The 144,179-nt window shown below is 48.3% G+C and overlaps 2 long non-coding RNA genes and 2 pseudogenes across 10 annotated transcripts; 2 read left to right on the top strand and 2 right to left on the bottom strand.

Moving 5' to 3' along the window:
• Positions 1-36,666: 36,666 nt before the first annotated feature.
• Positions 36,667-49,827, bottom strand: LOC149352784 (dol-P-Glc:Glc(2)Man(9)GlcNAc(2)-PP-Dol alpha-1,2-glucosyltransferase B-like; annotated as a pseudogene).
• Positions 49,828-57,120: 7,293 nt separating this feature from the next.
• Positions 57,121-63,999, top strand: LOC149352783 (uncharacterized; annotated as a pseudogene).
• Positions 64,000-67,751: 3,752 nt separating this feature from the next.
• Positions 67,752-131,930, top strand: LOC149352782 (uncharacterized). Of its 9 annotated transcripts, none has more exons than XR_016290856.1 (11): positions 67,752-68,029; positions 71,008-71,068; positions 71,962-72,042; positions 73,259-73,780; positions 88,205-88,409; positions 95,120-95,237; positions 101,282-101,440; positions 106,803-107,073; positions 107,240-107,504; positions 107,678-107,826; positions 131,620-131,930. It is a non-coding gene; the product is annotated as an uncharacterized LOC149352782 (long non-coding RNA). The 9 variants fall into 9 exon arrangements; XR_016290852.1 differs by having other exon boundaries at positions 109,786-131,930; XR_016290855.1 differs by having other exon boundaries at positions 107,678-130,378.
• Positions 131,931-133,543: 1,613 nt separating this feature from the next.
• Positions 133,544-135,521, bottom strand: LOC149352781 (uncharacterized). Its single transcript, XR_016289554.1, has 3 exons — positions 135,501-135,521; positions 134,991-135,055; positions 133,544-133,672 (listed from the first exon to the last, which is right to left on the bottom strand). It is a non-coding gene; the product is annotated as an uncharacterized LOC149352781 (long non-coding RNA).
• Positions 135,522-144,179: the final 8,658 nt, after the last annotated feature.

Here is a 144,179-nt window from a genome sequence, read left to right as displayed (position 1 = left end):
GACTGCCACCACTGCCACTGCCACTGACTGTCCTTTTTTTTTTTGCGTTAACTGTTCCTTGTCTCATTGAGAAGAACTTTTGTCCTAAGCATTGCGTCAGCACACATAACCATTTGATATGGTACATGGTACACTTGCTGAAGGCTCATTTCTCGACGAGCGCGAAGCGGCCAAAAACTGAAGAAGTTTGCGGGATTATAAACGCCGCTGTTGTATGATTTACTGATGAAATCAGTCTCAGTCTTCGTGTTTCCAGTTGATGCCTGGCAAAAAATATACACTGTGTTCTACAAAGAAACTGCTCACGTGATTTTCTGAATTTTTTTCGCACTTTAGCCACTTGGCCAATTAATCGGGAGACATTCATTATCGGCGTCCCCCACTGCCCATAGGTCGCTTCGGGACGTTAAACTACGCGAATTATTAAGGCGAAAGCCATAATGCCTCATTGTTGTCGACAGAAGGTTATCAGCAAAAGCTTGTCAGCAGAGGCGTCACGCTTTTGAGTGGTGTGCACCGATATATGTGAGACAGTTACTGCTTAATTTTCTTTCCTCAAATGCAATTTTCATTTTCTTTATTACAGCCCCTCTTTTTTCTTTCACTCCCACTTCCTCCCTTCCTGTACGGTGCGGTTCAGATGTCCACTGAGGTGACAGAGAATTGCTGCGCCATTTCCTTTCCCCAAAAAGCGTTGCGTTCAAAGGGCAAGGCATCGTGCCGAACGGGTGCTGGCGTTCCATGGACTCCCTGGCAGCACACGCGGTCGTGTTCCACTCCTAAAGGCAAAACTTAAGCGTCATTAATTAGTAGTCAATTAGCATTTAGTAATTAGTCATTACTTAGTAATCAGTACATAATTATCTGTTATGTCATCCAGTGGTGACGTACCAGGGCCACAGCGGCAGTAAAAGTGGTGCGGAAAACCCTTTCGCCTCTACGCACTTTAGACAGTCAAAGTGCCCCCTAAATTTTTATTTATTTTTAATAAAAGCCTTCCAAATATAATGGAGTTTCGCATGAAGAAATTGGCTCCTTCCGAAATCTAACAGCCCACGCAGCCATCGCATTTGCGCATGTTGGAGCTGACGCTGTATCATTTGGAAAAAGCAGCCACCGGCCGTCCTTATTGCGCAAGCGCTTTTACCACAGACCCCGCATCGCAGACTCTCCCCGGCTGTCAGCGGCAGGGCTGCTGGAATAGTTGACTAAGAAGAAAATTGGGGTAATTATTTGGGGAAGAAAAATTTTTGAATATGTAGTAAGTGCTCCTCATTTTAGGGTCGCTTAGATGAATATTCATCTATATATACTTCGCCTATACTGGGATGTGCCATTCACAACTTCGTCTGTATTGGTGATGATGCGTAGCGAACGCCTTCGGATTAATTTCGACCACTTGGGATGTGTAGCTCCCACAGAAGTCTCAGTACTCGAGAAAACTGCGCGGTGTGCATCCGTCAACTCGGCCTTTAAAAAAAATGTATGAATTTCTATCATGCAAGCACAAACGCCCTTAGCGAAAAAGAAGATGTGCTAAAAATGCATTTCAAACATATTATATTTATTTCATATTTATTTCGCATTTTTTTGTCCCTATGCTTGAACTCCAATACGAATTCTTTCTAAGTATACAAGAAATAATATTTTGAACGTTCTTAAAAATACGAGAAAAGTACCTTTTTGCCCGCTTAGCATATTTATAATGCATCGGAAATATACTAAAAATATACATTAAATACATTAGAGTACATTAGAAGTAGACTATAAATATACATTTAATACATAAAAAATATATTCAGTTGGGCTTAAAAAAGGTCTATTGGACGGCTCCATAGAGTGAGACGGGTTAATGCTTCAACTGCAGAACAAATTGTACACGCGTAATCATCATCAATCAAGAGGTGTATGAGATTATAAGGTCACGTGACGGAATGTGAACGGCAAAGATACCTACACAGGAAATCACGACGAAAGTGAAGCAGCAAACAAGTGTTCCGACATGTTTTGCACGTGGCTTGCCTTATAAATACCCACCGAGAGCGGCGCACTATCTTGCCCGGTAAGCGCTTTTTGCGCAAAGACCGTGGGCACCCAAATTATCGCAGGAGTGCCATATTGGTCGCATTCGAATCTGGGGGGAATCTAGAACCGAATTGCTAGTTGAAACTTGCATTAGTAATAAGTCAGGAGTCGAACTGTCTGCCAACGCATACACGCGTGCGTGCCAGTCGGGGTCCTTTTCGCTGGCATATTCGGGCCCGCGGAACTACCCAAGGCGCCATTGCCGGTATAGTGCTATCACGTTCTCCGCATGTAATATAAATAAGCGATGATTACCTTCCTGCTGGAAGTTACCATAAACGAAAGGACGACAGGAAAGGGAGAGTTTTCACTGTTCCCTGAAACGTCATTTCAAGCCCTATAGATAGTTCCACGCTAGCTTCAAGTGTAATGCAGATAAGTTTACGCGGACTGTCCTTTTTTTAGAATTTAAGTATACTTTAGGCGGATTGACTGCATATTTACGAAAGTACACTTTCCATACATTGTCCACAGCAAAATGCGATTTCCCGAAACTCAATTTCGAGCATTAGATTGTTCAAGAGCAGCTTGAAGTGTATTCCAAATATTGTAATGCGGACTGCCAATTTACAAGAATTTAAGTATACTTTGGACGAATTAATTGTAAAACAGCTAAATGGGCGAGTTGGTGGTACATATTGAAAGGTAAACAGCGCAAAGACGAGCACCGCAGCAGAAAAAACAACTGCAGCCGACTCCCTGTAGTCCGCGTTGTCGATTGTGTGTAAACGAGCACCAGACTTCACACGGTTGGTAGTAAACTTTTTTTTAACTAATATGCCTTGAACGCTGCGTATTATGCCCGTTTCGTTGTTTACGTTTCTTGTCTGCTTCTTCTTAATTTAGTCACGTGAAATGATGGTACAAAAACAGATGTGAGCAGTAAAATTTGAGCAATTTGGAGCTCTATTTTTCTTCACCTAGCTATTACGGAGCATGCGTTTGTCGTTCATGTTTTTCGCAATGCATGTTAAGACCGCCAGTACTGCGCCTTTTATCAGAACCAGAACACGCCATGGCACATAGACGTACTTCCCACTTAAAATAGGCTCTTGATGACATCGCCGAATAATGCTGCATGGACGAGGATCGAAACATAAGGTTTAAGCCACTCGCTGCTTAACGAGGGTTATGCAGCTTTGAATGCAAGTGGGCAAAACGTATCTGATCAGTGCGACTACGCCCTTTAAAAAGAGAGAGAGAGAGAAGAGAAAGAAACTGCTAAAACTGATTTTCGCTAATGGCAGGATTCTCCGGTTAAGGCTTGTCGTCTGCACTCGGGATAGCCCGGCACCGTTTGTTGAGCAACTCTCTTCAAATGGAAGCTCAGAATTGCGCCCAGGCATGATGTGCTAGCTTTGGGGCTTCTCTTTTCTCCTCGGTGGCCTGCTCAGAGCAAAGCTTAGCGCAGAAATGAGTCATCTAAACATGGCCCGCAAGCAATGCACGCTCACTGCGCGAGCAGCGACCGCGCGACGGACGGACGGACGGAGTGACGAACGGATGGACGAATGCATGGACGAACGGACGGACGGACGGACGGATGGATGGATGGATGGATGGATGGATGGACGGACGGACGGACGGACGGACGGACGGACGGACGGACGGACGGACGGACGGACGGACGGACGGATGGATGGATGGATGGATGGATGGATGGATAGATGGATGGATGGATGGATGGATGGATGGATGGATGGATGGATGGATGGATGGATGGATGGATGGATGGACGGACGGACGGACGGACGGACGGACGGACGGACGGACGGATGGATGGATGGAAGGCAGGAGCGCCCCATTTGAAACGGTGTGGTGGCAGCCGCCACCATGCTGGTTTTTTTATGCGAAGCATACTACTTTAGCTACCACTTCAGCCCTTCACCTTGGTTATGCGCCTCCAAATCACGTGATATATGACGTCACACCCCGTGACACGATGACGTCACGACAGTGGAGAAACGGGGGCCCACTTCGCGCCGTCGCTGTGGTTGTGCGCCTCCAAATCACGTGATACATGACGTCGCACCACGTGACACGATGACGTCACGACAGTGGAGAAACGGGGGCCCACCTCGCGGCGTCGCTGTGGTTGTGCGCCTCCAAATTACGCGACACGATGATGCATCGCATTCTCCAGGCTTAACCAAGTTAAGCCTCAGCCATTTTTTTTCGTTATTTTATTGCGAAGCAATACTACTTTAGCTACCACCTCAGCCCGTCATAACGCGAGGCGGTGGTAGGCACGGTTGACCTTTAGCATGACGTCTGGTGTGACGTTACACCATCTGTGTAAAAACGGGGCCCCATCTCACGCCGTCGCGATGCGAGGCGGTAGGCACGGAGCGGCGGCCTAACTCCCGCTCTTCTCCCCAGGGGCGCCGCGCTAGGAGTGACGTCACACCATCTGTGTAAAAAGGGGGACCCGGCTCGAGCCGTCGCAGTGCGAGGCGGTAGGCACCGACGGCTCGAGCTAGTACGGTACGGCACGTACTGCTTCGCAATTACCTGGCTTAACCAAGCTAAGCCACCACCAATTCTTTCTTATTTAAGTGTTATAAATTGTCTTAAAATTCGTCATTTTCTACAAATACGTTTTCAGTCCTACACTTTTAAAATTATGTCCCCTCTACTTTTGAGCCACTAATCTTCCAATCGCTTTTTGTTAACTTCCACCGCTGATTTATTTACATGACCATTGTTATCTCTGAACCCCAGGTAGGCCCTGTTAACACTAGGGTGCGTAGATGCGCGGCGGTCACGCGCTCCCAGTTGTGAGATACAGCCTGTGCAGCCTTTGCCAAAAAAAAAAGAAGAAGAGCCATAGGGGTTTGCTTCTGAGCCGTGTAGCGAGCCTCTCGAGCACATTGGGCAGTCCTACGCTTGGGAGGGTTGAGGACTCGAGTTCCTCCCACCCTCAAGAGACAAGGGCCGCTGAGGATGCAAAATGAGCCACGCTGCAGGGCTCCAAAGCAAAAGCCTTCGGCTGTATATTTTTCGCAAAGGCTGTACGTTCTAAAATGGGGAAGTTGGTCCTGCAATGATGCGTCATTGAAGGTCCCGTGCATGCTGGGTGCGCCCGGCCGGTGTTTTCCACGATCGCTACGGTGGTGCTGTGGTTTTGGAGTTCGGCTGCTTAGCACATCTTGCCGCGGCGGCCGCATTTCGACGCAGAAAAGCAAAAGGACTCGCGTAATGTGCGCCGTCAGACCACGAATGAAAGAACTCTGGGTACTGAAATGAGCGCAGAGCCTCCAGCGGCATATTTACTCTTTTCTTGTATATTCCCTTCCGGCGTGGGATGACACCGTGGGATCTGGATGACACCGGATCAAACAATGGCAGTAACCGAGCTGTCTCCACCAAGGTGATGATGGGTGTGGCTGCTGCTTGATGCGTCTTAATCAAGGCAATTCCGTTGATGGCTTCTCTCCCTGCTGCCTGAACGCTGGCCTGCAGGATTTCCGCTACGTTAACCCTTGACTGAGGTATCGGAGGTAAGTTTCCACTTGTCACCGCGTTGTCGGATCCGCCTTGGCTTGAGTCGTCGGCGTCGTCGTTCCCGCCATCGCTGCTCGGTCGTCCGCCATCTTCGTTTGCCATATCCGTTGAAGATGCTCCGGTGCAGGTGACAGGCATGGTGGGGCTTGCCGGTTAACTTCGTAAGTTAGGGCGAACGTTTACTCTATCCCACTTCTGAATTGTTAGGATAAAAGAAGAATTCAATGATGTTTATTCGTCAATCCGTTACAAAGGAGCGCTGCGTTAACAAGAGGCCGTGTTGCTTCTTTCGTTTCCAACAGCTGAGTCTGTTGTCTTCACGCGCCGCGCGAGCGCTCGTCTTCCTCATCCTCTCCTCACATCACTCTCTCCAGACGCGAGCGGCTCGGGTTGCTCTGACTCAAAGTTCGGGTTGCTCGCCCTCCGTCGAAGGATCTCCGTCGGCGGGGATGAGCTGGCGTTCACACACGTTTGTAAGCCTCAGAGATCCGTCCCATCTTTTCTCCTGTTTCGTCATCATGCTTGTACTTGCGAGATTCGTGGTCCGTGGCGGCGATTTTTCTACCTTTCAAGAGCTTTGTTTTCCGTAAGATGGCTGTTTTTGCGGTCAGAAGCAGGTATTCTATAAATACAAAGCAACTTCAATTTCTCTTCAGTGTCATTTTAAGATAGATTCAATGTCTGCGCTCCATTTCATAAGTATTTCGCATTGTACTGGAAGCAACGAGCGCAAAACGGCGGCTTCCTCCAATGTGTTGTTCTCATGCACTGGCAGGGTTACATGACAAGCCTAAAAGCCATCGCCTCGAGCTCGTGGCTTTCACTCCACTGCGAACGTGTGAAATGGAGTATATAGTACAAGATGTATTGATAAATCTGGTGACCAGCTAAGCGTAACAGACATTTTTGGAACTACAGAAAACATCTAATAAGATGTTTGTCACCCAAAATTGACAGAATATTAGCTATGATACGGCCACTATACACATTGCTATGTCTTGAAAAGGTTTGACAGGATGGCTTGCAGATGTTTCATAGCTCCCCTTAACGCTTAGCTATCATACAGACCTCTTGCATGTCTAATCAAGATACATTCTAGAGCCGTTGCTGAGTGGTTTGTGTGTTTCCGTGACGTTTTCTTTTATACAGTATGATATTTATTAAATAGCAAGCGTTTTAAGGCTAACACAAGGATTTTGTGAAGTCCTAGGTCATTGGATACTTGTTTACATTTCTAGTCTTCGCTGGAAATCCTTCCCGCTCGCAGAGCTAAACGTGTCACCCTTTCACTTCGCACATGCAACGCCCACGGCGCACCAGCCACCCTCCGCTGTTTTAGCTGTAAAAAAATCATTCGGCCAGTCAACAGTGCAGTTAGCGCCTGCGGTCTCTCTCCACCTTGATGGTTTCTTGGTTGGTCGGTTTGTGGGGGTTTAACGTCCGAAAGCGACTCAGGCTATGAGAGACGCCGTAGTGAAGGTCTCCGGAAATTTCGACCACCTGGGGTTCTTTAACCTGCACTGGCAATGCACAATGTACGGGCCTCTAGAATTTCGCCTCCATAGAAATTCAACCGCCGCGGCCGGGATCGAACCCGCGTCTTTCGGGTCAGCAGCCGAGCACCATAACCACTGAGCCACCGCGGCCGCCCCTTTCCACATTGAGGTGGCACAAGAACGTTTTTCCTATTTTGCGTCGCACAGCTGCAGGAGGCACTTATCAAATTAGTATTGTGGCGAGTCAAAAGTGGCTTTGGCTCAACGCTCCGGGTCCGGAACTATGGTCTGGTTGCGTCGCTTCGTCTTCGTCCTACATGCTCTCCATCGTCCTGTCGTTACCTAAGAATTTCGTGCATACTCTAACACAGTAAAACACTCATTTTTTTTCAAATCAGTAGCAGAGTGGAACGAATTGCCGAAGTGTGTAGTGAACAGCCCAAATGTGGAAACCTTTGTTGATAATTTGAGAGCCTTTTCTATGTGAAACCCATGTCTTTTTGGTTTCTTTTTTCGCATTATCGTTTGCTCTTGCATGAAGTTTGTGCATATCTTGTGTCTTTTATTTGTATCTGTGCTCATGCCCGTGCTCATGCCTGCTTGGAGTCGAGCGACTCTGCAGTATTAAATAAATAAATAAAATAAATAAACTACGGCGCGTGATTAATCGATGTGCGTGAAAGGAAACTTTCTCACGGCATAAAACTTCACCCTCCTCCCTGCCGCCTTCACCACGGGGAAAGCCACTACCTCCCCCGTTTTTCGCTCTCCTAGTTAGTCCTTTATGTGTTCGGTTCTGGTATTTTTAGTGCGCGCGTCTTCGCGGCCCGTGGAGCGGGGTGCCAACAGCAAGGAGGTTGACATACAGCCAGTCTGCCGCGCAAGCGCGCGCGCAGCGGGGCTAGATTTCACCGCACACTGTCATGCGGCGTGATCACGGGGGACGAACTCTCTCCTTTTTCACTTAATTTTTACTTGATAAGACTAGGCTTCAAGGTTGTCGCCGGACGTTCCCTCCACAGATTTTTTTTTTCCTCCATGGCTTTCATAATGACCATGATGTGATCGTAGCTTATCCCGTGAGACATCTAGTCAACATCACCATCATCATGGTCATAATCGCGCGAGAAAACGCACGTTCCATTGCTAAGCTAGCATTGTTCCAATTTTGCTTTGCGCAACAGTCAAGGCAAGATTCCGTCGAGGCTTCATCAGAGCTGGTTATCAGCTATCACTCTGCCCGAGGAAGGAGACCAAGGCCCGCGTACTGCACCTGTCTCACCATGAACGAAGAAAGACCGAGACCGCCTGGTGAGGGAGCCACGCAGGAGAACGTTCCTGGTGCGTTGAATGGAGGCATCGTGCCGGACATGGACGTCGGCCAGGAACCAGCGAGGAACGAGCAGGAGCAGCGTTTCGGCCCCTTCGAAGTGCGTTACCACGATTTCTTCCTGCATCTCAATGCATTCTTGCTCACCCTAGACCGCCGGGCGAAGAGGAGATGCGGCGGATAGACCAACGCCTCTCTCTTGACGACCTCCTATTGCTGTCGGCAGATTTCCATCGACAAGATCTTTGGTGTGACATGGGAACATGAGATAGCGTTGGAGTCGGGACTTCCTACCCTGCCACTGACTTTCCATTTTTTTTTTTGCTGTAGCTGTTTGTTGTTTCATTAAGAAGAACTTTTGTCCCAAGCATTTTGTCAGCACATATAACCATTTCATGTGGTACATGGTACACTTGCCGAAGCCTCATTTTTTGACGAGCGCAAAGCAGCCAAAAAGAAGTTTGCGTGATTATAGGCGCCGCTGTCGTATAACTATTTTGGTCAGATCAGTCTGAATTTTTGTGTTTCCAGTTGATGCCTCGCTCAAAATAAACACTGTGTCCTACAAAGAAACTGCTCACGTGATTTTCTGTTTTTTTTTTCGCATTTTGGCCACTTGGTCAAATGATCCGGAGACATCCATTATCGGCGTCCCTCGCTGCCCATAGGTCGCTTCGGGACGTTAAACTACGCGAATTATTTATTTTTAATGAAAGCCTTCCAAATATAATGGAGTTCTGCATGAAGAAATTGGCTCCTTCCTGAATCTAACAGCCCGTGCAGCCATCGCATTTGCGCATGTTGGAGCTTACACCGTATCGTTTGTGACGGCCACGCCAGCGCTCTCTTTCTTTCACTCATTGAGCCTCGGAAATAGAAAAAAATTCATCTCCAACCGCAACACTAACCAATACCAGAGGGAGTAAAGCCCGAGCAACATCCGTCCCGGCTAATTGGAGAAACTTCCGCTGAAGCCGCCGATTCATACGACGGTCCGTTCGCTCGCGCCCTGCGCATCACGTGTTCATGCGTCACCACATTGAGAGGCGCGCTGTCGGCCCGTGGACTGTTCAAGCAAGGAAGCTGAGATCGCTAGCTCTGGCAGCTGGGCTAGCAAGACGGCCCAGTCCATTGAGGAACTGGACAAAGGGCCGCACCCGCTCCGCACGACCTCCTCTGCAGTTTTTCTTTCATTCAGTCGCACAGTCATGGGTTGCGAAGAAAAACCTGTTCGACCAGCGTTGCCAAACACTTTAAAATAGTCAGCAACTGTGGCACATCAGCGCGTCGTCTGATCTTTTCGTCAGTGGCATCCGCTTGACGTCGTCGTATCGCAGGCAAGTTTTTGTGGCGTGTGAACACTGTGAAGATTGGGGAACGCGGTCCTGGGAAGAATTAGTACCGGACGTGACTCGTCGCGTAGCAAGGGATACGACCAGGCCTGGCGCCGGCGGCAGCAGCGGCGGAAGCAGAGATGACCGCCGCAGTGTATCGGACGTGACTCATCGCGAAGCAAAAGATGCGACACGGGCTGGCGACACCAGCGGCGGAAGCTTAGACGACGACGGACGGTGTGGTGCTACGCCAGGTCCATCTGAGGCTGCTAATTGAAAGACGCTGTGTCCTCGACAGACGACTCGTGCTTCGGCCATCCTTCGGGGGAGTTCGAGGAGGTTCATTCACCTGCGGTGAGACTGCAGGATACTCCTTCCCCGCGGAGGCAACGAACAGAAGACTTGCCACAGTGGACAAGGCGACGCATCTGTGTTTGATGACTCTGTCTTCCCCTTCCCAATGACCGAGCTGCGAGAGAGAGACAGAGCCCAGCACCGCACCCTGCCGTGGGCGGTACCACCAGTGTCCACATCGGCCCACCTAACTGGACTCCCATCTCGACTGTAAATATGTAAATTAAACCGTCTGTACAGTTTCCTCGATGACGCAGTTCGACTCCGTCCCTTCGGAGCCGGGACCTGCGGTGCTGAATGAGTCAGTCTTCTCCAGGACCCACCGCCTTCAACAACACGTGATGCGCGGGCCGCGGGCGCACGGACCATTGTGTGAGTCGGACTTAACTGGTCCGCTTGACGCTACGAACAACTGGCACTAGCGTCGGTAGTAAAGAACATGATCTAACCGTAAGAAGGTTCTGAAGGTTCTCGCTTACTCTGGGAACTCCCTCAGTCGCGGTATCTCGGGCGCTGTCGCCTGTTTTGCGGCGCCATGAAGGAACACGACACTTACGGTGGTGTTTGGTTTTGTGCTCGTGACCTTGGAAAATGCGAAAAGTGCAGCGAGAGCCGCACTGATACAACGGGAACCGCTACCTGGGCTCGCTTTCTCGGTCGGGGAAAAAAAATTGATTTTTTGAAGAAAGGAAATGGCAGTATATCTGTCTCACATTTCGGTGGACACCTGAACCGCGCCGTAAGGGAAGGGATAAAGGAGGGAGTGAGAGAAGAAAGAAAGAAGGAAAGAGGGAAAGCAAGAAAAAAAGAAAGAGGTGCCGTAATGGAACTGCGGAATAATTTCGACCACTTTCGCACAGCACACGGGCGCCTTTTGCGTTTCGCCTCCATCGAAATGCGGCCGCCGGGGCCGGGTTCTGACCCGAGAGCTCCGGCTCAGTAGTACTTGATGGTGGTGGTAAACTTTAATAAACATTGAGTGGTATCTTAGGCTATTCTTGGGTTGGCTCCTGGTCTCGTGAAGTGGCCAGCAGTCGGTGACGTCCGGCGATTTCCAAAGCCCAGCCCACCAGCTGCTTCTGGACAGCAGGGTCGGAGCTGGACACCGCGAACTCCCATCGCTCGATCAGTGAGTTGCCACTCCGATGGCGGCTGGAACCCGGAGCATATGTAGAGTATGTGATGGAAATGAGCTCCTGGGTCTCCACATAGGGTACACTCTGGCGAGAACAGCGCAGAGCGACCCAATTCACCCTGCAGTGAGCCACCGCGGCGGGTTTTTCTCGGGAGCCATTACTTATTTCGGCACCGTTGATCATGAACTATGATTTAGACACTGCTTTTGAAAAAGCACTCATCGTGTTTCGTCATAAAAAAATTCGGCACATCGTGGGAACCGATTATACAGCTGTATATTCTAATGAATAAAAAGGTAGCGCAAAAAGAGATGACCACAGCGTTCGTGTTAGTCGAGTCTGCCTCCTGTGGTCGTCTTTTATTTTGCGCTACCTTTTTATTAAAGTATGTGTCCTCAACTAGCCCCGCAACAAGTTTTATTTAATTCTATTTATGTCACGTATATTAACGTGAACAGTGAGGGCAGTTCATGATAGTGGTTTGCTTTCACTTGTTTACATAATTATTACAGAAGTTTATTGCAATTAACGATTGTAAGGTAGAACGTGCATGAATTTAATTGCGTGCAGTTACTGTGCACAGAATGATCCTTCTGTTTTGCGTGCACAATGAGCACGGAATGACTGCAATGTATTGAGTGAATGATGCACGAAATGATGTACTGAAAATGTCAGCTGCGCCGTTTCAGATAAACTTAACATCTCTGGTGCGTCCACGCACATTATCTGCATGTATTGTACGGAATGCTGTAACATATACTTATAGTATATTCTAAGGAATCTCTGTTTTAGACTGAAAGTAACTGGAAGGATATATTGTCACGGCTTGACGTACAGGCCGGCGGCGAGAAGAGGCGAAAGCAAGGACAACAAAGGTCCGCCAGCAGCAACGTCGTCGTCGGCACGCGGCGATCGGTCTTTCTCTTCCAGTCCCTACACTTCCTCCCCTATAAAGAAGCATCGTCCCGATGCTAACCTGACAGCAAAACACACGGTGGTAAACCACATACGGGCCCAGCCCTTCCTGCTGGCCGATGTAAAAGGCGGTGGGAAATGAGGAAGGGTGCAGGCGACCATCGCGCGTAATACTTAAGCCGGACTGCGTGCACAATTTTGAGGGCGGGGGGGGGGGGGGGGGGGGGACGACGTGATGACGGTTGCGTTCCTTTGGGTAGAAGTTCACCGTTACGGCGAAGAACCGTATACGGGCCGAAGTAGCGCTTCATGAGTTAGTCGCAGAGACCTCGACGGCGTACCGGAGTCCACACCCAGACCTTCTCTCCTGGGCAAAAATGGACGTCACGTCGGCGGAGATTGTGCCAATGAGCGTCGGTATGCTATTCTTGTTGGATGCGGAGTCTAGCGAGTTGCCGAGCTTCCGCGCGCTCTCAGACTAGTCGGGCATCATCAACTACGTCGACAGGCGGCTCGTGCGGCATCATAGGGTCAAGCACCGTGGTGACCTGTCTACCATGTACCAGCTGAAAAGGGGACATACCTGTCGTCTCCTGGACATATATTAGGTTGGGACAACCTAAAAATATTGAAAAATAATAAGCCCTTCCCTGCACCACATATGTATCGTCTCCTGTGCAAAAATTATTATGGGACCAAAAAAAAAAAAAGGACGGAAAATAAAGTGTCTCTCGCCCGTGCCACTAAGTTCGTCTCCTGGACAGCGGTATTATGCGCGAATGTAACGTAGGGCAGTACCTCGCCCCAACTGCAATGGGCGATGTCCACGTACATGGCGATTACGTCGGCCATCGTCTTCTTCAGCCGCTCCGTCAGCCCATTGGTTTGCGGATGGTGCGCAGTGAATCAGCGGTGGCTGGTGCAGGTTAGACGGATGATCTCCTGTGTGAGCTGTGGCAGAAACGCGGCACCCTGGTCAGTGATCAAAACGACAGAGGCACCGTGACGGAGTACAATACACTCAATAAAAAACTGGACTGCCTCTACAGCAGATCCTCGATGTTATCCAGATCGGCGGAAAATATGAAAGAATCAAGTGGGCCTGCAAGGGGTGACTGAAGAGCTTGAAGAAAAAAAAAACAAGAGGGGAAAAAGCCGTAGGTTTTTAACCTAGTTAAACCGAGCAGGACGTGCAAAAGCACTTAAGGCAACACCGCTTGAAAGGCAACCGAATGCAAGATCAAGGTCAAAGTTCAAGGTCAAAGCGAAAGATTTAGGTTTCACACATACCCGGGTTTTTCAGCTTTGCTAATGAAAGGGTGACTAAAAACTTGGACGATGCTCAAGTTTCGTCTTTAAAGGTGTCCATGAACATTCCGACGTAGAGTGGGACCCTGCAGTGGTCCAGGGACCCAAGGGGGTCTAAACACACTTGCCATAATAGGGTTTTTTTTTCTCTCTCTCTTAAAGGTGTGCTAAAGAGGATTCTGAGCTCGTATTTTTACCGCGTGAATCCGATCTGCACGCTTCGAGCATTCTTAGATTTCGATTGGTCCTGTGCGGCCAATTTCCCTATTAAATCGAATTAAACGTCCCGGCTCCCGCCATTATTTTTATTGTCTTTGAACTCACCTCCGGAAAGAGGAGGAGTCAGCTAACTCGTGGAGTGCCTTCCAGCCAGCCGCGTGTCGGCTTGCCGCTGTGCCATCGGCTGAGTGATACGTAGTGATCGGCGAAAGCAAATAGTCGCGTATTTTTATGTTTATTAACAGCTTGTACAGCCTTCGCCAAAAAAAAAATACAGCTGCTTCTAGGCCGTGTAGCGAGCCTCTCGAGCACGTTGGGCAGTCCTAAACTCGGCAGGGTTGAGGACGCGAGTTCCTCCCGCCTTCGAGAGACCAGGGCCGCTGAGGATGCAAAATGAGCCACGCTGCAGGGCTCCAAAGCAAAAGCCTTCGGCTGTATATTTTTGGCAAAGGCTGTTCGTTTAAAATGGGGAAGTTGGTACTGCAGTGATGCGTCATTGAAGGTTGAGTGCATGCTGTGTGCGCCAGGTGTTTACCTCGATCGCCACGGTGGCTCTATGGTTTTGGTGTTCGGCTGCTGAGCACATCTTGCCGCGGCGGCCGCATTTCGACGGAGAAAAGCAAAAGAACTCGCGTAATGTGCGCCGTCAGAGCATGAATGAAAGAACTCTGGGTACCGAAATTACTCCAGAACCTCCAGCGGCCCATTTACTCCTTTCTTCGTGTATTTCCTTCCTGCATGCGTGGGATATCCACCACGAGGGAAACAGCACCTTTCCTTTCCTCGTAGCTTGTAAAAGCCCCCCCCCCCCCCCCTGACCACTAAGCACAGCAAGGATGTCCCATAGATATAGAAGGAAGCGATGTTAAATATCTAGAGCTACGCAGGACATGCATAAAATATTTTTAAGACCTTTTTCTCTGACGTCTGCACATTTCTATTGTATGTGCTTAGTCCAGACAAGAACACCATTCATTTTTTAGTTAATTTTCTTGTCACTTCAGACAGTAATACCGGTTTTCAGCAAGAGAAGGTCGCATTTAAACTTAATTTCACTAAAATATCTTGCAAGTTCCTTGAACACGAGTTCTCTATACGTGCACGCTGAGGAGATCATTTTGGTGCGGTAAAGGATGAGCGAAGGACTCCAGGTAGTGCAAGGTAAATGCAGGAATATACTCATTGACGTTTCCTATGCATTCACGAGAGATTCTGTGGCAGTCTTTCCTACGCGCAGTGTTTAGATTTAAAGTGACACTGAGGACAACGCTACCAATTTTTTGTTTGTTTGTCAAATTCGATACTTCGGCATTTCCTGGCTTTGTTACCGTTTGTCCTGCAGCGAAATGTGCAAAGGAATCTGGATTCAAAGCTGACAAACTTCTTCTCGCAGCTGCGATTCAAACTCGGCATTCACTGATGACGAAATAGGAGAAAAGCGAAGTAAAGTGGCGGAAATGGGGACTCCGTGATTAGTGGCTGCGAGCGCTGCACTGCCGCCTAGCAGCAGCCGAAATGCAAACTACTGCCGGCCGGACGCTTCGTTTACGTCTGCACCAACGTTACGATGGATTCTTTTTCAGATTCCGACAACAAAGTAATCCCAAAGAACTGAGGCCTGTACTTCAGCGACCTCAGCCCCACTCAACATGCGATGCTTTTGGGGGCTGAGGCGGCGGGTCTGGCAAGCAAGTCCGAGCGCTGAGTCGGCAGCTTCGCTCTCCGCGCCGAGCCACCGTCACGACTAGTGTGCAGAGGCTGGCAAGTGCGGCATATTTAAATTCACTAATACTAGTCCTCGTAGGGCTGTTTATGGCGCCCAGGGCAAATCCTTAGCTGGCGTGCGAGACGGCCGCGTTTTCCGTGCTCCTGCAGCTTTTGACGGAGCAAACTTGCGAAAATATCAAATCTAAACACAGGCTCAACAAGCCCGTGCTTAATAAGTAGCTTACCGCAAGTTTGCTCGTCGTAGAGCGCAAGAGCGCAGAAAAAATGACCGTCACGCACGCCCAACTAAAGATTTGGCTGGCTGTACGTTTGCGAAGCGAACACGTCGAGCGGTGCCCTTGCTAACATGGAGACGCGTTAAACATTAACTATCCACAGCTCCTTCTCCTCCTCGCAGTTGCGTGCCGTTGCACGAACTTCGTCCGAGGAGAACTTAGAGAGGCACTTGAAGGTCCTCTGCGGCTCCGCCCTTGTAAATCGAGGCGCATAACGAAACTATGCGGGCACGCAAAACGCTAAGCCGCGAGGCACCCCAATACATACCGAAACTCAGCTGGCCACCTGTTGAGCCGTCAATTGCATGTTTTCTTTCACTTCCAACTTTCAGGTTGTCGTTTTTCCGTCTTCATCGTGTCATAAAAGTGCACTGACGGTTTCAAAACGAAACTTATATACTTCATGCACATTTGTCAGCCTCAGAGATCCGTCGCTTTTCTCCTGTTTCGTCATCACGCTTGTACTTGCGCGATTCGTGGCCCGTGGCGGCGATTTTTCTACCTTTCAAGAGCTTTTTTTTCAGTAAGATGGGTGCTTTTGTGGTTAGAAGCCAGTATTCTGTCGATACAAAACAATTTTAATTCCTCCTCACTCTCCCTTTCAGATAGATTCAATATCTACGCTCCATTTCTTAAGTTGTTCGCAGAGTGGAAGCAACGAGCGCAAGACGGCGGCTTCCTCCAATGTGTTGTTCTCATGTGCTGGCAGGGTTACATGAGAAGCCTAAAAGCCGTCGCCTCGAGCTCGGGGCTTTCACTCCACTGCGAACGTGTGAAATGGAGTATATAGTACAAGATGTATTGATAAATCTTTTGACCAGATAAGTGTAACAGACAATTTTTGAAACTACAGAAAACATCTAACAAGATGTTTATCACCCGAAATTGACAGAATATTAGCTTTGATACGGCCACTATACACACCTTGCTATGTCTTGAAAAGGGTTGACAGGAAGGCTTGTAGATGTTTCATAGCTCCCCTTAACACCTAGCTATCATGCAGGCCTCTTGCATGTCTAATCAAGATACATTCTAGATGTGAAACATCCGTAGCTGAGTGATTTGGGTATTTGCGTGACTTTTTTATACAGTATGATATTTATTAAATAGCAAGCGTTTTACGGCTAACACAAGGATTTTGTGAAGTCCTAGGTCCTTGGATACTTGTTTACTCTTCTAGTCTTCGCTGGAAATCCTTCCCGCTCGCAGAGCTAAACGTGTCACCCTTTCACTTCGTACATGTAACGCGCACGGGGCACCATCTACCATCCGCTGTTTTAGCTGCAAAAAAATTATTCGGCCAGTCGACAGTGCAGATAGCGCCTGCATTCTCTGTCCATCTTCCAGAAAGGAGGTTGATCTACAGACAGTGTTCCGTGCTGGGACGCGCATGCGCGCGCGCAGCGGGGCTAGATTTCACCGCACGCTATCAGGTGGCGTGATCACGGGGGACGAACTCTCTGCTTTTTTACTACATTTTTACTTGATAAGACTAGGCTTCAAGGTTCTTTTTTCCTCCATGCCTTTCATAATGACCATGATGTGATCGTAGCTTATCCCGAGAGACATCTAGTCACCATCATCATCATGGTCATATTCGCACGAGGAAACGCACGTTCCATTGCTAAGCTAGCTGTGTTCCAATTTTGCTTTGCCCAATAGTCAAGGCAAGATTCCGTCGAGGCTTCATCAGAGGTGGTCATCAGCTATCACACTGCCCGAGAAAGGAGACCAAGGCCCGCGTAATGCACCTGTCCCACCATGAACGACGAAAGACCGAGACCGCCTGGTGAGGGAGCCGCGCAGGAGAACGTTCCTGGTGCGTTGAATGGAGGCATCGTGCCGGACATGGACGTCGGCCAGGAACCAGCGAGGAACGCGCAGGAGCAGCGTTTCGACCCCTTCGAAGTGCGTTACCACGATTTCTTCCTGCATCTCAATGCATTCTTGCTCACCCTAGGCCGCCGGGCGAAGAGGAGATGCGGCGGCTAGACCAACGCCTCTCTTTTGACAACCTCCTATTGATGTTGGCAGATTTCCATCGACAAGAACTTTGGTGTGACATGGGAACGTTAGATAGCGTTGGAGACGGGACTGCCACCATTGCCACTGACTTTCCTTTTTTTTTTTTTGCCTTGACTGTTCCTTGTCTCATTAAGAAGAACTTTTGTCACAAGCTTTTTGTCAGCACACATAACCATTTTATATGGTACATGGTACACTTGCGAAAGCCTCATTTTTCGACGAGCGCGAATCAGCCAAAAAGAAGTTTGCGTGATTATAGACGCCGCTGTTGTATTATTTTTTTTTGGTCCAATCAGTCTGAATTTTCGTGTTCCCAGTTGAAGCCTCGCTCAAAATAAACACTGTGTTCTATAAAGAAACTGCTCACGTGATTTTCTGAATTTTTTTCGCACTTTAGCCACTTGGCCAATTAATCGGGAGACATCCATTATCGGCGTCCCTCTCTGCCCATAGGTCGTTTCGGGACGTTAAACTACGCGAATTATTTATTTTTAATAAAAGCCTTCCAAATATAATGAAGTTCAGCATGAAGAAATTGGCTCCTTCCTGAATCTAACAGCCCGTGCAGCCATCGTATTTGCGCATGTTGGAGCTGACACCGTATCATTTGTGTCCCCGCCGCGGTGGCTCAGTGGTTACGGCGCTCGGCTGCTGACCCGAAAGACGCGGGTTCGATCCCGGCCGCGGCGGCTGAATTTCGATGAAGGCGAAATTCTAGAGGCCCGTGTGCTGTGCGATGTCAGTGCACGTTAAAGAAGCCCAGGTGGTCGAAATTTCCGGAGCCCTTCACTACGGCGTCCTTCATTTGCCTGAGTTGCTTCGGGACGTTAAACCCCAATAAAACAAAAAAACATTTGTGTCGGCCACGCCAGCGCTCTCTTTCTTTCACTCATTGAGCCTCGGAAATAGAAAAAAATTCATCTCCAACCGCAACACTAACCAATACCAGGGGGAGGAAAGCCCGAGCAACTTCCGTCCCGGCTAATTGGAGAAACTTCCGCTGAAGCCGCCGATTCACACGACGGTCCGTTCGCGAGCCCCCTGCGCATCACGTGTTCATGCGTCACCACATTGAGAGGCGCGCTGTCGGCCCGTGGACTGTTTAAGGAAGGAAGCTGAGGTCGCTAGCCCTGGCAACTGGGCTAGCAAGACGGCCCAGTCCATTGAGGAATTGGACAATGGGCCGCACCCGCTCCGCACGACCTCCTCTGCAATTTTTCTTTCATTCAGTCGCACAGTCATGGGTCGGTAAGAAAAACCTGTTCGACCAGCGTTGCCAAACACTTTAAAATAATCAGCAACTGTGGCACACCAGCGCGTCATCTGATCTTTTGGTCAGACGCATCCGCTTGACGTGGTCGCATCGCAAGCCAGTTTTTGTGGTGTATGAACACGTGATTCGCGGGCCGCGGCCGAACGGACCATCGTGTGAGTAGGCCCTAACTGGTCCGCTTAACGCTATGACCAACTGGCGCTAGCGTCGGTAGTAAAGAACATGATCTAACCGCAAGAAGGTTCTGAAGGTTCTCGCTTTCTCTGGGAACACCGGCAATCGCGGTATCTCGGGCGCTGTCGCCTGTTTTGCGGCGCCATGAAGGAACACGACACTTACGGTAGTGTTTGGTTTTGTGCACGTGACCTTGGAAATTGCGAAAAGTGCAGCGAGAGCCGCACGGATACAACAGGAGCCGCTACCTGCGCTCGCTTTCTCGGGGGAAAAAAATTGTTTTTTTTTTTGAGGAAAGGAAATGGCAATATATCTGCCTCACATTTCGGTGGACACCTGAACTGCACCATAAGGGAAGGGATAAAGGAGGGAGTGAGAGAAGAACGAAAGAAAGAAGGAAAGGAAGGAAGAAAGAGAGAAAGAAAGAAAAATGGAAAGAAAGGAACGAAGAAGGAAAGGAAGAGAGAAAGAAGGAAAGGAAGAGAGAAAGAAAGAAGGAATGGAATAAAGAAGGAAAGAGAGAGAGAGAGAGAGAAAGAAAGAGAGACAGACAGAAAGAAAGAAAGACAGACAGAAAGAAAGAAAGAATGAAAGACAGACAGACAGAAGGAAAGAATGACAGAAAGAAAGACAGACAGACAGAAGGAAAGAATGACAGAAAGAAAGACAGACAGACAGAAGGAAAGAAAGACAGACAGAAAGAAAGGAAGAAAGACAGACAGACAGAAAGAAAGAAAGAAAGAAAGAAAGAAAGAAAGAAAGAAAGAAAGAAAGAAAGAAAGAAAGAAAGAAAGAAAGACAGACAGACAGAAAGAAAGACAGACAGACAGAAAGAAAGAAAGACAGACAGAAAGAAAGAAAGACAGAAAGAAAGACAGACAGAAAGAGAGGAAGGAAGAAAGAGAGAAAGGAAGGGAAGAAAGAAAGAAAGTGGTGCCGTAATGGAGCTGCGGAATAATTTCGACCACTTTCGCACAGGCACACGGGCGCCTTTTGCGTTTCGCCTCCATCGAAATGCGACCGCAGCGGCCGGGTTCTAACCCGGGAGCTCCGGCTCAGTAGCAGGTGGTGGTGGTAAATTTTAATAAATATTGAGTCGTATCTTAGGCTATTCTTGGGTTGGCTCCTGGTCTCGTGAGGTGGCCAGCAGTCGGTGACGTCCGGCGACTTCCAAAGCCCAGCCCACCAGCTGCTTTTGGACAGCTAGGTCGGAGCTGGACACCGCGAACTCCCATCACTCGATCAGTGAGTTGCCACTCTGATGGCGGCTGGAATTCGGAGCATATGTAGCGTATGTAATGGAAATGAGCTCTTGGGCCTCCACATAGGGTACCCTCTGGCGAGAACAGCCCAGAGCGACCCAACCCTGCAGTGAGCCACCGTGGCGGGTTTTTCTCGGGAGCCGGCCATCACTCATTTCGGCGCCGTTGATCATAAACTATGATTTAGACACTGCTTTTGACAAAGCACTCATCGTGTTTCGTCAGCAAAAAAGTCGGCACATCGTGGGAACCGATTATGCAGCTGTATATTCTAATGAATAAAAAGGTAGCGCAAAAAAAAGATGACCACAGCGTTCGTGTTTGTCGTGTCTGCCTCCTGTGGTCGTCTTTTATTTTGGTCTACCTTTTTATTCAAGTACGCTCTTAGAAAAAAAGGTAATGGAAACGTAGTAACGGTGCTGTTACAACCATTTTTTTAACCCTTACTACCTATGTACTATGTTCCTACGACCTTGTTACTGCCTCAAGAGAAAATTAAGTAGTAACAAGGTAGTGACTTCTGCTTTTACTACGTTTTTTGGCAGTTACTACACTTTTACTACCTCATTATAACCCTGGCAGTATCAATTACTACCTTGATCTGGAAATGGATGATCGGAATATGCACATATATGTACACTAGCATTCCTGGTGACATTGCTACTAAAATTCACCTTTTTTTATATAATGAAAAGTTTCCTGAATGGCAGCAAATCTAACAATCTCGGAAATCTAGCAAATGTTATTGCTGGTAGTTACTGTTGCTACCTCTCCAGAGGTAGTAAATGTTACTACCTTGCAGTTACTACATAGGTGGTCATATATACACTCTAAAAAAAGGTAGTTCAGGTTACTACATTTTGGGATAGCAACAGCCGTCACATATATATGTGACGGTTGTTGCTACCCCAAAATGTATTAACCTTTTTTTTAGAGTGTATGTGTCTTCAACTAGCCCCGCAACAAGTTTTATTGAATTCTATTGATGTCACGTATTATAACATGAACAGTGAGGGCCATTCATGATAGTGGATTGCTTTCACTTGTTTACACAATTATTACTAAAGTTTTTTGCAATTAACGATTGTAAGGTAGAACGTGCATGAATTCAATCGCGTGCAGTCACTGTGCACAGAATGATCCTTCTGTACTGCGTGCACAAGGAGAACAGAATGACTGCAATGTATTGTGTAAATGATGCACGAATTGATGTACTGAAAATGTCAGCTGCGCCGTTTCAGATAAAATTAACATCTCTGGTGCGTACGCGCACATTATCTGTATTGTACGGAATGCTGTAACATAGATATACGGTGTATTCTGAGGAATCTGTTTTAGACTGAAAGTAACTGGAAGGATATATTGTCACGGCTTGACGTACAGGCCGGCAGCGAGAACAGGCGAAAGCAAGGACAACAAAATCAGGCAGGTCCGCCAGCAGCAAGGTCGTCGTCGGCACGCGGCGATTGGTCTTTCTCTTCCAGTCGCTACACTTCCTCCCCTATAAAGAAGCATCGTCCCGATGCTAACCTGACAGCAAAAACACAAGCTGGTAAACCATGCACATACGGGCCCAGCCCTTCCAGCTGGCCGATTTAAAAGGCGGTGGGAAATGAGGAAGGGGGCAGGCGGCCATCGCGCGTAATACTTAAGCCGGACTGCGTGCACAATTTTGAGGGCGGGGGGGACGACGTGATGACGGTTGCGTTCCTTTGGGTAGAAGTTCACCGTTACGGCGAAGAACCGTATACGGGCCGAAGTAGCGCTTCATGAGTTAGTCGCAGAGACCTCGACGGCGTACCGGAGTCCACACCCAGACTTTGTCCCCAGGGTAAAAATGGACGTCACGTCGACGGAGCTTGTGCCAACGAGCGTCGGTATGCCGGACTCCGGTGTTGCATGCGGAGTCTAGCGAGTTGCCGAGCTTCCGCGCGCTCGTAGACTAGTCGAGCATTATCAACTACGTCGTCAGGCGGCTCGTTTGGCATCATCGTCAAGCACCGTGGTGACCTGTCTACCATGTACCAGCTGGAAAGGGGACATACCTGTCGTCTCCTGGACATATATTAGGTTGGGGCAGCCTAAAAATATTGAAAAATAATAAGCCCTTCCCTGCACCACATATGTATCGTCTCCTGTGCAAAAATTATTATGGGAGCAAAAAAAAATAGAACGGAAAATAAAGTGTCTCTCGCCCGTGCCACTAAGTTCGTCTCCTGGACAGCGGTATTATGCGCGAATGTAACGTAGGGCATTACCTCGCCCCAACTGCAATGGGCGATGTCCACGTACATGGAGATCACGTCGGCCATCGTCTTATTCGGCCGCTCCGTCAGCCCATTGGTTTCCGGATGGTGCGCAGTAGTTCGGCGGTGGCTGATGCAGCTTAGACGGAGGATCTCCTGTGTGAGCTGTGCCAGAAACACGGCACCCCGATCAGTGATCAAAACGACAGAGGCACCGTGATGGAGTACAATACACTCAATAAAAAACTGGGCTGCCTGTACAGCCGATCCTCGATGTTATCCAGATCAGCGGAAAAGATGAAAGAATCCAAGTGGGCCTGCAAGGGGTGACTGAAGAGCTTGAAGAAAAAAGACGGCGAGGGGAAAAAATGGTAGGTTTTTAACCTAGTTAAACCGAGCAGGACTTGCGAAAGCACTTGAGGGTACACCGCCTGAAAGGCAACCGAATGCAAGATCAAGGTCAAAGTTCAAGGTCAAAGGACAAGGCCAAAGGTTGAGGTTTCACACATACCCCGGGTTTTTCTGCTTTGCCAATGAAAGGGTGCTTCAGCTCTAAAAACTTGGAGGTTGCTCAAGTTTCGCCTTTAAAGGTGCGCATGAACGTTCCGACGTAGAGTGGGACCGTGGAGTGGTCCAGGGACCCAAGGGGGGTTTAAAAACACTTGCCATAATAAAGTTTTTCTCGCTCTCTTAAAGGTGCGCTAAAGAGGACTCTGAGCTCGCATTTTTACTGCGTGAATCCAATCTCTACGCTTCGAGCATTCTTAGATTTCGATTTGTCCTGTGCGGCCCATTTCCCTATTAAATCGAATTAAACGTCCCGGCTCCCGCCATTATTTGTTTTTGCTTTGAACTCACCTCCGTAAAGAGGAGGAGTCAGCTAACTCGTGGAGTGCCTTCCAGCCAGCCGCGTGTCGGCTTGCCGCTGTGCCATCGGCTGAGTGATACGTAGTGATCGGCGAAAGCAAATAGTCGCGTATTTTTATGTTTATTAACAGCTTGTACAGCCTTCGCCAAAAAAAATACAGCTGCTTCTAGGCCGTGTAGCGAGCCTCTCGAGCACATTGGGCAGTCCTAAGCTTGGCAGGGTTGAAGACGCGACTTCCCCCTACCTTCGAGAGACCAGGGCCGCTGAGGATGCAAAATGAGCCACGCTGCAGGGCTCCAAAGCAAAAGCCTTCGGCTGTATATTTTTGGCAAAGGCTTTTCGTTCTAAAATGGGGAAGTTGGTACTGCAGTGATGCGTCATTGAAGGTTGAGTGCATGCTGTGTGCGCCAGGTGTTTACCTCGATCGCCACGGTGGCTCTATGGTTTTGGTGTTCGGCTGCTGAGCACATCTTAACGCGGCGGCCGCATTTCGACGGAGAAAAGCATAAGAACTCGCTTAATGTGCGCCGTCAGAGCATGAGTGAAAGAACTCTGGGCTCCGAAATTACTCCAGAGCCTCCAGCGGCCCATTTACTCCTTTCTTCGTGTATTCCCTTCCTGCGTGGGATCTCCACCACAAGGGAAACAGCACCTTTCCTTTCCTCGTATCTCGCAACAACCTCCCCCCCCCCCCCCTCCCCACTCCTGACCACTGAGCACAGAAAGGTCGTCTCATAGATATAGATGTAAGTGATGTTAAATATCATACCGAAACTCAGCTGGCCACCTGTTGCGCCGCCAATTGCATGTTTTCTTTCACTTCCAATATTCAGGTTGTCGTTTTTCCACCTTCCTCGTGTCATAAAAGTGCACTAACGGTCTCAAAACAAAACTTATATACTTCTTGCACATTTGTCAGCCTCAGAGATCCGTCGTTTTTTTCTCCTCTTTCGTCATCACGCTTGTACTTGCGAGATTCGTGGCCCGTGGCGGCGATTTTTCTACCTTTCAAGAGGTTTCTTTCCAGTAAGATGGGTGTTTTTGTGGTTAGAAGCCGGTATTCTGTCGATACAAAGCAGTTTCAATTTTTCCTCAGTCTCCGTTTAAGGTAAATTCAATATCTACGCTCCATTTCATAAGTTGTTCGCAGTGTAGTGGAAGCAACGAGCGCAAGGTGGTGCCTTCCTCCAGTGTGTTGTTCTCATGCGCTGGCAGGGTTACATGACAAGCCTAAAAGCCGTCGCATCGAGCTCGTGGCTTTCACTCCACTGGGAACGTGTGAAATGGAGTGTATAGCACAAGACGTATTGATAAATCTTTTCACCAGTTAAGTGTACCAGACATTTTTGAAACTACAGAAAACATCTAACAAGATCTTTGCCACCCAAAATTGACAGAATATTAGCTATGATACGGCCACCTTCCTATGTCTTGAAAATGGTTGACAGGATGGCTTGTACATGTTTCATAGCTCCTCTTAACGCCTAGCTATCATACAGACCTCTTGCTTGTCTAATGAAGATACATTCTAGAGCCGTTGCTGAGTGGTTTGGGTGTTTCCGTGGCGTTTCCTTTTATACAGTATGAAATTTGTTAAACATGAAGCGTTTCACGGCTAACACAACGATTTTGTGATGTCCTTGGCCATTGGATACTTGTTTACACTTCTAGTCTTCGTTCAAAATCCTTCCCCCTCGCAGAGCTAAACGTGTGACCCTTTCACTACGCGCATGTAACGCCCACGGGGCACCAGCCACCCTCCGCTGTTAAAGCTGCAAAAATAATTATTCAGCCAGTCAACAGTGCAGTTAGCGCCAGCGGTCTCTGTCCATCTTGATGGTTTGTTGGTAGGTCGGTTTTGTGGGGATTTAACGTCCGAAAGCGACTCAGGCTATGAGAGACGCCGTAGTGAAGGTCTCCGGAAATTTCGACCACCTGGGGTTCTTTAACGTGTACTGGCATCGCACAGTACACGGGCCTCTAGAATTTCGCCTCCATAGAAATTCAACCGCCGCGGCCGCGATGGAGCCCGCGTATTTCAAGTCACGAGCCGAGCACAAACAACTGAGCCACCGCGGCGGCCCCTTTCCACCTTGTGGTGGCACAAGAACGTTGTTCCTATTTTGCGACGCACAGCTGCAGGAGGCACTTATCAAATTAGTATTGTGACGGGTCAAAAATGGCTTTGGCTCGATGCCCCGGGTCTGGCACTATGGTCTGGTTGCGTCGCTTCGTGTGCATCCTAGATCCTACATGGTCTCCATCCTACTGTCCTTGCCTAAGTACGCCGCGCGATTAATTGATGTGTGTGTAAGGAAACTTTCTCACGCCATAAAATTTCACCCTCCTCCCTGCCGCTTTCACCATGGGGGAAGCCACTCCCTCCACCGTTTTTCGCTCTCCCAATCAGTCCTTTATGTGTTCGGTTCTGGCATGTTTTAGTGCGCGCCTCTGCGCGGCCCGAGGCGTGGGGCGCCTACAGCAAAGAGGTTGATCTACAGTCAGTCTGCCGCGCTGGGTCACGCATGCGCGCGCGCAGCGGGGCTAGATTTCCCCGCACGCTATCATGTGGCGTGATCACGGGGGACCAACTCTCTTCTTTTTTAAATTTTTACTTGATAAGACTAGGCTTCAAGGTTGTCGCCGGACGTTCCCTCCACAGATTTTTTTTTTCCTCCATGGCTTTCATAATGACCATGGTGTGATCGTAGCTTATCCCGAGAGACATCTAGTCACCATCATCATCATCATGGTCATAATCGCACGAGAAAACGCATGTTCTATTGCTAACGTAGCTGTGTTCCAGTTTTGCTTTGCGCAATAGTCAAGGCAGGATTCCGTCGAGGCTTCATCACAGGTGCACGGTCATCAGCGATCACACAGCCCGAGAAAGGAGACCAAGGCCCGCGTTCTGCACCTGTGTCACCATGAACGAAGAAAGACCGAGACCGCCTGGTGAGGGAGCCACGCAGGCGAATGTTCCTGGTGCTTTGAATGGAGGCATTGTGCCGGACTTGAACGACGGCCAGGAAGCAGCCAGGCACGCGCAGGAGATCCGTGTCGACCCCTTCGAAGTGCGTTACCACGATTTCTTCCTGCATCTCAATGCATTCTTGCTGACCCTAGACCGCCGGGCGAAAAGGAGATGCGGCGGCTAGACCAACGCCTCTTTCTTGACCTTCTACTGCTGCTGGCAGATATCCATCGACAACAACTTCGGTGTGAAATGGGAACGTGAAACAGTGTTGGAGTCGGGACTTTCACCACTGCCACTGACTTACATTTTTTTGTGTGTGTGTTAGCTGTGCGCTGTCTCATTAAGAAGAACTTCTGTCCCAAACTTTTCGTCAGCAAACATAACCATTTTATATGGTACATGGTACACTTGCCGAAGCCTCATTCAACGAGCGCGAAGCAGCCAAAAACTGGAGAAGTTCGCGGGATTATAGACGCCGCTGTTGTGATTCCTGTTGGTCAAATCAGTGCGAATTTTCGTGTTTCCAGTTGATGCCTCGCTCAAAATAAACACTGTGTTCTACAAAGAAACTGCTCACGTGATTTTCTAATTTGTTTTCTTTTTGCACTTTGGCCGCTTGGCCAAATAATACGGAGACATCCATTATCGGCGTCCATCGTCAGTGCCCATAGGTCTCTTCGGGACGTTAAGCTACGCGAATTATTAAGGCGAAAGCCTTAATGCCTGATCGTTGTCGACAGAAGGTTGTCAGCAGAAGCTTGTCAGCAGAAGTGTCACGCTTTTGAGGGGTGTCCACCGAGAAAGAGAGAAAGGAATTTTAATGAGAGGAAAAGGTGGAGAGGTCGGCTGGTGGTAACATGGCCATGGCCTGCTACTCAGATATGTGAGACAGTTACTGCGGAATTTCCTTTCCTCAACTACAATTTTCATTTTCTTCATTACGGCCCCTCTTTCTTCTTTCGCTTCGACTTCCTCCCTTCCTGTACAGTGCGGTTCAGATGTCTACTGAGATGACAGAGAATTACTGCGCCATTTCCTTTCCTCAAGAAGCGTTGTGTTCAAAGGGCAAGGCATCGCGCCGAACAGGTGGTGGCGTTCCATGGGCTCCCTGGCAGCACTACAACACGCTGTCGCGTTCCACTCCTAAAGGCGAAACTTAAGCGTCATTAATTAGCAGTTAATTAGTATTTAGTCATTAATCAGTAATTAGCCATTGCTTAGTAATTTGTCATCATCATCATCAGCCTGACTACACCCACTGCAGGGCAAAGGCCTCTCCCACGTCTCTCAAATTAACCCTGTCCTTTGCCAGTTGCGGCCACTGTATCCCCGCAAACTTCTTAATCTCAGTGCCACGTAGCCTTCCAGTCCCCCGCCTATCCTTTCCCGCCACCCCCACCGTGGCCCATCTGGCTTGCCTCCCGGTACTTGAACCTACAACGCGCCCTCGTCACCTTGGCCCAGGACCTATTGAACGCCTAACATAAAGGCTGTTAATAAAAAGTGTCACACCACCACCACCACCACCATCCGCCCACCTAACTTTCTGCCGTCCCCTACTACGTTTGCCTTCTCTTGGAATCAGCGGTTATCTTGCCTTCGCATTACAAGCCCTGCCCAAGCCCATTTCTTCCTCTTGATTTCAACTAGGATATCATTAACCCGCGTTTGTTCCCTCACCCACTCCGCCCTCTTCCGATCTCTTAGCGTTACACCTATCATTTTTCTTTCCATAGCTCGCTGCGTTGTCCTTAACTTAACCTGAACCCTCTTTGTTAGCCCCCACGTTTCTGCCCCATAGGTGAGTACCGGTAAGATGCAGGTGTTGTATACCTTTCTCTTGAGGGATATTGGCAAACTGCCATTCATGATCTGAGAAAACCTGCCATATGCGCTCCACCCCATTCTTATTCTTCTAGTTATTTCCCTCTCATGATCCGGATCTGCGGTCACTATAGAGCTAGCGAACAGCGGAACTTATGGACGCTCTCATCCATGGAGGAAGGAGAACGTACTCCATGCTCTCACCTTCGAGAACGCTGTACTGTCACCAGTGAAAACGGCCAGGAGTTGGATCGGCTTCGTTGGCTTCGTGACCAAAACAGATGGGGCGGGGAATGGAATGCGGTAGGCTTCCCGCTTTATTCGGCACATGGGCAGATGGCACCGTAATACTGCTCCTCGTAGCCCCTCGATAGTTAATCGCTAGTGCGTTTCGCATCGCATCTGGCCATCGTCTGACGTTTCGCATGTGGCGTCTTTTTGTTCCGACGGATTGTTTTGCTTCTGACATCGATGATTTTTCTCCCGTCCGACATACTAATAACCCGACCGATGGCTAGGAACGATGCTTAGAGTTTCGGTTTGCGTATCGCTACCGGGAGCCTGCGCGCCAGCTATTTTCCGCACTGAACGCGGCCGGGTGGAAGGTGCTGCTTTCAGTTTTACCGCAAGAGCTCACTTCATAATTATCTCTTCATAGCGTTCGTCATGGCTAAAACACCGCAGTTGTGGCATTCGCGGCATGGTGACTTGGTGGCATGGCAACGTTTTCTGCGAAATACAGAAACATCGTGTGGAAACAGGCATGCAGCATATTTTGTGTTGCGAGTGATAAGGCCGTTAATGCATGGTAAAGGCGACTATGATGTGTTGTAGTCACATGTTTGCTTGCTCCATCAAATACGAGACATGAAAAAAATTTGATGGTAATGGTTCGCAACAGTTGAGAATTTAAGCCTGCGTCTTAGTTTCCGTCCAAATATTTCCAGAGATAGCGGGCATAACATAACTTCTACAGCGGTCGCAAATTAAGAGGTTAAGAGATGCAAACTATCACCTGTCCGTGCTAAACTTGTGGAAACTTACGCCGCTGCATTTCTTCAGCATTGTGGCTCAACCAACCGCACCACTACTGGACAGGTTTTCGCTAATTACGTTCCAAAAAAACGCAAGCGTGGCATACCCAAGGCGCACGGTACCGCCTTTTGTCTACGCAGCGAAAGTCACTGCTGACGCCAGCGCCGCCGCATCTCCTTGACGTCCCGGCCCGACGATTGTCTATAGGAGACAATGCGATATTTTCCACCTTTGCTCTTGTATATCAAGCCCATTACGCTCTCTCGCCAACTTGTTGGGATTTCTTTAGTTTTCAATACGTCCTTTAAAGCAGCATACAAGGTCTTTCTTGTTTCTTTACCAAGCAATGCAATTAGTCTCATGGGCATTTTATCCATACCTGTTGCTGTATGCAAAGCTAGGGCCCCTCTTCTCCACTTTTTTCCCAATTTAACTGGCCTATGTCTACATCAGAAACCTCCTTTTGTTAGTAGCCTGCATCAAGCCGCATACCGCTGGCTCTGTTACATACTTGAAGACCGAGTCTTTTCTAACTGTTCGCAAACCAATCGCATGGCCGCTTCATTTTCCAATAAGTTACCTTCGTCATCCTGTACATGGCGGCGCATTTCTTCCGAATTTGTACCAAGTGCCTTCAGATGCTTCCAGAAATTTCTAGGCGCCTGCTTATCGCTTCTTCGAATATTTGCCATCCACTTATCGGTTGTAGCCTTAATAATTTCCTGGAGCATATTTTGGCATGGTTGTTTTTTTTTCTTTACTCGTCCCATTTTTATTGAACTTCAGGCAAGCGTATATATATAAGTATTTCCTTGTTTTGCTTTCCGGTGCGCCCTGCTGCCTGGCGGCTTGATGTTGCGTGTTCAATATCCCCGTCTCAGCAACATTTTGGCCTCTTTTTGCTTCTCCACTCGTTTTTCTTGAGCACCAACTACGTATATACCAGGTGTTTCAGGAAATACGATTATTAATTTTTAAAAACATGGTTTTTGAACTAAAGAGAAGCTTTCTGCGCCATAGCAATACTATGTTGGCGGACATCAAAAAATGGACGAATCATGTTATCTAGTGAAGCGTTTAACTAATACCGATAGACACCTGATTGCAATTAGAGGTTTGTAACCGGCCGTTAGTAATAGCCATATCAGTTTTTAGAATTTCGTACCCTCGGCGCTGTGGTTCGACAAAATTTGGCTATTTGGACTAGTTATGTGCACTGGAGCGGTTGCTTTGCCTGCATGCTTTTCGAAAGCCCATGTATTTTGGCACGATTTAGCCAAAATTAGTTGAGCCACAGCGGCGAGGGTAATCGCGTTTTCGAAATTCTTAATACAGATGTGGCTATTACTAACGGCCGGCTACAAATCTCCAATTGAAACCAGGTGCATACTGGTAATAGTTAAAAAGTTAACTATTAGAATTTAGCTAACTTCCCTACATAGCATAGCATACTGCAAGGAAAAAAACAGCGCTGAGACGAGGGACAAATAAAGAAGACAACAGGACCGGCGCTGTTTTTTCTTGCCGGACAAGACGCGAGATGGACCTTCCAAGAGGCAGTTTTTCCTCTTTGTCAAGCGTCGGCTGGATGCAAAACTTCGGACCTACCTTCAGCACCCCCTGGAACCTCTCTGGCACTCGCTGCCCACCGGTCCTGTTGTCCGGTCCTGTTGTCTTCTTTGTTTGTCCCTCGTCTCAGCGCTGTTTTTCTTCCCAGCAGTATGTGCCAACTAGCTCAACTTTCCGTTTTAGCATAGCATACTTTGGTTTTACTAAAGTACATAGCATGATTCACCTGTTTTTAGATGTCTGCCGACACTGGTATTTTTATGCCGCAAAAAGCTTCTCTTTACCTCAAAAACCCTATTTTTAAAAATTAGGGATCGGCTTCCCTGAAACCCCTGATATATAAACTATCTCTGAATTACCTAAGGGTAGAACTTTATCACACGCCCATGATCTATTTTAGCCTTTTCGTATACATTTATCTACCGCTTGTGATATGGTCATCAAATGACGGTCGTTCATATACCGAATTCCGTGCTGCATGTTATGTTCTTGGGGTCCAGCTTCGTCCTTCCCCCTGTACCAAAACATTACGATTAACATCGCATGGTGGCTCCCAACACCATTTATTCCTTCCTTGTTTATTTTCCTTGTATTCAGCCTTTCATATAAACCTCCTGCCATTACGTGGAAGTCAATGCCAAATGATTACACCGTCTCATTTCACTATACCCTGTTTTCTATAATAAGGTCATTCTGCTCATACATGGTCAACAGCATTTTTCCGGTACAGTGGAAATGTTCATCGAATTTTCTATGTGAGCGTTCTTATCTCCAAGTATGAGAATATCTCATTTGCCTTGCATTAATCTAACATGTTCCGATAGACATTTGATCAAAGCTTCGTTTCTTGCCTTGTTGCTGCCTGTCCATAAGTACACTATTGCTAATAGTACTTCTTTGCTTAATTGCAATATTACATTTTACCAATACATGCTCCACACATTGTTTAGTCTCTGCCAAGTGAGCCCATGTTAATCAACATCAATACGTCTCCGCCTTTTCGTGCTCGAGCCCGCCGCGGAGCTTCTTCGAGGTCCCTAAGATGTGTTCCCGTGAAACCATAAATCGCTCTTCTCTCTATCTGTTGCTTGAGTTCAAGCCACTCTGCTGGCGCTCTTCTTCCCTGAATATTTATGCAAGCTATATTGTTGGTCTTAACCGTCCTCTTCCTCTGCTTTCTTTTACGATTTCGCTCATTGCTCATATTCCTTTCCTCGCTTCGTCTCAGTGCTGGCGTCTGGGCCCGCCAGGCACTTTCTGTGCTCAGCACAGAGACCTTCACTGCGTACTTTAGGTTCGGAAAGCTGCCTGTCTCCGATTACTCCCTCTTTCTGAGCGCTTTCGGACCCCAAAAACTATACTGCTCTACCCGCAATTCGCCATCCCAATGTTTCCCCCGCGGCATGTTAAAATGGATGCCATCCCGTTGGAAACCTTTGTTGCGTCCCGCTACTCTTAGTTACCTATTGATAGCTACTGCCTCAAAATGCATTTCGTGACCCAGCTTCCTGATATCCCGGTTTGCAGCCAACACTGCATCTTCCACGCGGATGCCCTGGTGACACACGTGTCTCTGGTAGTGTGCATACCGCGAACTGCATCTGTGGGGTTATCACTCGCAGGTCTTCCACTCCCCTTACTATGTGCTTTGCCACCGCTCCTTCTTTCCTCGTAAGAAAGTCGGTAACCTCCAGCCACCGCGACAAGGCTTCGCCCTTTTTTTATTCTCGTGTATCATGACATTTTTCATGTTGCCGAATACCAACGGAACGCCTTCGCAGCGGTCGTCATAGAGGCGTCGACCGGCGCCACGAAGACGGCAGCGAGCGTGAGAGGCGCCGGAGCGGAACAAGCGGAGGAGGTGGCCATCGCCCTGGCCATTGCCGACGCAGACTGCTACACGGTGCTGAGTGACTCGAGACAGGCGGTGCGAAACTTCGCCAAAGGCCAAGTCTGCAGGGAGGCCGAGCGCGTACTACGAGCGACTAAACTGCAAGACAGAAGAGTAAGAATCAAGTGGTTTCCGGCGCACGCGGGCGACGCGTCGGAACGCAGTGCGAACCACAATGAGACGGCACATGCAGCGGCGCGAGCGCTAACCAACCGCGCCCCGGCAACAGACCGTCCGACGTGGTTCGGAGCCAAGGACCGCATGACCGACTACAGCGAAATCACGAAGGCCTACCGCCTGGCTCGCAGGACTCTCCCACCCCCGCACCCGAGGCTGAGTCGAGCGGAGGCGGTACTACTGAGACAGCTCCAGACCGGATCGCTACCGAGCCCGAGACTGATGCATCGCATGCACCCCGAGACCTACCCGACCGATACGTGTAGAGTCTGCCGGAGGGAGCCGGCAGATCACACGCACATCCTGTGGGACTGCATCAAAAATCCAAAGGAAGCAAGATCAGGAACAATTCCGCCGCGGCTGGAGGCAGCCGCGAAGAGCAACGACCATGACCAACAGCTATGGGCCGTCCAGCAGGTCCTCGGGGCGCTCGAAAGGCAGGGATCCAGCGAGCCGGCAACGGCGAGCGGAGACCCGCGCCGAGTAACGGCAGCCTCGTAGACGACGTAGGCCCTCGTCGGGGCGCGCGAGCGTCCAACTGCAGGCACAAATAAAGTTTACTCCAATCCAATCCAATCATGTTGCAGGTCCCTCCCGGCAGTGCTGTGGCTTTTACATGTGCATCGTTCCTCAGCCTTCCCTTTATCGCTTCTTCGCACTTGCGCATATTCGAGCTCCCCACGACTATCACACAGTCGTTTCCGGTCTCCTGACCTCTTTTTCCTTAGTCATTCTCTGGCACAGCTCTTCTTCTCTATTTTTTTTTGTCGTAACCGCCTTTTTCCCGGCTTATCTTCGTGGCTGCAGCTGCGCAGCTTTTCACCGTGCTTTCCCGGTCGCCTTTATCACCGTGTTCCAGTCCTTCAGGGGTCAACGATTCCTTGTCCGCCTTTGTGTTCTGCCATTTTGAAAGAAAATGGAGTGCCCGCCCAGCTCGCCTTGCTGTTTTTTTTTTTGCCTCTGTTCTACGTCTGGTCTCTTCTTTTTCAGCCTGCAGCTGTTTTTCTAATTGCCTGACATGTTCGCACACCTTCGTATGCTGGCTCAGAAACGTTTTCACCGTTCTCGCCATTTCGCACTGTGTAACAAAGGTATCCGACCTCATCTTTTCGTTCGTCAACCTAGCCTTTGAGTTTAAAATCTCTGCCACACTCTTCACACTTCACCTTAGTCGTTTTCCCTGCCATTGCTTCCTACTCGCAGACCGAGTCTACCTCCACACACAAGCGAACACGCGTTCAAGTGCCACCTGCACAGCCAAATCTACCGACCGCAAACATCCAGCTCTTACGCAAATAGAAAAAAAAATAATCACTTGCGGGATAACTAATTGGTTCCTAACGGTGAAATTCCTAACTGACGAAAACTGGTTCTCGCAAGAGAAAACCGACTGTGAAAACCCGGTCGCGCTAAGCGGGTAAGTGCAGCGGTACCGATACACACGGGGCAGCAGCTTTCTGGCGCGTTGGGCACCCTTGGAGGGTAGGCGCTGCAGGGACTATATACCGGGTGTCCCAGCTAAATGTAACCAAACTTATAAAAATTGCGAAGTGTCCTAGTTCAGTGAAACCAACTGAGGGTTGTTCATAGTTGCGTGGCCTAGTCTGGAGTATTTTTTCTCTCTTCAAAGTTAATTAATTAGCTAAGTTTAATTCGCTAACTTTTTAATTATTGACTTCAGGAACAAAGTGTCAATGAAAAAGTTTTAGATCACTTCGAAAATCCGCTAGTAGTGCTGTTTCCGTCAAGTTAAGATTTGCGTAGCTTCATTTATTGGCCTTAAAAAAAGTTATCGCGTGACCAGCTGCTCGCGCACTTCTCTGCCCCAATGTGCACCCAAAGTCTCATCGAGGAGAGGACTTCAGAAAAAATGGATTTTATTCTTTAATGTGCGTCTTGGGACGTTGAAGTTACGCAGTTGTCATGTGGAAGCTTTTTCTTATTGTGCGGGTTATGGTTAAAGACAGGTAAAAAAACTACTTTACGTAATTATTACTTTGCTGCAAATGTCTCAGTAAGCTGGTTCTCAAAGCGAGCTACAACTTTTCCATTGACACTTTGTTCCTCAAGTCAATAATTAAAAAGTTAGTTAATTAAGCCTAACTAATTAGTCAACCTTGAAGAACGAAAAAAAAATACTGCAGACTAGACCACGCGACTCTAAACAACTCTCATTTGGTTTCAGACGGCTAAGGCATCCCGTGTTTTTTAAAAGCTTGGTTACATTTAGCTGGGACACCTGGTATACGAACTAAAGCGCTATGGTCGCATCATTGTTTTGTCTTATGCGCCGACTCGGCGCTCATGCCTTTCTTGTTCTCACTTTTCTGGTTATTCTCTCATGCTTAGGTTCAATACACGGTCTATACCAACGGGAAGGAGCTTGTTCTTAAGAGCGCGTGCGACGGAGTTTTTTTTTGAGTGGCAGTTAACGGCCTCGTGTGGACACACTTTACAAGGTGCAGACGGCCGCAGAATATGTTTTCAGGTGGAAATTTATTTGTCTGCTGAGAACAAGTATGCAAAGGAACAGACCTTCCTCTTTACAGACGCGCTCGAAGTAAAAACGCTGTTTGTGGCATCACGTAAGGCGCCGCAATTTAGGAATTGGAAAGGATACACCAGGAATGAATAGCGCGTGTACAGTCGCGGGTAAACAAGATTAGCACACGTGACGGTACACCAGAGCGCCGGAATGACAACGCGTGGCGCTGCGGGTGGCGAAGAGGCTGATAACGAGAGTGCCGGGACGTTCCCATTCTACAGTATTAGGGGGGTTCAGCGGAATGCCACGGACAGCAAAATTACTGGCTAAAAGCAGCGCTATCATCTATTGTTCCCGCGAGTTCATTTTGCCAACCATCGCGGACATAAAAAAAACAGTAATAAAAAGAAGCCATCTTTGCTCATGATAACCGAGCCAAAAGCACAGTCACGTAGGGTCGGCACTTCAACGCTCGGGCGGTGCACGCTTGATAAAGATTACTTCCTGCCGTCCACCCCTAGGCTGCAAACATGGAAACGGCCCGTTAAGCAGGTCTGCGTACCGCAGCGCCGCGTGGTGAGATATACGAATTCTGATCGCCAATGATCTGCGCTAATATTTTTCGCTCGCGACTGTACGTTGACAGTCTGGTTCGTTGCGTTCTTCGCTTCCTTCGTCCTTGTACTCGTGTCTGCGCTACTGCTTGCAAGTACGTTAGGAAAAACTACTCACAAAGCATTCAGCACGCTTGACGTCCTCCGTAGTGGCCACCCTTGAATCTTGATGGTTACGCCATAATGAAGGAAACAAGGCAATCTTTTCGCATTGCGTATTCTTTATTTGTAGTGTAGTACAGGTGCGTTTTATAGAGTCGTGAAAATAAGTTCTGAGTGCAAATATGAGACATGGCTGCATATTGTAGTGAATGTAAGAAACGTCGCAATTTGCGATTCGTTGCGTTTTCTTCTGAACATCTTAGCTTTTTCGCCGCGCCTTTTCATCTGGATTTCCAGACTTCGAGCGTGTTCTAGCTGGCCCACATGCCTGCACTGGCGCCAGTGTTACGACACGCGCGTTCTCAAACACGTTAGCAGAGGCAGAAGTCTATGTTGCAGACGTGAATGGTCGCAATATCCCGATTCGACGCAGGCAACGTGCCTGTACCAACCCAGGCTACTAAATGAAGCTTTCAACTGTCCAGCCGCGGTTCCACACAATGCTGCGAGCAAGAAACAACTAGAGGATCACGCAGTAGACGGTGTAGTGTTCAGCGCCAGCTCGAACAGAAGCTGTCTGGAGCTCTCGCTTCGGATGTGAAGGCCCAGGAACAAGTAGGGGACGATGAAGTAGCGAAACTCTAGCAGTGGGTGGAATACCGTTGAGGCGAATACGCACGCCGCCAAGAGGATCCGACGGGGAAGAGGGACGTGGCTGAGGCGCCGCAGCAGTGCATAGCCGGCGAATATGTACGTGGGCACGAGGCAGCAGTACGAGGGCGCCCCTGCCGAGGACGTCCCTCCAGGCGTAGAAGGCAAAGTGCCGGTCGTCGTTCAGCGTGTACTGTACGGGGGCAGGTGGGTGTACTTCTGGACGACCAGGACGGAGACCAGGAAGAGCGCTGCATGCGTACACGAGGGGCCTCTGCACGACGCTGGTTCCGAAATCGGCAATGGCTGATGGCTTGAGAACGTGGGGCGTTGAGTGCAGAAGCGTGAAAAGAAGGCAGTAGCTCTACTGGAGCGGATGGAAACGGACTTGGTGCTGAGCCCTGTCGCCAACGACGATGTCTTAGTTGCAAATAACCAAGGCCAGAAAGTAGAGGCACACGAACACATAGCCGAAGCTTCTCGCGAAGGCTTTGCAAAGAACATCCGACACTCGCTTTCAGGGAATTTCGGCACAAACATTGCCGCCGGGTCCAAGTAAATCCGATTCTTGGAAGCCGCGGTCACGGCCCTGGGAATGACATGATCTCTCGAGATAGTCCAGAAGCTGAAATTCTCCTGTCATAGCCACCCACAGGACGGAGCTCTGTCGAAAGAATATGGCAATAGCGCCAAGCAAAGCCGCCAGACCGTGACAGCAGTGAAGATAGGAGAGGTACATGAGCAACAGGAAAAAATATGTAGCCCAGGTCGGTGTAGTATATATGTGATAAGAAATTCAAAATGCAGAGCGAATTGACAGCAGCGCTTACCAAGGTAAGCTTGGCTCGCGAGATGCCCTGCCCTGCTAACTTGATCGCAATCGCGTACGCGGCGAGCCAATTTCCCAGGCCCATGAGAATATTGGTGCAGCGGAGTACGTACAATGAACAAAGGTTTGTGGAGTTGAAGATCTCGAACGCTGACAGCATCGCCACAGAAGTCGCGCAGAGGCCTAGCGGCGCGGTTATTTTTGAGTTCCAGGTGGTGTAATTTTCGGTGCAGTAGCTGTACGCCATGGTGACGCGGTAGTGTTCGTCCATGCAAGGTGCGGGCTGGACTCCGTAAATCATCAAGGATACAACAAGTGAGGACAGGGAAACGCTGCAAAGCGCCGCCAAGAATGCGACATGCTGAGCAAGCTGAGCCCTAAGGAGACTCAAGAAGCGCATTGCCTGTACCATGACCGCCTGTGTAGAAGGCATTTGCACATTGGCTCGCGTTTACTTAGCAAAATGGTGGTAACACAGAGAGACAGCTGGAGAATACACGACCTCAAGGGCAACCTTTATCAGCTCGCTGCCACTGAAATAACTCATGCCCGCTCGAAACACGCATGTCCCATCCAGCTGCCACAATAACAGACGACAGCACAAGGTCGATGTTTCAGAACAGAGCGGTACGCGTTGCTTCACCAGGCATAGGCAAATGCCCGAACCTAGTTTCATTTTAGCGAATTTTCTCCTACCCTTTTCCTTATTTTTCTCAATCGCTGTAATCCCTTATAGAAAAAGAAAAACATGCCCTCATATGATAAAAACGTGAAAACAGCTGGATGCTGATATCACAAAGCATTAAAGTGAAGCGATATCATCCCTGAAAAGGCCGACAAACCAACCGGGTGTAGCCGTTATTGAGACACTTACCGCGGCCACATGATCATGAATGCTTCTTCATCGCATATAGCTGATCTTAAATTGGGAGGCATTCAGGCCTGGAAAGGGAGAGAAATATTTCTTGGACGATAAAAGATTTCTCTTAACATGTTCAGTTGGTAAGTTGATTCGACAATATTTTTTTACGAAAAGGCACCAAAAGTAAACGGCAGACAAAGAAAACACAAGGCACGTACTACGTAAGCGCACTAACAACTGGCAGAACATTTCTTGATGCGCATAATATGTAACTGTGGCCAAGCGATGAGCATCCAGAAATCTCTACCATTATACCCAACATGCAAAAAATAAAAGGAAGGACATGATACTGTTACATTTTTTCGTTACGCATTGAACCAATAAGACACATACTGAGAGATCGCCAACACAGAAGCTAACGCGCTTTTTTATTTCCAAAGCGTCTAGTATTCCTCTTGCTGACTTATTTTGCCGTACTTGTGGTTGCTGTACTGTATTTATCTGATTATTGAAAAATAGGCTTGGTCGAAGGTTCTTTTTTCAGTGTTATAAGAGAGATTTTAGCAAATTATTTTCATGGTATATGTCTAAGTGTATGGTACAGTGATGCTTAACAAACGGCTTGCGCTGCGCTTTCTTGCGGCCATCATTGCAGACAATTCCCATATGGCTGCTCTCATCATAATAATCATCATCACTAAACACCGCTGGTACGGCGCATGCGCGATGTGCTCACCCGCATGTACGTTCACCCTAGGTGCGCGGGTGGCGAGGCGAATACAATGCAGTAAAGAGCGCATGTGTGTAACCCATATACTTCGAAGAAACGAATCATCGAGTCCAGTTGCAACAAAAATATGCCACGAAGCCAGAGCACCGCTCTTGGCACACGATACACCATTCGACCGATGGAAGCCGAAGATGAGCGGAGGAAAATTTTCTGTTAAAAACATGTACGGTTATGTTGTCCTCATGAGTGCCTTTTTTATGCGTGTGTCGACCAGCCAAGAGCATCTGTCGCCGAACGAGTGCCACATGTGTGTGTTACAGGGCATTGATTAGAAGCGGCCAGAATGATGTGTCAGACCAGACACTGCCAGCTAGTCGGCCTGTGACGACTGGGGTGCTATTCATGTCGTAATATTAGCAGGGACGGTTCATGCACTGCGCCACCGTTTATACATTCGGGACAGCTGTTGCCTGTTCGCATTTTAATGCCTAATGGAAACGACTTATACGGCTTGGTTTTAGTGACAACACTGCACGGGCCCGGGCCTACCGGAAGGCCTGTTCCCGGTGCTCGAAAGCCGGTGTCCAGAGCCCGAAAATGCGGTGTTTTGCTGCTTGGCCTGGGCTTTGGGTTCTTGGGCCCGGGAAGGGCTCAGGTTTGAAGCCGCAGGACCGAACCGGGCTCGGGCCCATACGTCGGCGGGCCTGTGTAGGGCCTTAGATGCCTCACTGCCGAGCCAAGTACATTTGTGCATTCAAGCTACAAAGCTTCAGGCCATGTGAACGGGAAGCTAGTGATTTGGGAGACCATATGTGTAACTAGTACATCTGCTTTGTTCTGACTCTGTTAGTGGTCTGTTCCTGCGCAGGGAGAAATGCAAATAAAATTCGTGTGTATGCTTGCATTGTCCATCACAATGTTTCGGGGAATAAAAGAACCTCGGCCCTGAAAACCGGTCCCGGGAATTCGTCGGAGCAAAAGCAGAAAGAGCTGTACGTCGAGTTTTGCAATCTTGCTTTACGCAGTGCCACCCATACAGAAAAATCGAAATACCCTGGAATGCGCACGCTCGGCCACACTTCACGATGAAAAAGAACGAACATCGCTTCCGCTCTTTTTTTTATTTTATTTAAACATACTGCAGGCCCTTTTCGGGCCCATGGAGGAGTGTTTACAATGCATCACTGATCAAACATCAAGGATCCGACGTGAAAAACTGCTCTTGTAGGTCCCGGAACGCGATGTCGAGGAGTCCGTCTCGCAGTATGAAGGCTATCGGCAGTGATGTTCCATTTGCAAAATCTTCCTTTTTCGGAGAGTCTCGGTCAAAACGCTGTCTGAAAGGAAAACGATTCTGGGCGAGTTTTCCGAAAATTTTGAGAATGAACAGGGAAACAAGATAAATTTTCGCAACTGACGATAATTTTTAGCTAAACTTAAAAGGCCACGGCCTGGACAAAGCGCAAACTCGGCTACAAACTCCGAAAAGAGACAGAAAAAACGGCGCAGTCTATCCTTACGGTCGACTTCGTGCCTTCGCAGAGCATTATACCACTGATACTGCGCAAAGGTTTTATGCGCACCTTCTGTTAGAGTCGCGAAAAAGTTCACAAGGCGGATGCGGCGATCAGCACTGAGCAGCACCGTGCCGTCACCACGTCGACAGAGCGCTCGCATGTCGTTGCTTTGTTTAAAAAACTACAGCTGTCAATGAACGACAACGCTGAGAGCTCGGATGTTTAGATTGTCTGGAAATAATAAAACGAAAAGAAGCGACTACATATAGCAATGTAGTTGCGTGCGTGCGTGCGTGCGTGCGTGCGTGCGTGCGTGTGTAGCCTCCACCCCTTCAGTGCCCGGATCGCAGCGGATGTAAGCAACTTCCAGGCGTGGAAGGTCCCTCCTCCGAGCACGCTTTGGCGGGTGCACCTCCGGGCACCTGCAAGGGGCTTGATTTCTGTTAGTTCATGTGAATTCTGTTCTGTTTTGAAACTGACATACCCAGTGTTTGCCTCATGTTACTGGAATCCTTTTTGATATTGTAAACCCCCTTACACAATGCCCGTTGGGGCCTGTGTGGTTCAATAAATAAACAAAATTCTACAAACTTTGGTTACCCGAAGGTCCAGAGCATAGGCTCGCAAAATGGCTGTCGCCGTAAAAACACAAACACGCGTAACGACTCCAATCTGCCAGATTCCTTCCCTCCAGTCCTCGTTATTCCCTATGAACCGCAATGCATTAATGAAAATACTACCCAGAAAACGCAGAGACATCCGCAGAATGTCCTCAGAATGTCTCAGTCAGGATGTTCTGACATCCTCATGTAGTCGTCAACTGGTATTCAGTCAGTTCAAACAGGGTCGGTCCATTTGTTCGTCTGAAGCACGTATTCAGAATGTTCTGGGGAACAAGTTTCTGGATATTTCCCGTACCATCGCAGGATATAAATAACGCAGGGAAAATGCAAGAATTTTCGAAACTGCGAGGCAAAACCGGGAATTTTATGTCTAAGTAAGGGAATTTGCGATTACAGCATGGAACATCACTGGCTATCGGCAAATGGCACTGCGCTACAGAATATTACACTACAGAAGCAAAAACTGGAAATTTTATGGCTAAGTAAGTAAGGGAATTTGCGGTTACATCATGGAACATCACTGGCTTTTGGCAAATGGCATTGCGCTGCAGAATATTACACACAGGAGCAAATTTTGTGATCCTCCCATTCTAGTCATAAAACACTGTCCACGCAGCTTCACTGAATGAGATTTCATATAAAATGTGGCAGTATACCGCCATTTCACCACACTTCTTGTATTCATGAGATCAAAAATGGCACTTTCCCGTCTCTCCTGCTCTTGATGATTTTTGTTCGCTTCCTTTTTGCAGTCACATTTGTCTATTTTTACTCTTAGTTTCTGCCTGAGCTAACATAGGCCAGCCTAGCTAACTCAAACTGGCGTATAGAGTTAACGAGCCTAGCTAACTCAAGCTGGCGTATGGAGTTAACAGGTGGATGTTATTGTTACAGGTCAGTCCTTGTTGGTGATAGACTGATTGCCTTGTTGGTGGGTGGTTCGAGATGGGCAATGACACATTGCAGGAAGCGACAAGGCGTTCTGCTCAAGTCTATCCCCAGCAATTTACAATATTTACATCCGCTGTCAGGACGGCTGCTACAAGCTGAGTGAGATCTGAAATTTCACGCCAGGGCTCACTCTTGAGCTTCTGTTAGCTCAGTCGCTACGAGCTAGCGCTGCGCTTCGCTCTTTTCCCGCGCTTTGGACCAGAGTCAGCCTCAAGTTTGACTTTGTTCCTTGTGTCCTCCCGAAACCCCTGTGTCTCTTCTCCGTCTCCATTCCAGGCTTTGGCACGCCGACACGAAAAAGCCCTGATCACGGAAAGCGGGGAAAACAACTAAAAAGGGAAACACAAGAGCATGCATGTACCCGTTAAGATGCCCGGGATTAGTCAAGTCTGCAGCAAGACAGGCAGTCTTTGTTCCGGTAATTAAGGAAATGAACCGCGCGTCGTCGAGCATGACCTCACTGCATTTCAAACGAAGTGAAGGTCTACGTCCACGGCCAAAAATTTCTTGACAACTTGCTTGGTCTCGTCTTATTGCAAGGTCAAATAAATATATATAATATAAAACAGGGCAGCTTCGCCGTTGTAATGAAAAGCGATACGACAAGAGGTACCAGTTTGGCCCCTTAGACCGGAATTAAGGTAAACGTCACATGTATTCGCCACGGAACCTGAAAAAGAAGTATTTTCGTGCGAGTAGTGTTTTCCGTAAAAACAGCAGCAGCTTTTTCGTTTTCCATCTTTGCTTGCGCCGGTTTCCTGATGTGGACCCCGTATTCGTATCTTAACTGAGGCCGGGGTGTATACATGTTGCGTGTGAAAGCGAGGTTTCCTTTCCTTTTCGGCTGCTGCTCGGTTCCACACCATGCAGGTATCCTCGGCGCTGTCTATTTCTTTCCGAAAGCACAAGACGAACAAGAAAGCTGCACACGAGGAACAAGGTCGTTTTAAGATGAAAAAAAAAAAGGTCTCAGTATGGGACATTATATATATGAACGGCATGCTTGAATGCGGCTTAAGAACACTGCTGGTTGGAAAGCGCTTGACAAAAAAGTTTTTTAAACAGACGACACGGAGCCGTTTTTGCCGGTTGCGATTTTGACAAAACACGCCGCGGTGGTCGCTGAGGCGTCCAGCTGCTTAGCTCTGCAGTTCCCGGGTTCGCTTCTGGGGACAGCGGCGGCCGCATTCCGATGCCGGCGAAATGTAAATGCTCTGGCATACTTTTGGTTTAGTGTGCGTTTAACAACCCCATGTGCTTGAAATTAATCCTGATTCCTGAAATACGGCGTTTCTAGTAACCCAGTGTTGCGTTAGCAAGTCCAAATTCGTTGGCTGTTTTTTTTTTTTATAAAAACCGGTTAGTTATTCTAGACTATTCTAGACTTGTGCAGCGTTTACGAAGAGAACTAAAACATTGTATCGTTAGCAAACGTGTACAGGTACTATCGGCGACAAATGAAACGCGATGAAGACAACTGAAACACGAGCAGCAAAAGAAGGAGATATCAGCCAGTGGAAGCTCAATACTAGCGCAGATTCATTTCATTCCCAAGCCGCGAAGGCCCTCCTTTAGAAATGTTAATCAATGTTGCTTGTATTTGCTCTCCAAGAGCGGACATATTAAAGGGAAAGCATTATAAACCCATTAGCACAAAAGCCGGCGTCCGCCGTCCGCTGTCCATGGCACGAAATTCCGCCGCCGCCTAGAGCACGAAATTCGGATGATGCAGTACGCCGGTGTACGATATCACAACACTTGTAGGAGAGCATGTATAGTCATGAATGACCTATGAGTCATGACTCGTGTCATAGTTGTGGCTCATAACTCATAGTCACTCTGCATACGAAGCATGACTAAGCACTTACAAGTAACGTAAGGTAAGGTGTACAGAGTTTGTGCAATGTATGCGTAGTCATGAGGCGTAGTTATAGTCATGAGGCATCACTTTACGAGTACCGTAATGTAAAATGTATACAGTTGTACAAACGTTATACGTATTCATGCCTCGTAGTCATAGTCATGACTTATATTCATTCTGCAACGTAGCATGACCCAGCACTGTAATGCTTTCGCATTCTCACACGTAAGCAGTCTTAATGCCTCTGCCGAATTCTTGTCTGTTTTTGTGTTGGCATTTCAGTTCTGTTGGTTGCGTTTCATTTCTTGCTGATAATACAAGCAATATGAACTGGAAAACAGTTTGCATTCAAGAGCCAATGCCATTCTTTTGCGCTGAGCTTGAAAAGGAACCAAGAAAATAATATGAAAACTTCGCATGGAAAAACAAAAACTCGGCGAAGCCAAATTGAAGACGCAATGAAAAAGGGATCAACTTAAAAAAAAACTATAGACGATAAATGCGATTGATATGGAAGAGTATGCGTTATCATTAGTGTTCCCCTCGGACGGAGCAGCTGCTGTCGCTGATGGGTACAGACTGTGCGAGCGGTGGCGTGACCCACTCCGGCAATCACCAACGTGATTTTGCATTTCGCTAAGATCGAAATGTGGCGTCCACACCAACCGTGGCGGGAAATACGGATGAAGGAGTCAGCGGCGTCATAAAATCGATATAGGCATATGAGCAGCCAGGTATTTTATAGGAAGGAAATAAAAAATAAAATGGTTAAAGGAATGAGTATGAGGTGTTTGATAAGGTTGAAGGCAGGTGAGCGCTGCGTAGCGAACACTGCATGAACTGAACGCAGCACCTCTGAAGAAGGTGGTTATAGATCGTGTTTACATTAGAAGGCTAATAACGGAAGTCGAAAACACTGACGGGATAGTACATGAATCACAACTGTGGCTGCGCTGCGAACCGAAGTGAATTGATCCGGGCATAATCAGAGAAAGCTACCGCCAAATAACACTTGCTTATGATTTTTCGGCACGGCGGTCGGCACAAGATACTTCCGCCGATTGTTCGCAACCACCAGTGACAACTGCACAGAGTCTTGGAAGTAATTGTAAGCGTTGCCTTCTCGGAAACTTCGCCAACGTTGCGTAGATGCCCTTCCTTGCTTTCCGTCTAGACTTTAGTGCAATGAGAGATCGCCCGCGGTGAAGCCCCCGAGCGGACGTTCACTTTCGAACGAACGTGCTTCTATGGCTACGGCGGGATCAATTTGTCCTCGCGGCGGGGTTTGGGCGGCCGCGGGCAGCGCCAGCGAGATCCATCTTCTTCGGAGAGGGGGTCAAGCGTGCAGGCGTCCGACGCCAAGCTGCCTTTAGCGCTTTCCCGGATGTGTCCACGTATCGCTGCACACAGGCCACTCGCCTCGCTCCCTTCCCGATCCCCAACCCGTCCCCTCTCCCGTTCTTGGACCCCGACTTCCTGTGGTATAGCGAGCTACGTCCCGTGGCTCGCTTCTTTTGCCCGCGCCTCACTGCCAGTTTCTTTTCTTTCGCTAGTACGCGGCGGATCCCCGCCGCGCAGCTGGTCGAAGTGGTTTCCATCCTCTCTTTGGGTCCGCCCCCGCTGTGGAACAGCAAGTAAAGACACGGACTGAAAGTCCCATACTTATTGAGAGTTTGGGGACGGAAAATGCGGCTTCTTTCTCGCGTGTCCGCATGTTTTTCTTGTTCTTACAGTCAGGCGGGGCCCTGACCGCCGCTGCTGTATTCTCCTTCTTTCTTCATCTCCTTTGTTTGTTTTTTTTCGACGTCGCGTAACTTTACTGTCTGCACATCACGCCAACGGGATTTTCGCAACCATCTTTATCCCTTGTCGGTTGTGTGCGAGGATGGGTGTATTCAGTTGTCCCCTGTTTTGTTGCACTGCATATACGCTTCTCACTCCGGGCTGAATAACATTTCTCGTGTCCTTGTCATTCTTCTATATCTTGTTTATTTTTCCAGTTATTGTCGCGCATGGCCACTGACAAGTTCCTTATTTTCCCTCGGCGACTTGCCTTTGCTCACATGATAATCTCACTAGCCTCTAAAGTATCATATTGAGATCATTTTTCCAAACTCAGCTAATGATTTTCATCGCGTTCCAGATGACAACTGTGGCCTAAATGTGATTTTCAGGGTATATCCGCTATTAAAATCAGAAAAAAAATCTCACTTTTCTACAGACTTCATTCGAAAGAAGTACGTGCAGAGCAGACAAATGTCTGAGAGCTCGACAGATATCACCTTGCCTGTACTTGCCGTCCCTACACGCCCTTAGGCGAAAGTACCGACTCCAATACGGACCGGTCTCACTGGTCGGTGCTCGGAACTACAAGTTTGGACCTGAAAGTCTCACCATTGGTCCTACTTCATCCACAAATCCGGCGTGCATCCATTCACACTTTTCAGCGCTTATAGGTGGCGCGATGGCATCGTCGTCATGGAGAACAGCTAGAGTGATGATCCGTAGAAGCGTGCCGGCATGAAGGAACGTGCAGCTTCCGGCCCTGTTGTGTTTGTCGAAGCGATTCTGTCACTCGCTTAATAAACGCAGAGGTGCGTTGTAAAGGATGAGAACTTTTAATGCTAGCCACGCGATGCGAGGAGTTGCATCCACTAACCGCTTGAAAAAACACGACGCAAAGGAAGGCGGGGTACGCAGGCGGGGGAATTACCTACGGCGCCAGTAGGTAATTCCCCCCGTGTCGTCTGAAGTCGGGAGGGGTTGACAATGACGACAGCGCGTCGCGCGCTTCGGACGCTGTCCAAGCCCGCGGGGATTGGGGAGAAATACCGCGAGCAGCCTTGTCGGGGCCGCAAGGGGCCGACGACCGTTTCCCGTTGAAAGGAGATTCTGGGGGGTCAGTAAGGTCGGCGACTTCTGAAATAGCTAAGCAGTGGACTTACTGGCGCCTCTAGAGTCGGGCTCCGGCAGCTCCGGCGAGCACTGGGCTCCGCCCACTTGTATGAAGAGTGTCATTGCAGCGGTATTGGTTGGAATTGGGCGAGAGCAGGTTTAATAAAGCTCCGCCCAATTATCGAGGGGATAAAAACCGCTGCGAACAAAGAGCAGGGACGAGCGCGCGGAGTCTCAGTCTCGGCCGCTTTTCTACAGCCCTTCTTTTAAACAGCCTTTTCTCTAAGTGTTTGTATTTTGCTCCAGTCCAATAAATTAGTTTCTTGCTTCTCAAGAAGTTTGGAGTGGCTGCCCCAACCGGCAACGTGTCGCCGCACGAGTGGACGAAGACGTGAAGTGTCCAGCATACGATCGGACCAACCGGCCATTCCGACCTTTTTTATAACTACTTCCATGCGCATCTTTTTCGGTCCCCTGTTACATTACTTTGCGGCAAGTTTTTAACATGCATGCTAACTAACTAGCTTCAATGCACAGTAATTTCCGGTATGCAGTCCGCGGTCTGTACATGTTTAAAGTTGAAATATGACGATTTGTGGACTATCTATATGCGCTGACAGTATCTTTCAATATCGCCGAATATGGCATGAAACTCCCAACGCTTATTTTATTACGAGGCTGCTACCTCCGCTGTGCGTGCACATACATTTTTATGCGCTGGTTTCATAGGTTGCTCCTGTGGGGCTACATACAACGGGCGCGGACACTCCAGTGAACAAATTCTTTTATGCGAAGCATATTAACGTAGGTTTCGGGCCTTCGCGCGACGCCCGGCGGTGGCCACCATTGACCTTCAAGTAGGTCACGTGACATGACGTCACACCGGCTGCAGATGGGGCCTCATATCGCGCCGTCGGTCGCCTCCCGGCGGTGGCCACCATTGACCTTGAAGTGAGATCACATGATGTGACGTCACGTGAGGACGTCACACCGGCTGCAGATGGGGCCTCATATCGCGCCGTCGGACGTCGCCCGGCGGAGGCCTCCACGCTTCGGTTCGCGCCGTCGCGCGCGACGCGGCGGCGGCGCCACCATCGCTGCATCACGTGATATGTGACGTCACGCCAGGGATGAGGCGGCGCGCGCCCGCCGTCGCGTCAGTCTCTGTGCCCGCAACCGCGCCAGCGTCTTTGCGCCGGGCGTGTATGCGGTCAAGATGCCGCCAAACGCTAAGGACATGCTTCGCATCCACTGGGCTTAACCTTGATAAGCCTCCAATTTTTTCAGAAAAAGATTGAGCTCTGCTGACTATACATAGGGAGCGCAGTGACAGCACGGTGCCGGCCTTCAGCAGTGGTCGCACAGGGTTCAGATCTTTAATTGTATGAATTCTAAATCTTGTCATAAAATTCCAGACGAGAAACGCCGTAGCCAGTCACGCTATGTCGATTAACTCACCGAGATAACGCCAGAAGAAATCTTTCTAGACGTGCTTACTGCATACTACCTTTGCATACGAATTGCTCATTTTATTCCGGATCCACAGCTACAGACTCCAAAGTGCTTTCAGTTCTTGTCCTTGTGGGAACTGTGCAGGCTTATTTCACCTCACACTGCACGATTTTTGCACTGGGGGACACTACAGATACGATTGCTTTTCACTTTTCTCGTCGGCACATCCATTGCGCGAAGTGTAGCTGCCTACACTGCGAAAGTCTATCACCGGTCGGGCGCTGGAAAGTGTGAATACACAAGCTTCCTCCTTTAGGCACGCTGTTACTATAATAATAATAATAATAATAATAAAAAACGACTGAGGCTTAACTTGGTTAAGCCTTGAGAATGCGAAGCATCATCGTGTCGCGTAATTTGGAGGCGCACAACCACAGCGACGGCGCGAAGTGGACCCCTGTTTCTCCACTGTCGTGACGTCATGTGTCACGTGATTTGGAGGCGCACAACCACAGCGACGGCGCGAGGTGGGCCCCTGTTTCTCCACTGCCGTGACGTCATCGTGTCACGTGGTGTGGCATCATCGTGTCACGGGATTTGGAGGCGCACAACCACAGCGACGGCGCGAGGTGGGCTCCCGTTTCTCTACTGTCGTGACGTCATCGTGTCACGGGGTGTGACGTCATGTATCACGTGATTTGGAGGCGCATAACCACGGTGAAGGGCTGAAGTGGTAGCTAAAGTAGTATGCTTCACATAAAAATGTGATACACAGCGTAAGCAACGCAAGTCGAAAGACGATACGAGGACCTTGCATTTTTGAAAGTGGCTATAAAATGCGTGCATTATGTAGAGCGTTAACACCGCATACAAGTCCTCAAAAGCAAGACAATGATTTACAAATATATATATATATATTTTAATTCTAACTTATGTGCCTCCAGGCGGCGTCTGTTGTTGGACTCTCAGGCGAATTCCTCTTTCCAAGGTCGTGAGGCACGCTTGACGTCAGCTGTAAGGGACTGCCAAGGCTCGGCAAAAACCGAAACGATGTTGGCAGACGAAAAAGATGGATTTACATGACGGACAGTTCGCCCGCGGACCAGGCGTCACGTAACTTCTCACTTCCGCTCCTTGAAGTTTGCGCCTGGCGGTTTGGCCCGCAGCCTGGACGCCTGGTCCGCTTCTCCAAACTTCACCTTAGCAAGAGTCACTGAGCGGACTATAGCATGTCCACGGTCACTCGCCATGCTAGTTCACCGACATTTTTGGTCAGGCGTGAACCAGACGGACCGAAAGTGTGATATCACGTGACGCCTAGCTGGTCCGCGGGCCAACAGTCCGTTGTGTATAGACACCAAATTTCGGTTGCATGTTATCTTTTTTTTTTTTTGCGGCGATGCGTAAGACGTTACTATACATGAACCACCACGTGGTATTCGCCTACGATCGCTGAACTGTTTAAACTTTATTTACTTTCTCACACACGTGTTTTGAGTTCAATTTCAACAGCCGAGCGAAGTATATGACGCCAGAGGTCACGCGAAGCATAGAAAAAAAAAACGCGATATAATCGCTGCTTCTCCACTCCTTGTTATTCCGGCTCTTGAGGTAGGCTATGAAATTGTAAAGTGGTTTTTTTGGAAAGGAAATGGCGCAGTATCTGTCTCGCATATCTCGGTGGACACCTGAACCGCGCCGTAAGGGAAGGGGGAAGGTGGGAGTGAAAGAAGAAAGACAGAAAGAGGTGCCGTAGTGGAGGTATCCGGAATAATTTCGACCACCTGGGGATCTTTAGCGTGTACTGACATCGCACAGCACACGGGCGCCTTTTGCGTTTCGCCTCCATCGGGCGCTCGTGTGCTGTGCGATGTCAGTGCACATTAAAGATCCCCAGGTGGTCGGTTTAGCGTTGTAGTGAATTAAAACGGCAAGGCAACGATTATATCTCATTTTTTTAATGCCTTACGGGACATTTACTGACCTCTGACGTCATAGCCATCGTACTGCTGTTGAAACCGAACTGGAGAGAGAAATTCAGTTATAAAGTATTTAGAGGTCGCCGGCGAGTACCACGTGGTGATCCGTTTCTAGTGACGTCGCAAAGCGGATCGCAAACTTAGTAAAAAGGAGGAGAGAGCTTGGAGGAAACTCCAGTCCGCCGTATTTCCAAACCCATGGATTTATAACAAACGATACACAGGGCAATTCAACGCTAGATATAAACACTGTGACGGATTTGCGACCATGGTCTGGACGTGCCCGCGATCCAAAGGCATCACACACACACCATACTCATGGGAGGCTCTGATGCACAACCCAGACCCAGAAGTCAAGTTTTAGCCGCCGCCGAGTCCCAGGGGATTACGGTCGACGCCTAGCGAGAGGAAAGAGGACAAAGTCCTGCGACCCTCTGAATGATTGGCTCTGAAATAGTTATTCCATCCAACCATCCTAGCATTTCATTGGCGGATGAAGCGCTGTTAAAAAAAAAAAAAACTCGCATATATGGTGGAGCTACTTTCCCTCAAGGTAATCATTGATTGGTTATCAAGAAATGAAAGGCGTCTACCTAATTTTGAGAAACTTCGTATCACGGCGAGCAACTTTCTCTACCTGTGCACCGAAACGCTTTGATTTCATAGGCTTTGTTCCATATCATGAACAGAAACACATAACGTCACACAATAAGAAGCAATATCTCGTACTTGCGAGCTCATTCCACTTATCTTTACTTAACAACAAAGCGTCGTCAAGCTTGAAAAAAAAACTTACACAAAGCATGTGCAATGGAAACTGCTTTCAGCTGGGTACGCGAGTAGAAATGACGAAAGTCTAAACCAGAACCTTAGGCTTGCTAGCTCTCCCTGAATTTTGAGCAGACTCTTTCGTTCTGAATATTATTAGATGCCCTCAGATTAGTTCGGCTTCCTTCGTTTAGACGAGGGAGGTCACAGAGGCGACTATCGCACTCGTGCTTCAAAGAAGACAGCAGAGGGAACCTATGCTTCTCAGGCGGCGCTGCGACTGTTCCACTGCGTATAGCCGAAAACAATCGCCATTATCCACTTTAACAGGATAACGTTAGAGGTCCCGTTGCGGAAAAAACCTGGGGTCCGGCGGTGTGACGATAATTCAGACTGGCCAAAAGGGTCATGATGTCACACGTACGTCATTGGTTGAAAGAGTGACGTCATGGTATCACGTTGTGTGTGACGTCACATATATGGGCACGATCGCGCGTTTCGAGCAAATTAAAAGTTACATAAATTGTGGTTATGCGGCCATAAAATGTCGTAATTGTAACACATAACGAATTTAATAAACGTATTTCCACATTAAATGAGTATAAATACCAAATTTCAGCTTGAATGTTTTCTCTCAAATGATGTCTTGGACATTAATATACATGGATCATTGCATGACATTCGCTAATGAGAGCTAAATAATTTATAATTGAATTTCTTTTTCACGCTGCTTCAGTTTTATCCACGGAGCGATCGCTGTGACGTGTAGTTGGCCTTTAGGTCTCGGGAGGCACGGAAAAAACATCAATATAACTGCTGATACGGCTCTTAAATCAGCCTAGATTAAGTGTTGTAGTGAATTAAAACTACGTAACAGCGTTTATATTCCAGAATTTCTTCGTGCCTCAAGTCGTTCGGTTGATGAAACCGAAACCGAAACAGCATGAAAAAAGATATTCAATTATCAGTTATTTAGCGGTCACATAGGATTACACGCAGCGGCCCATGTTTTGTAATGTCTAACGCATCATTTGAAAGATGAAAACAAGCAACAAAGATTATGTGTCTGCTGTCTTTCAGTGTAAATTACTTCTGCAGTAAAGAAATGTAGCCATCGAGAGGTGGAATCGAATCTCCGACCTCATGTCGGGAGCCGAGCGCGCTACCTCTACGCCAAAGAGGAGCTCCTCCTAGAGATAAGCGAGTAGTAGCAGGAGTAGTGCGCGGTTAATCATTAAGCAAAACCAAAAGGAAGGAAAAGATTTTTGCCGGCCATGGCACCTGAAGTACCTGAGCTGCGGCCAGCGGAAATACAGTCGAGCCTATTTATAACAGCCGCAACTATAACGAACGCTCGCCTATTACGAACGAGGGCGATGCGACCGACAAAATATGTATTTGGGCTATGGCACTGCATCTCAGATACAACGAACAAGTGTGGCCGCACAACTCGGTTTCCGCGAACGAGGAGGCGCCATAAAAACGGCCCCGCCGTCGAAAACCTCGCACTTCCTGTAGGGCCAGTGACCGTACAGCGCCTCCCTGTCCCTGACACAATCTCCCCTCTTCTTCGGAAAGAGCATGGCGACTCGAGAAAGTAGTAATAAAAGCGTTATGCGTGCAATGCAAGCGGAACTACTTACCAGATGCGGCCGTCGAAATGCATGTCTGCGAAGGCAACGCTCCGCGTTACCATCTTTCTCTACTCGTTTATGACAGCAGCAAGCGGCGGCTGCCACTTGTCGCCGGCAAGTCTCTCACGAGGGCCGAGGTTCTTTGTGAGCTACGCACGCGTACACTAGAGGCCTCGCATCGTCTGCGCCGGGTGCGGCTGTCTGATTTTGTCTACGTATTGCTAAGTTCGCGTGCGCTGTACGATGGCTACGCCTGAGGTACGAGAGGGCAGGATGTTCGGGGTCGAGCTTTTGGGTGCAGATCTCGGCCGAAACTGAATGCCCTTCTTTCCGTGGTTCAACATGACAAAATCGAAGAAACACAACGTGCCACTTGCCCCCTTGTAGTTTGGCTTGATAAACTTGTTCACGTGGGTAATATGCGGCTGTGCAAAGTAGTTCGGAGATCCGCTTCTTCAGCCGTGTGCAGGACGCATCTCTGCTGACCTTTAATGCTGACCTTCCTTGTCTTAATTATTGGTGATGTGAAGCTCAACAACGTCTCCCTTAGAACACCTCTAAAACTGCGGCTCAAGTAGCAGTAACAGCACTAACTTTCGCGAAGTGCGGGGGCCCTTATACTGCTCACTTTGTAGCACCGACTGCAGCACAAAGGTACCATATTAGGAGATTTTCCCCTCGCTTCTTTTAACAGTTGTGGTAAGGAATAAAAGATTGACCGATTGACATTCTCAGAAGTAATTGAAACACCTACTGAATTTCTCAGCCTCGGCCTGGGTGCAAACTTCCATTTACTTCGTGAAATCACCTCGTTAAATACGAATCTGACGTTTAGAAGCTGCCAAAACCGGCTTCTAAGAGGCTGAAGAAACTAACTTGCCCCGGAATGCATGTATATACGGTTCAAGGATCCCGAAAAACGAGCTTTGTTCGCACCCGTGAAATGATTAAAACCGCTTAGATGGAAATGACTGCATTGGAGTGCATCTCGAATTGCTTCAGTGGGGTATGATTTACGCACCCGGGAACGACGCAGGACGCAGTCGAGTCGAACACCCACGAGTTCAGACGCAATTGGACTTGCGGCAATGTGTCATTCAAAGTTGGCCGGATATGAATTTGCTTAGCATGACTTGGTTTGCGCGGGTGATGACGCTGACAGCGGAGCCATACACCGACGTGGCTGAAGTACGCGAGCATAAGCCCTCCCAAACTGCCAAGAAAAATAATATTAGGAAGATGCCAAGCAGGACGATCTAGCACTACCTGCCGTGAAGGTTTCAACCACGATTAATTATATCGCATCCCTAAAGCAGCTTGTTAGCATCAAGTGTCTCGGAGAGGAGAACATGGCGCCTCTGGCGAGCTTGGAAAGCGCAGTGTCTCCTCTAAAAAGCACACGCGCATAAGGAGCTTCTTTATAAAATAAACGGCACATGCGTCTGGCTTTTGCTTCGGTTGTAATGTGGGATGCCCACTTACTACGAACATCGGATACAACGAAATCAATCTGCGTGACCATCAGGTTCGTTATAAGTGCGCTTGGCTGTAATGGGACAACGAGTAGACAGGGAGATGAACTGAAAGCGTATAGGAGGGAGCGATAGGGAGAAAGGACACGTTAGGGACATAGTAAATTGCATTAACTTCTTTAGCTGTCCATGAGCACGACGCCCGCCCGCCAGGGACACCGGAGTCGGGGGGGGGTCGCCGCTTCGGTCTAAGCACATAGACGTTCCAAACGTAGACTTATACCGGTTGTTACATGGGGCTCGCCTGCGACATCCCACCGCTGTCGCCCGCTAGCCCCAAGGGTAGCGTTGACCTGGCGGTTCGGTGTCCCGCGGAGAGCATCGGCAGGTTCCGGGAAAGCACAATGGCATCGTCTAACAAGAACAAGGTTTAATACCGCATCTCGTACGAACGGCAAGAGAAGCTGGCCCCCGAGGGAAATCTGCAGTGTTGTAGGCGTTACCGAAAAAAAGTAACTAAATACGTTACTCGTTACACTAAAAAAAAAAGAACGCGTTACAGCCCTACGTTACCTACAAAAAAGGTAACGCGTTATCGTTACCGTTACCGAAAAAAAGTATCGGACGTTACTTTGCCGTTACTCTGTGATCATAACTTTTAATCAGTGTGTCTTCGCTGTAAGAACTCAAGATAACAATTTTATAAAGCTCATACTTCATATAATTTCAACTTCACAAAGAAAACAGCTGAACTCAACAAATTTACAGGAATTCTGGTGGGCTTCTGCTTACAAAATTACGCGGAAATCATGTAGCAATAAAGAAATGCTTAAATGTCATAGTTCCGGTAAAAATAAATTTGCGCACCAAAACAATTTTTTTTTACTTGAACCTGCATAATTATCGCAAAAATGCGAGTGTTTACGTCAAGGTGTTCAAGGTCAGCTTCGCTCGCAATAACCAGAAACGTAGCTGCAGTTGCAGATAGAAACAGCCGGTTGACTGAAATCCCCTTTTCTGTGCTGTACCATTGTACTCTTTCGGCGACTCTCTTGGGGCCATCTTGAAGTTAACTGGCGACATTCCTGAGTTTGCTCAGAAGAGGGAACTGCTTTCACAAAGAATGCGAGAGTGTCGCCTGTGAAAGAGACCTTTTGGTTGGAAAACAAGCTTACGCAGAAACTGACTTACAGATTTCTGCAAATGGTCCATTGGTGGCTCGGCATGCGTCCACTCTTTAGAGAGTAGTGTACGTGAGTGGTTTGGTGATGGAGACAAGTGTGTGACTACGTGTTCGTGCTTTTTTTTTTTTTTAGCTGAGTGCGTCGTCAAGGGCAGGTGTTTTTTGGCATGCATGCGAGCCGCAACACGAGTCGTCGAGAACACCTGTAGATTTTGTTTATTTGCAAAATCATTTTCGGCGTTTTTTTTTTGAAAAAGAGGTGGAGGCGGACAATTGGAATAAAAAGTAACTAGTAACGTGCCACCTCACGTCACCGAAAAATGTTAACGTAAGTACGTTACCCGTTACAGTTCCGAAATGGTAACGAGTACGTTACTAAGTTACCGAAAAAAGTAACGCGTTACCGGTAACGCCGTTACTCGTTACCGACAACACTGGAAATCTGAAACGCCCACACAGTAGGTGTCTCGACGGCGACCTGGCGGCGGGAGCATCCTTCAGAGGGAAAGGAGGAAGGTTCCGAAGACGCGCACGTGTCGAAGCAGCCCTCATGTTCATGGCGAGCGTCGCTGACTCGGACCCGGCGGCGCCGTGATCCGGATCCATCCGGCCCGGGGCGAACACCCTCTCCCTGAGCGCCGTGCTCTCACAAGCATTTGCACACACGCACAGGACGACACGTGGCAAGTGGGTCTGTCTGGAAACGATTCCCGAGGCGGCTCTGGGCGGCAGTCGGCCAAGCGAATTGTCCGTTGCTCGGAATAATACTCCTGCGTCCACTGCAGCCGCGTTGATCTCACACGGCGGTGGCGAAACGTAACGCGGCCTACTTCCACGTCTCTCATCCCTTGAGTGTATTATTTAATAACCGCAGATTTACAATGTCGCTGCCTCGGAAGATATCTGGGTCTCAAAAGAAGATCAACTTTTTCGTGCCTGGGACGAAATGCTTAGGCCATGGAAGCGAGGTTGCACAAGGTATATTGCCACACATTTTTTTTTTCACCACTTTGATTATTGATGTGTTTCTAATGCCCCTTCGTATTTGTATTTTGGCTGGCAGCGGGAAGCACTTCTCATGAAAGTCAACCAGATGAGCGTGCGATAGGAGCAGCAAATATTGACGGTACGTTTTTGCGATGTTTTATTTCCACCGTGCTCTTCATGTGGCTTTCATGAACTTTTTTTGCGTGTCATGCATGTTTTGCATATTTTGCTATATTTCTTTTTTTTTTAAAGAATACGTATATAGTCGTGTAAGGGCCGCCCCCGTGTAAGGGCCGCACCCCTCACTTGGCCTCCGGCAATTCGAAAAAAAAAGTGAGCCAAAAGCTGTTTCATGCGCGCATGATTTTGGCCGCGTAAAAATAGCTACGACCACGAACGCGTCGTCCCGCGCGCCGTGCTCGGCCTGGAACCTCGCACAGGCGGTCCGTCATCCACGCTAGCTCGCCCGGCGTTCGCACCAGAAAGGATTGACAAAACGTTATGCTGTACAAAAGCCAGGATGGGGTGCAGGCGTGTTGGGTGTGCCTCACCGTGCAAGAAAACGCGAGTGGGGCGTTTTTGGGCGGTGACGCGCCGCTCCAAGCCGTCACAAGCGCCGCACCTTAGGTGGATCCTAACTTAGGATCACGTGAAATTTGCCAGTAAAGTAATACAGTGATCAAGCAACCGCTAGCAACCTGTCTTACTGCGGGTGGTAATCGTGCAGATCGCGCGGGCACAATCCACACTTTTAATGCATTGTGTATTCAAAGGATTCGTCACGCCTGCGCTAATTCGTCATAAAAATGGGTATCGCCGCGTAAAAAACGGACGCGTAATCGGGGCTGCGCTGTAGCAGAAATTTTTAGCGGAAAAACGCCGGTTCCATGTAAGGGCCGCACCCCGTGAGAACCGCGGAAAAAAAGTGCGGCCCTTACACGAGTATATACGGTGATCAAGAAAGGATTCATACAGAGTTGATAGGCTAATAATCCCTTTTATCTCACTTATTACAGAGATCCCAGCAACCGTAGCACAAGGTGGAGAGCCCCTCTTGGCAACAGACTGTGCTCTGATCGAAATCGCAAGCCATGACGACACGGCCCCGGATGTTCGATCACTGCCGCCAAAGAGCTACAAATTTCCAACGAGCCAGACCGGAAGGTCCTGTAAATATGCATGGTTTGAGAAATTGACGTGGTTGTCGTATGACTACGAACGCGACGTCGTGTTTTGCAATTTGTGTCAAATAGCTTTCAAAGAAGGAGGAGAAAACGTTACAGCAGTGGAACTGTGTTTCATTCACAACGGGTTCAGTAATTGGAAAAAGGCTGTTGGAAAATTTCAGTGTCATGAGAAGAGCCAATTTCACTGCGTTTCCGCAAGCCGCCAACTGTCGAAAGAAAAAGGAATGCGTGTAGTGCAGCTATTATCGCAGCACAGCAGCAGACAGCAGGAGGAAGCCAGGCAGGCACTGCGTGCAATAGTGCGTTCGGTGCGTTACCTATGCCGCACAGGTCAAGCTTTACAAGGGCAAACGAAGGACGAAGGCAACCTCCTTGATCTGCTAGATGAACGATCGCAAGACGTGCCTGCTTTGAAGAAATGGCTGGAGAAATGAGATAGGTGGCTAAGCAGCGACATACAGAACAAGCTCATAGAAATTATGGCGCACAGCGTTCAGCGAGGCATCATCAAAGACATCAGATGCAGTCCGTTTTATGGAATCATTGCTGACGGTACCACCGACGTAACAGGCAATGAGGAGTTCACATTTTGTGTGCGTTGGGTAGACGGGATAACACTGGAAGTTCGTGAGGAATTTCTTGGCATGTACAATGCACCAGACAGCAGAGCCGAGACGTTGTATAAAGCCTTGAGGGACATGATTTTACGTCTGGGCCTGGACTTTCAGAACCTAAGGGGGCACTGTTTTGAGGGGGCCACGAACATGGCAGGCAGATTTAGTGGCGTGCAGAAAAAAATTATGGAATCTGAACCATGGTCAAAAAGGCTTATCAAGGTTAAGCCCAGTGGATGCGAAGCAGCCTTCGTTTTGCATTCTTATTATTAACGTCCTTAGCGTTTGGAGGCATCTTGACCGCATACACGCCCGGCGCAAAGACGCTGGCGCGGTTGCGGGCACAGACTGACGCGACTAAAGCCCCTCGATAATTTGAAAGTAGCGTCTTTCTGTGAACTATGCCGCCGCGCCGCACACCCTCGCCGATCCTCCTCTCTCACCTCTCCCATCGGCGCTTTTCTCAACGGTGATTGGCTCCGCGGGCGGTCTCCAGGAAAGGCGCGCGGAAAGTTCGCTCTTTTTGTGTTTTCATTTTTCGTCGGCGCCATTTTTTGGCCAGCCGCCGCTGCTACGGCCGAGCTCCCTGGCATTGCGCGCTTGCACTTCGCGCATTTCAGTGCATAAGCCGGCGTGAAAAAGCTTTTGTTCTTTTCGCGATTCCGAGCGGCAAGAAAGACAGCACTAGGAGAACAAAGCGGCTACACAACATCGGCAAACTTTACCCCGACTAAGACTGCCCACCTCTGCGAGCAACCGTGCATTTCTTCTTAGCGACTGTGTATACTGAAACTGCATGCATGCGCATCACAAAGCCAACAACCTCACTTAATTCACTGATCATTTTGCGTCGTTATGGGTGTTATTGTTGTCACTTCATAGTTCCGCTCAACGTGATATAACAGCGGCGGCTGATGCGTACAATGTGTGTGCATGTGTTAGCAAGTGTGGAAGCAAAAGTGTTGGTATGCGTGCAGCGGTATCCGCGGTGCGGTAAATTTTTCGAACCTCTGGTAATGGTGCACATCGCAGTAATGCGGCGCATGTCCCGAGCGAGATTTAACCTAGATTTTTTTTTTATGAATGCAACTTGTCTAACGACCTACGCTTATTTGTTGTTTTGTTGAACCGTTACGCTTCTACTAGGTCAGATTATCAATGCCACATTCTCGGAAAAGACCTCATATTGCATTCACATAAATAATTCATTTTTTAATAACTTCAGTGCTTTCCATTGTTGCCTGAATGTACTCAAGTATTGTAAATAGCCATTGCATGCAATTTTTGTATATTCATTGCTACAGTTTGTGATTATTTGCTTTAGCTGAGCATGGTTGCGTAGCATTTTGTTGAATACATCATCCGCTCAAAAACTATAGGCCTACATCTGAGCTGTTTCATTTCCCTAAGTATGTTTTTGTTTTCTGTGTTTTGTTTTGAGGACTGCACCCAACGGGTGACAGATGTCCACAGCTGGCTTATTCGTAGTTTTTATGTATATTTTCGGCGTAAAACTACACGACTTATCTGTAATAAACATTGCATCTGAAAAACTGTGCCATATTGTGACTGTATTTATACTCAAGACTTATATTAGTCAGGCACTTGCTTTAGGATAGCCTTGACTGTGGCTGACCAAATTGCTAAGACCTATAACTTTTTGTGCGAAACAGGCCTGGATAGTCGTCTGTGACTGCCTGTGCACAACCTACATGGTTAATGACATGTGTCGGTGTTTGTGTTGCAGACACCAGTTTTATGAGTTTTATGCGCGTCTACTAACCGCGATGCGAGTGCCAGCCAGTGTGGTGTGTGTGTGTGTAGACATCACCCATGAAACTCATTGTATTATGCCATCATCAGCCTTCATTCGCTCTTTCCTTTTCCTTCTCTTCCCTTTCCCCTGTGTGGAGTAGCAGGCCAGGGCCATGTCACCACCGGCCGACCTCTCCACCTTTCCCTCATTAAAGTTCCTTTCTCTCTCTCTCTTGTCACGGTCGTTGCTATCTGTTTTTTTCTTTCCTAACGTAACATCTCTTTAAGTGGATTTAAAAAGGAATAGAATGTGGGTGGGAAATGCCCAAGTGTGCCAAACTTTGGGGGTGGTCTACCTAAATTTCGAAGCCAACACTGAGTTTCCGTAGTCAAATTAGGTTGGACCCCAATGTTGGTCAAATATGGACGACATCAAATTTATGGGTTCCAGAGAGACAAATTTTGGGGATAGCCCACCTAATTTTGGAGCTCACCATTGAATCGGTCATATTAAAATTAAGCTTGACACCAATTTTGATGAAATTCGGACAAGGTCAAATTTCTGTGGTTGAGAGGGCCAAATTTTGGGGTGCGGACACTTTCCTTGGATGACGGAAAATCGGTGCGCGGATCTTTGGCACTCGGCTTCGGCTCGACATCACCTCAGGGTCGCCGACAGCGGGAGCTGAAGTCGTTTCATTCTTATATGAAAAGTTCATATTCGTTTTTAAGCCACCGCTAAAATTCTCAACTACAAAAACGATTAAGCCGTTGCATGTGCACTGCGCGGTGCCAAACTCAGACTGAACCTTAATGAAAAATTTTAGGACGGCCACCGAAGCAAATGCCCCAGCTTGCTCCCAGCAACCATCCCACTTCTGAAACTGCACTCGTGAACAACTTCGTAAACTGTACTTCCGCGATAATTAGTTCGAAGTGAATCTACATTTAACTAAACATTGGTATGAAGAAAATATTCAGGAATGTTCAAATATATTGTAAATATTATGCTTCATATACTATGCCGTGTTGAGAAAGACGGTATTGAAAAGTAAAAAAAGAATGGAAGATGTATGCAGCCAGTGGTTTTGTTCGTGCCGCAAGCGCTCGTAATTGGCACTTTCATTGCGCGTACGAGACGCTAATTTATGTGGCTCGTGGTAGTCACGCGTGTCGCATGTCTTTCTCGTGTTTTTATTCAATAACAGAGCGTGGAAAAAGCGCGAAATTAAGAGCGCGCGCATGTGCCAGCCAACTGCCCGGACGGCGAGCGAGCGACGCCCAAAAAAGCGTGCCGTGTGCAGCGCGCGCAGCCGGCGGGCGAGGATATTCGAGGAGGAAAACGCCGGAGTGGAGGAGAGTGTCGCTACTTTCGTCGACGGCGGGCGCGCGCCGCTTCATCCCTGGCGTGACGTCACATATCACGTGATGCAGCGATGGTGGCGCCGCCGCCGCATCGCGCGCGACGGCGCGAACCGAAGCGTGGAGGTAGTGGAGGTATAGTGCCTAGATAGTGGAGGTCTCCGCCGGGCGACGTCCGACGGCGCGATATGAGGCCCCATCTGCAGCCGGTGTGACGTCATCACGTGACGTCACATCATGTGATCTCACTTCAAGGTCAATGGTGGCTACCGCCGGGCGTCGCGCGAAGGCCCGAAACCTACGTTATATGCTTCGCATAATATTTGTGCACTGCAGTAACCACTGCCTAGACTTGGCACTCCAGGAGGTCGCGAGGAACTGCGATCATCGGCGACGCTCTCAACATTGTAAAGGATGTTTCCAATGCAATACTCGAATCGAAGAACAGAAAGACTTTTTATTCACGCCGCCGCGGTGGCTCAGCGGTTATGGTGCTCGGCTGCTGACCCGAAAGACGCGGGTTCGATCCCGGCCGCGGCGGCTAGAATTTCTTTGGAGGAGAAATTCTAGAGGCCCGTGTACTGTGCGATGTCAGTGCACGTTAAAGAACCCCAGGTGGTCGAAATTTCCGGAGCCCTCCACTACGGCGTCTCTCATAGCCTTAGTCGCTTTGGGACGTTAAACCCCATAAAACCTAAACCTAAACTTTTTATTCGAGCGTTGTACTTCCCCCGGGTAATGATGCCAGTGAGCAAGATTGTTCTAGGCAGAACACCCTACTGCTACCACTGGGTCCAGGTGGACAGGAAGAGTGAAATCAGTGGAAAGGTTCGTTGAGAACTATGAAAGGGTGCAGGCAACTTTGCAGGAACTGGTGCAAGCTCAAAGCTCTCTCACTGGCACCCTCAAGACAGCCTTAAAACGATATGAGAAAGTATTAAAGAAGTTCGAAACTTTATTGGGATCTACCTTTCTATAGCCCTGTTTGGCCCGTGCGAGAAATTAGCGAAGATGCTTCAACTCCCAGTTTACCGCGCTGCAGGAGCAAAAGAAGCAGCAGAGGCTCTTTGTGACCGCTTGTTAGGGTGCGGTCTGACGCCTCATTTGACGACCTACGGCGGCGGACGAACTAAAGGGCAACAAAGTTAGGTCTAAAGGAACCTCGAGCGCCCAGAGTTTCGCAGCCGCGCAGAAGGCTTCAATTCACAGACAGGCCCGAGGAGCTTGCAGCGCTTGACTTCAAGTCATTACAGAGAAAAGAGTTTATTGCCGCTATCGATCGTATTACCACTGAGATCCGACGGCGATTTGAACAGCCTGGCATGGAGCAGCTGATTAGTGTTGGGTTTGGGAGGCCCCCCCCCCCCCTCGTGCCTAAGGGGATTAAGGCAGCGAACTTCGAGGACCGTGGGACCATGGCGGTAGCGGCGAAGCTCAAAGAGGGGTGCTGTAGGACCTGTGATGCTTTCCCTGCTGCCTAAGTGGATTAGGCAGCGACCTTCCAGGACCGTGGGACCATGGTCGCAGCGGCGAAGGTCAAAGATCGCCGAAGGCCGAAGATGCGGCGACGATGGCGGCGTTCCGTGGCCGAGTCGACCCTCGGGTCAACGAACAGAGTGGTGGTGTGCTTAGTGAAAGACAGCAGTGTTTAATTACTGAGCCTCTACCCTCTCCCATCAACCGAGCTGCGGCAGAGCACCACGGCCCAGCGCCGCCCCTGCCGTGGGCGGTATCAACAGTGGCCGCAACTGTCCGTCTGATTGGGCGTCATTCTTCGAACTATTTCCCTAGACAGGGATCTGGGGAATCTGTGCGCTATTTAACGGGAGTTGTTTTGAGGACTCCAGTGTGCACTCCCGCTAGCGAAGCAGTCCTCATCCACTGAGAGTCCCTCTCAGTTGCTCTTCTGTAATCATGTAAATAGCCTGTATAAAGTTTTCTTTGTTTTCTCATCGTAACCCCGTCTCCCGCCTTCCTCGTCCCTTCTCCGGACCGACCACGCTCACCCGATCCTAATATTAGCCTCGAGCGCATTTTGACTGACGCTGCTGAAGGTCGAAACTTCGCGTCAAACGGCCTAAATGAGCTTTTAGGAGCATACGCTGCAGATTTTGACATTAGCAGGCTTGCAGCGCAACTCGTGCTTCTCCCAACGCTCCTGCGTGTCGAGGGTCCGGTCGCAAGTGAACGCATTTAACAAATTCTGCAGGGGAAGTCTGCAGACATGCGTAATATGATGGACCAGGTTGCCCGGTATCTGCAACTCGTGTTCCTGCGTCAGCTGCTTCAGGAGAGCGATCTTTCAGTGCTCCGAGGAGAGTAAAAACATTTCTGCGCAATCGAATGACGCAGAGGAGGCTGACACACCTTCTCCTCCTCCACATGCGCAAGAAGAGAGTTGCGGACCTGCATTTGGATGCCGTTATGAAAGAGTTCGTATCTAGAACGGCAGAACGAACAGCAACCTTCGGCCTCCTTTGAAAAGATCTCCTGCCTCTTGTCATGCTAGCCTTGAAACTCGTCAGTCTGCGATACTATAGCTTTGTACCTAGTGCCTACTTTCATGTCTACTTGCATGAATATATCAGTTCACATTTGTTTCAGTGCGAGCGCGAATTCAGAAATATTAAAAATGTTTTTTCGCAGCTTTCCAATCCGTTTACTCACTTGCGCGGTCTGCGCAGGTTTCAGTAATTATGAAATTTCCAATCATTTTTAAAGTTTATATACCAATGTAGAATAAGCGAGGATGCAATTATGTAAAATTCAAAACAGCTACAATGAATTAAAACATTAATAATTAATAAGAATAAGAAATTTTTAGGAGTCAAGTGGATGCAGCTAGCACAGGATTGGGTTAATTGGAGGAATATATGGGAGCGGCCTTTGCCCTGCAGTGGGTCTAGTCCGGCTGATGATGATGATGAAGCAAAGACTATACTTGCCCCCCCCCCCCCCCCCCCCTCCCATAAACGTTTCGGAGTCCCTGCAGCCCGCTATTGTCTGAACACAAGTGCGGGCGTCCACTTGTGTCTTATATCGTCCACGCGAACTTCCCTAGGCGGCAACCGCTCGAGAGATAAAAGAGAGCCTTGCTTCTGAAAGAGTGCCCCTGAATTTTTTTTGCCAGTGTAGAAAAAGTGCAGCTCTGCCCACCTACACGAACGCATTTCTTTTACGCGTAGTGTAGCACGAGAACTACACTTTTTACACCGCTTTCTTTGGAGGTGCAGGCTAGCAGATGAAAAAAGAAAAAAGAAGACGCGCGTTTCAATCGCACAACCCCATTTTATGACGCCAAATGCCGTGACCAGTTGCAGCTCAGCCTCGCAAGTATGTGAAGTTCGTCCGCCTGGACGACGGCAGCATTATGGCGGTGCACCCACGCGTCAAAGACTTACCTTCTACGAAGATGAAATCGTTTACACGTCTGAAAGTGCGTATTTTAGTCTGTAGAACGGTACTTCGCATTTAAGTAAGCCGCGTTCGTTTGGTTGGTATCGGCGCTTGGCGACGCACGTGAAAAATGTATTTTGTATACATAGCCATCTACGTATTTATGCATGGATTTATGCATGGAGGAAGAAAAACTAGGAGGGAGCATGACGTCATAATCTTGAAGCCTAGTCATCATAGAGTTTCTTACTATTACCTAGAGGGAAAGCTGGCAGCCCGTCTATGGGAGTTTGCATGGCGACCCCTCGAGACCACTTCAGCCACCATGGGCGCTCAAAGCATCATGGGGCGGTGAGCTACTTGTTGCGGAACTGCAACTTTTGGCCAAAAAATAATCAAGAAATAAAGCTGTTTGATAACTACAAACGTCCTAACATTGAAAATCTTGTCTAATGATTGCAACAAACGAGCAGAAAAGCATTTAAGTGCAAAGTTTGCCCAAAATTAGAGACGACTCGCTCTCCTATTGGCCTAGTAATGAACACTATAAAAACTAATATTTCGTACTTAACAGGCGCACTTTTAAAAGTAAATATGTTTTCAAAAAAGATGTTGTTGCTTAAATACTATAAGAGGTTTTTTAATGGCATTTCGGAAAAGTGAAACCTTTTATTGGCGTCGTGTGTCGTCGCGTTTCCACTACTATGGGTTTTGCCCACTGCGTTCGCGCGAAAGTCGTCTGCGCACACACGAACAGCGTTTTCGGAATGAAAAATTTTTGTAGTGCCACTCCGTGTTCCCGAAAAATTACGACTGTTCCGCAACAAGTAGCTCACCGCCCCATGATGCTTTGAGCGTCCATGGTGGCTGAAGTGCAGCGCCGCCAGCTTTCCCTCTAGGTAATAGTAAGAAACTCTATGGTTTCTTCGGATGTGCGTGTCGTCTGCTCCTTGAAATTCACACCGCTCGCCAGATGGCGCAGTCTGTCACACTGGCTTCATTGCTCGCCTGGACAAAAGTTCTGCCGCAGTCGAATGCAGTTTTTCGCCGATTCCAGAAAATGCAGGCAAGTTTAGATGTTAAATTACTTATCGAAGGACGAAGACTATCATAAGCTACCTTGTAGTCGGCGTTTCAGCCCATATAGTCCAGTAGTTTGCACAGGAGAATGTTTTCGTAACACGGACAGATAAATATGGAACACGCGGTAGAAAGCATCATGGGAAATAGGCCCTCACGTGACAAGACAGCAGTAGCTCCTAGCCAGATTTCGATTTCGGTTTCGCTCTCTCGCTTTACGAGCAACTGCGCGACCATCTGCTTGTATTTACTGACGGCTCCGTGGTGAGCGCAAACTGCTCGCTCGCCGCAGCGGCCACCATCCCCGAGCCACGCGTGCACTGACTGCGGCGCAGTGGAGCACATGCTCCTTCGCTGTTCCGCTTCTGCAGTGCCGCGTCGCGAGATGCTCGCGGCCTACAGGGCGCTGGGAATCATCCCGGACAGTCTCGAGGCGCTCCTGTGGCCGCGCGGCAGTGCGCGCACCCGTGACAGTACAATGGTGAGCCTCTGTGCGTTCATCGAGCAGGCGGGCTTGACTTCCCGCTTGCTGTTCGCCAGGTAGTGCACACGTGACACGAACGCTCCGCGGGTGCTATCGGACGGTATACTTAGCCGGGCGCCCCACCCAGTGTGCCGCGCGCGCGATTAGTCCGACAAAGGACGCTACGTGCGCGCGGCTATGCACATAACGTTCACTTCTTTTTGTAAGTGATTGTGCGCAGTGGCCAGGAGACCCCGCGTATAGGGGCAGACGTAAAGCCGCCGGCACTCTCTCTCGGCAGCGAGAGAGAGAAATACTTCACTGCTGTATTTCACGTCGGAACCGCGTATGTGCGCGAGCGTATTCGGCGCGACTTGTGCCTCGAGATAGCGGAGAACGGCGGGCCCATGGGCGGGCCGAAGTCCGCCTGCCCGAGAATATAGATTCTTGCGCAGCGCGCCGGAGCGCTCGTTAAACACGTCCGTCCGCCGTGAGCGCTCTGGAAGCCACTGCGCCCTTTTTTAGAGGCTCGTTTTCTTCGCCTACTCTTGAGTTCTCCGCTTATAGCATGCGCTGAAATATACGCTCCGTATGTGTGCATAACGACGAAAGGAATTCCTCTCCATTCTCTTTATGAATAATAGTTGAACAATGAGGTCGCGACCGCACCCTTTGATGAAAAATTTACCTGCAGTTTTCTACAGTGCACCCAAAAACTCAAGAGTGTAATCAACAGAAGTGTTGAGACGCGGATCCTTCAGACAACCTCGAGCTCGGTACGCATTCCGCCAAAGCTGAGGCGCTGCGCTTCTGCGCTACATCGCAGCACGGACGTTCACTAAAAATTGCCCCTGGTTGGTAGTCGGGTAACTGTGGAGGGCCTATTTCCCAAGAGTCAGTGCGCAAAAGGGCCCTCGGAGGGCCCTCGGCAGCGGCGTCAGAGGGGGATGGCTTGCAGTAAAGCCCCAAGGGGCTTTAGCTTGCAGAGGCTGAGCGCGCTCCCTCCTAGTTTTTTTTCCTCCACGTATTTATGTCACTGATCCCCTACTGGAGATCAGTGGTTTATGTATGTTAATGCGAAGCTCCCTACGCTTACAGTGTCTTCTTTCACGTCTTTGTATTTATACGGCAGCTTCTGGAAGCGTTTGTATTGTATCTTGGTTTCAGTTTCGGTTTCGACTTAATGGATTGACTATTCGCTTCTTTCTGTTTGTGTACTTGTGGATCGGCCGTTTGTGTCACGTGTTTGTTATCTATAAATTCTTGTGCTCGTCGGATGAATTTCGTATTTGGTCACAGTCGGAGGTGATGGTTGTACTGCCGCCTAGGCCGAGTCTACAGAGATATATGAAATGCAGTTTGAGTACCTAGCGTAATCGGACATCATCAACTTGTGCGAAGTGAAATCGGCCTTTTCGTAGTGTTGAACAAGCTTCTGACATGTTTTGCCATTAGTAGTTAGCGAAATTTTTCTTGTACTGCCGATTTTAACATTTCTGCGTCGTTTCATCGTGGTCCAGGCCGCTCCTGAAGAAGTCGCTGGTCCTGGAGTGTCCGGCAGATGCTGAAGTTGTGAGTTAATTTCATTCACTTTAATGTCATCGCATTTCGGTAGTGACATTACAAGTGACAGGAACTGTTTCGACGAGATTTTCGTGTATGACTTTGACGCCTACGTAAATGCGTCGTATATGGTAGCAGCAAACAGCAAATAGGATTGTGTGATCAAGCTTTTGTCAAAGCGACCACAGAAAGTGTTTTCACTTCTCAGTGAGAGATAAATTATTGCGTTCATTGCAAAATCAAAATAGCGTGTGGCGCTATTTGCTTGATTGCGCAGTTGAGACCTGCTTGCCCTCCATTGTGGCTTGACGGCCGGGGAGGCCGGGCAGCCATATTGAAAGTTGTCTGGCTTGAAGGCCGGGCAGTCCAAGAACAAGAATAGTTTTACAGTATTTGGCTTCGAATAATACCAATTTTTGGAACTGGGCGAAAGAAATGGCACTGTCCACATCGTATTTTATGGGCGTGCGTTCTCCCGAACCCCATCTTCAACCAACGTTCATGGAACGTTGTCTTCAACGACCTGCGTACCAAAAAATGGGCACAATGGTTTGAGACTTCTGATCTTTACTTGAGTGCTTCTGGTGGAGCATCGGCACCATATGAAAGTAAAAAAAAAATCACTCTTGATTTACAACTTGGGAGATGAAGGCCGCAGAATCTACTTCGCCCGAATTGCGTCACAGGAACAGGACTGCGTCATATCTTTCCACGTCACAGCCTTCCACTGGTGATGCGATACCAGATATCTGTAAGCAAACAGTTACTCTCATGAGAGTGAGTTTGCAACTAAATGCCACTTGGTGATTGGCATCGATTTCAGAATCGCTGTCAGTAACCTGGCGAATTTGTCGCCGAGTAGCTGCTCTGAGAGGTTTGTTTAAAATTCAGGGGGCACTTTGACGATCTACGTGCGCGAGGCGAAAGCTTTTCCACGCAACTTTGGCTGCACGGCCATAGGCACACACGTGGCGGCTATAGGGCGGGGCGACTTCGATTATTAGTCATGACCCATGACTAACTAGTAATGATTGGCTAGTAACTAGTCATGACCGGTTAATGACTAAGTAGTCATGATCGGTTAATGACTAAGTAGTCATGACCGGTTAATGACTAAGTAGTCATGACTGGTTAGACTAGTAATGACTTGTGACTGGTTAATACTAGTCATTACTAACCAGTCATAACTAGTTGTGACTAACCAGTCATGACTGGGTAATGACTAGTTAAGACTTCTGACTAGTAATTTCTAGTTCTGACTCACTTCAGATGTAATGGACGGACAGTCATAGCTGTGAGTATAAGCATTTGAGGGCTTTCGCCTTAATATTTGCAGTTAACCTTCTCCAGAAGACATGTTGCACGATCATTTCGTTCCTTCTCTCAACGTGTTTCAGTACATTTGTTATTGGAAGGCCTCCGACATATCTTTTGCGACTGCGTCCCAAATTTCTCTCCAGTACGAACAGGTTAGCAAGGATGCCTAGGAACTTGCAGTGACCATGCAAGTAATCAGAAGAACAATGCCAACCTCGTCTGAACGCCCGTCTTTCCCTGCATGACTTGGATGCCAGGGTCCGAACTTCCTTTTTGGCTGTATGGCCTTTCACAACGACCCTTGGGGTTTCCTGCAATTTTTCCATCAAGGAGAGGGGCGCCATCACAACGACCTCAGTACTTGGAACATTACATCCAATCTCCGCAACTTCCTCCACAATACAACATGCCTCCACCTTCACAAGTACATCAGTTTCATCAACCTGCATATTCATGGAGCCTTCATCGTTCATAACTGTCGTCGCAACCATTCCTAGTTTTTAGACACCTTCCACAGTTGCCGACACCATCGAAGAGTTCATAATGTGGATCAAGTCGCATCCACAATAAATACTTGTGCGCGTCAAATAAATTAAATCTTTGGTCCCAGTTCGCGTGGAGCTTTGGTCTCCTCGTTCGGCCGCCTCGGCTGATACTACAGGTTGGTCAGCCTGCTGGCTGAGTGTTGAGAAACAACCATCTAAAGTCGCACCTCATACGCCGTGGAACGCCGGTTTCAATGTAGAGCAGAATGCTGTTCCCCTAGCCACGACAGAAACATGGATACCTTGTATTTCGCACGAGGAACTCGTCGTCGACCCTTCATACGACGATGTACTTTCTGTGCAAGAAATTTAGCGAGAATTGCGTGATATGCTCCATGCATATCCGCCGAGATGATACAAGTTGGTGTGTTATGTTCCATTTGAGAGGAAACAAAAATGTCCTTTGCATTTCTTCATAATAAACTCCACGCAAAAATCTTTTGCAGTATATAGTTCCTCTTATAATACGAAGGCTTGAAAGTTCAGAGGCTGTCTGCTCCCGAGAATGACTACTCATCGGTATCACCGTATCAAGCAGCGAGTGCAGCGCCTTTACGTCATAGCTTTAGCCCTGCCCTCCACCCGCCTATACGAGCTTGCACGAAGTGTAGCTCAGTGTAGGTTAAAAACGTAGCCCTATGGAGGAAGGAAAGACCTCAAGAGAGGTGATTACGTCGCATTTCTTGAAGCCGGCTCCCCCCTGCGTCTTCCCTACATGGCCACCTTGTCGGCGCGCGTGCACATGCGCGGCAGACAATGCAGTAGACAATGCTGCGCCCAGCATTACTATTGGCTGTGCTGGTGGCCAAATAGTCCCAGTAGTCATTGCAAAAGCGCGACTTCCAGCAAATTTTCTGGTGTGCGGGGCCTCTCCAGAGTTTTCCTTCCTCTATGGAAGGAACGGCGCCATGGCGTGCACGTGGGGGGGTAGCGGCTTTGCACAGCGAGACGAAAAGAAGGCACGTGCGCATGCGGCGCAAGCAAGGAGCAGATATCGTTCGGAGCAGAGCCATGGGCCACGTCTGAACGATAACTGCTCCCCAATGGGAGTCTGCGTCTTGCACTTCTGGCTCTAGCACTTACTGCGTACATTGTCCTAACACGTCCCCGTTTGTTCCATCACAGCCATACCTGCTTGACGGAAGGTGCTCCGATTACAGCCGAAAGGCAGCTGAGGCCACTCAAGGTAAGTCAGCGCAACATCCGTGTGCGGCGCAAATCGTGCTTTCATGTTTACTGGGTCTGACGCCAGCATGTGTTCTCTTGCACGTGGAAGGCCAAGCGGTGGACAGAGCTACAAGACGCGTTGCTGTGTGAACACATTTGTTGCTCGCCTTGTTGCTCAGTTCCAGATTGCAGAATTAGTCGCTCATTGCTCAAAAGTGACGCGTACGGCTGGCCGCTAAAACGTTTGAAAGCAGAGCACTTGCTTTCAATGAAGCGTTGCTCCTCCAGAATGTCTGCGTAGTGGTGCAGGTCGTTACTGCTTTGTTGCCGGTGACCAAAAAGTTGAGGAATCGTACCTTCTAGCGTGACTTTGGGAACGATTAAAAAAAAGTGATAGCTCCGTATTCTTTCTTTTTTTATTCTCGAACACACTTTACTCATACACACCACAACATGTTCACTTGGTTCCCCACTAGCACCCTTCAGCCTGAGTGACCTGCGTGATATGCAGTTTGTGCTCGCCTGGCATGTAGAGTGCCTGCGTTCGAACCCGAAACTCCAGCAAGTTTCTTTTGTTATTTTAAACTTCTGAAAAGTTTCAGTCACATTTCTGAGGCCTTCTTGTCTATTCGGAACTTCCGGGGGTGCTGCGAAGTCTGGTAACAAGGCATGAGTGGAGGTCCACGCATAGGTCGTTGCTTATGAATGTATGGGCGTTGCTTGCTTGCGCCGAAATCCTCGCTGTTTTATGGGGTCTAATCGTATCTTTGACACTGAGCACTTAATTTTGACATTCTATAAGGCCACCAGAGATAATCAGGCCAAATTTGTGGTGGCGGTGTGGCTGTCGATCCTTGCAAAATGTCGCTAAGAGACTTATGCATGGACGCATGTGCTTACGGAATCTACCAGGGAGAAGTTGAAGTGTTCCTGTGTCGCCGATGTCTGTGACAAGCGGAAACATGCTGCCACCATGCTTATCCATTACTACAGGTAAGGACTTTGGTGACTTTGCCACTACTTTGCGAGAAAGAGCGCCGCGCTCGCCGGAGGTTACTCTGTTTGTCGCGCTCTTTGTATGTCGCGCTTGTTGTCACTAATTTCTTTGTAGCAATGAGCACGTCGAGTCGATGGTATGTTGTGTTTGAGAACAGGCAGCTTCTGTGTCGAGAAAGGGCCACAAAATAACTTGTGCAACGCGATCACACAAAGATATGCTTTAGAAGAGATTCACCCTTGTGTGTGAATAGAGCGTTCGCAGTGCATTTTTGTTGTAGTAGTCCGACAAAATTTTTGCGTGATTGATAGTGTTGGTTGCCTTTCTTGGTGTCGTGAGTTTGCCTTTGCTAACGCCAAAGCCCAAATGGCAACCCTTCAGAGAAAGTTGAGAAAGTGTACAAGGAGGTTGTCAAGCAGTCTAGATCGTGTACGTGGGTGTGTACCGTGATGTGAAAGTGATGGGTGATACTCACCAAGAGTCCGAGTGCTGTGTAGCTTTTCTTTTTGCTTGTGTATCCATCACAGTTATCGGACGCCATAAACTTGTTCCCAAGCAAGGGCCTCGGGAACTCTCTTTCATGCAGGCATTCTACTCAGAAGCCCACCAGTAAATGGGTGTTCGCATGCAACCACATAGGTCCAAACGCATGCTGATGGAAGATTAGAGAAACAGCAGTCAATTGCCTTCATCGAGGGGCTACAGAGGCGTAGTCTTTTGTTTCTCTGAAACATGTATTTTTTGTGATGAAATTAAATTTTTTCACTAATTTCACTTGCCAACCCCTTTGTGCAGCTATTGGATTTGTATGCACTTTTAATGTTTATTGACTGAAAGTAGACAGGTTACACACCTTGATTCATTTGCTGGGGCTTTCTTCACATATAATTTTATTTTTATGCAACTTCTGCAAACCCTAGTGCTCCTTCATGAACAGCTAACAATTCTCACTGTTCTGATGGCCTTTGTTTTTTTTGAACAGTGCAAGGCCTGTCATCCATGTCCAACTACTTCGCTTGAGGTGCCTAGGCACCAAACTAAAGAGCTCTTGCAGAAGTCTGGAAGACATCCTGAGGCATATGTTTGAAATATATAGCACACGGAGAGTGGCAAGAGACAAATAGAGTCTGTTACATGCAACATTCTCTAGAATGGCTCAGGGGGCACAGCACTACGACTGCAATAGAGCGCTAACCGATGTTGTTCTTTCAGGTGACCCTTTTTCTAAGCGCGTCACTGGCAGCACCGTCCGCAAAATCCTGGCTGAACTCTACCTGGCCTGTTAGACGCGAAAATTGGAAGTGGTCGCCGCTTCTGGACAGCTGCCAGCGCCTCTGCTGGCAACCGGGATGGTCTGCACATGTCGACGCTATCACCATAGGAAGCACACTACATCAACCGCCATTTCACCACCCACCGCTGGGGCATATCACCACGACCGCAATGGAGCGCTCACTGATGTTGTTCTTTCAGCTGGTCCTTATTCTAAATGCGTCACTGGCGGCACCGTCCACAAAATCCTGGCTGAACTCTACCTGGCCTGTTAGACGCGAAAATTGGAAGCGGTCGCCGCTTCTGGACAGCTGCCACTGCCTCAGCTGGCAACCGGGATGATCTACACATGTCGACGCTATCACCATAGGAAGCACACTATATCAACCGCCATTTCATCGCCCTCCGCTGGGGCACAGTACCACGACCGCAATGGAGCGCTCACCGATGTTGTTCTTTCAGGTCAGTTACCTTGACTGCTCCTACTGCCGCATAAAGAGCGACAATCGTTTTCTTATTGTGGTGTTGTGCCCCATTGAGTGGTCTGTTGCTTTCATGAACTGTGACAAGTTTGTAAAAGACCTGCTTTGTCGAATTTTATTGCTTCTGTCAGGGGATGCCGAATCGAATCCTGGCCCTGGAATGGAAGAAGTTCTAGCGACTGTCTTGGAAACCGTGCAAAGAATTGAATTGGGCCAGGATGATATTCGCAACGACCTTTGCGCTTTAAAGAATTGGCAGGCATTCGTTGATGTTGAACTGATACAGCTGTCAGCTGGAATTCGGGTGTTAAAGGTGGACACTGCTGCTCTAAAAAACAGTAGTGCTTCACCAGTTCAGGTGCCCGAGGTTGCTCTCGAAATCTCGGACAAGTTAGTCTATTGAATCGCGCTGCGATGACACCAAAAATCGTCTGCGCCGTTCAGATCTCCTTTTCTTCGGGCTACCTGACACCTCTGACGAAACCTGGTCATCCGCTGAGACAAAAAAGTAAAACATATGCTTGGAAACCCTCGGTGTAAGTCGAGCAGTCTCAAATAGAGCGCGCACATCACCTCGGGAAGGACCAGGAAAGAAAATGCAGGCCTATTATTGTAAAATTTGCACTTTTCAAAGATAAACAGCACGTTCTGGAAAAGGGGCCCAAATTCAAGAATACAAATTATGCTGTACGAGAAGATTTTTCGTTAAAAAACACGAATATCAAGCAAACACCTACTTGATTTTGCGAAGTCACAGAACGGCACGTATAAGCTTAACATAGACAAACTGCACATTGGTGACGCCACCTACGTTTTTGATGCTGCATCTGGGAGCATCATTCGATCTGCAAGATAGCTCACACAGGAAATGATAGCTGGTACATTCGATCATCCAAACTCCATGTCGTAAACACACGCTATCACGATTACATTTATCATGCATTAATATGCGTAGTTTGCTACCCAGACGCGTTGAATTATGTTCATACCTGGAGAACAGTGAGTGTGAGATTTTAGCACTAACCGAAACGTGGCTTAATCCTGATATTTCTGACACTGAAGTACTACCCGATACCATTGAGTACCTAATCTTCCACAAAGACTGAAAAAACAAAAGGGGAGGAGGTGTCTTAATAGCCGTCGGGAAGCGTATAGAATCCCATCTTGTTAATTTACCCAGTTTCCTTTAGATTATATGGATGTACATTACATCGTCATTTGTTAATTCAATAATGGTGCATGTTACAGACCGCCAGATAGCTCCGATGCTTTCATATCTCGGTTGCGCAATAACCTCAGTGCCATACGGACCAAGTTTCCTATAGCTAATATATTTCTGATCGGGAATTCAATTCCTGGACATTGACTGGTCTAACTTCACCTCTGGCTCTCGCTGTTCTAAAGACTTCGACTTTAGATTTTTTGCTGACTCAGTTAGTAAACAAACCTACATGCGAAACGAATATTCTTGACCTTGTTTTGACTTCATGGCCCGACAATTCAAGCACCATTTCTACTAGTGAGGGATTCAGTGACCATCTGGCTCTTAATTATGCAGTTAGCATCCCATCACATACGCGGCATCTCACGTCTAAGCTCTTCTTCAACTATAAAAAAAGCTGATTGCAATGCCATTAACATTGGTCCGCAAGAATTTTGCTCCTCGTACCTTTCCACTTTCTCTTCCCGTACCGTCAATGGAAACTGGACCTTGTTTAAAGAAAAGTTGCTGTCATTAATGGTTGCTCACGTACCACAAATTTCATTTCGGGTCAACATTTCTAAGCCATGGTATCATAGGTCACTTCGCACAATTAAGAATAAAAAGAAGCGCTTATTTAAAGCAATGAAAAAACCTGGATCCCCCTCTCTGAAACTGCAACAGAAACACTGCGAAAAAATTGGCTGAGGCTTAACTTGGTTAACCCTGGTCAGATACGAAGCATATTGATGGCTAGGCTTGGTAATACATGGCTTTCCTTGGTTGAATACTTGGTCATTTTAATACAACCACTAGAAGCCTTCGTCGTGGGGGAAGACAACGGCATGGCTACAGCGGAACGCTGACTAAGCCCGAGACGCGCGTTGGGTGGGCGCCTGGATTGCCATGGAAGCCGCGTCCGCCTGCCCGGTGGAGCGAGTGTTTCACCTACACCGAGTGTGAACGCGCGTTCGAAATGTGCGGGAATGCCGCTCGAGGACATTCCGGTGTCTGTGCGATGGCATCGTTCTCCCTCTCCCAGCGCGTGACGGCGATCTGTCGTGACGTCGTGTCACGTGGTATGTCACGTGGTGTGTCGTCACTGTACCACGTGGTCTGCACGGCGTGCAACCACAGCGACGGCGCGAGGTAGACCCTCATCTTCCTCTGTCGTGATGTCATGTGTCACGTGGTATGTCACGTGGTGTGACGTCACTGTACCACGTGGTGTGCACGGCGTGTAACCACGGCGAAGGGCTGTAGTGTACCTCAGTCTTCCTCTGTCGTGACGTCATGTGTCACGTGGTATGTCACGTGGTGTGACGTCACTGTACCACGTGTGCACGGCGCATAACCACGGCGAAGGGCTGTTGTGTACCTCTAGTAATATGCTTCGCATAAAACAATACTGCCGTGCCGTTCGTAAAGCGAGACATTAATTTTATTTTCATCATCTTCAATCCCTTATGCGCAACAACCCGAAAAATTCTGACGTACAATATCCCCAGCTAACACTCATGTCCAAATCACTCTACAGGACAATGCTGGAAATTTCATTACTGATGAAGATAGTGCAACTATTTTTAACAATTATTTTACTTCAGTGTTCACCCATGAAGATCTTTCTAACATTCCTGCCACCGCCGAAGTCTACTACAGATATATGACCCCTATTGAATTAACTGTTGAAGGCATCACGTCACTAATCAAAAACCTTAAAATGTCCACTAGCTCTGGTGTTTACGGAATCAACACCAAAATTCTTAATCTCGCTGTAAACTTGAGAAGCTTAATTTTGTATCACATTTTTTAGCAGTCTTTATCTACAGGTGAACTTCCGTTTGATTGGATTTGATTGGAAAATAGGCAAAGTCATCCCCATGTTCAAATCTGGAGACAGAAGTAACTACAACCCATATCTTTAACCAGTATTGCATGCAAGCTTCTAAAACATATCATTGCTTTAAACGTTGCGCAGCATCTGGACAAAACCGCTTTATTTTTACCCTCATCAGCATGGTTTTAGAAAAGGACTGTCGTGCGATACAGAACTCATGGAATTTATGCACAAAGTTCTGTCTAACATGAGTGATAACCAACAGACTGGTTGTATTTTCATCGACTTTTCTAAGGCATTTGATTGGATAGCACATTGTCGTTTAATTGCCAAATTCTCTGCTTTAAATATCTACTCATTAACGCTATCATAGATTAGAAATTTCCTCTCATTTCGCAAACAATTTACCAGTATAAATAATTGCTCATCCTCTCTCTCTCTGAAGTATCGTCCGGTGTTCCCCAGGACAGTGTCCTGGGTCCATTACTATTTTTAATATATATTAACGACCTGCCAACCAACATTACCTCTAACATCTGTTTTCTGACGACTGTATTATTTACCGCAAAACTCTAATCCTACCGATCATCTCGCTTTACAGAAATATCTAGACCATGTACAACAAACTGGTGTTCCATGTGCGTAATGCCGGCTAACACTGATAAGTGTAAATTAATGACTTTCAGCCGTAAACTTTCAAACTTTTCATTCACTTACTTGTTCAGCAGTAACCATGTGACAGGTCAAATGTTTAGGGGAATCCCCCGAGGTGGAGTAGATTTGTAATAAGGGAGTAATTACTCATTGACATCCACCCGAGAGCAGCCATACGGCTACAAAGGAAAGCTATACAGCTTTCTCAGAAACTTCGTAGTTAAAGAAAAATTCGTCCTGGTCCGGGGTTCGAACCCGGAACCACCGCTTCACCGGAGCAGTCGCTCTACCAATTCAGCTAACCGGGACGGCAAGCTTATGGTGGGGCGAGAGCGAATTAATCAATAACTTGAAGTGGGAACTGTGTTGGTCAAATGTTTAGGGGAATCCCCCAAGGTGGAGTAGATTTGTAATAAGGGAGTAATTACTCATTGACATCCACCCGAGAGCAGCCATACGGCTACAAAGGAAAGCTGTATAGCTTTCCTTTGTAGCCGTATGGCTGCTCTCGGGTGGATGTCAATGAGTAATTACTCCCTTATTAACCATGTGACAACAGCGTCCACATAAATCTCTGCATTCACCTAAATCAAAGCCGTTCCTGGTCGACACACGTTATTAAAATTGCAGCTAAGGCTTCACGAACCCTTGGATACTTAAAGCGTAATCTTCATGGTGCACCATCTCACACTAGCCTACTAGACGTTTGTCCGCCCACAACTAGAATTTGCATCACCCATCTGGTCACCTCACCAAGCGTATCTAACAAGTAATCTCGAATCTATACAGAACTGTGGTGCACGCTTCATCGCTCGCGATTATAACCGCATTCCAGCGTCACTAAGATCAAGTTATCGCTATCACTTGAGTCTTTAGAATCATGTCATACAGTACCACTTCTTTGCTTATTTCATAAAATGGTTTTCAATCTTCACAGGCACACATTACCTTTGTCACGGCCATGTTGTAGATCTCATCGCCTCTATAATCATAACAGCTTTACGCGCATTTTTGGTCACACTAAAGCATTCAACATGTCTGCTCTTCCACGTGCCATAATCCATTGGGACAGCCTTCCTGACGATGCTACCAATACCAGAAATCCCGCTACGTTTCGTGATAACTACAGTCCTCGCCTAGTGTCTCAGTTTTTTTTCTTCTTTTTTCTTTATTGAATACTGCAAACCTTTTACAGGTCCAAGCAGGGTGGGTAAACTGACAAACAAAACAATATAACAAAGTTAGTAAACATCAAAGTGTGGCGAAAGGCAATAAAGAATCATTCCAGTCCGTTACTGTGCGAGGAAAAAATGAAAACTTGAATAAATCTGTTCGTGCAAAATACGGCGTCAAAGAATTAGGATGATGGTGGCGTGTATACCTCGACGTTGAAAGCGACAGATATGGGGCAGGGTTAATAGCTAATTCTTGTTTCCAAAGCAAGTAAAGAAATTCCAAACGTAAATTTTTTCTTCGTTGTGCAAGACATTGAATACCATTAACCTGCATTATTTCAGAGGGTGAGTCATACGGGGAAAATTTAGAGTAAATAAACCTTACAGCTTTTCTCTGTACCTTTTCTAGGCGGGTGATATTGTGTTTAGTAAACGGATCCCAGACAACACATGCGTATTCGAGTTTCGGTCTAATCAGTGAATTGTAAGCAAGTAATTTTACGCTAGGGGGAGAAGTTTTAAGCTTATGTCTTAAGAAGTATAGTTTGCGGAGTGCAGAAGAGCAGATGTTATCTATATGTAAATTCCATGATAAAGTGTTAGTAAGTGTGACACCCAAATACTTATATTTAGTCTCTTCCAGCAAAGGCGACGAACCTAGCCTGTAGTTAAAAGAAAGAGGAGCTTTTTTGCGAGAGAAGCGAAGAAAGACGGTCTTATCAGTGTTAAGTTGCATGTCCCACGTTTCACACCATTCAAAAATCTTAGCAAGAGAGGAGTTAAGATGGATTTGGTCGTCAATTGAAGTTATTTCATGAAAGAGCACACAATCATCCGCAAACAACCTGATTTGCACATTCGGATCAAGTTCAGTGGTAATGTCATTAATATACAATAAAAATAATAATGGCCCCAGCACACTTCCTTGAGGCACGCCAGAGCCGACTGGAAGGCAACCTGATTGTTGCTCATTAACTGTGACAAATTGGTAGCGATTGGTTAAATAATTTGATATCCATATGATCAAAATTTCCGGGAGGCCAATGCGTCTGAGTTTTAATATCAGTTTGTCATGGGGAACTCTATCGAGTTCTTTGTGTTCTTGCGAAGAATCACTTTTATTGCTGTTTAGCGTGAACTAACTTGTGCACTTTTTTGCCTCACTGTCGAATCGTGTTTCATCTCTATGTTTGCCACATTTTGAAACTTGTCTAATTATTGTGTATTGTATAACTTCAATTGTATTCTATTCAGTGCCTCTTGCTAACTATTGTATAACATTTCTCTTCAGTCGTTATTTTTTGCGCTGTTCTCTAACTTCTATGTACTGCCCCACTCACACAATGCTCCCATGTAAAGGAGCCTGTGAGTAATTTGAATAAATAAACATGAAAAGGGCCCCTTCACTGCAAATATTGCTTATACCTCTTTAGTCTGTGCAAATGCAAAATTCACATCACGCAATTATCCATTCCTCACTCAAATCCTAAGAAAATCTATGTACACTCTAGCCATGGTTGCTTGAACCATGAAAGTTAACAATGTACTTGTTTATTGCAAAAATGGGCAGAGCTAAGGACATGAGATGTGCAAGACAGGTATACCCAGGTAGCACTGAACATTAGAATAGTGTTATAAAAATGTTATGTAAGTTGGAGTAATGTTACATGTTGCATAGTAACTTTACATTAACATTAAAAATTAACATATAACGTTATAAGTTACATAGGAAATGTTACTTTCACATTGTAAACAAACGTTGTTTTAATATAATCTTCTAAATTTCCTATAATGTTAGAGCCGCAACTATAAAACAACATTGCAAATATATTTCGAGCGCCGATTTCCAGACATTTTCTGATTGTTCTTAGAGCAAAGATGTTTTTCAACTAACAGTACCTTGTAACCACATCTCCTAGATAGTACTCGCCATAGATTACATGAAGAGCCCCATTATTTTGTCACAAAACTTTAGTTATTACCCATTCCCCACTGTCACTCATGGGACATGCCGCAGTAGCGAGTATATAAGCTCGGCGCGCATGATATCCGTTTGGAGGTGAGTGAATACGAGTTGCTGTGCTGTAGTGTAGTGGAGAAGGTGTGGCTCTTGTTGGTTCTTGCAAAGTGTTGTAAGTTGTGTGCCGTCAACACTGGCAGGCCTGCATGCTTGTGCGGGGCTGCTTCACCATTTTCAAGAATGTTGCATTTATGTTGTTTACATGTTTCATGAATGTTTGGGGAAGGTTATTCGAACATTTATATGTAACATTACAAAAACATTAGGAAAAAAGGACATTAAGGACATTGAAATAACATTTGAGCGTAACAAAAATGTAACATTATCGCAATGTTTCAGTGCTACCTGGGATCACTTCACACCAGTTTCCTTTCATAAAGTACTCTCCTAATGGCACTGGCCGTTTCTCATGTAAGCTATGAGGGGCTAGGGACGGTTTAGCGACCACACATGGGCTCAATGAAGCCGCAAAATTTCTTTAAAAATTATGAAGCATGACTTGAACGCAGGCAGGTGATGCAGCTCGGCTTAGCACCATATAAAAGAGGCCTCTTCGTCTTTTGCAGTTACGATTATTTTTGCTCTATTAGTGTGCATTATGGTGCCACTGCATTCCATGTGTTGAAAGATTTGATTGATGAAATGTTCATGGCACAAGTCGTATCATTGTTCCTTCAGAAAGTAAGGTGTAGGGCATTCCTATAGTTAACACTGGCTTTCACACAGGTTGTTCATAAACTATTAAATCGTCACTCACCATCCTGCACCTTAGTATAACATGCATCCACATCAGTAAACACTATGTAAATTTGTCGTAATGTACAAAAGTTGTAAATTAGGGCCATGCACCATGCAAGAGTTAAATCTGCACAGCATACAGTGAAACGCCACCAGAATGAGTGCCTGTTATCAGTTCCGGAACAACTTAAGAATGACTTATGCTGTCAAGAAGGCTTCATGCAGCTTTATGAAAGCCCATATCACTTTATTGGCACCCACATTTCATATGTCATTTAGATAATTAGCTTATTGCTTTCAAACCAGTTGCTGTTAGTACTAAGTAGCTCTGCAAGGATTTACATGAACCATGTTTGTGTAGGTGCTCTGTAACTCATTCATTTGAGGTTTCACTCTGCGTGGATGTTCACTGGTGTTGTGTGGATACTGCTGGTGGAGGTTGATATGTATTTGCTACACTGGGCTTTATTAAGGGCGATAATGGTTTGCAAGTGAATTTGTATGGTCGCTGTGAAGTAGGAGTTGGAATGATTGAGATAGGCGAGTGCCATAAGACAGCTGTCTCATTTTTCAACAATAAATGCCCTTATGCACTTACCGTGAACTCTGGTGGCATTTATTTATCAACTGGTGTTTGATGTGAATGACATTACTGACACTGAGTGGTACTGTTCTCTTCCTGCTGAAAAATAGGAGAGGGTGATGTGTTTGGCACAGCTGTTTGGAGTGAAAACTTGTCATTCTTGGTTTGTAGTAAAAATATTCCATGCATAGTGCCTGTGAGTATGTTACTCATGGAAAAACAAAATTCCTTGTTAGTGCAAGCTCATAATAATGATGCTGTGGTTGAGGCAGGAGAACACTGTGGTAAAAATTGAAAATTTCCGTCAGCTTGAAGTGAAGGTATGACGCATGAAGTGTAGCTCCAGTGGCTGTACAAAGATTGCAATGGAACCTCGATTATACGTCCCCTGGTTACACGACGACCCGCATTTTATGACGAATTGGTTTGGTCCTGGAAAAACTCCCATAGAGACAATGTATTAAAATCCTCGATTATATGACACAATTCTAAGCCTACCCTGCTGTGTACGACGGCTCTGGTACAACGCAGAAAAAAGCTCTACGCTGACACAGGCTGTCCGGTAGGCACATTGTAGCCGGCTGATAATGAATGCGGAATAATCTTCCCCAAAAGAAAGCAAAACCGCTCGGTAAGGCGGCTCCCGTCAACCACAGCGGTAGCCACAGCATAAAGAAAGGCTGCGCCGGCCGTGCACCGTGCCTGCTTTTTCTTTTTTTTTAACGGCAAGCCCTCTGGCGGCAAGAATGTTGTACTACTGCATTTCAGCTACGAAATAAAAAGCATAATCAAATCTGTGATATCAAAAAAGTATTCTGCAAGGACATTTATCACCACCTTAGTTATAGTACAAATATTAAAAATTAAATGGGAAACATGTCTTATTTTCAGATGCGAAACTGACACATGCAGTGGAATGTGCCACCACTTGTTCTATCCGGCGTGGGCCACTGCTTCTCTTTGTGCTGCAGAGTGTTCCAATAACGTGCTTTCCTTCTTGGTGTGCGTGGAATCTGGCGTATTTTTGGCTGCAAGCAGTGCGGCTCACAATATCGCAGAGTCGAAAGCCACTGACCCTGGGAGAAAAATTTTGGATAATAGAAGAGGCAGAGAAGCGGAAGGGAGCTGAGAAAGCCAGTATCGCCCGCGATCTCAGTATTCCCGAGTAGTCTCTGAAAACCATCCTTGCCAAGAAGGACACTAGTGTGTGTGTGCTGGCGGTGCAGGCATCTCCGACGAGGAGGACACGGATGACGTTACGGAAGCTAGCGTGTCTATTCCTACCTACGCAGATGTGTTGCGCAGTGTCGACAACATTCGGCAGTTTGTAACATGGCTCCTATTATTTTCCCTTGCTCAGATCATATTGTTGCGGGAAAGGATATATTTACAGATATTTACAGATAGAAAAGAACAGCTGCAAGTGGCACTGAGAACATAGCCAGAACTTCGTTGTCGTCTTCATCTCCTCCCACTCGTTCCATCGCTCATTTTCGTCGTCTACCTGCTTCAATATTATTTTGTGCAACTGTAACATTGCCACACTTGTTGCTGTTGCCTACTAAGCCTTAGGGAGGAGTAAACTAAAAAAGTGAGACTAGGCAAGAAGCAATGTCAGGAGAAGTATGTCGGATGCAAGCGCATCATTATGTACAATATGTCCTTATCACGGATGATATGTCGTTTGAGTTTGTTGCATTGCAGATGCATCGCACATGCATCGACACGAAGCTGCAAGTGAAGCACTCATTGAGGAACAATTCTGCCGGCCACGACTGTCCTAGCCTTCTATTTTACTGTTGGATGTGTAGGGGTGCCAGTGATGCTATATAACACATCCCTTTTTGAGTCAAAATTGTAACAAACTCAAAAAAAAAACAAAAAACAAAACACATTGTGAAGTTCAGTTCTGCAACCTAGCAGGTGGATGTATGCTTCTTCCAGCACATGTCACATTAATCGAAGCATATCTTACTTCAGGATAGTTGTGAAGCGAGCATCGTCGGCACTTGTTGGCCTAGATTCATCCAGGGTGTAGTCTTCTGTTGTGTGGGTGGCTTCACGCACAGCCCGAGCACGTGGCCTCAGGTGTACTTACATGGTTATGCACATAAATTGCTCCACTTGTGGTTTGAGCAACGTCTTGGTTGAGGACCAATTTGTGCAACGACTGACATTCTTGTGCCTTACCCATATAGGTTGGTGTTTCTTGAGAGGTGTTAAGTATGCGAGTGTGGTTGTCTTCATATCTGTGCTGTGCACTCTGTCTGCGTTTTAAGATGCTTCTGATGTGGATCTGTGGGGTAATATGGTTTATTGTTTATGAGGGTTTAACGTTTCAAAGCGACTCAAGCTATGAGGGACGCTTGTGGGGTAGTATGGTTTCATGTTATAGGGCAAGGGTGGTATGAATGTTCTCAATTTCCTGCCTATTGACTACTCTGCAGGGGGACGTGCTCCAATGGTTGGGGTGGCATGGTAGTTGAGGAGGACCAAAGACAGATCTTTGTCATTGCTGTACGACTTGATCAGCATGTGCTTAAGTCTGTATTGTTCGCACGACCTGCCCAATGGACCTTGTTTAGTGGTGTGATGAAGGTTCATGAGCAATATCCCATTCTTGCAAGAATGCTCTGAAGGCTTCCGAGTCAAACGGTGGTCCTTGTTCAGAGATGAGGCATTGGGAGTCCAAAACGTGAAAAGCTTTTGGTCCTTCAAGACCAAAATAACTGACATTGCCATAGTGGTTTCCATACGTTTAACTTGAACAATCTTTGAAAAGTAGTCAACAGCATGGTTATAGGTATTGCCTTGACAGTAATTGAAATCTGGTCTCTGTCAAGCAATGGTTGCTGAGAGTTTGCCTTCTGGGTGGATTGGTTGGTTACAAGGGTGGCAATGTCCTTGTTGAGTGTGGGCCAATAAACACTGGCTTGATAGTCCTTTACAAGCCACAGTGCCACGATGTGCCTGGTGGAGTTCCTCAAGAACATCAGCCTGATGAACTGCTGGAATGACAAGCCGTTGACCACTGCAAACGAAGCAGTCTGTTATATACAGTTCACTCCTTATGTGAAAGTATGATCTTGCCATTGGATAAACATCCCAAAGACTGATCGATCAGGCCATCCCTGTTGAATGAACTAGGTTAGTTGCTGTAAGACTGGATCCCGACTAGTGGCATCTTTGAAGACTGGATCCCGGCTTGTGGGATTTTGGATCTGCTTGAGCTTGGTAGGCGACGCGTGAACCGGACTGGACACCAACAGTCCTGGATCAGTGTCTGTAGTTTCCATCTTGGATTTAGGGTTTAGGGATCTTGATGCGTCAGCATCTTCCCTGGTGCATACACAAGTTTAGTGCTGTAGCACTGTAGCCGGAGCAAAAGTATTTGCAGTCTTTGAGACATTTTTCTTAGGCCCTTCGTCTGCAATGCAACAAGAGGTTTGTGGTCTGCTTCCACTGTTACAGAGCAGCCAAAAGTGTGACAGTGGAACCGCTCGCATGCGAACACCACAGCTAAGAGTCCTTTCTCTAATTGTGCTTAACATTGTTGAGGAGGTGTAAGGGCTGCAGAAGCATAAGTGATTGGTCTGCCTTCCTGCAAGAGAACCGGTCCCAGGCCGTGTGAGCTGGCATCTGTTGAAATTGTGATTGGCTTGAACTGGTCAAAATAATGCAACACAGGTGCTGTTGTGAGCTTCTGTTTGGTGAGCTTGAAAGTCTCTCTGTGCTGGCTTGTCCAGTGCCATGCTACATCTACCTTGAGAAGCTCACGCAGAGGACTAGTAATTGCCGAAAAATTAGGGATGAACTTCGTTAATTACGTCACCACTCCTAAGAATCTTTGCAGTTCTGACTTGTTTGATGGAACTGACATGGCTTCAATCGATTTGACCTTGTCAGGGTCTGGGGACAGCGCATCTGGGGAAAGGTGGTGACCCAGATATGTAATGGCTGAAAGTCCTAACTTCAGTTTTGATTTGTTGAGCTTCAGGTCGTTTTGTCTAGCTATGGTCAGGACAGTTCTGAGATGGACTTTGTGTTCTTCAGAAGTCCTTGAGTCAACCAGTATGTCATCAAAATATGGCTTCATAATGACCTGCCCTTCAAACACCTTTTCAATGGCCTGCTGGAACAGCTCAGGGGGCTGTCGCAAGCCCAAACGGTACTTGAAAACGGTAGTGGTCCCAAGGTGTTGCGAATGTGCAAAGCCGTGAACTTGGTTCATCTAAATTCAATTTCATCCAAAGTCAGTGGTTCATCCAAAGTCAGTCGAAGCTACTGAGGCTTGTTGATACCTATAGGGACCGGGCAGCTGTACGGGTGATTCCATCTATTGGTCCGGCAAAATCGACATGAATCCTCGACCATTTTTTCTGCGTTTCTGGCCAGTCGACTGGGGGTGCTGCAGGCAGCATAGACATGTTTTGGACACAACGAGGGCATTGAGCTGACAACTCTTCAATATCGCGATGTAATCGCGGCCACCAAAACTTTGACCTTGCCACTGCCTTCATTCCCGACGAGCCTTGATGAGTCTCGTGGAACAATTTTAAAACTGTCCCGCCCTCAGTGGTTCATCCAAAGTCAGTCGAAGCTACTGAGTCTTGTTGATACTATAGGGACCGGACAGCTGGACGGGTGATGCCGCCTGTTGACACTTCCCTCGTCGCTGGAATGGGCCGGCACCAGACTGCATTGGAGTGCACAGTCTGTCGTCGGTGTCTGCAGAGTTTGCTTCGGTGCTTTTAATTTAGGTTGTGTTAGGCGTGATTATGCCTGCTGAAATGTAGTCTAGGCAGATTTGTAATGTTGGCTGCACTAAAAGCTGCGCAAACTCGTTGGACGCTTCTAAGCTGATTATTTTTTTCCCTTTTGGCACCGCATTTTGCATACACACTTAAATACGTCACTTTTGCTTGCGAAATGCTGACTGATTAAAATGCAAGCTGCACTTTTTCTCCTGCAATAAAAAGTTGCAAAAAATTCTGGGGGCACGGCCGTAGGCACATGCAAGGTGGCTATGGGGCGACTTGGATTGGCTGGTCAATGACTAACTAGTTGTGACTAGTTAATGATTAAGTAGTCATGATTGGTTATTAACTAGTCATGACTGGTTAATGACTAACTAGTCATGGCTAGCCATTAATGACTAAGTAGTCATGGCTAGCCATTAATGACTAAGTAGTCATGGCTAACCATTAATGACTAAGTAGTCATGGCTAACCATTAATGACTAAGTAGTCATGACTAACTCATCATGACTGATTAATGACTAACTAGTCATGACTGATTAATGACTCGTCAGTCGTGACTTGTGCCTAGCAATGACTAGTTATCACTTCAGATGTAACGGACGGACACACAGTTATGGCCGCAAGTGTGAGCGCTTAAAGGCTTTAGCCTTAATATGTGCACTGTAGGTCCTCAAATGTCATGTTCTCGAGGAACTCGTACTATGAGCAGCGAAAATCTCAAAACTTTGCAATAGAAATCGCGATCGCACCATTCGGGTGGGAAACTGAGGGAAACTCTTCGGAAGCTAGCAAAGGACCTCCACGAATTATTATGAAAACATTGCTTGTCTCGTGTGGCGTGCGCAGGACCTGTCACCAGAGTGTGTCAGCAATGCGTCATCAGAGGGTGTCTGCATGAAATGTCAATCGTCCATTATCAGATTAATAAAATAGTTGAATTAAGTATTTAGTTATGCATCAATAATTAGGTCACTAAGATGATTAGTGAAGAGTAAATGGTTTGGCAAAGTAAGTAATTGAATTATATCAAGTGGTAATTTAATCTAATCTGGTAATTGGTTAATTACTTATATTAAATGAATAATTAAGCTGCATTACATTTAGTTAAGTCACCAAAATGATTAATTGACTAGGTTACTGTTGACTAAATTAATTAGCACCAGATTAGTGAATTACTTAGCCATTGGTGATTGAACTGCTTGTTTAATAAATTAATTACTTAATTAGTACTTTGGTGTGCTTCTAGATGCTTTAGCAACGGGACCCACGTCTTCAGATGTGGTGGAACCGTAGTTAAAGCAAAAACATGACTTAGAAATAGCAAAGGCATAAAATAATGAACATGCAGCAACATAATCGGGAACAGTAAGAGAAATGGTTTCGTATTACCACACCTAAAAAGCAGACTTGAGTGCACCCTTGTTTTTTTTTTTCAGTGGACTGCAAGAGAAGTTTGGCACCGCACTTTTCTCCAATTCATCCAAGCCATCAAGGACTGCCTTTCTGCATGAAGCAGTTGTTTACTGTCTGTGGACATGACGAGGCATGGTGCATGAAATGACGCTTTATTCAAGAAGGCATTCAAGAAGGCATTCAAGAAGGCATTCAAGAAGGCATTCAAGAAGGCGAGCGATTATATAGGCAAGTGGTTAGATAACAGAAATGGGGGTGGCTTCTGTCCGGCTAGGCGCATGTGCATGACTTGCATTACGTCACATCTCCCCCCCTCTCCCTTTTTTTTTATGGCCGAAACAAGCAGCGTTTTAGAACTCAGGCGCCGGGTATCTTCGTGGTGGTTGGCACTTCCGTTCACTCCTGCGGAGTTGTATAGATTCGGATGTCCCTGTGGTGTCTTGGGCTCGCACAGCTGGCAGCGGCGCGGGTGTCTCGTGGTCTGGAGATGAGGGAGGAGGAGCCGGATTGAGGTGTTCTCTTGTGCGCTGAATTGTTGACCCTCTTCCGTTTTGATGATGTAGGCACGAGGAGTCTCAGCCCGCTGTACGACCGTGACAGGGGACCATGATCTTGAGGGCACGTTGTACATAGTTGCGGTCGAGCCAGTGCGACGATGTGGAAGAGGCCGTGTACCTCTGTTGTAGAAGCAGTGTTGCTTGCTCCTGATGTCTTCTAGCCTTCGTCGCACGGTCTTGGGTGGCACTGTTTGTGGCTGTAGGTGGCTGGTTGGTACAGGAAGCAGCGTTCTTGTCTGGATTGAGGTGTTCTCTTGTGCGCTGAATTGTTGACCCTCTTCCGTTTTGATGATGTAGGCACGAGGAGTCTCAGCCCGCTGTACGACCGTGACAGGGGACCATGATCTTGAGGGCACGTTGTAAATAGTTGCGGTCGAGCCAGTGCGACGATGTGGAAGAGGCCGTGTACCTCTGTTGTAGAAGCAGTGTTGCTTGCTCCTGATGTCTTCTAGCCTTCGTCGCACGGTCTTGGGTGGCACTGTTTGTGGCTGTAGGTGGCTGGTTGGTACAGGAAGCAGCGTTCTTGTCTGGATTGAGGTGTTCTCTTGTGCGCTGAATTGTTGACCCTCTTCCGTTTTGATGATGTAGGCACGAGGAGTCTCAGCCCGCTGTACGACCGTGACGGGACCATGATCTTGAGGGCACGTTGTACATAGTTGCGGTCGAGCCAGTGCGACGATGTGGAAGAGGCCGTGTACCTCTGTTGTAGAAGCAGTGTTACTTGCTCCTGATGTCTTCTAGCCTTCGTCGCACGGTCTTGGGTGGCACTGTTTGTGGCTGTAGGTGGCTGGTTGGTACAGGAAGCAGCGTTCTTGTCTGTCTGCCCATGAGCCTCTGCACAGGGGACTTCAGAGAAGAGTCCCGAGGTGAATTTCGGCACTCAAGCAATTCTGCACAAAATTCAGTGCTGCCGAAACGGAACCGCCTTAACAGCTTCTTAGCTTCCTGTACTGCTCTTTCTGCCATTCCATTCGAACGGGGATAGTACAGACTAGGCCGGACGTGTTGCAGGCCAATCTTATCGGCGTTATCCTTGATGTTGGCTACTGAAGGGTGGCCCGTTGTCTGTGCAAAGTCGCCTTGGGAAGCCATGTGTTGCAAAGATGTCATTGCATGCTGCAATAACCTTGTTAGCTGACGGCGCTTGCATAAGCCTGATTTCAAAAAAGAAAGAGTAGAATTCAACAACAACTAAGTACTCGGCACCATCGTGATGACAAATATCAGCTCCTACTGTCTCCCAGGGCAGAGTTGGTATTTCGTGACTTAACAGCGGTAGTCTCGATTTTCTTGATTTGTACTTTTGGCATGTTTGACAGCGTTGAGCGACTTCCTCAATATCGCTGTTTATACTTGGCCAGAAGACAACGGTTCGGGCGCGTACCTTCATTTTTTCTGCTCCTGTGTGTGCAGCATGAAGAGAAGCCAGTACCTCACTGTGCTGTCTCGCAGGAATGATAAGGCGATTGCTCCGGAACACAAGGCCGGATTCAGTATGCAGCTCGTCGCGGAAGCTCCAAAGAGCAGTACAGGAAGCTAAGAAGCTGTTAAGGTGGTTCCGTTTCGGCAGCACTGAATTTTGTGCCGCATTGCTTGAGTGCCGAAATTCACCTCGGGACTCTTCTCTGAAGTCCCTTGTGCAGAGGCTCATGGGCCGACAGACAAGAACGATGCTTTGCGGTAAAGTTTCCAACCAAAAATTATCTGCCTGTCCGTCTGAATTCGCTTCTAGTAACGCCACTTTTTGCTCTTTCACACAGAGGTTAGCGTTCTTTGTTTTGCACGCAGCTGCAAAATGATTTCTTTTGCCACATTTTAAGCACGTGCGTCCCTTTGCAGGGCATGTTTCACTGTTGTGAACACGAGCACATTTGTTACAGCGACTTTTCATTTGGAGGACTGCATTGACCTCCACTTAACGGTTCTTGCTGGAGTGTATTTCTTCACTTTGCTCTTTGCTGTGTTCCCGAGCTCGACACATTTCAACAGTTTTGGCCAAGGAAGCATTTTCTGAAAGAAGCGTTTCTTGAAGTTTCTTGTCTCTCATTCCCAGAATGATTCTGCTTCTTAGCATGCGTTCTTCCAGCTCACCGAATTCACAGCTTTTTGCTAGTACACGCAGCACAGCTTTTTGCTAGTACACGCAGCTCCGTTAACCAATCGTTAAAATGTTCGTCTTCCTTCTGGTCACGCTTTCTAAATCGAAACTCGTGATAAGCTAGGTTTAGTGCTGGTTTGTAGAACGCTTCACTTTCGCTTCAGTACAGCAATGTCGCTTTTATCCTCTCCGGCATCAAATACGAAAGTGCTGTACGTTTTGCGTGCGTCTTCTCCAATACTGATAAGAAAAGTGGCTGCCTGTACCTCTTTCGGTTGTTGGTCCAGGTAGGTTGCAGTTGAGAAGAGCTCGAACTCTTGCCTCCATGCTTCCCAGCTATGCCAGACATCTCCCGTTGTATCCAGGGCCTTCGGTGGTGGCAGCAGCGAAGTGACGGGGGCGGCAGGCCGGGGGAGGTGCTGCTCGGCGTCTGTCATGGCTCTGGTCCGATACAATTACCCGGGCCTTCCGGATTGCTGTGCTTCTGCCGTCGGTTACGTTGCCCGGTTGCGTTGCGCGGTCGCTAACCGGCCACTTCTGACACCATGTGGACACGACGAGGCATGGTGCATGAAATGACGCTTTATTCAAGAAGGCAAGCGGTTATATAGGCAAGCGGTTAGATAACAGAAATGGGGGCGGCTTCTGTCCGGCTAGGCGCGTGTGCATGACTTGCATTACGTCACACTGTGAAGCTGTGTTTATTCAAGAAACGCATTATGGTGGCTTTTGTGAGCACCCTCGTAACCGTGAAACTGTCCTTGATTCTGTGGTAATGAAGTTACGTACTATTGTGCCGTGAGCACAGCTTTTTTCTTTCCTTTTGGGTAACTGGTGTTGCGGTGACTCAGTGATTATGGTGCTTGGCTGCTGACCCGAAAGAGGCGCGTTCGTTCCCGGCCGCGGCGGGTGAATTTTGATGGAGGCAAAATTCTAGAGTCCCATGTACTCTGATGTCGGTGTGCATTAATAGAACCCCAGGTGGTCGAAATTTCTGGAGCCCTTCACTGTGGCGTCCCTCATAGCCTGAGTCGCTTTGGGATGTTAAACCCCCACAAAGGAAACCAAACCTTTCGGATAAACATTCTAAGAGGTGCCTCCCAACTTCGACTGGCGCTGGGCACGACTGGCGCTGGTGCCGAGCGCCGTTTATTAACGGCGAATGCGAGCGCAGCAGCATGCTTGCATCGGCTGTCCACGCCGGCTTTGCAGGAGCATTTTGCTGCAGTTACGTTCCTTGATGCGTCCAACTGCATGCAGGCAGTAATATGGCAAGTAAAATCTGTTTTGTGTATTACAATGGTTACTCGAAGGAATGAAGTTGCACTTCCAGGCCCAGATCATAGCTTGGCGCATTCAGCTTTGTCTGTGGTATGCACTTACCAAATATGTGCGTGACCACACCTTGACACTCGCGCATGTCGTACACATGGCTTGCCTCATAAAGGCAAGTGCTTTTTCGAAATTGCAAGATTTAAAAAACTGCGTGCGATCATTTAAACTTTGAAAGCCGCACCACAGAACGACGGGTAGAGTCGTTCTCACTGAGTGCAACTGGCTACGCTGCTCCCTCCTCATTCCTCTGACTAGCGTTTTGCCATGGGTGGCGCTGTTCCACTTTGGCGATGATCCCTATAGCGGGCGACCAGTTGGCTTCGTGGGTTTCTGATTGTGTGTGAACGGCATTCACTTCTGGCTGCTGATCTCTTGCACATGTTTCTTCGATATTTCCACTGCCTTGCACGCAGAGACGATTTTTTTCAGAGTATGGTCTCACTCCTGAAATAGCCATTTGCGGAGAGCTTCATCGCGGATTGCAACCACCCCGCGGTCTCTGATGAGTCTGTCGCACTTGTCACCGAAGTCGTATTTCTGCAGCTGTTGTTGGTCAGTAACAAAATCGTCAGTTGACTGAGCTGGCTTTTGTACCATCGAGTTGAACACCGCCGCTGCCTGTACAACGTTCTTGTACGGGCGATATAGCTCCTAAAACTTGTCAAGCATGTATTTCACTGGGTCTGCGTCTTCGTTTTTGGCGGCAGGGTCTGGAGGGAACGTTCGTGTGATGCGACGAGCATGCGGGCCAAGTACATGAAGCCACAATGCCTTCAGCGCTGATTTAGGCTTAGTGTTGTACTCACAAGCCAGTTCATATATGGTGAATGCTTCCTGCCATTCTTACCATGTGATCTGAGGGGTGTCGGCAGGTTCGAAGTGAGCCGGGGGCTGGATGGATACGCTGGGCATGCTTGTTATTTAAGGCGGTGCGGGGACAATCTGCTTACATTCCTTCTGAGCACCATGTTATGTCTGGGTTTGTTGCGTTGTGTTAAAGATGCGGCGGCACGAAGCCGCGAGTGACACACATGACAGGTTTGAGAGGAAAAACTGGCCCCGACTGGCCTAGCCTTTTACTGTCGGATGTGTAGGGGGCGTCAGTGTTGATACACAACAATGGAGACATCTAAACATCAGTGCCTTGTTACGGCAGTGTGCGAACTTACTGAAAGGAATTCTTGACGGCTTTCTTAGCTAACCCAGTGCTGGGCCTGTGTTGCTTATTAGTCAGTGCTTAGCAGGTTTTAGCAGCAAGTGTGGCAGAATATGAATGTTAACTCTTCTGCATGTTGATGATGCATGTGGATGCACAAATAGAAGGAGCTCCTCCATGCATACGGCGCCTCTTTGCAAGTGAGCAATGCATAACTTCATGCGCGCGTGCCTGCTTACCTGCCACTGTGTGTGTGCTTGGCTCCCAGGCGTGCGCCCTTCATGGACCTTATTCGGAATAAATGCACTAGTGTAACAGTTGCCATGTCGGCTGATCATCACTTTTTCGCAGTCTGTGCAATACAGTTACGGGGTTCATGCTTCAAGTGCATAAATTTAGAGTCCGGCTAGTGGTGCCGAACGTGCGAAAGATCGCGCAACTGACCGTTGTTGCAGCAATGCGCGAGGTCCAATATTGAACCCGGTGCCACTGGCCCATTCAGAAACAATGCAGAAAAAAAAGCCGACAATCATAGATGACTCCCCTACACATATTTAGCGCTAATATTAACTTCATTGCACGAGTGTGAAGTGCGCTTTGATCCTAGTTCCAGTTGTTTATTCGTGCCGACGTTGCGATAGCAAAGGCGAGTACGAGCACAACAGTTGCGAAGGAGTTTTGCACCTTAGTAACTTTAGGAGGAGATAATAGATACTAGGAAAGGAAAAATTTTACCACCAGAAATGGCGAAAATAGTATTCTCGGTGGGACTTTTTTTAGATCCGTGGAGAATCTCTGTACGCCCAATCCTCCATAGCCGATTGTTACAGCATGAAGGATATTTATGAAAACATGTGGCACTGCGTTAGCACAGATTGCGGAATGATGAAGATTTGGTTTGATTTCTTCTTCGCTTTTTTCGGTTTTTGCGGCTCTATGAGCGTTATGCTAACGTGTTTTCATTAGTTTGGCGAGGGGCATCTGCTACTGGGCTTCCACTCTTCGTTTCTTGCTTGGGCTGCCAGGTGCCGATGGATTGGATAATTCGTGGGCTTTTTGACCGAAGGGGCTGTTAAGCAATCACGTAAACGAACACCTTATGGAGGGCACAGTACGAGATTTCACGTAAACGAGCACATTACGGAGGGCGCTTAGACTACTTACATGCTTTCAGTGCAAAAGCAGTTTTTTTTGTTTTATTCCTTTTTAAAAATGTTTCTACTTTTGCTGACATGTCTATTCATTAGCATAGTCTTAAGGCAACGCATATACTAGGCTCGCCTTCGCAGTGTTGTTTTGTGGCCAATGGGTTGCCTGCTCACTACGCAATCTGAAAGGCTTGGGTTCAAGTCTTGCGCCTTAAGAAGAACTCTTATTCTTGTTTGATACTACAGTAACTTCAGGTGGGATTTTGGGGACCACTTCTGCTGGTCAATGTTGACGCCGGGTTGCGTTGCCAATGAGGCACATAATGCTCTCGCATTCATCGAAACGGTCATCCAATTGATGCTGCGAATGGCACCGCTGCCTGGTTGGGCGAAATGCAGTTCCACGTAGTGGTGTTGAATGCTCACTGCGTGGTTGATATGATGTGCGTTTCTGAAGCCCGTGCGCATCGCTCCTGCGCTGCGTCCCGAGCACGTGCTTCTGCATGGCGCTGTTTCACCTTGCTGATGGGTGTCCTTAATCCAGCCATACTGATGAACCCAATACGTAGGGGGTGCTGTAGAAAGCTGTTCTTGCGCTGGGTATGTGGCATGCTTTCATACTGTGCCCTCTCATTCACTTGCAGCGTCTTGAGCACTGGCTTCTGCGCGGTGCCAAGCCGCCTCGACGATGGGTATGGATGATTCGTTCAAGCTACAGCTCTCAACCCATCTGATCTGCCACTTCAGCACTTTGGCTCACACGTGAGTGATTGGCCGTCAGGCGTATGTGACGTGCTAATGGCGCTATAACGCTTCCCTGTTGCTCCACCTCCCGTGCACAGCATATGAGCTCCCTTCCTCGCAATCTCTTGCTCTCTTGCTCCCAATCTATGGTAATGGTCGTATAACCGTGGACACGGACGCAGACCACAACAATGACGGCTGATCTTAACCTTGGCATTTTGCCACTAACATCTGCACTGCAACACAGAATTGCGTTTGGCCCGTTGCAAAGGGCTAACATGATGTTAAGGCGGTTTACGGGAAGAATACAGCTTAAGGCGAGGTGTCTGCTCTATCTGCAATAACGCCGTGCTTGAGCAATCCTGGTGCAATGTCCAGGCGGCACTGCACTACCGAAAACTTCCCCCGTCAGTCGCTTGGGTCGCGACAAAAGAATGGCCAGCACTTCTCTCGGTGCACTCGACATGGCCCAGTCCACGTTGAGTGCCCATGTTAGCCCAGCATGCGCTACGCGGCTTAGGCAGGGTGTGGACGCTCGAGCCTCGACACATGCTCGTTCAAAAGGCATTAAAGCACTGGTGTGCTACTTACTGAGAGCAGCTAACTCAGCTTTCTAGGCGTTCTTTTATGGCGCTCCGATCAGCACGGACAGAGATTGCAGGTTCCCTTTTGGAGATCATCTAGTAAACCGAAATGTCGACGGGCCTAACGGTAGTTCGCCGAGTGCGTATCGCGCTAGCCAAGCTCTGCGCCATTTTGGCGAGGTGGTGGGGGTGGTGTAACACGTTTACTAAAGCCTTTAGGTTAGGCGTTCAACAGGTCCTGGGCCAAGGAGACGAGGGCGCGTCAGGTCCAGAGAGGCGAGCCAGATAGGCCATGGTTGGGGTGGGGGGAAAGGTTAAGAGAGCTCTTTCGTGATAGGCACGCAGAGATGCCTGCGAGTCTGTATAGACAAGCGTCACGTTTGTAAAGAAAGGTGGCGCTGCAGTCGGCAGCGACGTGGGGTGTAGGCAAAAACGTATCATGGCCACTCCGCGCCAAGGGATGCTGCCTTCGAAAGAAACTCGTGTACGTGAATATTTCAAAGCATGCGTGTCGCTTGTGGTTAGAAACATTTCTATTGGTGACCAGAGTGCAGTTCAGCACGTTTTCAACCTGTTAGCCAGACGGGATTACCTGGTGAAGCACTGCATCGGCTCCCTTCCCCGCTCCTGTATTTGGCAGCAACGGCGCGGCTTCAGTGGTTGACTACGTTGACTTATTAAATGAAACCGAGAAAGCACGAGGTATAGAGGCAAACTAATTGTCTGCAGTCTCAACATCTGGGCCGATACAGCATACCCAATCGCTAAGTGCAAGGACGATGGGATGCATGACGCGAGGCAGTTTTTTCACATGACGAACCTTTGTGATGTGCTTCCTGTTTTCGTCAAGCCATGTCAGTGCTGAGAACGAGGAATATTACGGGGCACTGAAGTCATACAGTTAATTTGAATAAGGCCTTTTTTGTTTGCTTGGCTTTAAGACAGCTGCACAAGTGCGTACGTAAAAGTTGTCCATGAACTTCCTGTGAAATGTACGTTTGCTCTGCAGAGCTAAATATTATAAGGCATTCTACTTTATTTTATAATTTGTATTCAAGTGCGCGCCTTATCCTGCTTGATCAGTGGCTTTCGGTCTGGTATTGCTGTTTTTGCCAGGTTCTGATCAACCTGCGATGGTAAAATTCAGGTAATATGGAAAATGACACTGGCTCATTTTTCCGAGATCTTAGCGATGTTTAATCATTTTCTAGGACAAGTGTCGAAGTGAAGCTCGTGAAAGCGAAAATAGAGAAAAAACTGTGTCATACATTACTACTGCCAGACTACACTGCTGCTTCAAACATCGTGCTAAGTGGCCTGATGAATGCTGAAGGCAACTGGCAGCAGCTGTTTCTTTTTTTTTTAGCGCGAAGATATGCCCGGGCCGTAGTCCAGGTGATTGCCATTTGTAAACAGTCGCCTGTGTTCAACTTACGATTACAAGCACAGCGAATGTCACGTCTGAACTCCTCGTAAGGAGAGCCCTACAGAATGCGAAGGAGCGCTGCAGGTGTTGATTCTTTCACTGTTCACCGTGCGACCGAAGAGCAACCATGTGTATTAAGAGACGCAGACTATCATATTTCGATGCAGAAATGCAATACTAGCCGCGCAGCCAATCCGTCTCCAAACTTTTCCCGCTCCACGGCCGCTACTTATCGCTTTGGCCCATATCTAAATGTGATAAACTTGACGAAACTTGTGCCACTGCCTTTCTTCAGCATTGCGGTTCAACCACCCGCACAACTCACCGGAATATTGTGAAATGCGTTCAAAAATGCGTAAGTGCGGCATACCCAAGGGACACGGCACCGCCTTTTGCGTACACAACGAAAGTCGCTGCTGGCTCCAGCGCCGCCGCATCTGCGTGACGTCGCGGCCGGACGCTTGTCTTTAGACAATGTATGCAGGGGCAGGATGACATCGACGATCCAGTGAATTTCTAGGGCAAAAGGAGGGTGGGGAGGTGTATGGACCGATTGTGTGAATGCTGGCTGCAGGAGGGAAGGGTGAAGGAAGAAGGCTGCTGTGAGCCTGCGGTTTCCGTGAGGCAGGCGTCTGTGTCGGCCACTGCTGCAGTGTCCAAGGTTGGCATGTAGTTGTATGCGTAAGCTTGGCGGTGGCCTGTGCGCGCGCGCACGCGTGTGTGTGTGCACGTGTGTGTGTGCACGCGTGTGTGTGCACGCGTGTGTGTGCACGCGTGTGTGGGCACGCGTGTGTGCGCACGCGTGTGTGCGCACGCGTGTGTGCGCACGCGCGTGTGCGCGTGCGGACATGCTGTGTGGAATAGCTGCAAGGCGGAGGTTAGGGGGTAGATCGGAGACTGTGGTGGGTCTGGAAAGAAGATGGGTGTGTGGGGAGTCTGGTTTAGTATCCACCGCCCAGCTGGTGAGCTGGACAGGTGGATGATTAGTCTCTCCCAGTGCAGGTTGAGGGCTTGAATGGGGTAGAAAAGGCCTGTTCTGTACAGGGTGTCTCTAGAAGCCTGAGGGGGGAATCTTAGTGTTGCTTTGTATAAGGTATTCAGGACCTGGATTAGTTTGTCTTATTGTGTGTCATTAAGGGGACAGTAAGAGATGTAGTGCAGAATTTTGTTCAGGCCCAGCGTTTGAGCAAGGAGGCTGGCATGCGTTTTGGAGAGCCCGGCATGTTTTAAGACTACGCGGCGAAGTGTGTGGTTAAGTGGCATGTGCGTATGGACTGATTGATGGCAGAGGTGAAAGTGTTGGAAGTTAGTGGCGTACCCAGGACGCGACAAGAGTTGACGCAGGGGATGTGCTGTCCAGCGAGGATGAGGGAGATGGAGTTCATCATCCATTGATATTACTCCGTGTTATGAGTAGAAGTTCGGATCTCTCCGGAGTGGGTTGCAGGCCCGCTTGGGAGAGTTATGTGGAAATGGTGTTAAGTGCCTGTTGGAGTGCGGTTTGGACCTCTCCCAATGAGCCAGTGGTGACCCACAAGGTGAGATCGTCTGCATAGAAGAAGAAATGACGGTCGAGAATATCGGCTAGGACAAGCTTTGCAGATCAATTTATGCTGCGTTCTAGTTGCATACATCAAAACCGTATATATACTATCAGGGAACATGCACACTACTGTAGGCAAGAAACAGCGTAGCACGTGCCTTTTTTTTTAATCAGACGCAGCAGCAACAATTCTGCCAAATATACGTGTGCAATTTCCGAGCCAGAACAACTTTGCTGCCAGCAGATTGGCATCGAGCCTTCTGTAATTGAAGGGTCCCTGAAAAAGGTGTTAAGGGTAGAGTACAGGCCACCGAGTGTTCATGCCACGTACAAAACCTCAAAAGTGAGCTGATAATTTACAGTACAATTTTCAGAACTTCCGCGCCTCGCAGCGACCAGCGGTGCCGAGCTTTCGCCCGAATCCATGGGCATTGTGTCATTTTAGCGCTCTTTATGTCAGCAGCGGAATGCCATCATTGGTTACCCACGCCAGGGCCGTCTGCACCAAACCAGTTTAGGAGGCGTTTGCTCTGCCCCCCGGGAATTCGCACGAGCATTGGTGGAGGGGCCGACTGTGTGGATCCGGCCATGGGGGAAAAAAAACTGAGGAAGCGTACAGAGACAGCCTTTAAGCCTAGTCTCTAGAAGTAAAAGTATAGTAAAAAGGAGAGAGTCGGCCCCCGTGGTCACTCCATGTGATAGCATTTCGGAGATAACTACTTCTGCAGCTCGCACACATGCACGGACCAAAGCGACAAACTGACTGTTGATCAACCACCTTGCTATAAGCACACGCGCCACGTAGATGCGGGAACTAAAACATTCCGGCACCAAAACATAAATGACTGACCGGGAGAGCGAAGAAAAGGGGAGAGAGTGGCTTCACGAGCAGTTGGCTTGCGCTTCCTCGTCAGTTTCATTTCCTCCATTATAGATGGCGGGTAGACTGACATTTCAGCGAGCAAAAAGTGACGGGATGAGAGGGAAAGATGCGTAGAAGTGGAAATTCAAATTTTGACTACAAATAACTCAGCATCCACAAAACACATAAAAAAAATTTTTGCTGAAGGATATTTGTGACGCTACGTCCTTCAGCATCCTAGGCATATCACATCTTTGCTGCAACCCCCTATCACAGCCCCTTTAAAACACCTTTGGAAACATTAAAAAGGAGCAATCTCAGAGTGAATTTCGGAGCTCTCCATTCTACATTGTTCTGCAATGCCCTTAGAGACATCTCGAACCACAGTTCCGAACAGTTTTTTCTTATTCCTTGCAGTGATGAAGGAAGCTTGATGTACCTCGCCTCGGCAATCAGACAAGATTGAATATTTTTTCAGGAAAATTCAGTGCCCACTTGGTAGTTGGCACTTCTACTGTTCTTCATGGGATATGCCTTATCAGTAGAGGCCGGATTTTTAGGCACTAAAAAACACGTTTTAGGCGCCATAAATAGGCGGCTAAAATTGCCTTTTAGGCACCTAATGGAGAAAAATAGGCACTATTAACTTTATCAAAAGTGCACACAGTTCCGAACTTCAGCGCGCAATATCTGCCGTAAAATAAAACAAAAACACAGCAGGAATTATTTGGGATCTTAAGCAAGGTGCCAACATTAGAAGCCGTTTTTTTTGTTTGAGTCATTTGCTCTATGATCTGAGTGCACGAATGCGTTTTCGTAAACACGCACGACTTCCAGCTGTCTAGTGTGGCCTGCTCCACCAAGATTACCGCCAAATGCCATTTGATGAAGATGGCATGCAGCTGGGGCACAAGGAACGAAAATAAGGCAGGTTACCCAGGTGGAAATTTTAATCAGTTAAACTGTTTCCAGCAGGTTTATGGAACAGTTTACAGTTGGTTTCAGTTGGAACCAATGGGAATTATTTGGACGAACTTATAACTTATTATGTATACTTTCCGAAATGTGGTGCCATCTGGTCAGCTACCACTTTAACAGCCAAAGTCATCAAAAAGCTTCCACAATAAAATGGCAGAAAATTGGAAAAAGGTTCCTTCGATATTTTCGGCTGACGTGTTTGGTATTGTGTACACAGCCGGCGTAGGTGCAATGTTCACAACAGCCAGCTGACGAGGTCATCTAATGTTGCCACGTGTGTGTTCTACTCAAAACCGAAATGAATTCGAAAGCAAACAGAATCTGAAAACAAAACCACAGCGTATTTCAGGCCCCTTTTCTGTAAAATAGGGCACTTTTAGGCACCGACGTCGGAAATATGCATTTATAGGCACTGACACCCAAATAGGCATTTATAGGCACTATAAAAAGAGCTGTTGACAATATGTTTAATGCTAATTCGTGCTCATATGTAAAAATGGTGCGCCTACGAAGCGTTAAAAAAAATAGGCATTTGCCTAAAATCCGATTCTTACTCATCAGCAAACAGTCCGCAATCTGCTGGTATTATTTCAATCATTGCATTCTGCGTTGCCCTTACAGACATCTAGAACCACAGTTTTGAACACTGTTTTTCCTTATTGCTTGCAGGGATGAAGGAAGTTCTGATGGGCCTTGCCTCTGCAGTCAGACGAGATGGAATACTTTTCGGAAAAACTCACCGTCCACTTGTTAGTCAGCACTTCTACTGTTCTTGATGTGATGCCTCGTCATCGAACAGACTCCGCAATCTCCTGGTCACGAAGAGCGGTAACACACTATCGGTGTTATTTTTCCAACACTGCGTTCTGCGCTGCCCTTAGAGACATCTCGAACCACAGTTCGGAACATTGTTTTTTCTGATTGCTTGCAGTGATGTAGTAGTTCTCATGGACTTCGCCTTGGCAGTTATACAAGATGAAATATTTTTTGGGAAAAATTCAGCACGCACTTGCTAATCGGCACTTTTGCTGTTCTTCATGCGATGTCTCATGGCATCGAGCAGACTCCACAGTCATCCTGGTCACGAAGAGTGGTAATACATTATCAGTGCTATTTTTACAACATTGCGTTCTGCAATGCACCTAGAGACATCTGAAACCAGTTCCGAACAGTTTTTTCTTATTGCTTTCACTGATGTTTTCATGGGCCTCGCCTCGGCCGTTAGTCGAGATAGAATATTTGTTGGAAAAATTTTTTTGATGGCTTGCAGTTATGGAGCTTCATTGTGCTTTGCCTTGGGAGATAGATAAGATGGATTATTTTTTTGGACAATTCGGCGCCCACTTTATGTTTGCCACTTCTCCTTTTCCCCATGCCACTATTCGTGGAGCCATTGAACAGTCATAGGAAAATTCCCCGTATTAATGATGGTAATGTTTTCCTGGTGCTATTTTTTCCTCCGTTGTATTTTTTCAGATCTGTTACAGACAATCCGGTTGTCTTGTGCACTTTGTTTTTCATTATCCTTTCAGGTTGATGCAGGAGTTGCAAGGAGCTCTCCTGGGTGAAAAATTATCTTTTAATGAATTGCCGGAGCATGAGTTTTGAGGGGGGGATGTTGTGTGTGACGTTAAGAAGTAAAATGTGGGGATGATTGAGGAGGATCCAAAGTGCGGGGTAGGATTAAAGCACAGCAAAAAGAAAATTGGTGAGGGCAGGTAATTGCGCAACCAAAGGGCTATTACCATGGAAGGAGGAGCATTTTTTTTGCCTGAGGCGGTGGCAAGCACAGCTTCGTAAGGGCACCCTGTTGCCTTGCATGGATGTGTATATATTTTTTTATTTATTTGTTTACCCTTGGACCCAAAGCTTTGCAGAGAGGAGTGGATGGGCAAAGATATATTGCAGAATTAAAAATGACAAAGCGTTGTAGGACGCAGTGAAGTGATGATTTGTTATGGCAAAAGGGCATCTATGGCCAATGAAACGCCATGGCACAATGTTTTCTGCTCAAGGTCCCCAGGGGTCAAAGACCCATTTCAATAGCATTTCACCCTAAAGAAGCTGAGCACCAGGCAGCGGAAAGCTTGTACCCATTGTTTCAACGGTGGGTACCGGCAGCACTAGGGATCAAACCCCTTACCTTCCGCAGACGAGGCGGATGCTGAAACAACTAGGCCAGCGTTGCGGTATGGTAGGACACGGCGACTACTAATTATATTGTTACGGCTATGATTATAGCCGTAACAATATGTTTGCTAAAACACATTGAATGGGGTGTTACCATAAATGGAAACAATGTCGGCAGGAAAGCAACTCCAGTGTTGTGAAGTTGGAGGTAAAGAAGGTTTTAGTGTAACATGGCTCGATACCAATCTTAAAGTGGCGATAAACACAGTCAGATGTGCGTACAATGCGGCTGAAAAATGAATTTATCTTGGAGGGTGGGGAGGTAGTAAAGCCTGTGAAAAAAAGTTTCAGTGAAAGTTTTTTGTCTGGGATGTTAATGATGGAAGACAGATATCCGATTTCATGGAAATTATTCTGGTAATTTGTGTATAATAAGAGCAGTTGAAAGGAATAGAGTGATTCTGTACCATTTCAGGTGAAGTAATCAAATTGTTAGTGCTTGGTTCCCAGTCTGGAGTGGCGTATTCTAATTTAGATCGAATGAGTTGTATATAACGAGATTTTTTAGGAGGAGCAGCTGAAAAGTTACGGCGTGAATTACCTGACGTGATGAGCGTTGTGAATTCTCAGCATGCAAAGACCAGCTTTGATTAGATGTGATTTTATTTATAGGAAGAAGCGGAGGCTAAGGGAGAGTTCAGGTAATATGTGAAGGGATTGCTAGTTGCATGGGAACCATGCATTGCATCAGGTTAATATAGAATATAGGTCTGACTGAAGATTGTTAGCATTGTTATCAATTTTACGGAAAATTACGGAGTAATCAGTGAAAAGGTGAATATGAGGCAAAATTAGAGAGGGAAGGTCTTTAATGAATGAGGAAAAGAAGGGGTCCTAATCTGATCTTTGTGGGACTCCAGATTGAACAGGACTGTGGTTAAAGGAATTTTCATTCATTACAACAATTAGGGAACGATTAGAAAGGAAATCTTTGATCCACAAAAAAGATTACAATCAATATTAAGCTGACTAAAATAGATGTATGTGGGAGACCTCAAAAAGCATTAGAAAAATATAAGGACATAGTGTGAGCTAACGAAAAAAGATGAATATGGTGTAATTCATGAGTAAATTGTGAGTTGTTTTGCGCAAAAATAATTCACGAATGCCATGTTGAGCTTTTGGAAAAGAAAATTTGCGAGAAGTTAATTTTTTTGCTGATTTGCAGTCTCAACGTAGACTTATCGGGGTATGTATCGCAACATGAACTTCTAAAAAGGTGGCAAGGTTTGAGAATATAATTTGTTTTAAGAGTTTACAGCATGTACTAGTAGTAGAAATGGGCCGATAATTATTTGAATTACAAGAAATTAGCCTAGACTAGACATAGACTGCCGAAGATGCACAGTAGTCTTATTTTTTGCTCACTGCTCAGAACTGTACAGCCCGCATGCGCCTTGCCAAGTGTGCTTAGCCAGTAGCCCCTTTCTACCAATTTTCCTTGCATCGTGCATAGTGCTAGTGCAGCAGCATCTGTAGCGATGGTGCTGCTATCAGCGCCAGTGTCGCTGACTGAGGCCGAAGACGGGAGTGCAAGCGCGAGCCCTCGTGTATGTACAGAAAACCAGCCACCAGACCATTTGGCACCACGTCAGTCCACTTCGCTTGTTCATCGCCGAGCATACCAGACGTGTCACTTGATGGGCGACCCCCCAGCTTCCTTTTATTCTTGCACTTCAAGAAATATATACGTTGGCAGCACCCAAAAGTGCTGCGCATGGATATGGCACTGCTCCTGTTACTCATGTGGTTTTACGTGTTGGCCAACCGCCAAGAACAGAGGTCTCAGCACCATCACTCGTAATATGCCTCTCCTGTTCCAGCTTTTCCAGCCCTTTAGTACTTTGCATCCCTAACACACATCTTGTTATGTCTTCTTGGCCTTCAGCTTTCCTGCCCCCGATGTCGCTTTACTGACCGCGAAATAAGTTATACGTAGAATGGTGTCTTGTGTGGACCTTGAGCATCCCATTGCTGATGTGGTTGAATGGCACTGCTTCTATTCATCATGCAGCGCTACCCCAAGCCCAGTGACAGTCAGAGAGTTACCAGTCTTATAGAGGTGTAAGGTGTTTCTTGCATACACTTTCCCTAATTTTCCTTGTCATCCTGTGCCCATATGTAAATACACACACACATGCTGCTGCACGTTCTCATTCCTTCAATGTTTTCTTGATTGCAGTGGAGCACGAGTATGCTAAAGGTGCCCTAGAGGGTAGCACCCCGAGTCGGATTAGTGCTTAAGCTGGGGGACGGTTCTGCTTTATGAACCGAAAGGCGTCGCTCCTTTTTCTGATGCAGCGCCGCTTTCTAAGACTATCGCTATGACGGAAAGGTATTCCTGCTTATTTCTCCTGCCCCACCGATCAGATCTGATTATTTGAGCACATTCCATGTACGCTTTAAAAGCTTTAGGCTGCATGGAAGGTGTAAACTGGCTGATCTGCTATCTACAATGAAGTAACCACTCCACGAGAGTCATGCTGCACATTTCTCATTTCTGCGGAGTCGGCGTCTGGCACAAGGTGCAACGCACCATGGTGATTGGTCAAAATAGTGATGTTACGTATAACGCCATGGCATCGGGTCACACTCGTACTTGGAGTTACTGGAAACTTCTACTGTCATTGGCATTTTTTTGCCACAACAGCTGCCGCTGAAATTCACGTTACCACCACAGCAAACGTCCAGACTTGTTTATTTTAAAAGTTGCGTGGGTTCGTATAGCAGGGGAGAGGTGTAATGTCGAGTTCATTTCTACTTCAGTTGGGAGTAGGACAGCCGGCACACTCTAACTGCAGACGAAAGGAGCTGCTGTATGCTTCTATTTCCTTCCTTTCTCGTGCATCTCACAAAATTTTTCCGTCCCCGAGTCCGATGACTATCTTGAGACCTCTTCCTGAGTGGCAGGAAAAAAAAAATATGCCCCAGCAAATGCTCTCCGAGTACCATTTAGCCGTTTAGCAAAAGCATGAGCTTCCGCACGAAAGTTTGAACGCAGACCACAGTGACATACTGTCGGCGAAACAGTCGTAAATTTTACGCCCCTCGGGAGTCAGTTTCAACAACAGTAGCGTTGTAAAGAAAATTGCACAAACCACCGACACTTTTGTAGCCTAGCAGTTCTGCTAAATGCCTCTAAATCTTAAGTTTGCCACAGAACGTCACCATAAGTACTTAACATAGTAAATTTGGAATGCAATTTTGTCGTGAATGTGCACATAGTTTGTATAGCAGTGCTTTCTGCATACGAAAGAGCAAGCATTCAACATATGCCTTGAACTTGCCTCTGAGTGGGGATTGTCTGCTCGCGCGTTATAGATTATCTCATCTTTCGAGTTGTGCAAACTGCAATGCAACAGCAATCTGAATTACTGGTCTTTTTTTGCACCGATCTTCACAAAATGGACATAAAAATAACCTGCAAGAGGATGCGTATATACTATCGTGCTCAGTATGTGCGGTATTACCTTCATTTCGCAGTCAGTGAAGGGACATCGCAGGCTCGAGCAGCCATGCCAGCTCCGGCACATGAACATGGAGGACGCTTTTTCCAAAAAACTGCGTTTTTCAAAAAAGAACAGCATGGGTGAAAAGAAGGCCGGAAGGAGGGGGAGAGAGGGGGATACACAGCTCAGAAAATTTCGGGGAGTATTCAGACACTGAAATACCAAACCTGGCTACGGCCCTGGTGGCCAGTGCAAAACCAATTTCTATTTCTCCCTTTTGCATCCACTAGCTTAACTCCCCGCTCGACAGCGTTTACAAGACTTTATCAAGCCTGTCGTGTTGGGTTAACCAATCGGTGTTGTAAATCGGACTGACTGAGCCGATCCGGCGCTGACTCCTTGAGACCTATTAGCATTCACGAGCCCGCACTGCACACTATAAACGAGCTTTTTTGATTTATTAAAGCTGTTTAATTCAAATAGATTGTGCTCACGAAAGGAGCCATGTGAAGTTCTGAGGTATTGAGTAGGGTATCACTTTTATTTCGCAGCGAGTGAAACGACTTCGCTGGCGGGAGACACAATGCCAGCTCTGGCAGGTGAACCTGGAGGACACTTTTTCCAAAAAAGAACCATGGACCATGTCTGCACATCCGTGTGCCCCATTAGGATCCTTGCATTGAAGGTGCAAGGCAGAATGGCAGCTCCTTCAAATTTCAGACTATGTCATTACTTGCTGCACCAAGACGCCGCCTTCTCTGGTACTCCCGCCAGAACTATAAATGCGACCCATCCTCTGTGCTTCGACAGATGAGTTCACAGGTAAGGCTGCTTCGTTAGCGCGCCTGTCACTCGAGTGGTATGTGCGCTGCTGGTAGGAACAGCCCGTTTTAATGTTTTAAAAATTGTGATAAAAAAAAGGCCATAATCTGGATGTGTTTTTCGTGGAATCTGAGGTATTGGATGGGGTATCACTTTTATTTCACAGTGAGTGAAGCATCTTTTATGGCGGGAAGCGGAATGGCAGCTCCGGCATATGTACCTGGACACTTTTTCCAAAAAAGAACCATGGACCACGTCAGCACATCCATGTGCCCCATTATGATCGTTGCGTTGAAGCTACATGGTGGAAAGGCAGGTCCAAGTTTCGAAGACTACGACATCTACTTGCTGCACCAAGCACTGCCTTCTCTGGTACTCTCGCCAGAACTATAAATTTGAGCCATCCTCTGCTTCGACAGATGAGTTCGCAGGTAAGGCTGCTCCACTAGCACGCCTGTGAATCGAGTGGTGTGTGCATGTGCGCTGCTGGTAGGAACAGCTCGTCTTAACTTTTTGAAAAGGGCTGATAAGAGTAAGGCCATAATCGGAATGCGTTTTTCGTGGAATATGAGGTATTGAATGGGGTATCACATTTATTTTGCAGTGAGTGAAGCGACTTCGGTGGTGGGAGGTTGAATGGCAGCTCCGGCAGATAACCCCTGGAGGACACTTTCCAAAAAAGAAACCATGGACCATGTCAGCACATCCGTGTGCCCCGTTACGATCCTTGCATTGAAGCTGCATGGCTGAAAGGCAAGTCCTTCAAAGCTTGGAAGACTATGCCATCTACTTGCTCCACCAAGATGCTGCCTTCTCTGGTACTCCCGCCAGAACTATAAATGCAACCTATCCTCTGTACTTCACTTCGCTAGCGCGCCTGTCACTCGAGTGGTGTGTGCGCTGCTGGTAAGAACAACCAGTCTTAAATTTTTAAAAATTGTGATTAAAATAAGGCCATAATCGGGATTCATTTTTTATGGAATCTGAGGTATTGAATGGGGTATCACTTTTATTTCGCAGTTAGTGAAGTGACTTCGGTGGCTTCGTGCATGCAGCAGCCCACTCAGGGCATCGAATGGCATGCTGTTGTTAATCTTCGTTTTTCCATCGTGTGAGTTGAAATGTCTGAGCACAGCATGGCTCACTGGTGTGAGCGGCATTAATCCAGTTCTTATTGATCCTTGCGCCCCGCTAGTCTGGAGCGCAGAGCAATTGACTCACGGCATCAAACAGCAGGCTGCAGTTCCTTTCCGTCCCTTGGTGAACTATTAGAACACCTACTTCATTACTATTTCTTGCAAGTGAGGGGTCATCTCCACACCAACCAGTTTGGGTTTACCTATTCGCGCAGTGCAGTGTAAGTCCTGGCCTTGTTGCAAATGGCTCTGGATAATTTCCGCATATCCCGCTCGCCCGTTGTGCTCATATCATTTCCTTTTCAGGCTGTGTTTGATAGCGTTTGGCACCCCTCCTCCCTCGCTTTTTTCGCTGCTGCGGTCTCCTTTCGAACCTGTATCACGTCTTGCGCTTCTTTCTTTCCCAGCGCACGGTAGTCTACCGTACACATACTGGTACATACGCCAACCCTTCTCTCGGCAGCCCTCAGGGATCCCCTGTTCCACCCCTTTTATGGAGCATAATAATCGCAGACCTTCTCGAGTGTCCAATGACTCCTGGCGTAACAATACAGGTGTATGCCAACGCTACCATTTTGCTGGTTACAGCCCGCACGCGCCACAAGCTGGAACAGTAGTGTGAGGACGTCCTTGACAGAATAGCCTGTTGGGCCTCTCATTCGCGGGTGACAATCTCGGGGACAAAAACATTTTCTATGCTCTTTTCCCATAGCGTGGGCGGAATGGAAAAGTGTAATCCACTGTGCGCTTTTCAAGCTGCCCCTTAAGTTTCAAACATGAACTCAAAATTTTAGGCGTTGTCGGCTGCCACCTCATTTTTTACCTGATGCTTACTTCCTCCGTGACAAGGAAGAGGTCCTCACTTCGCATCTTGTCTCATTTCTGTCGTTAAACTGTTCCCTCTCTCCCTTTTCTCTATGTAGGCTTTATTTCCAAGTAATACAACCCAGCGTCAGTTCCTGCCTTCGGGAGAAGGTTGTTTCTGTGCTCCGCGTTCCTCTTCTCGCTATCACGGGCATTCCACACAATGTGCATGGCTGCGCTTCAGGTACTCCTCCGGGTACCTTCTCTTCCCTTGGAATTGGATCGCCTCTGTGCAGAGTACAACCTTTCAAACGGTGTAGATCCCGTCAATTTTGGAGGTCGCACTTTTCTACCTTGTGATATCTTGCCCTGCTTTGATCCCTGGTGCGATCATCCCTCTTTGGCTTCCTCGTTCTCCTTCACCCGTCTTCTCCTGTCTCACTTCCCCTCTCAGTCCTCCCTTCTCGGCCTTCATATATTCACGGATGGTTCTTATACGTCTAACACTGCGGGTGCTGCTTACATCACATTCTAGTGTTCTGGCACGCTGCGGAACGTGGGCCGGTTTCGTCTCGAGACAGCCTCTAGTGCATTCTGTGCAGAGACTGTTGCGTTTCATGAGGCTTGTTGTTATGCCCGGCATGCCCCCTCTCCTTTACCCTTGCGTGTCTACTCTGATTGCCTTTCTCTCCTTCAGGCTCTTCACTCTCTTTCCATGAATGACTTACGCGTCCGAGATATCAAGCGTACCCTTGCCGCCATCTCTGTTCAGGGTCCTGTCTTCCTGTGTCCCCGCCAATTGTGGTGTCTGGGGCAACGAGCGCTCTGACTGGGCCGCCTCACTGGCGTCGGTGCACAGCCTCCTGCGGCCATCGTGGCTGTCGTCCTTGACAGTGCGCACCGGCATGCGTACCACTGCATTCAGGCTTTGGTCAGAAACCTGGACCACGGAATGTTCCGACACCCTGCTGGCTGTTTTTGTCTCCTCTATTAAACGTCTCCCGCTTTCTTTACCTCCATCCCGATCTCTTGTCCCTCTCCTAACTGGTCATGGTCGTTTTTCCTCGTACTTCCATCATTTTGCCCTTCTTCTTTCGCCTTCCTGTCCATGCGGTGCAGCTATGGGGGATGCTGTCCATTACCTACGTGCCTGCCCTCACTGCGGGCATAGCACCACGGCTTCCCGGCTATCCGCACATTCCTTCCCCTCATGACTTCCTGTCTTTGTTAGGTTCCTCTGGGTCTCATGATTTGCTCATTCGCCTTGCTGTTCCTGTTTCTTCTCTTCTTTCACCTGTCTCGTGTTTATTCCCGCCTGAATGGCTCGTAGAGCTCCCTGCTATTTCTGCGTCTCCCCATGTCTCACGTGGTCGAGGGCACCAAATGGCCAATCTTGGTGGGCCGTGGCCCTGCCCCTGCCTCACAGGCATGTGGATGGCATGTGGATCTTGATATTTGCTCGCCTTGCGTGCACACGCAGTCTTTGTTTTGCTTGCGTATCGTTTCTTTCATGTTTATTTTTATTCTTTTCGTTTGTTAAGTTGTTCTTTTACTCTTTTTTTCTTCTAGCTGTTATATTTTCCATATTTTACTTGCTTAATTATTTTTAATTGTGAGCAGCATTAATCCAGTTCCTGTTGATCTTTGCACCCCCTTAGGCTGGAGCACAGAGCAATTGACTCACGGCATAAGGCTGCAGGCTGCTGTTCCTTTCTCCGTTCCGTGAGTTGGAATGTCGGAGCTCAGCATGGCTCAAGGGTGCGAGCGGTATTGGAACTGTTCTTGAACTGCGCCTCTCGTTAGCCTTGAGAACACAGCAACCGACTCACAGAGTTGAAGAGCAGGCACCTGTTCCTTTTTGCCCCCCGTGAGCTGAAATCTCTGTGCACACCATACCTAAGGGGTGTGAACGACACTTTTTCTGTTCCTCATGGCCTTTTCACGCCGTGAGGCTCGAGCATGCAGCAACCTACTCAAGGCGTTGAACACCAGGCCCTGTTCATGTTCCTCGTGAAGCCATAGCTTCACTCTGCTAGGTAAAGCTGGGTTTCGCCGTGTGGGCAACATCACCGCGAGAACTGCCCACTGGATAGCAAGCTGCCCATCCTTTAACGAGGCATTTAAATTGATTGGTCTCTAGGGAAGAGCAGCCTATGTCCCACAAGCCCCACTGGTGGCAGCACCTTCCATAGTAGGGCAGTGCGGCATCATTTAACTGTGGCACTGCTGGACCACTGTGTCAGTGTTGAGGTCTCCCAGGGGTCTATGAATGTAGATTGAGCAGTTGTGCATATATGTGAATTAACCAATTGCACTATGGTTTCATATTCTGAAGGCGCAGCTTAAGTGTTTCCTCCAATTTTTGGCACGTTGTGACCCAGGTTGTCTGAGCATATCGTGGCTCAAGGGTGTGCACGACATTACTCCCGTTGTTTTTAATATTTGCACCCCTTGAGGCTCGAGCAAAGCAACAGACAGACTCACCCCTTTCAACAACAGGCTATTGTTCCTCTTTATCTTTGGATCCGCTTAGCCAGAAAGTCTGAGCATACAAAAGCTGAGAGATGTGAACGACATCAGTCCTGTTGTTCTAGTTCTTACCCCATGAGCGTCGTGCACACAGCAACCCACTCGGCATCGAATGGCATGCTGTTGTTACTCTTCCTTTTTCCGTCCCGTGAGTTTAAATGTCTGAGCACTGCATCTCTCAAGGCTGTGAGTGGCATTAATCCAGTTCCTATTGATCTTTGCACCCCGTTAGGCTGGAGCACAGAGCAATTGACTCACGGCATCAGGCAGCAGGCTGCGGTTCCTTTCTTTGTTCTGTGAGTTGGAATGTCGGAGCTCAGCATGGCTCAAGGGTGCGAGCGGTATTGGAACTGTTCTTTTTGAACTGCGCCTCTCGTTAGCCTTGAGCACACCACAACCGACTCACAGAGTTGAAGAGCAGGCACCTGTTCCTTTTGCCACCCCCCCCCCCCCCCCCCCGTGAGTTGAAATCTCTGTGCACACCATACCTAAGGGGTGTGAACGACATTTTTTCTGTTCCTCATGGGCTTTTCACGCCGGGAGGCTCGAGCATGCAGCAACATACTCACGGCGTTGAACACCAGACTCTGTTGACGTTCCTCGTGAAGCCATAGCTTCACTCTGCTAGGTAAAGCTGGGTTTCGCCGTGTGGGCAACGTCACCACCGCGAGGACTGCCCACTGGATAGCAAGCTGCCCATCCTTCCACGAGGCAGTTAAATTGATTGGTCTCTAGGGAAGAGCAGCCTATGTCCCACAAGCCCCACTGGTGGCAGCACCTTCCATAGTAGGGCAGTGCGGCATCATTTAACTGCGGCACTGCTGGACCACTGTGCTAGTGTTGAGGTCTCCCAGGGGTCTATGAATGTAGAGTGAGCAGTTGTGCATATATGTGAATTAACCAATTGCACTATGGTTTCATATTCTGAAGGTGCAGCTTAAGTGTTTCCTCCAATTTTTGGCATGTTGTGACGCATGTTGTGACCCAGGTTGTCTGAGCATATCGTGGCTCAAGGGTGTGAACGACATTACTCCTGTTTTTTTGATATTTGCACCCCTTGAGGCTCGAGCAAAGCAACAGACAGACTCACCCCTTTCAAGAACAGGCTATTGTTCCTCGTTATCTTTGGATCCCCTTAGCCAGAAAGTGAGCATACAAAAGCTGAGAGATCTGAACGACATCACTCCTGTTCGTTCTAGTTCTGACCCCATGAGCGTCGTGCACACAGCAACCCACTTGGCATCGAATGGCATGCTGTTGTTACTTTTCCTTTTTCCGTCCCGTGAGTTTAAATGTCTGAGCACTGCATCTCTCAAGGCTGTGAGCGGCATTAATCCAGTTCCTGTTGATCGTTGCACCCCGTTAGGCTGGAGCACAGAGCAATTGACTCACGGCATCAGGCAGCAGGCTGCGGTTCCTTTCTTCGTTCTGTGAGTTGGAATGTCGGAGCTCAGCATGGCTCAAGGGTGCGAGCGGTATTGGCACTGTTCTTCTTGAACTGCGCCTCTCGTTAGCCTTGAGCACACCACAACCGACTCACAGAGTTGAAGAGCAGGCACCTGTGAACAACATTTTTTCTGTTCCTCATGGCCTTGTCACGCCGTGAGGCTCGAGCACACAGCAACCGACTCACGGCGTTGAACACCAGGCTCTGTTGACTTTCTGTGAGTTGGTATGTCGGAGCTCAGCATGGCTCAAGGGTGCGAGCGGTATTGGAACTGTTCTTGAACTGCGCCTCTCGTTAGCCTTGAGCACACCACAACCGACTCACAGAGTTGAAGAGCAGGCACCTATGAACGGCATTTTTTCTGTTCCTCATGGCCTTGTCACGCCGTGAGGCTTGAGCACACAGCAACCGACTCACGGCGTTGAACACCAGGCTCTGTTGACGTTCTGTGAGTTGGTATGTCGAAGCTCAGCATGGCTCAAGGGTGCAAGCGGTATTGGCACTGTTCTTCTTGAACTGCGCCTCTCGTTAGCCTTGAGCACACCACAACCGACTCGCAGAGTTGAAGAGCAGGCACCTGTGAACGACATTTTTTCTGTTCCTCATGGCCTTGTCACACCGTGAGGCTCGAGCATGCAGCAACCTACTCACGGCGTTGAACACCAGGCTCTGTTCATGTTCCTCGTGAAGCCATAGCTTCACTCTGCTAGGTAAAGCTGGGTTTCGCCGTGTGCGCAACATCACCACCGGGAGAACTGCCCATTGGATAGCAAGCTGCCCATCCTTGCACGAGGCAGTTAAATTGATTGGTCTCTAGGGAAGAGCAGCCTATGTCCCACAAGCCCCACTGGTGGCAGCCCATTCCATAGTAGGGCAGTGGGGCATCATTTAACTGCAGCACTGCTGGACCACTGTGCCAGTGTTGAGGTCTCCCAGGGGTCTATGAATGTAGAGTGAGCAGTTGTGCATATATGTGAATTAACCAATTCCACTATGGTTTCATATTCTGAAGGCTCAGCTTAAGTGTTTCCTCCAATTTTTGGCATGTGACCCAGGTTGTCTGAGCATATCGTGGCTCAAGTGTGTGAACGACATTGCTCCCGTTGTTTTTGATATTTGCACCCCTTGAGGCTCGAGCAAAGCAACAGACAGACTCACCCCTTTCAACAACAGGCTATTGTTCCTCTTTCTCTTTGGATCCCCTTAGCCAGAAAGTTTGAGCATACAAAAGCTGAGAGATCTGAACGACATCACTCTTGTTCGTTCTAGTTCTTACCCAATGCGTCGTGCACACAGCAACCCACTCGACATCTAATGGCATGCTGTTGTTACTCTGCCTTTTTCCGTCCCGTGAGTTTAAATGTCTGAGCACTGCATCTCTCAAGGCTGTGAGCGGCCATAATCCAGTTCCTGTTTATCTTTGCACCCCGTTAGGCTGGAGCACAGAGCAATTGACCTACGGCATCAGGCAGGAGGCTACGGTTCCTTTCTTCGTTCTGTGAGTTGGAATGTCGGAGCTCAGCATGGCTCAAGGGTGCAAGCGGTATTGGCACTGTTCTTCTTGAACTGCGCCTTTCGTTAGCCTTGAGCACATCACAACCGACTCACAGAGTTGAAGAGCAGGTACCTGTGAACGGCATTTTTTCTGTTCCTCATGGCCTTGTCACGCCGTGAGGCTCGAGCACACAGCAACCGACTCACGGCGTTGAACACCAGGTTCTGTTGACGTTCTGTGAGTTGGTATGTCGGAGCTCAGCATGGCTCAAGGGTGCGAGCGGTATGGGAACTGTTCTTCTTGAACTGCGCCTCTCCTTAGCTTTGAGCACACCACAACCGACTCACAGAGTTGAAGAGCAGGCACCTATGAACGGCATTTTTTCTGTTCCTCATGGCCTTGTCACGCCGTGAGGCTCGAGCACACAGCAACCGACTCACGGCGTTGAACACCAGGCTCTGTTCATGTTCCTCGTGAAGCCATAGCTTCACTCTGCTAGGTAAAGCTGGGTTTCGCCGTGTGCGCAATATCACCACCGGGAGAACTGCCCACTGGATAGCAAGCTGCCCATCCTTGCTCGAGGCAGTTAAATTGATTGGTCTCTAGGGAAGAGCAGCCCATGTCCCACAAGCCCCACTGGTGGCAGCCCCTTCCATAGTAGGGCAGTGGGGCAGCATTTGACTGCGGCACTGCTGGACCACTGTGCCAGTGTTGAGGTCTCCCAGGGGTCTATGAATGTAGAGTGAGCAGTTGTGCATATATGTGAATTAACCAATTGCACTTTGGTTTCATATTCTGAAGGCTGAGCTTAAGTGTTTCCTCCAATTTTTGGCATGTTGTGACCCAGGTTGTCTGAGCATATCGTGGCTCAAGTGTGTGAACGACATTGCTCCCGTTGTTTTTGATATTTGCACCCCTTCAGGCTCGAGCAAAGCAACAGACAGACTCACCCCTTTCAACAACATGCTATTGTTCCTCTTTCTCTTTGGATCCCCTTAGCCAGAAAGTCTGAGCATACAAAAGCTGAGAGATCTGAACGACATCACTCCTGTTCGTTCTAGTTCTTACCCGATGAGCGTCGTGCACACAGCAACCCACTCGACATCGAATGGCATGCTGTTGTTACTCTGCCTTTTTCCGTCCCGTGAGTTTAAATGTCTGAGCACTGCATCTCTCAAGGCTGTGAGCGGCATTAATCCAGTTCCTGTTTATCTTTGCACCCCGTTAGGCTGGAGCACAGAGCAATTGACCTACGGCATCAGGCAGGAGGCTGCGGTTCCTTTCTTCGTTCTGTGAGTTGGAATGTCGGAGCTCAGCATGGCTCAAGGGTGCGAGCGGTATTGGCACTGTTCTTCTTGAACTGCGCCTCTCGTTAGCCTTGAGCACACCACAACCGACTCACAGAGTTGAAGAGGAGGCACCTATGAACGGCATTTTTTTTGTTCCTCATGGCCTTGTCACGCCGTGAGGCTCGAGCACACAGCAACCGACTCACGGCGTTGAACACCAGGCTCTGTTGACGTTCTGTGAGTTGGTATGTCGGATTTCAGCATGACTCAAGGGTGCGAGCGGTATTGGAACGGTTCTTCTTGAACTGCGCCTCTCGTTAGCCTTGAGCACACCACAACCGACTCACAGAGTTGAAGAGCAGGCACCTATGAACGGCATTTTTTCTGTTCCTCATGGCGTTGTCACGCCGTGAGGCTCGAGCACACAGCAACCGACTCACGGCGTTGGAACACCAGGCTCTGTTGACGTTCTGTGAGTTGGTATGTCGAAGCTCAGCATGGCTCAAGGGTGCGAGCGGTATTGGCACTGTTCTTCTTGAACTGCGCCTCTCGTTAGCCTTGAGCACACCACAACCGACTCACAGAGTTGAAGAGCAGGCACCTGTGAACGACATTTTTTCTGTTCCTCATGGCCTTGTCACGCCGTGAGGCTCGAGCATGCAGCAACCTACTCACGGCGTTGAACACCAGGCTCTGTTCATGTTCCTCGTGAAGCCATAGCTTCACTCTGCTAGGTAAAGCTGGGTTTCGCCGTGTGGGCAACATCACCGCGAGAACTGCCCACTGGATAGCAAGCTGCCCATCCTTTAACGAGGCATTTAAATTGATTGGTCTCTAGGGAAGAGCAGCCTATGTCCCACAAGCCCCACTGGTGGCAGCACCTTCCATAGTAGGGCAGTGCGGCATCATTTAACTGTGGCACTGCTGGACCACTGTGTCAGTGTTGAGGTCTCCCAGGGGTCTATGAATGTAGAGTGAGCAGTTGTGCATATATGTGAATTAACCAATTGCACTATGGTTTCATATTCTGAAGGCGCAGCTTAAGTGTTTCCTCCAATTTTTGGCACGTTGTGACCCAGGTTGTCTGAGCATATCGTGGCTCAAGGGTGTGCACGACATTACTCCCGTTGTTTTTGATATTTGCACCCCTTGAGGCTCGAGCAAAGCAACAGACAGACTCACCCCTTTCAACAACAGGCTATTGTTCCTCTTTATCTTTGGATCTGCTTAGCCAGAAAGTCTGAGCATACAAAAGCTGAGAGATGTGAACGACATCAGTCCTGTTGTTCTAGTTCTTACCCCATGAGCGTCGTGCACACAGCAACCCACTCGGCATCGAATGGCATGCTGTTGTTACTCTTCCTTTTTCCGTCCCGTGAGTTTAAATGTCTGAGCACTGCATCTCTCAAGGCTGTGAGTGGCATTAATCCAGTTCCTATTGATCTTTGCACCCCGTTAGGCTGGAGCACAGAGCAATTGACTCACGGCATCAGGCAGCAGGCTGCGGTTCCTTTCTTTGTTCTGTGAGTTGGAATGTCGGAGCTCAGCATGGCTCAAGGGTGCGAGCGGTATTGGAACTGTTCTTTTTGAACTGCGCCTCTCGTTAGCCTTGAGCACACCACAACCGACTCACAGAGTTGAAGAGCAGGCACCTGTTCCTTTTGCCACCCCCCCCCCCCCCCCCCCCGTGAGTTGAAATCTCTGTGCACACCATACCTAAGGGGTGTGAACAACATTTTTTCTGTTCCTCATGGGCTTTTCACGCCGGGAGGCTCGAGCATGCAGCAACATACTCACGGCGTTGAACACCAGACTCTGTTGACGTTCCTCGTGAAGCCATAGCTTCACTCTGCTAGGTAAAGCTGGGTTTCGCCGTGTGGGCAACGTCACCACCGCGAGGACTGCCCACTGGATAGCAAGCTGCCCATCCTTCCACGAGGCAGTTAAATTGATTGGTCTCTAGGGAAGAGCAGCCTATGTCCCACAAGCCCCACTGGTGGCAGCACCTTCCATAGTAGGGCAGTGCGGCATCATTTAACTGCGGCACTGCTGGACCACTGTGCTAGTGTTGAGGTCTCCCAGGGGTCTATGAATGTAGAGTGAGCAGTTGTGCATATATGTGAATTAACCAATTGCACTATGGTTTCATATTCTGAAGGTACAGCTTAAGTGTTTCCTCCAATTTTTGGCATGTTGTGACGCATGTTGTGACCCAGGTTGTCTGAGCATATCGTGGCTCAAGGGTGTGAACGACATTACTCCTGTTTTTTTGATATTTGCACCCCTTGAGGCTCGAGCAAAGCAACAGACAGACTCACCCCTTTCAAGAACAGGCTATTGTTCCTCTTTATCTTTGGATCCCCTTAGCCAGAAAGTGAGCATACAAAAGCTGAGAGATCTGAACGACATCACTCCTGTTCGTTCTAGTTCTGACCCCATGAGCGTCGTGCACACAGCAACCCACTTGGCATCGAATGGCATGCTGTTGTTACTTTTCCTTTTTCCGTCCCGTGAGTTTAAATGTCTGAGCACTGCATCTCTCAAGGCTGTGAGCGGCATTAATCCAGTTCCTGTTGATCGTTGCACCCCGTTAGGCTGGAGCACAGAGCAATTGACTCACGGCATCAGGCAGCAGGCTGCGGTTCCTTTCTTCGTTCTGTGAGTTGGAATGTCGGAGCTCAGCATGGCTCAAGGGTGCGAGCGGTATTGGCACTGTTCTTCTTGAACTGCGCGTCTCGTTAGCCTTGAGCACACCACAACCGACTCACAGAGTTGAAGAGCAGGCACCTGTGAACAACATTTTTTCTGTTCCTCATGGCCTTGTCACGCCGTGAGGCTCGAGCACACAGCAACCGACTCACGGCGTTGAACACCAGGCTCTGTTGACTTTCTGTGAGTTGGTATGTCGGAGCTCAGCATGGCTCAAGGGTGCGAGCGGTATTGGAACTGTTCTTGAACTGCGCCTCTCGTTAGCCTTGAGCACACCACAACCGACTCACAGAGTTGAAGAGCAGGCACCTATGAACGGCATTTTTTCTGTTCCTCATGGCCTTGTCACGCCGTGAGGCTTGAGCACACAGCAACCGACTCACGGCGTTGAACACCAGGCTCTGTTGACGTTCTGTGAGTTGGTATGTCGAAGCTCAGCATGGCTCAAGGGTGCAAGCGGTATTGGCACTGTTCTTCTTGAACTGCGCCTCTCGTTAGCCTTGAGCACACCACAACCGACTCGCAGAGTTGAAGAGCAGGCACCTGTGAACGACATTTTTTCTGTTCCTCATGGCCTTGTCACACCGTGAGGCTCGAGCATGCAGCAACCTACTCACGGCGTTGAACACCAGGCTCTGTTCATGTTCCTCGTGAAGCCATAGCTTCACTCTGCTAGGTAAAGCTGGGTTTCGCCGTGTGCGCAACATCACCACCGGGAGAACTGCCCACTGGATAGCAAGCTGCCCATCCTTGCACGAGGCAGTTAAATTGATTGGTCTCTAGGGAAGAGCAGCCTATGTCCCACAAGCCCCACTGGTGGCAGCCCATTCCATAGTAGGGCAGTGGGGCATCATTTAACTGCAGCACTGCTGGACCACTGTGCCAGTGTTGAGGTCTCCCAGGGGTCTATGAATGTAGAGTGAGCAGTTGTGCATATATGTGAATTAACCAATTCCACTATGGTTTCATATTCTGAAGGCTCAGCTTAAGTGTTTCCTCCAATTTTTGGCATGTGACCCAGGTTGTCTGAGCATATCGTGGCTCAAGTGTGTGAACGACATTGCTCCCGTTGTTTTTGATATTTGCACCCCTTGAGGCTCGAGCAAAGCAACAGACAGACTCACCCCTTTCAACAACAGGCTATTGTTCCTCTTTCTCTTTGGATCCCCTTAGCCAGAAAGTTTGAGCATACAAAAGCTGAGAGATCTGAACGACATCACTCTTGTTCGTTCTAGTTCTTACCCAATGCGTCGTGCACACAGCAACCCACTCGACATCTAATGGCATGCTGTTGTTACTCTGCCTTTTTCCGTCCCGTGAGTTTAAATGTCTGAGCACTGCATCTCTCAAGGCTGTGAGCGGCCATAATCCAGTTCCTGTTTATCTTTGCACCCCGTTAGGCTGGAGCACAGAGCAATTGACCTACGGCATCAGGCAGGAGGCTACGGTTCCTTTCTTCGTTCTGTGAGTTGGAATGTCGGAGCTCAGCATGGCTCAAGGGTGCAAGCGGTATTGGCACTGTTCTTCTTGAACTGCGCCTTTCGTTAGCCTTGAGCACATCACAACCGACTCACAGAGTTGAAGAGCAGGTACCTGTGAACGGCATTTTTTCTGTTGCTCATGGCCTTGTCACGCCGTGAGGCTCGAGCACACAGCAACCGACTCACGGCGTTGAACACCAGGTTCTGTTGACGTTCTGTGAGTTGGTATGTCGGAGCTCAGCATGGCTCAAGGGTGCGAGCGGTATGGGAACTGTTCTTCTTGAACTGCGCCTCTCCTTAGCTTTGAGCACACCACAACCGACTCACAGAGTTGAAGAGCAGGCACCTATGAACGGCATTTTTTCTGTTCCTCATGGCCTTGTCACGCCGTGAAGCTCGAGCACACAGCAACCGACTCACGGCGTTGAACACCAGGCTCTGTTCATGTTCCTCGTGAAGCCATAGCTTCACTCTGCTAGGTAAAGCTGGGTTTCGCCGTGTGCGCAATATCACCACCGGGAGAACTGCCCACTGGATAGCAAGCTGCCCATCCTTGCTCGAGGCAGTTAAATTGATTGGTCTCTAGGGAAGAGCAGCCTATGTCCCACAAGCCCCACTGGTGGCAGCCCCTTCCGTAGCAGTGGGGCATCATTTGACTGCGGCACTGCTGGACCACTGTGCCAGTGTTGAGGTCTCCCAGGGGTCTATGAATGTAGAGTGAGCAGTTGTGCATATATGTGAATTAACCAATTGCACTATGGTTTCATATTCTGAAGGCTGAGCTTAAGTGTTTCCTCCAATTTTTGGCATGTTGTGACCCAGGTTGTCTGAGCATATCGTGGCTCAAGTGTGTGAACGACATTGCTCCCGTTGTTTTTGATATTTGCACCCCTTCAGGCTCGAGCAAAGCAAGACAGACTCACCCCTTTCAACAACATGCTATTGTTCCTCTTTCTCTTTGGATCCCCTTAGCCAGAAAGTCTGAGCATACAAAAGCTGAGAGATCTGAACGACATCACTCCTGTTCGTTCTAGTTCTTACTCGATGAGCGTCGTGCACACAGCAACCCACTCGACATCGAATGGCATGCTGTTGTTACTCTGCCTTTTTCCGTCCCGTGAGTTTAAATGTCTGAGCACTGCATCTCTCAAGGCTGTGAGCGGCATTAATCCAGTTCCTGTTTATCTTTGCACCCCGTTAGGCTGGAGCACAGAGCAATTGACCTACGGCATCAGGTAGGAGGCTGCGGTTCCTTTCTTCGTTCTGTGAGTTGGAATGTCGGAGCTCAGCATGGCTCAAGGGTGCGAGCGGTATTGGCACTGTTCTTCTTGAACTGCGCCTCTCGTTAGCCTTGAGCACACCACAACCGACTCACAGAGTTGAAGAGGAGGCACCTATGAACGGCATTTTTTTTGTTCCTCATGGCCTTGTCACGCCGTGAGGCTCGAGCACACAGCAACCGACTCACGGCGTTGAACACCAGGCTCTGTTGACGTTCTGTGAGTTGGTATGTCGGAGCTCAGCATGGCTCAAGGTTGCGAGCGGTATGGGAACTGTTCTTCTTGAACTGCGCCTCTCGTTAGCCTTGAGCACACCACAACCGACTCACAGAGTTGAAGAGCAGGCACCTATGTACGGCATTTTTTTTGTTCCTCATGGCCTTGTCACACCGTGAGGCTCGAGCACACAGCAACCGACTCACAGCGTTGAACACCAGGCTCTGTTGACGTTCTGTGAGTTGGTATGTCGGAGCTCAGCATGGCTCAAGGTTGCGAGCGGTATGGGAACTGTTCTTCTTGAACTGCGCCTCTCGTTAGCCTTGAGCACACCACAACCGACTCACAGAGTTGAAGAGCAGGCACCTATGAACGGCATTTTTTCTGTTCCTCATGGCCTTGTCACGCCGTGAGGCTCGAGCACACAGCAACCGACTCACGGCGTTGAACACCAGGCTCTGTTCATGTTCCTCGTGAAGCCATAGCTTCACTCTGCTAGGTAAAGCTGGGTTTCGCCGTGTGCGCAACATCACCACCGGGAGAACTGCCCATTGGATAGCAAGCTGCCCATCCTTGCTCGAGGCAGTTAAATTGATTGGTCTCTAGGGAAGAGCAGCCTATGTCCCACAAGCCCCACTGGTGGCAGCCCCTTCCATAGTAGGGCAGTGGGGCAGCATTTGACTGCGGCACTGCTGGACCACTGTGCCAGTGTTGAGGTCTCCCAGGGGTCTATGAATGTAGAGTGAGCAGTTGTGCATATATGTGAATTAACCAATTGCACTTTGGTTTCATATTCTGAAGGCTGAGCTTAAGTGTTTCCTCCAATTTTTGGCATGTTGTGACCCAGGTTGTCTGAGCATATCGTGGCTCAAGTGTGTGAACGACATTGCTCCCGTTGTTTTTGATATTTGCACCCCTTCAGGCTCGAGCAAAGCAACAGACAGACTCACCCCTTTCAACAACATGCTATTGTTCCTCTTTCTCTTTGGATCCCCTTAGCCAGAAAGTCTGAGCATACAAAAGCTGAGAGATCTGAACGACATCACTCCTGTTCGTTCTAGTTCTTACCCGATGAGCGTCGTGCACACAGCAACCCACTCGACATCGAATGGCATGCTGTTGTTACTCTGCCTTTTTCCGTCCCGTGAGTTTAAATGTCTGAGCACTGCATCTCTCAAGGCTGTGAGCGGCATTAATCCAGTTCCTGTTTATCTTTGCACCCCGTTAGGCTGGAGCACAGAGCAATTGACCTACGGCATCAGGCAGGAGGCTGCGGTTCCTTTCTTCGTTCTGTGAGTTGGAATGTCGGAGCTCAGCATGGCTCAAGGGTGCGAGCGGTATTGGCACTGTTCTTCTTGAACTGCGCCTCTCGTTAGCCTTGAGCACACCACAACCGACTCACAGAGTTGAAGAGGAGGCACCTATGAACGGCATTTTTTTTGTTCCTCATGGCCTTGTCACGCCGTGAGGCTCGAGCACACAGCAACCGACTCACGGCGTTGAACACCAGGCTCTGTTGACGTTCTGTGAGTTGGTATGTCGGATTTCAGCATGACTCAAGGGTGCGAGCGGTATTGGAACGGTTCTTCTTGAACTGCGCCTCTCGTTAGCCTTGAGCACACCACAACCGACTCACAGAGTTGAAGAGCAGGCACCTATGAACGGCATTTTTTCTGTTCCTCATGGCGTTGTCACGCCGTGAGGCTCGAGCACACAGCAACCGACTCACGGCGTTGGAACACCAGGCTCTGTTGACGTTCTGTGAGTTGGTATGTCGAAGCTCAGCATGGCTCAAGGGTGCGAGCGGTATTGGCACTGTTCTTCTTGAACTGCGCCTCTCGTTAGCCTTGAGCACACCACAACCGACTCACAGAGTTGAAGAGCAGGCACCTGTGAACGACATTTTTTCTGTTCCTCATGGCCTTGTCACGCCGTGAGGCTCGAGCATGCAGCAACCTACTCACGGCGTTGAACACCAGGCTCTGTTCATGTTCCTCGTGAAGCCATAGCTTCACTCTGCTAGGTAAAGCTGGGTTTCGCCGTGTGCGCAACATCACCACCAGGAGAACTGCCCACTGGATAGCAAGCTGCCCATCCTTGCACGAGGCAGTTAAATTGATTGGTCTCTAGGGAAGAGCAGCCTATGTCCCACAAGCCCCACTGGTGGCAGCCCCTTCCATAGTAGGGCAGTGGGGCATCATTTAACTGCGGCACTGCTGGACCACTGTGCCAGTGTTGAGGTCTCCCAGGGGTCTATGAATGTAGAGTGAGCAGTTGTGCATATATGTGAATTAACCAATTGCACTATGGTTTCATATTCTGAAGGCTGAGCTTAAGTGTTTCCTCCAATTTTTGGCATGTTGTGACCCAGGTTGTCTGAGCATATCGTGGCTCAAGTGTGTGAACGACATTGCTCCCGTTGTTTTTGATATTTGCACCCCTTCAGGCTCGAGCAAAGCAACAGACAGACTCACCCCTTTCAACAACATGCTATTGTTCCTCTTTCTCTTTGGATCCCCTTAGCCAGAAAGTCTGAGCATACAAAAGCTGAGAGATCTGAACGACATCACTCCTGTTCGTTCTAGTTCTGACCCCATGAGCGTCGTGCACACAGCAACCCACTCGACATTGAATGGCATGCTGTTGTTACTCTGCCTTTTTCCGTCCCGTGAGTTTAAATGTCTGAGCACTGCATCTCTCAAGGCTGTGAGCGGCATTAATCCAGTTCCTGTTTATCTTTGCACCCCGTTAGGCTGGAGCACAGAGCAATTGACCTACGGCATCAGGCAGGAGGCTGCGGTTCCTTTCGTCGTTCTTTGAGTTGGAATGTCGGAGCTCAGCATGGCTCAAGGGTGCAAGCGGTATTGGCACTGTTCTTCTTGAACTGCACCTCTCGTTAGCCTTGAGCACACCACAACCGACTCACAGAGTTGAAGAGCAGGTACCTGTGAACGGCATTTTTTCTGTTCCTCATGGCCTTGTCACGCCGTGAGGCTCGAGCACACAGCAACCGACTCACGGCGTTGAACACCAGGCTCTGTTGACGTTCTGTGAGTTGGTATGTCGGAGCTCAGCATGGCTCAAGGGTGCGAGCGGTATGGGAACTGTTCTTCTTGAACTGCGCCTCTCCTTAGCTTTGAGCACACCACAACCGACTCACAGAGTTGAAGAGCAGGCACCTATGAACGGCATTTTTTCTGTTCCTCATGGCCTTGTCACGCCGTGAGGCTCGAGCACACAGCAACCGACTCACGGCGTTGAACACCGGGCTCTGTTCACGTTCCTCGTGAAGCCATAGCTTCACTCTGCTAGGTAAAGCTGGGTTTCGCCGTGTGCGCAACATCACCACCGGGAGAACTGCCCACTGGATAGCAAGCTGCCCATCCTTGCTCGAGGCAGTTAAATTGATTGGTCTCTAGGGAAGAGCAGCCTATGTCCCACAAGCCCCAGTGGTGGCAGCCCCTTCCATAGCAGTGGGGCATCATTTGACTGCGGCACTGCTGGACCACTGTGCCAATGTTGAGGTCTCCCAGGGGTCTATGAATGTAGAGTGAGCAGTTGTGCATATATGTGAATTAACCAATTGCACTATGGTTTCATATTCTGAAGGCTGAGCTTAAGTGTTTCCTCCAATTTTTGGCATGTTGTGACCCAGGTTGTCTGAGCATATCGTGGCTCAAGTGTGTGAACGACATTGCTCCCGTTGTTTTTTGATATTTGCACCCCTTCAGGCTCGAGCAAAGCAACAGACAGACTCACCCCTTTCAACAACATGCTATTGTTCCTCTTTCTCTTTGGATCCCCTTAGCCAGAAAGTCTGAGCATACAAAAGCTGAGAGATCTGAACGACATCACTCCTGTTCCTTCTAGTTCTTACCCGATGAGCGTCGTGCACACAGCAACCCACTCGACATCGGATGGCATGCTGTTGTTACTCTGCCTTTTTCCGTCCCGTGAGTTTAAATGTCTGAGCACTGCATCTCTCAAGGCTGTGAGCGGCATTAATCCAGTTCCTGTTCATCTTTGCACTCCGTTAGGCTGGAGCACAGAGCAATTGACCTACGGCATCAGGCAGGGGGCTGCGGTTCCTTTCTTCGTTCTGTGAGTTGGAATGTCGGAGCTCAGCATGGCTCAAGGGTGCGAGCGGTATTGGCACTGTTCTTCTTGAACTGCGCCTCTCGTTAGCCTTGAGCACACCACAACCGACTCACAGAGTTGAAGAGGAGGCACCTATGAACGGCATTTTTTTTGTTTCTCATGGCCTTGTGACGCCGTGAGGCTCGAGCACACAGCAACCGACTCACGGCGTTGAACACCAGGCTCTGTTGACGTTCTGTGAGTTGGTATGTCGGAGCTCAGCATGGCTCAAGGTTGCGAGCGGTATGGGAACTGTTCTTCTTGAACTGCGCCTCTCATTAGCCTTGAGCACACCACAACCGACTCACAGAGTTGAAGAGCAGGCACCTATGAACGGCATTTTTTTTGTTCCTCATGGCCTTGTCACGCCGTGAGGCTCGAGCACACAGCAACCGACTCACGGCGTTGAACACCAGGCTCTGTTGACGTTCTGTGAGTTGGTATGTCGGAGCTCAGCATGGCTCAAGGTTGCGAGCGGTATGGGAACTGTTCTTCTTGAACTGCGCCTCTCGTTAGCCTTGAGCACACCACAACCGACTCACAGAGTTGAAGAGCAGGCACCTATGAACGGCATTTTTTCTGTTCCTCATGGCCTTGTCACGCCGTGAGGCTCGAGCACACAGCAACCGACTCACGGCGTTGAACACCAGGCTCTGTTGACGTTCTGTGAGTTGGTATGTCGGAGCTCAGCATGGCTCAAGGTTGCGAGCGGTATGGGAACTGTTCTTCTTGAACTGCGCCTCTCGTTAGCCTTGAGCACACCACAACCGACTCACAGAGTTGAAGAGCAGGCACCTATGAACGGCATTTTTTCTGTTCCTCATGGCCTTGTCACGCCGTGAGGCTCGAGCACACAGCAACCGACTCACGGCGTTGAACACCAGGCTCTGTTCATGTTCCTCGTGAAGCCATAGCTTCACTCTGCTAGGTAAAGCTGGGTTTCGCCGTGTGCGCAACATCACCACCGGGAGAACTGCCCACTGGATAGCAAGCTGCCCATCCTTGCTCGAGGCAGTTAAATTGATTGGTCTCTAGGGAAGAGCAGCCTATGTCCCACAAGCCCCACTGGTGGCAGCCCCTTCCATAGTAGGGCAGTGGGGCATCATTTGACTGCGGCACTGCTGGACCACTGTGCCAGTGTTGAGGTCTCCCAGGGGTCTATGAATGTAGAGTGAGCAGTTGTGCATATATGTGAATTAACCAATTGCACTTTGGTTTCATATTCTGAAGGCTGAGCTTAAGTGTTTCCTCCAATTTTTGGCATGTTGTGACCCAGGTTGTCTGAGCATATCGTGGCTCAAGTGTGTGAACGACATTGCTCCCGTTGTTTTTGATATTTGCACCCCTTCAGGCTCGAGCAAAGCAACAGACAGACTCACCCCTTTCAACAACATGCTATTGTTCCTCTTTCTCTTTGGATCCCCTTAGCCAGAAAGTCTGAGCATAGAAAAGCTGAGAGATCTGAACGACATCACTCCTGTTCGTTCTAGTTCTTACCCCATGAGCATCGTGCACACAGCAACCCACTCGTCATCGAATGGCATGCTGTTGTTACTCTTCCGTTTTCCGTCCCGTGAGTTTAAATGTCTGAGCACTGCATCTCTCAAGGCTGTGAGCGGCATTAATCCAGTTCCTGTTGATCTTTGCACCCCGTTAGGCTGGAGCACAGAGCAATTGACTCACGGCATCAGGCAGCAGGCTGCGGTTCCTTTCTTAGTTCTGTGAGTTGGAATGTCGGAGCTCAGCATGGCTCAAGGGTGCGAGCGGTATTGGAACGGTTCTTCTTGAACTGCGCCTCTCGTTAGCCTTGAGCACACCACAACCGACTCACAGAGTTGAAGAGCAGGCACCTGTTCCGTTTTGCCCCCCCCCCCCCCCCCCGTGAGCTGAATTCTCTGTGCATACCATGCCTAAGGGGTTTTGAACGACATTTTTTCTGTTCTTCATGGTCTTTTCACGCTGTGAGGGTCGAGCATGCTGCAACCGACTCACGGCGTTGAACACCAGGCTCTTTTGATGTTCCTCGTGAAGCCATAGCTTCACTCTGCTAGGTAAAGCTTTGGTTTTGCCGTGTGGGCAGCGTCAGCATTGCGAAAGCTGGTCATCGGGGAGCAAACTGCGCATCCTTGCAGGTGGCAGTTAAATTGATTGGTCTCTAGGTTAGAGCAGTCTATGTCCCACAAACCCCATTGGTGGCAGCACCTGCAATAGTAGGACAGCGATGGATTGTATAACTGCTCCACTACTGTGCCAGGAGAGGTATGAGGTCTCCCTTGGGTCTATATGAATGTGGAGTGAGTAGTTGTGCATATATGGGAATTAACCAATTGCACGTGTCATATTGTGAAGGTGGAGCTCAAGTGTTCGATCACCCATGTTTTGGCATATTGTGACCCACGTTGTCTGAGCATATCGTGGATGAGGTGTGTGAACGACATTACTCCCGTTCTTCTTGATCTTTGCACTCCTTGAGGCACGAGCAAAGCAACAGACTGACCCCGTTGAACAAGTCTATTGTTCCTCTGTCTCTTTGGATCCCCTTAGCCAGAAAGTCTGAGAGCATGGCCTGAACGACATCACTTCTTTTGTTCTTGGTCTTTGCACCCTGTGACAACCCTGCATACAGCAACGTCTCATGGCATCTAATGGCATGCTGTTGTTCCACTTTTTTTTCTGTTTCGTTTGTTGCAATCTCTAAGCTCAGAATGGCTTAGGGGTGTGAGCGGCTTTACTCCACTTCTTGTTGTTCTTTGCACCTCATGAGGCTGGAGCGCAGAGCAATCTACTCCCAGCATCAAACAGCAGGCTACTGTTCCTATTTCCATCCCGTGAGTTCAAATGTCTGAGCAAAGCCTCGGGGTGTGAGCGGCATTGGTACTGTTCTTGACCTTTGCTGCCCGTGAGCCTTGAGTACACTGCAGCCGGCTCACGGCATTGAAGAGCAGGCGGCGGTGCACATGAAATGACTTTTCGCATGACCTCTGTGTGTCGTCACGGCGAAGAGCTGGGCGACCATCTCGCACCGTACGTGTGTGACGGCGGTGCAGATGAACGGCGGCCTAACTCCCGCTCTCTCCGCCAGGAGCGCCACTGGTGTTGTGACGTCACGTCGAAGAGCTGGGCGAACATCTTGCGCTGTCCGTGTGCGACGGCGGTGCACATGAACGGCGGCCTAACTCCCGCTCTCTCCGCCAGGCGCGCCACAGGTGTTGTGACGTCACGCCGAAGAGCTTGGCGACCATCTCGAGCTGTCCTTGTGCGACGGCGGTGCACAGGAACGTCGGCCTAACTCCCGCTCTCTCCGCCAGGAGCGCCACAGCTGTTGTGACGTCACGCCGAAGAGCTGGGCGACCATCGCGCCATCCGTGTGTGACGGCGGTGCACATGAACGGCGGTCTAATATTAGATTGGATTGTGTAATCGATGCATCACCACAAGTCTAACCACAAGCACCACCACCAGCTACACTACCAGCTGAACCATGGCGTAGGTACGGATATTGCTTTCGCAATTACCGGGCTTAACCAAGCTAAGCCACAGCAAATTTTTTGCATCCCGTGAGCTGAAATCTCTGAGCATACAATGCCTAAGGGCTAGCTTCACTCTTCTAGGTAGGTAGGATGACTGTTGGGAAAGCTGCCCACCGGGTAGCAAACTACCCATCCTTGCAGCTGCTTCACTCTTCTAGGTAGGTACGATGACTGTTGGGAAAGCTGCCCACTGGGTAGCAAACTACCCATCCTTGCAGGTGGCAGTTAAACTAGTGATTGGTCATTCGGGAAGAGCAGCTTGGGTCCCACAAGCCCCACTGGTGCCAGCACCTGCCATCGCAAGGCAGTGGCGCATCATTCTGCATATATGGGAATTAACCCATTGCGCTATCGCGTCATATTCTGAATGTTGAGCTTAAGTTTCTCTCCAATTTTTGGCTTATTGTGGCGTGGGACATCATGGCTCAGGGGTGTGAATGGCATTACTCCCGTTCTTGATATTTGCATGCCTTGAGGCTCGAGCACAGGAACAGATTCACTCCTTCGCATAACAGGCTATTGCTCCTTTGTGTCTCTGTATCCGGGGGCGTCAAGTGCGAACGAGCTGCGGCCAAGGACGTCCAAGCCCCAGACGCCACCCACTTACCCATTTACCCCCTAGACAACACCTGTACCATGAGCACACCTCACCAAGCCAACGCGCTCCTCCTGGTCGCCATCAGGGAACTCCCCATAAGAAACCAAGCCTACGCCTTCAGCGCCTACATCCCCCTCCCCCCCCCATTTGATACTTACCTTCCGGGGGGGTCCGGTGCCTCGAACCATCTCCAACGGAGGCGGACTCCACATCTGCACCCCATACAGAGGAGGACACTTGGAAGCCTGCACAAACTGTCGTCCACCAGGACACCGCACGGATGTGTGCACCCTTCAGTGCACGCACAACTGTCTAAGATGTGGCATCCCACACCCCCGAGAGGACACCCTGACATGCACCCCAGCCTTCATACTATGTGGAGGCGCCCACATGACGGGTACTAGAGGATGTAAAAGCAGGGGACGTCGCTCACGGCTCGGCTCACCGCAACAGCATACCTCCCACACATCGGACGGAGACGCAGACCGCACCAACGTCCGTCGCTGCAGCAACTCTCGATCATCGTCCCGTCGCCACCAGGACTAGCATTCTAGGAAACTCCTGGACGGACAGAGCCGCCAACCCCCCCCCCCCCCCCCGCCTACACAGGTCAATCCCCGTGACTGGGAGCTCCAGGCCCTGCGGGGGGAGGACGTGAGTCGTTTTACTTCTCTTATCAAGACCCCCACCTACATACTTCCACCGCTTACACCAACTGTCCCTCCCGCCGAACTCACCCCACCCAAGAAAAAATGGACAACAGAGCCCCCACCCATCACCCAGGTTCACTCTCCGGGTTCTGGGCCTCCGCATACAGAACAATGGGAAAAACTCGGCAGAAACTCAAGCAGACGACAGTGTCGATATCCCACCTAATCCGCCGCGTTTCTGCACACCACCGGGGCATGAAGGAGATGACCTATGTCGTCTCATTCATGCCTTTGTCCTCGGCCGCTTTATTTTCATGGTCCCCTAACTGAAACTCCAGGCCGGAGAAATCTCTGGATGCCATGATCTGAACAGCATTTAAGGCAGCACCATACCTACCCCTAAATACTTCAACCCAAAAACTCCTCCAACTAGGCCTGCACAATACGATATGGGAGCTTATCGAGGCCCACCGACAGGCACAATACATACGTCTCGCGAAAACCACCACCTATCCTACACACCTTCGGTATCCGCATACCAGCCACGGATCCCACGCAGCTCCAGGTCCCCCGCCACATTCACCGCGAATTACTTATTAAACCTCTGCCCAAAAACATGCACCACACCATGAACCCCGCCGCAGAGCTCGCGCACAGGCACTCCACGAACACTAGGCATGGAACCGTATGCCGTTTGGGTGGATGCCGCATGCACGGGCGAGGACGCGGTTAGTCATCACGAACCCCTCCCTCCAACCGATCGCCACCATTCACATATCCCCTGCTGCCACTTCAGAGGAGGCCGAAGAGGCCACCATTGCCCTAGCCATCACAAGCACAAAGGCCCGATATATACTATCTGATTCTAAAACTGCCATACTAAATTTTGCTCTCGTGAGAGTTCACGTCCCTGCATTTCGCATACTGAACTCCCTAGCCGCCCACATACCCCGCCACGTGGAGCTGATATGAGTGCCTCTCAACTCCGGGAATCCCGGAAACGAGGCCACCAATGCTTTCAGCCCAAGGTTCTCTCAACCGGGCACTGGCGGCCTCCGATCTGCGGTTCTCGCGGGAGCGCGTGCACTCGTTCAGTGAAATGACGCAAGCCTGCAAAGCCGAGCGGCGGCTCTACCCTCCACCCCATCCCTCCCTCGACAATCGCCCAAGTCCACACAAACGCCTCCTGCACCCTCTGCAACCACCCCAAAGCCACTCTTGACCATATTCTTTTCCTCTGCCCAGCGGATCCTACCCCGCGGGGCCTGGAGCACCTTACCACTTGGGAGGCTTGGGAGACCCTACTGCACTCTGAGGACCCAGCCAAGCAAGCCATCCCCGTAGGCCGGGCTGCCAGCGTCATGAGCCTCCGGGACATAAATATTTGAGTGCAGTGGGGCCATGCGGGGGCCCACGGACCTATTCTATGTGTCCCAAACTCCCCTGTTGCAAATAAAGATTGCACCACCACCCTTAGCCAGAAAGTTCTAACGCAATAAAGCACCACCCTTAGCCAGAAAGTTCTAAGGCAATAAAGCTCAGAGGTCTAAACGTTATCACTCCTGTTGTTGATCTTTGCACCCCGTGAGCTTCGTGCATACAACAACCTACTCGGGGCATCGAATGGCATGCTGTTACTCTTGATTTTTGCATCACCTGAGCCCAGTTGAAAAAAACCATTCGGTTCCAATGGGAAATTGCCAATTGGAAACAATTGGACATTTCCAAATGTTTTCGACACCATTAGAGAACAATTGGGAAATACCAATTGTCCGACACCAAATGGTCAGCTCCAATTGGGCAGGCACCTAATGGTCCACCCCTATTAAAAACCTCATTCGGTCTGATCCTGTAGAGATTTCTTGGCCTACGTCATCAGCGCAAGTGTGTTGGTTAAAACGAACGAGTTAATTCATTTCACAGCGCAAGTGTGTTGGTTAAAACGAACGAGTTAATTCATTTCACATTCAGTTAGGAGACGCTGTGAGTTAATCAACCAGTGTACATTCATCGGATGTCCGAAGTATGTCCTTTACTGGATGTACGGATATCCGTGGGAGATCCGCCGACGTCCAACGGCTCGCACGGACCTCCGACGGAGGTACAAATATAATTTAGGGGTGTGCGAATATTCGAAATTTTCGAATATATTTCGAATAGTATATTTTCAGTATTCGATTCGAAATCCAAGTATTCGTGTTCTTTCGAATATTCGACCCGACGCGAATATTCGTATCTAGCCGAATATTCATAGTAAGCACCGGCGCTCATTTCGGTCCGCAAGCCCTATCGACAGAGACATAACATGGCGGCGCCCAGGGCAATGTGCATGGATGAAGGAAAATTTTTCCTTCGAATTTTTCCAAGGGCCATGCCGTAGCTAACTGCGCTGGTGAGCTTTTTTGTGGCTATACCTGCGAAGTTGCAATAGTCAGAGCTGTGCACGAAGTACCTCGCAATACATGCCAGGTCAGAGGGCATTTTCTGTGGCTGGAGGAGTCGTTTCAGCTAGAAGGGAACTACTACTGCCTGACCATGTGGAGCAGCTGGTTTTCCTTCATGACAACATTTTATGTTCATCCCAGCAACGCGCTTTTGTGCTGATGGCAAGCTAGCCTTGATCAATGCTGTGTACTATCCATCATCTCTGATATTTCCACTCTTCTAAGAATAATGTTCGAAACTGTGATGTTATTGGGTGCTCAAATGTTTTGTAGTGGTTAAATGCATCTGTCCTTGATTATTCGATATTCGATTCGATATTCGGAATCAAGTATTCGATTCGTATTCGAAAAATTTGATATTCGCACACCCCTAATATAATTATTTAGACCGCCGACAGATATCGATCTCGGATATCCGCCGGCGGATCTTTTGAGGATATTTGCAGGTAATGCATTCACCATTATGAGGCAAGCCAGAACTACAACCTCCAATCAGTGCACCTCGCAGGGCCACTGGGCTTATTAAAAGCCCGCAGAGTGTCTGAAATGAGACATACACCTTGCTGTATGTAATATGCATGAATCTGTAAAGCAATCGACCAAAATGACACAAAGCATATAAAAGTCTGGATTTATTTATTTATTTATTACAGTACCCACAGCGCCGTGAGGCATTACAGTGGGGGGGAAGACTACTCAAACACAGTCGAAAAAGCAGGATGATTTTATTATGACATAAATGCAGTCTTCAGTCTTCACGAGGAATTCATCAAGCTGGCGATACATATACTTAACGCAGCAGGAAGGATACTGTACAGACCATGATGAATTTGTAGCCAAGCCGGGGACGTCTTCTGCAGAAAACAGTTAACACTAAGTTCAGAATATGCCATTAAAGCAAGGGAATTTGACAGACACCATCCAGTTCTATGCAGTAACTCCACCGTGCCAAGTAAATTAGTCATCTGTAGCTCCGAAAGCATGTTTACATCATGAACAACTAGTAGGTTGTAAGCAACAGAGGTGAGAATATTTCTTGCAATACAAAATATTTTGCTTTTCCAAAAAAACTGCAAAAACAAATGCCCCACTGCAGAGCTTTGTACCAGTTCATTAAAAATGTGTTTACATTGCAAAACACCACAGCTACTCCCACAGGCAGTCACTTCCATACTGATGGTCAAAAAAATCTCTGCCTCTCCCGTAACCGAGTGTAGAGTAAGCATGAAATGTTTACGGGCCTAATGTCATCTCGGTGGACACCCGAACCGCACCGTAATGGAAGGGAGGAACGCCACCACCCGTTCGGCGCGATGCCTTGCCCTTTGAACGCAGCGCTTCTCCCCCGGGCCCCTGTGCGCCTGCGCGGCTTTGCTTCGATGCGCGAAGCCCCTAAGAGATCACGTATGACAACAAAGTGTATCGTGGCATTTATGTGCTTTTTGCACGCATTATTAGAAATCGGAAATTATAATTCCGTGCATCATCAAACGCACAGCGACTGATATCTTGATAAACATTGAGAAGGCACTGGCAGCAGTTATTTTTTGTGACTCCTTTGGAGACCAACCGGCGCTTGCATGCCGGTCGCGTAGGAGGGCTTAGAGAGTCGTTAAATCTCGTTAACTCTCGTACAGTGCCCGGATGACGAATTCAGTGCCCGGTTGAGTGGATTTCAGTGCCCGGATGAGTGGATTTCAGTGCCCGGATGATGGCTCTCGGTCTCGGCGTGACGTCACCACACTGCCGACAACGGGGGCTAAAAGCATTTCATGCTTAGAAATTCAAGTGTAAGAGCAGGGATCCTTACCACACCGTTGCAAGCTAGCTAATGACTTAGGTTGGGCACAAGGTACACTCATAGAGAAAAGTTTGCTGGATGTCGATTTTCCGAAAATATTTATTTTTGCATTGCCTCGCAGGCAGTCAGCTGAAATTTGTTCAATAAGATCGAGTATCCATGTCCCCTCATGATTCTAGGCTTTTGATTAAATTGCACTGGCTAACAGCACAGAGAAAATATTTTACAAAGAACTCTCATCCCACAAATTTTTATCCATTACTGTACAAGAACACTGCAGTATAGCTAGATACCCTCCGCTGCACAGAGCAAACAGAAGGAAAGTATCCATTATGTGACAGGGTCAAACTTGCACTGTAGTTCAAACTTACCTGAAGGTTGCTGCTGTACGCTGCAGGTACTATATAGCTGCTAGCTTAGGTCAGTCACATCCACACTGTATAGACAAGAAAATAAAGTATGAGAGAGAACTGTCGATGCCTACAATGCCCACAGGATTCACTGATGAATCATGCATCAGGGCACCGACAGCATATATGATGATCCACAGCTGCACAGGAGTAAGAAAGAGAGGTCTGGTCACAATCCAGGAACATGTGGCTCTAGGGGTGCCATATATGGTCCTGCTATCTGGCTCAGCATTGAGCCCTGTGGGCATACCAAAGCACTGCAAGAGCTCATTGCACTCAGTGATTGGGAGGTGAAAAATGTGACTGAAGCTCGCAAACTTAACACAACAGTTAAGCTGTCCTAAACAATGCTACTGCACAGTGCAAAGTACTGTGTAGTGGATGGTTGAAGACTTCCATTTGGCAAGCCTAATGGACAAATTGATGAGCTGTGGAAGTATGAACAACTTTTATATGACATTTTCAACCTACCTGTGCTTTCCATGGCTTGGCATAATTAACTCAGTCGCGAAGCACTGAAAAACTAACACCGTCCTGGCACTATGCTTTTCCTGCGTTCTGTATTATCGCAATTATGAGCCTACGCGCAATTGCCTTAAGATTCACACCATGCAACTGCACACCGTCTCAACTTTTTTTCACAAACACGAGGAACGTATGCGGCAGCTAATGCATAGTGCTTGTAACTTCCACTCCGTGGCAAACAAGTTGCACAACAGAGTACAACTGCGTTAATGCGCTTTACTCATCACACAGCAACATCCTGAAAGTAATTTTCAAGCACAGTTACTTACCTCGCAAGTGGTAACACCATGGCCGCTTCTTTCATCCAAAGCAACAAAGCATGTCTCGGCAAGGGGTCAGGGGCGCGATTACGAGTTGCTCAAAATCGTCTCAATCGGAAAGTGTCTCAAAAAGTGTCTCATTTGCCCCGTTCCTATTGGTCGGTCGTGACCAGCGGCCATATTGGTTTTTTGCGTCACCGGCCGACGTCAGAAGTGCGCCAGAAGTGGTGACGTTGCTTGCCTAATTATGCGAGCCGATTGAGACGATTTTTTGAGACTGGAACGAGTGATCTCAAACCGCTCGAGACAGAAAATGGCGGTTGTTTACATGGCCGGTGGCCGCGCGAGCAGCGGTGTAAGAGGGTGCATGAAGACGGTTTTGACGTGCCGGAGGAGTTGTTTCGACGTTTTGACATAGGAAGGAGCATAATGGCTGTGCGACGAACTCGCCGTTGAACTTGGAGGTGTGCGGGTGAGTGCGCGGTCAGTGGAGCGGCAAGTGCCTGTGCGCGCCTTCGCCGCCGGTGGGTTTCAAGACACCGTAGGAAATGAAGTAAACGTTGGCGTAGCCCAACCGACTGTGCAAGTGTTTGCGGTGAGTTGCGGAGACCACTGTCAAAGTTAAGTCGCAGAAGGTGCGCGCTTTCCGGCGAGACTCTTCAAGACAAGGCGGCGGCGAAGGTGGACTTCCTTCGCATAAACTTTCGCCACCGCAGTATCCCCGGCGGCGTCATCCGAGCATCATCCGAACGGAACGGCACCACCAACACGAATATCAAGTGCTTAACCCGAAGCGGGCGGCATGAGTTGGTTACGAGGCGGAAGAGTGATTGTTGCCGCAGTGACCGGGCGTGCCGGCTCTTAATTCCCGCAGTGAGATTGCAAGCTCCCATCAGCTGCACCGGTCTGCTTCCTTATGTCGGCAGTTGCTGCAGTGTGATTATTCATGGTCGCCGGGTATTTTCTGAACAAAAATAAATATAATCACGCATCGCCCTTGGAGCACATTTGCCATCGATAGCAGCAAGGTGAGTTCACACTGGCGAGTCGCGGAGGTCGCGCGACAGGCTTAAATCGATTTATTACGCTCCCTCCCCGCTTTACATGTGCTTCGCAAACCGTAACTAATTGACCGAAATCGGTCGCCTAGAATACTAGCGCGACGATTGCAACTCGCCAGTGTGAACTTGCCTTGAAGCTGCCTTCGCCGGTTTTCGAGCCAAGCGCTCCTTCCAAATTGTTCTCGGCAGACTCGTAGCAATCACTGCCTTTAAACAGATTTTTCCGCGCACTTAAGACGTCTGCGCAGTACTTTGATTCTGCGTAATGTGTAAAAAAAGAGGACAGCCGTCGAATCAGCTGATTTTTTTTCTGGCTGCCATGTTTACGATGGCTGAATATGTGCGTGGAGGGATAAGGCTGAATCGGTTGAATCAGGCGGCAGCTCACGCCGCCTAGCCGCCGCTACCGACGCTTTTCCAGCGTCAGCGCACCCTCGCGGCAGCAAAAGTGACTGAAGAGCAAACTTAATTGCAAAATTGAGGACGCTTCTTCTTTTGCTTCATGTCGTTCAGTTTGAAACGTAGTTTGTTAGCGAAATAAAACATTCTTCAAATTATTAACGGCGTGTTTACAGCAAAACTTTAGTATACGGTCCCTTATTGCGCAACTAAATGCTTCCTGGGTGGAACCCTACTATTAGACACCACAACCTCGCTGCTAATTGGTTGATTCCGCGGTCAACAACTTTCGGTGTCGTCATTTTGACGTCAGAGTCTCAAAATTGAGACGAAATCTCGTAATCGCGCCCCTGGTGCAATACGACGCCGGAGCTTTTTCACAAGAGCTTCAGAAGCAAACGAAGGTCTTTTCGAGCGCGTAGGTGACACATCACATTTGAAGCACAGCCAAGCAACCACAGAGCGAACAAACCGCACATTGCAGCAAAAGTAAAGATCGAAAGGAGCACCATGCGGCGAAAAGAAAACCAACGACTCAACGAGACGATCGCGCCACAACCATTGACTGATGGATTGGATTGGATCGACTTTTAGGCCTATCGCTCTGCCGCGGCTCCTGGTAGGAGTTCAGTCAGTTTTGTTTTCATGGAAGGCTGCATGCGTGGCTACATGCCTCGGTTACCTCGAAGGAGTGCTGCATGATAAAAGGGCGTAAATTTTGAGCACTGGCGCCAGAAATCCAAGCATTTAGTTTAATTCTGGTTCTTTTACATCAACACCATAGTTGAGTGATCTTAATCAATCTGAATATTAAACTAGTTGGTGGTAGAAATGTGATTGTGTGAATTTTGTCATTTGCAATAGAATTTGTTTTAAAATGTTTGTCTGAGGGAAAACAAAATATATATGCCATGTAAGCTCACATCCCAAGAGGGATGCTTACGGATACCCCTCGGACATCCGCCGGCGGATGTCCGCCAGCCATCCGATAACGAACGTCCCTCGGACATACACAGAATCTCCGATGCGTATATCCGAATATGGACATACGTAGGCATGCCTTACGGACATCCCAGCCTGGCACTGGAGATTCGGACCTTACTCGGACCTACCACGGATATCCGTGGTTGACTGGGTAGTGCTTAAAATGGGAATTGCTCCAAATTATATACCCCATTCATGAGACTGCTGCTGGAGCCAGTGGCGCTTGTCTGTTGGGCAAAGCAGGTATAGTTCAAATTTAAATTAATGCAGTAGATAAAGCAGCTCATATCTTTTTACTAAGACCTCATTACTTCCCAGTTTTGTTGGCTTCCAATTGATTTTTTTGAATTGGAGATTTTCCAGCCGTGTATCTTTAACCAACTGGAGCATCGAGTTCGACCTTCCTGCTGGCTCACTCTCACTAGTGGACTAGCCTCTTGGTAATAGAGGTGAAAACCAATGAAGTCCTGTGAACCGGTTGGATCATTCAGTTGAAATGGCAGAGCGAACTGGACCCCAGTTGGAAGCTGAGAGACCAAATTGGACTGGTCAGTTCCAATTGGAAGTTCAGAAAACAATTGGACTGTTCAATTGGTTGGAGCCATTGGGTCCAGTTGGCTCCAGTTGGAAATCTCAATTGGACCCAATGATTTTTTTTATTGGTATACTGCCGCTTGTTCTGTTTGCACACCGTGAGCGTTGACCAAGCAGCAACTGACGACTTATGACATCTAATGGCATGCTGTTGTACCCAGTCATGGGCAGTATCGAAGATACATGTATCTTCGATACTATCTTTCGATACATTTTGTGTATCGGTATTAGGTATCGCGTGCTGAAAACTAGAGTATCGGAGTATCGGTATCGAAAATACATTTTTAGTGTATCGTGTATTTTGCGATACTCGATACAAAAAAAAAGCTGTAAAAGCCCTCGCTCAGGCGGTAGCACAAGACGGGCGGCAGCAGCTTCGCTGCTTTTTAGCGAACTCCCAAGCTACCACTTCTGGATCGGCGTTTCTGCGGCGTCCGACCGTCCGCCATCCCATTTCAGTGCGACTGCTCGAAGGTGTTCCTAGTTTGCGGTATACGCCAGTAGCCCTCGCCACGTTACGCGCGGATAAGCAGCAGCTATGGCTGACGAACAGCTTTGGCTGACGGTTCGAGCAAATGTTGTTACTTAAGACTTTCAAGTAAACGTAACGAATACGTTTTGCCTAATAAAACCGTTCAGCCATTTTACTTGTTGTTTTCATTCTAGCTTTTCAAGAATAGTTTTCAGCTTCAGAAGTTTGTTATCGCCGTACTGGCAAACTAACTGTTCGGTTCCCAAGCGCACGGAGCTTGCATCATTTAGTTTGATCAAAGGCACATGCCATCGGGTAAGTACTCTACAGTATCGAACTGAAAACAGAAAACGTTTATTCACATAGGTTTATTCATATAGCCAAGTGCTCACAGATTGGTTCGTATGAGGAACTTTGGGTTAAATGACTTTTCACTAGGCTGCTTACGGAAGCGATTATCATCATCATCATCAGCCTGACTACACCCACTGCAGGGCAAAGGCCTCTACCATGTCTCTCCAATTAACCCTGTCCTTTGTCAGTTGCCGCCACTGTATCCCCGCAAACTTCTTAATCTCATCCGCCCACTTAACTTTCTGCCGTCCCCTGCTACGTTTGCTTTCTCTTGGAATCCACTCCGTTACCCTTAAGGACCAGCGGTTATCTTGCCTTCGCATTACATGCCCTGCCCAAGCCCATTTCTTCCTCTTGATTTCAACTAAGATTTCAACGGAAGCGATCGCTTCAACATATATATGGCTTTAGTCCAAGTTAAAGTGCTAACGAGGCCAACTGCGCAGACAGCGGAGCTTCAACAGATCCATGCGGTCGGATTCGTTTATGAGTCCTTTCAGGAAAAGTGCTCAATAGAAATACACTAAAGGTTACAGAAACCACGCGTACATTTCCTAAGTTCGCCAATTATATTACCGGCATTATTAGACAGTGATCTCAATTATGTAAACTTCGTTAGTCGTAATATAACCTGTATTATATTTGATATATTAGTGATGTATCGAAGTATCGACGATACAGTATCGAGTATCTGTATCGAAAATCGATTTCGGTTCTGTATCTTGTATCGGTATCGGAGATACAATTTTCAAAGGTATCGAGTATCGTATCGAAGATACTATTTTGAAGTATCTTGCCCAGTCCTGGTTGTACCCCTTTTTTTGCATCCGACGAACCATAATGTCTGAGCATAGCACGGCTAAGGGTAGGAACAACATTTCTAGTTTTGATCTTTGCATGGTACGGCAAAACAGCGCTGACAGACGGGACGGAAGAAGAGACAAACAGATGCGCTGAACTAACAACCAAATGGTTTATTGCGAAAGAGGAGGGCAATATAAAGCATCGAAGGGAAGAAAAATGCGATACAAACATGACATGGCATACATTCGGGATATCATCACTGATTAAGAAAAGCGACCTCCTGTGGGAATAGAGCCACCGATCGTTGGCTTACTGATGAGTTGCCTAATGCGTGAATGTGAAAGGCCTCCGATATCAGGCGTGAGGTGTGATCTCTATATTTGGCGATGATAGTAGTTCGGTCCAAAAACGCCCTACATTCGTCGCAATCTGCGAAATGCATTCTGTGGATCACATTCACGCATTAGGCAACTCATGTTAAGCCAACCATCGGTGGCTCTATTCCCACAGGAGATCGCTTTTCTTAATCAGTGATGATATCCCGAATGTATGTCATGTCATCTTTGCATCGCATTTTTCTTCCCTTCTATGCTTTATATTGTCCCCCTCTTTCGCAATACCATTCAACATGAACCAGTGCGTCGAACGGCATGGTGGTGTTGCCGTTTTTGGATCCCCGAACTGAAATATGTGAGCATACCACGGCTTAGTGGTATGAACGGCTTTTCTCCTGTACTTGACCGTAACAAACGTTGCTGTGTTCATTTACACAGCTAAGCGTTGAGCGACGTGTTGTGTTTGTTCCCCTTCCTTTTCGTATCCCGTGAGCTGGAATGTTTGAGCATACCATGGCTCAGGGGTATTAACGCCATTATTCATGCTGTTGCTCCTCTTTCTTGCATGCTGTGGGCCAGAATGTTTCAGAATACCATGACTCGGGTTAAGCGCATTTATACTGTTCCTCTTGATGTTTGACGCCCTGATAGCTTGAGGCTCACGGCGTGCAAACGGCATAGGTGTTGTTCCTTACTTTTGCATCCTGGGAGCCGGAATGTGTGTGCATGCCACTTTTAATGAGTTGCTGGGTTTATCCTGTTCCTCTTGATTCGCACTTCATGACACTCGACCACAAGGAGACTAGCTCCCGGTGTCGGACGGCACTACTGCTGTACAATATGGTTCTTGCATTTCAAGTGCTGTGATCTTTGAGCGTTCTACAGCTCACGGGTATGAACGGCATTATGTTCCTCTTGGTTGGTCTCCGTGAGTCTCCAACATGGGGAACCGTCTCATACCTTCCCCAGGTAGCACCGAAACATCAAGAACCAACAACAAGAGCGACACCTTCTCCACTACACTACAGCACAGCAACTCGTATTCACTCACCTCCAAACGGATATCATGCGCGCCGAGCTTATATACTCGCTACTGCGGGATGTCCCATGAGTGACAGTGGGGAATGGGTAATAACTGAAGTTTTGTGACAAAATAATGGAGCTCTTCATGTAATCTATGGCGAGTACTATCTAAGAGATGTGGTTACAAGGTTTTATAGTTGCGACTAACATAATAAAATTTAGAAGATTATATTAAAACAACGTTTGTTTATAATGTGGAAGTAACGTTTCCTATGTAACTTATAATGCTATATGTTAATTTTTAATGTTAATGTAAAGTTACTATGCAACATGTAACATTACTCCAACTTGGGTCGAACGGCATTTTTGCTGTTCTTCATGATTATGTGTCTCGTGAGTTTTGGCCTCTTAGCATACGATGGATCAGAGCACTGAAGGCTATTACTGCTGTTCCTCTTGATGATCCCACCCCTTGAACCTCGAGTACACGGCGTCTGCCTCACGGTTTTGAACGGCTTTGCTGGTGCGAAAGCAGCACTACGCTAGTCGCCGAGCCATTTAACGGAGCTCTGGAAAGGCCAAGCTGCGCATGCGCGAAGAGCGGGTGACGTCACGGCGCGCTGGGGCCGCCGCCGCCGCGCGCTCTCCATCGCCTCGCTGACAGTCTCCCTCTCTCTCCTCTGATGCGCAGTAGCGATTGCGCATCGCCATCTGCGTGGTTTGTGGTGTATTTGAAATAAGGCCCCTCGGCGGAGGCAACGCCACTTTGGCCCTAGCTTCCTGTAGACGGCACCTCCGGCCTGACCCGACCGGGGGGAAATCGGCAGTCACCTTTTCCTATCTTCCCCTCTATCTTTCACTTCCCTATCTCTTTCTTACAACTCTCCTGTCTCCTTTTTTCTTGGTTTTTTCACTTTTCATAGGCGGCTAGGGTTAACCTTGTGTGGCCAACCACCCTGAGTTGAGTTGAGGTGTACAGCTGGCGCAGGCAGGACTTGCTCGCAAGTTTCTGTCCCGTCCCCTTAAGGTGGGTGGCTGGCACCATGACCGAAAAACAAAATTTTTTTATGACTCCCCCTCTTTCCAAAAATGATCGCTCTCTCAAGAGAAGGCAGAACGATGCAGATGGTTTATTCCTAAATACCATGTCATCCATAGTGGAGTACAAGATAAGCAAGCAAGAATCCTATCTCCCTTCCTAGTATCAAAGTGTTCGAACTGCGTGACAACGTCCAGTACTCAAAACTCGCAACTATAGGGAATATTCCTGTCTCCGTGACTTCACACCTATCTCTGAAGACTGTCCGAGGCGTAATATCCGAAAATGATTTTGTCAACGTCACTGAAAAAGATGCTCGAAGGTCTGAGTGACCAAGACGTCACAGATGTTCACCGAATCAAGGCCCGGAAGGATAATTCAACACCAGCTCACCGCCCAACACAATCGAAGTGGGATATCTGAAAGTTAATGTTATACCAGACATACTGTTGAAGACGAGGTAGCAGCATCCCACCGCTGCCACCAGTTGTTGAGGACGAGGTTTGGGGTCACGGCTCGACGGAACCATGGTCCGCACGACACCCGTTCCCACCTCCAGGCCAGGGACAGGAGTGCCGCTGAGCGACTAGACGGCGGAGAAAGACTAAAATTTACCATTCGTCGTCGAGTTTTATAGCGTCCGTCTTCCCTAGTTTCCCTAGGTAGATGACGTCCTCGCCAGGGTAGGAGTGGCCGGAAACTTTCCCTCGTGGGCACAAGCTCACACCCCCGCACTTGTGAACGCACTCCCGTCACGTGTTGAGCCTGGAAGTGGAAGACGCTCTTCGAGGAAAGTCAGCAGCGGAATGTGGCGTTCTCGGACTTGCCAATGGCTCTCCTGGGCTGCCGACACACGCCCGTCAAATACATCTGTCACGAAGGGTCGGAATGCGAGACCGACAAAGGACGGAAGTGGTCCTTTATTTGTCCATGGGGACATCCGCGAAGGTTGTGGAAGTCCCGCGCCAGCCCGTCGTGATGCTTAGTACGCAGAAGAACCACAGTGACGAGGGCCCTTGACATCCGCCATGGTTACTGCGAAATGGCAGAGGCAAGGTCCACCTGCTGATGTGTCTACGCACGTGGGCCCTCGCCTCGTGGTGAATCCAGTACGCCTTGTGGCAAACGTCCTCGAATAGTCAGGGGTTTCTCGGAACTATCCTGAAGAAACGTGGGTGTTGGCTTCTTCCTGCTAACGCCGATCTTAACAGCTTCTCCGCGACCAGGAAAATCTTGATCGGCCAGTGGTCACAATCACTGGCCGAGGAGAGATGGGTTTGGGTTGTAGCGTAGCATGCCT

The sequence above is a fragment of the Amblyomma mixtum genome, chromosome 3 (genome assembly GCF_055824585.1).
Source record: "Amblyomma mixtum isolate Tamu chromosome 3, ASM5582458v1, whole genome shotgun sequence".
In the NCBI taxonomy this organism is placed as follows: Eukaryota; Metazoa; Arthropoda; class Arachnida; order Ixodida; family Ixodidae; genus Amblyomma; species Amblyomma mixtum.
This window is presented reverse-complemented; position numbering and strand designations above follow the sequence as displayed.